The 112922-nt window shown below is 38.4% G+C and overlaps 4 protein-coding genes, 1 long non-coding RNA gene and 1 pseudogene across 15 annotated transcripts; 2 read left to right on the top strand and 4 right to left on the bottom strand.

Annotated features, from left to right (window-relative positions):
- Positions 1-31650: 31650 nt before the first annotated feature.
- Positions 31651-43243, bottom strand: LOC116249879 (uncharacterized). The gene is made up of 6 exons (XM_031623186.2): positions 43056-43243; positions 32894-32961; positions 32456-32569; positions 32187-32349; positions 31962-32108; positions 31651-31842 (listed from the first exon to the last, which is right to left on the bottom strand). The coding sequence occupies exons 1-6, from the start codon at positions 43128-43130 to the stop codon at positions 31819-31821; spliced, it is 591 nt and encodes a 196-aa protein (XP_031479046.1). The 5' UTR covers positions 43131-43243; the 3' UTR covers positions 31651-31818.
- Positions 43244-51348: 8105 nt separating this feature from the next.
- On the bottom strand, positions 51349-55697 carry LOC116249881 (uncharacterized). Of its 4 annotated transcripts, none has more exons than XR_004171277.2 (4): positions 55659-55697; positions 55462-55524; positions 54776-55037; positions 51349-53293 (listed from the first exon to the last, which is right to left on the bottom strand). It is a non-coding gene; the product is annotated as an uncharacterized LOC116249881 (long non-coding RNA). The 4 variants fall into 4 exon arrangements; XR_007572830.1 differs by lacking the exon at positions 55659-55697 and having other exon boundaries at positions 51349-52841; positions 52923-53293; positions 55462-55651; XR_007572831.1 differs by lacking the exon at positions 55659-55697 and having other exon boundaries at positions 54792-55037; positions 55462-55651.
- A 6343-nt stretch (positions 55698-62040) lies between these two features.
- On the top strand, positions 62041-66167 carry LOC116249880 (ACT domain-containing protein ACR4-like; annotated as a pseudogene).
- Positions 66168-74245: 8078 nt separating this feature from the next.
- Positions 74246-91944, top strand: LOC116250323 (uncharacterized). Its single transcript, XM_031623956.2, has 10 exons — positions 74246-74319; positions 75981-76125; positions 77924-78014; positions 80491-80693; positions 80850-80918; positions 82098-82202; positions 88157-88288; positions 89219-89286; positions 89412-89473; positions 90828-91944. The coding sequence occupies exons 1-10, from the start codon at positions 74246-74248 to the stop codon at positions 90956-90958; spliced, it is 1080 nt and encodes a 359-aa protein (XP_031479816.1). The 3' UTR covers positions 90959-91944.
- A 741-nt stretch (positions 91945-92685) lies between these two features.
- Positions 92686-101643, bottom strand: LOC116249878 (leucine-rich repeat extensin-like protein 5). 7 transcript variants are annotated; one of them, XM_050076836.1, is made up of 7 exons: positions 100401-101643; positions 95032-96149; positions 94476-94577; positions 94286-94389; positions 93897-94051; positions 93248-93416; positions 92686-93142 (listed from the first exon to the last, which is right to left on the bottom strand). In XM_050076836.1, exons 1-2 carry the CDS (start codon positions 101274-101276, stop codon positions 96072-96074), a joined length of 954 nt encoding a protein of 317 aa, XP_049932793.1. In that variant the 5' UTR covers positions 101277-101643; the 3' UTR covers positions 92686-93142; positions 93248-93416; positions 93897-94051; positions 94286-94389; positions 94476-94577; positions 95032-96071. The 7 variants fall into 7 exon arrangements, with proteins under 7 accessions (XP_049932793.1, XP_049932794.1, XP_049932788.1 ...); XM_050076837.1 differs by having other exon boundaries at positions 95032-95371; XM_050076831.1 differs by having other exon boundaries at positions 95032-95150; positions 100401-101641.
- A 3256-nt stretch (positions 101644-104899) lies between these two features.
- Positions 104900-107271, bottom strand: LOC116249882 (uncharacterized). Of its 2 annotated transcripts, XM_050076841.1 has the most exons (7): positions 106838-107271; positions 106641-106725; positions 106472-106545; positions 106331-106372; positions 105893-106006; positions 105624-105786; positions 104900-105523 (listed from the first exon to the last, which is right to left on the bottom strand). In XM_050076841.1, the coding sequence occupies exons 1-6, from the start codon at positions 106888-106890 to the stop codon at positions 105771-105773; spliced, it is 384 nt and encodes a 127-aa protein (XP_049932798.1). In that variant the 5' UTR covers positions 106891-107271; the 3' UTR covers positions 104900-105523; positions 105624-105770. The 2 variants fall into 2 exon arrangements, 1 of the variants encoding a protein (XP_049932798.1); XR_004171278.2 differs by lacking the exons at positions 106641-106725; positions 106838-107271 and having other exon boundaries at positions 105624-106006; positions 106331-106379; positions 106472-106542.
- Positions 107272-112922: the final 5651 nt, after the last annotated feature.

The raw sequence follows: 112922 nt of genomic DNA, 5'->3' as shown, positions 1-112922 counted from the left end.
TCTTCTCAGCCCCTTCTTCTTCATTGGATCCATAAGCACCATCCTTCTCCCTACAGGCTGTCTTTGTTCGTGAGTCTTTGCCCCACCCACCTGTTCTGCCTGTGATCTTGTCCTCGGCCTCAAGCCTTCACGTGCCTGAAAGGAGAGTCCTCCCTTTCCGGCCTGGTCATTGTCTGGTTTTGAGTTCGTTGCCTCGTGTTTGCCAGGGGAAAATAACTTGGAAGAGGTGGACAATTAAGTCTAATTTCTTCCAAGAGTTGGAGTTCCCTTTTGGGTCCCTTAATTATAGACCCGAAAACATGTTCCTCAAAGAATCTGCCAAAAAACTTCATTGAGATCAGTAAAAGTAAGCACTTTTGGGTTGTCGACCGAATTTAAAGGTTTGGGTCCCTTAATTATAGACCTGAAAACATGTTTCTCAAAGAATCTGCTAGAAATCTACATTGAGATAAAAAAAAAAAAAAAGAGAGAGAGATGGGGAGACAAGGGATTACATTGTCCCACTCCCTCTTCGGCTAAAAAACGACTCTCCCATTTAAAAATTATACTAGCTATTATTAAGGCTACACTTAAAAGCCTAAACTTGAAACATAATACTAAAAGTAAGGTTGTGCACACGAAACGAGTCCAGTTCAAGTTCGGCCAGCTCGACCTTGACTCAACTTAGAAAACTCGAGCTTAATAGAATAAACTTGAGTTTGACTCTATGATACAACTATAAGCTTGAACTCGACTTGTTTTACTCCATTTAACCCATTCGTATTAAGCATGTCTCGTTTATTTTAACTTGCTAACTCATTTAACTAAACTAACTTGTTTAGTTGCTACTCATTTAACAATTTTTTCATTATGATTTAACATTTAGAATGTACTCGAGCTGAGTCCAGTTCTTAAAAACTCAAACTCAACTCGTTTGACATTTCGAGCATATATTTCAACTCGAATTAAACAAGTTTTAAGCAAATCAGGTTCTAATAGGGTTTTGACAAGCGAGTTCCAGTTGAACTCAAGCTGGCTCAACTGGTTGTGCATCCCTACCTAAACATAACAACACCCATTATAGATTTCTTCACGCTAGACAAAAAGAAAAAAAAATATTTAAGAAAAAAGATATATGACAGTGTTATGCAACAAAAAAACGAGATTGAGTTGCATGGACATCTCTCTGCACGTAACAAACATGAATCAAAGGAAGGGAAGAAGGAAGCAGTGGCATTTTAAAATTCTTTTAAAAGCTATGTACATTTTACTCGTTTAATATTTTTATAATTCTCATTTTCATTTTAACAAAGTCTTTTATTCATTATACACTTTACATACCAACCAGCTTCTCTCATCCATTCAATCCAACCAAAAAAAAACAAACTTGTGTTATAAACTGAGTTTCTAAATCAATTTAATAAGAAACACATAAATCTCCGAAAAAAATGTTGGTAGAAATCAATGATAAGAGAGATCGGCGCTGGTGGTTTTCATGCTATTCATATGAACAAATTGGTTAATCCTATAGATTAACCATTCATCGACTTGGAATACGTAAATCAATAGCCCTCGACAATCCTACAGCAATAAATAATAAAAGAAATCTCACAAACACATACCGAAAATCCGTAGCCAAATTTCTGAAAAATCACATACATATGCCACTAGCTGTTCCTGAGTTTCAAATGGATTTTTCCTGGCGAGAAATCGACGATTTTTGCAAGTTTTAGTTTGATTGAGTGCTTTGAATCCTTGGAAACTTCTCAAACTAATGATTGCACAATAAAACCCCCAAAACTCTGCCTCAAATTCCAGAGAAACCAAGCGATTTGGAAGAAAATGTATGGCAGAAATAAGGAAGAACCTGATGTTTAATTTCTTCATCCAATCTGAGTTCGATCGGTGTTATTTTATGCTTCCTCGGAGAGCGGGCATCTCGCTGCTCCTACGGTTAAAAAAACAAAAACCAAGACGGAGGAGACTCGGGTAGAAGCAGAACCGACTGCCTTTGCTCCTTCGGAGACAGGCAGAAAACTCCTTTCTGCTCGGTGAACGAGAAAGAAATACCTTTCATCGTGAACGTAGACCAAAGGTCGAACCATTGTCTTCTCCTTTCTTTCTCTATCATGTTTTCTTTCTCAGGTGTGGTTTTGTAGTACATAATGTCATGATAGAGAAATCAGATTTTAAAAGCTCAAAGAAAGTTCAGACGGTTGCATATAAACTTTGTTCAACACATTAAGAAGTTTTTGCTTATATGATGATTTGAACACGTAGGTTACACCTGTAAGCTCAATTTGACAAAAAAAAGACATTCCTAAAACGGAGGGGCGTGACCCGAAACATCCTGGATGTTATGGAGTGCATATTTTCAGATGGTATGACCTAAGAAGCTCAAGAATCAATGAGAATTTCAGTTGCTCGTGAGACAAGGAATGATGCAGACTTCTAGATACCAATAGTTAACAACCGATAAGACAAAGGAAAAAGAAACAATATAAAATTATAAGAGCGTAACTCTCGCTTACTTTCGCAAATGTTCGAGCTGCTAAGCCCTAGAACATGGGATGATCCCTTTATGGAGCAGGTGTCAGCCCTTGGCCACGGTGGGCGGATCCCGAAGCACGTTCCTGCCTATGTCACCTGAGTGCGGGGTGCAGGTGCGGGTGCGGCACATCTCAAAAAATTTAGGTGCGGCGGTGCGGTTAGAGTATTTTATATTTTTAAAATATAATAATATAAACCACAAAATTATTAAATAACAAGATCAAAATTACAATTTGCTAATCATGAAATCATTATCAATCATCAATTCAAAATTCAAGAACAAATATATATCATCAATTCAACATTCAACAAGAAATATCATCAATTCAACATTCAACAACAAATATATATCATCAATTCAACATTCAACAAGGAATATATATAATCAATTCAACATTCATGATTCAACAACAAATGTACGTTTTGAGTTCACAAAAAACACAGTTCAGAGTCATCAATACATATTCTTCATCATCAAACGCCTTCATAGTCCATACATCAATACATATTAGATATTACATCAACATTCATAATTCATAAAACAAAGTTACGTTGCACTTCCACTTCCACTTCCACCAATATGTTGATTTTCTTGAATGCTTGGAACGATATCATTATCATCAAATGCCTCAAAAGGAATAACAGGATCAGAAAAATCCATGTTAGCAACATATAAGTTGCGTTGTCCATCGAAATCAAATTCATCTGGATTTACATCCCAATATTGCGATGATCCACATCTGCATTTATTAAAGACGAAAATTAAACAATTAAAAATATGTACCCCAAAAATATAAAAAAACTAATACAACATAACAAATTGAGCAAAACAAAACAACCTAATATTGAAATACCTGTATTCATTTTCTTTTCTTGAAAGAAGACGCAAATTGGAATGCACATAAATCAAGTCCTCTACACGTTGGCTAGTGAGCTTGTTCCTTTTAATGTTGTGTATATGACCATATATGCTCCAATTTCTTTCACAACACGATGATGTAACAGGTTATGATAGTAACCTCAAAGCAAGTTTATGAAGCACGGACATTTCTGATCCATAGGATGCCCACCAATCAAAAGGACTCATGTCTTCTCTTGCTTGTGTTGCACCTTCTGAATTAAAATCTCCTAAAGAAAACTTGTTATATTCACACATAGCTTGTGTTCTGGTATAAGAATCTATAAAAAGTCGGTCCATACATGACATTCTTTGAGTGTTTAACTCATCATCTAGATGTGGAGTAACACGTCCAGGAGCTCCTTCAATCCATTTTTTCGTGTAATATTTGGGATTTAAAGAATGAGCCATGCAATGCAAGGAAGTATTGCTTTTATCCCATCTTTCAACTGATATTGTACTTATACGATCAAAGAACTCTGAATGATCAAGTACAATGTCTTTTTTTTCTTTCTTAAAAACTATACATTGAATTTCTTCAATCATATTTTCCCACACTGCGTAAACTTGATGAAGCATAGGCTCATCTTTATCAACAGCTCTCAACATGCACCAAATTGGTTCTGTAAAATCCAAAAAATATGCAATTTTATCCCACCATTTATCTTCAACAATAAGGTTTTTAATACTTTGAGCTTTAGCCTCATCTTCAACCCGATAAAAGCTCCACTCTCTACTAAACACCATTTGAATAAGTGCATCTCGCACTCTTTGAATTCTTTTCAACATGACAATTATTGAAGCAAATCGTGTCTCTGCAACCTTTAACAATCTCAAATCAGAATAACTACTAAAAAGAGACAATGCATGTTGGTGATTAACGATGAAATTTCTAATAGTTCTCACATCTTTTTCAATCTCTTGAATCCATGAAAATAGTTCATGTCCCTTAGGATCTACATCTTCACTTGGAGGATTGCATATGTCCGTAAGTGCTAAATTCAAAGTATGTGCAACACATGGAGTCCAAAAAATATGTGGAAAATCATACCTCAAACTAAGTCCAGCACTTTTGCATACAACAGCATTGTCTGTAATGAGCTGCACCACCTTATCAGAACCAACCTCCTTGATGGCTTCTACAAATAATTGCTTCAAATATCCTGCATCTTTATATTCTCCAGACGCATCAACTGCCTTCAAAAATATTGGTTCATCACGTGCAATGGCAATGAAATTAATTAGTGGACGTCTTTGAATATCTGTCCACCCATCAGAAACAATTGATACCCCAGTCGTGTTCCATTTAAACTTTTTTCTTTCCAAACTTTGCTCAACCTCATTTTTTTCATTAAGAAGAAGTGATGTGCGTAACCTTTCTAAACCAGGAGGTTGATATCCTGCTAACTTGCTATTTGCAAGCATAGTACAAGCCTTCTTCCAATATGGATTTCTAGCTACATTGAAAGGAATGCAACTAGAATAGAAAAACTTAGCAATCACTTTATCTATTTCTGCCCTTCCGCAAGAATCAAAACATGTCTCTATAGTCTTTCTTTTCTTATCAGAACTTTTAAGATTTGTCACAATAATACTTGTTTTCTTCTTGTTGTGTATTTCATCAGCACGATCTTGCAGCCTCTTGAACTCTCGAGCTTTTTCTGTAGAAACTTTTTTACATCGTCGAATTCCATGACCTGACAACTTCAACAAATGTGCCTTAATTCTTGTGTAAGATCCTACAAATGTACCTTCACAATGTTTGCATACGAAATGCACATTTCCACCACTGCCCACATCTTTAGTGACCGCTTTCATTTCTTTCCATAGTGGTTGTTCTTCGGATGCAAATGCTTCACCAGTTTGTGTACAAGACTTTGAAACATCACTTTCATCCACTTCCACACTACATGAAGAGCCTATTGCAGGAGAATCTGAAACAACTTCTTTTCATTTTGTTCTGTTTGCCATCTTTTATGGTTTTACCTTCAAAGTCCAAGATCAATGTGTGGAGTATTAGAAAGTAGAAACATAGCGTACTACAAGATGCTTCTTCATTCATGAAAGGGGAAATGAAATGAAGTATTCGCCGAAGAAATGGGAGAACGCATTAAACAAAAGGAGTGACAAGTCATAACAATTTTACAAAGTTTGTTTGGTAGGGAAACCAAAAATTTTACATGAAACATGAGATGCTAATCTAAGACTACATAGTGGTCTCGTGTTTGTGCCCTCATTTTTCATTAATGATCAGACCATATGCAAACTAATATTAATATACAATTCTTCCTAAAAAATATCCACCCAAAAACATATTCTTCACATTTAATCACCACAAACACCAATGTGATAACAACATCAAGTATTGCCATTGTTGGTAGTTAAATAAAAGCATCTACAAAAATCATCTAAATAAAACCAACACATAGAATGCTGTAATATAAGACTAAGGTTGGGAAAAGAAGTGTTCTCTTCTATGGCAATTGGCAATATGACTCTTAGATGGCTGCTCCTACATGTATCAATAGGCACTACATCACAGTATGATAGGATGCAGTGGGTGCCAACTACTTTTTAAATCAGAAAACTAAGTACACAAGACACAGGGGCCAAAGCAGAATTTTGTATACTGCGCATCACACAGCTAGTAGCCTAGTACTGCAAAATATACTTTAATTTTGTTCCTAAACTGAGCAATCACACAGCTAGTAAGTAGTAACTGCAAAATATACTTTAATAACATCGAATAGTGAGCAAATTTTGTGGTTAGATGAATAGCCATAACTAGCGAATCAGCCATAACATTGTACTCTGACACTTTGATACATTTTATCGAGAGCAGAAAGTAATTATATGTACAGTAAATGAGTAAAGTACTTCACATCCACGTCGGGCTGCAAACTGCAAAGAGATTCTATAAACCGAAACCAGTGGCACTTGAAACTTTGACCGCCATTTCATTAGCAAAATGTAACCCACAAAGAGGGCAGTAAAGCGTTGAATTCTAGCTCGACAGAAAAGGTTTCACTCCATCACTCCAACAACTAACCAACCAAGAAGCTGCAAGTCAAAGTTCTAGTGTTTTCCAAAAAAAAAACGTATGTGAAAGAGAGATGGCGGTCAATTAGTTCAAACTTCAAAGGGTGAGAAATCTGCAAACAAGAAGTTCGACGGTCACCTTCTGCCACAAGCGCAACAGATCCGCTCACCAAACCTCCAATTCAGAGCTCTGCAAGAGAGAGAAAGACCCATCACTACTCTGAACTCAACGCATACAAAGACGCGCTCACTAAACACAATCACCGCTCCTTCTACTCCAATCCCCACCTTGCTCTTCAAGAAGAAGGAGAGACAGAGAGAGAATGTGTGTGTGTGTGTGCGTGTGTGTGTTTAATTTTTCCAGAGATCAGAACTTGGGAGAGCAAATGGGGAGTTCAGAAAGAGCAGAAAAATGTCACCAAGAACACTTGGAAGCGAGAGAGAGAGTTTACCGCACGCAGCGCAGAGAGAGGGAGCAGCGCAGAGAGAAGGAGCGGCCGGCGGCGTCGCAGAGAGAGGGAGCAGCGCAGAGAGAAGGAGCTGCCGGCGGCGTCGCAGAGAGAGGGAGCAGCACAGAGAGCAGAGAGAGAGAGAGAGGGCAGCACAGAGAGGGCGAGAGGGAGAGAGGGCAGCACAGAGAGCAGAGAGAGGGCGAGAGGGAGAGGGAGAGAAGCCGAGCTTGCCCTAACCTAAATCATGTAAAAATTAAAAAAACGCCCAAAATTTTGACGGAAATGGGCAGGTGCGGCTTGACCGCACCCGACTCGCATCAAACGCGAGTCGGGTGCGCGTCCGGAAATGGACGAATTCAGTCAGGTGCGGCTGACCGCACCCGACTCACGTTGACCTTTTTGGGTGCGCACCTAAAGCGCACCCGCACCTGAAACACGTCGACACGGGTGCGGGTTCAAGTTGGACGCACCCAGGTATCATTGGTTCCTGCTCAATTGATCCCTCAACCAGGCGACGTCTTCGACCGATGCCGAGATCGGATCAAAAGACGATGATACGCGGGAAGCCTCAGCTAGTACCGAGCTCCCTTCGCTATCGCCGTTTCCGTCGATGCAGCTGCGCAGTGGCACCGAGTAGCACAAGGGGGAGGATTTGAGGAAGAAAGGGAGGAGGTGTTGGATAGTGGCCTTGGTTTATCGAACTCAAGTAAGTCCAGCCTGACTTTTGTGGTGCCTGCAGTCTGCGCATAGATCATGTTCATGAATGTGAAAAAACATGCTAGATGAAACAATATAGAATACAAGAAGCATGCTAGTTCAGATATATTTGACGTTCTCTGTAAGTCAAGATCTTTTAAATTTTACGCTCTATTATGTAAGCCGAAAAATCGTATCCTTGGTTGACTGTCGAACTTTCACCTGCTAATCGAAGGTTCTGATTGTTGTGTAAGAAACCCGACAAAGGCACAAAAATTTTAGAACCTAAAAAGAACCTCAACAAGGGGAAGAAATACCCATGTTGAGGATTCTGGTAGTAGATTTCGAAAGGAAAACAATGAAAATGACAAGAAATGAAAACGTTCTTTGAGGGTTTGGTTAGAAAGTAAGCACACACAAGTTTGAGAGAATTTTTTTTTACCTCTGAGGGTTGCCTTTTTTTGAGGCATTGAAAACGCCAGTTTTTCTTTTCTGGCGACATCCAAAAATGCAAATATGCTACAGTAGAGAGGCACTCTCTGGTTCTCTTTCCTAAAGATGGTAGTAGAGGTCTCCAGTCATCCTCCACACAGTGGCAGAAAAGGAGCACTCGCCGGCCGTCTCTCTAGCATTAGTACCAAATACACATTGGTTGAAGAGGAGGCCGAGAAGAGGAAGAAGGTTGGTCGAAACGTTCATAGAGAAGCTCCTTGCATCGACCCAAAGCCCCAAATCTTTCGGAAAGCATTCCAGCTACTCGTCAAAAGTGGCTCCGGTCGACCTCTATGTGGTAGAAGGACATCTTACACGTTTATTGGAGATGTCTTGGCATGATATTGCTAGTGCTGCAAATATCTAACGACAATTTAAATTCCTCTTTGTTGTTCTCATCTTGTCTTTAAAATCGAAACTTAGAAATGATTTGTAGAGTGGGAGCCTCAGAAGTGGCTAATACCAAAAAAACTAAATGGTTAGCAACATGTAAGTATACTTATGCAATTTTGTTATTCAGTGCATGCATAACCCAATGACGGTATAAATCTTATGTTTCTGACACTAACTACAATCTTATTTGGATATGGATATTATGTTGAAACATGTTTGCATTGTATTTGAAATTTGATCCTCTTTCTTTGTTTAAATACATAGTGATTCTATTGTCGATATCATTATGTTTGGATCCACATTGATATGATTTGAATCTAGCTAAACATTTGGATTTTTTGCTTTGGATCTAATCGTTACTAGAGATCCATATTTGCATTCAGTTTGGTTCATGACATATTCAAATCTGAATTTGTTTGGATATTGGTTAGAATCCATATCCTACTTATGTTGGTTCAAAGATATATTATTATGCTTGCTTTATGGATATTCGTTGCCATTTTGGGTCCATGTTGATATTAGATATGATAAAAATTTTGTTTAGTATATCCATTTAGTTTCACAATAAATGTTGCATGAATTTGAATTTCACAATAAATGTTGCATTCTTTTGGTGCATGATCTGATTTGACTAGTTTACACCTTTTGTTTAAAATCTATATCTTGTTTATATTGGATCTAACATATTATGATAAGTATTGATTTTAAGATCCAATGATTTTATGACATGGTTATATATATATATATAAGGAGGTGCACATATTCAATGTGAGTAGCACTAAAGTGCTAAAAGATGAATTGCTTTTGCTTTTTATGAAAGAATATTCTCTAGACAAAGACTACATTTTTGTATGTTTATCCTAGTTAAAAGGAATTATTGTATTATTATATGTTGGTATGCTAAGAGGTGTAAATCAACATTCTTAAACATGGTGAGATTCATATAGCATTGCGCTTGGTTGATGATAGATTTGGATCCTGATTAACTTGTTTGGATCATTGGCTCTAAATATTTGTACTTACATTGAATTCAATATATCATCATGTTTGCCTTTTTGCCTATAGTTGTAAGGTGACACTCATACACAAGATGAAAGCCATACTAATGAAAATATTTTTATTTGAAGAATTATTGTACTATAAGTTCTAGTACATAAAATTTTATTTGCTCTTATCAGAGATGACTAGCAGATATGAATTCAGACTTAAATTGACTTGTTTGGATTTGTGAAAAAAAAAAATCCATGTCTTGTTTACATTGGTTTCAATATGTGTCATCATGTTTGCTTTTGGATATGATCATATTGTAATATTTGTTACAATTTTAGATCTAAAAATCATTTTAGATAGCTATTGAATAAAGTTTTATATGCTTTTCTTTCTTAAGAAAATGAATTTGTTTTTAATACATGCTCAAGTGATGTAATATAACACTCTTGAACTAAAATTCATACTAGAAACAATGTGTTTATTTGAAGCTTTATAAAGTGCTAGTAGATGAGAACTTGATTCTATCAAAAAAGAGATGGGTTAGCTTTAATCCAAATATGGTTGTTGAATCATATTGTGTAATATTTCAATGATGATCATGTGTTTTAAATTCATATTAGTTGTAGTATGGATGTTACTATTTTGGATCCATGCTTGTATAATCTGAATTTTTGTATTCATGTAGCATTTGGGATTGGATCTATTTATTGCTTAAGTTCCACCATGCATAAAACCATAATTCAGATTTGAATATAATTATGGATATATGGTTAAACATCCATATCATATTTATATTAGATCCAAACATATTATACTATTTGTTCATTTATGGATCCAACTATGCTAGTATGCTACTAAGTAAGTTCTTGTTTAAGAATGAATTTGTTTGATATTTGCATGAGGTGTAAGATAACACTCACGAATATAATGAAATCCACACTAATTAGATTCATATTGAGATCTTTGGAGATAAGAATGCATGTCAAATACATATCTAAAAGTTAAAGAATATGGTTGCAAATACATATATATTGGATACCCAAACAAAGGTAAGGTATATGATGTTTTATGCATAAGATTGAGGTGTTCAAATAGTAATACCAAAGACAATAATCCAGTGGGAGATCATATCGATCTACTGGATGATCTAATTTATTCAGAAGATCAGTTTGGCAATGAACTGACTAGAGAACAGTTTGGTAATGAACCAACTGAACATAATTCATCTAAGGATCAGGCTGGTAATGAACCGACTGGGAATGAGTTTGACAATGAATCAACTGAAGCTTATTAGTGAGTTAATTGATCGTCTTGTAGAACGATTTTTGGATCAGTTAGGCAAATAGCCAACTAAGTTTGATTCCTTTAATTTTTAAAACGTTTGTAAGTCACAAAGGTCGAAGGCTCCTTGATCATATTTAAATTGTTGTTGAATGCATGTGTTGGTGGAGCTACTTATTGGCTTTGATGAAATAAATGGTAAATCTGCCATGTAAGCAATAGATTCGCTTGTTATCCTGAAAATTCGCTTTCATGATGAGTTAAATATTTGATACAAGGTTATATTGATAAAAACATTACAAGATGAAAATCCTTGTACAATCTAAAATAGTCGTTGAGATAATTGTATTTATTTTTTATACATAAAGTCATAATAATGATTGTGTATGTTGCCATAGAGATAGAGAGATAGATGACTACGAACATTTGAAAAGTGGGAGCATGTTTGAGTATTATTGTTATATGATCATGGATTGCATGATTGAATGTTTTGGATTCCTGTTGTTGAAGGAGTTAATAAATTGTGGAAAACAATAAAGAAAAAAATAGATCATTTGCTCTCAATGTATATTAGTTTGTGTATGGACTTGATACAAGATTTTTAATTTGGCTTGTCATTATACATTAAAAAAAAGAGAGTCCAAGTTGGCCTTATTTTAAGGCACTTAAGTGTTTCAAACATATCAATAAAACAAAAGATGTATTCATATGATTGCTATCATTTTTAACAAAAGGAATTCCTAATGATTTATTTGCTAAGCATGTAGCCTGTATGCGGGTAAGATATATTTGAAAGGTTGCGATGGAAAACCGTTGAATGGAAAACCTTGCTACAAACCTTGAACAAAATTCAAGTTACGATAGACAAACCAATTATGGAAAACTACGTAATTAAAGATTAAGGAAACCCACAAACAGTGGAAGCAATATGACGGTCTAATGGCCAAGTGGGAGATGTTAGATAGTGAATCTAAGCCCTATCTTTACATCTTGTAACTGTAAGAGGGTCCACTTGCAGTTACAAGACTAAATAAGAAAACTGTCCAAATCTCTTTACCCGTAACCACTGCTGGGCATTGGGAAACCCTAGGAGGCGGTCTATAAAAGTCCAGCTTATCTTATACTTAGGGTTAATCTTGAGAGATTACCCAAGCCGGTGCCTCCTACAACCAAACCCGTGAATATCACCTCTGCTTCTGTTTATTTCTTCTTTCTCTTCTTCTCTATCAAAGTTGCAGCCTCTTAGGCGGGAGACATCACTGGTGTGCAAACTCAGAGTCGAGCAAACTCAGAGTCCACCAGACACAATTCTACTGCTGTAATTCCAATAGGAGGAAGACAGAGAACAGAACGGTGGCTCCACCGAGCAGCAGCATGGGGAGAATAGAGAGCGACCCCTTTGAGTTTGGAACACGAAGGGAAAAAATTTCGACCGATAGAATCGGCTGTCGCTATTACGATCAGGGGTATAACCAGAATTTCCTCACGAAACGTTTCCGATTGATCCGATTCGACTATGGAATCGGAAATTGTGAACCGGGAAGGGAGTTCCTCTTCCATGTCAATAGACCGAGGTTAGAACAATATAGAAACATCACATATAGACCATATATATGTCATAATTCATCAAATGTCAAACTTTAATTTTCAACCATGCAAGATAAAAAAAAACATTAATCCAGTCATGCAAACTCATCGCCATTGTTTGTGGTATTTCCTGTAGTAGGACATGCCATTCTTCATTTGGATCAAGAAAATTATAAGATAAAGACGCAAAGATAGTCCATGCCTGTTCGTCAAATCAAAATTTCATGCTTGAATTGGATTCAGAACAATCTCATTGTTTGATGCAGTTTGAATCTATAAAATTCAACTGCAAACACAACCTTCAAATGTAAACCACAAGTTTTGAACCAATTTTTATTGGACATCTAGCAATCGAACCCACATTTCAACAGAGTCAACTCTACCTAGTGGATCTTATCCAAACAATGATTATGTCGCAACAGATATATACTATATATTTGTGGTACAATATACTATACACTATAACAATGGTATACTACATCATGTGCAGGGTACAATGGAAAAGTGTACACAATGATTCTATGTTATAATTATGTGATATAGGCTAATTATGGCCCCATAGGTACCCTGCAGATGATACAATATAATATAGATCTTATAGGTACATAGCCCATTGTTAGGGTTTATACACAAACTATATAACAACTTCCACCACCAGACTGTCAGTACGATATAGTCAAATGACAATATTACTAACTATAATATAGGTTATGATGATAGCAGTACTAGAAGGGTAATATGATATGAGTGTTCATATATTGTAGGATTATGGCCATTATATGAGGTAGCTATATAAAGTATGGTACATACACTGGGGCCATGTTATGTACCATACTTTATATTGTATACCTAGTATATTCCTATAGGTATATGCACACCCAGATATTTAATACTTTACATATGTATATCATCCTCAGCTATTCAAAATGAAATTCTCATCCAAAGAATGTTTCTCAATCGATCGTTATTTCACCTTCCTCCAAAGGTGTTTGGTTGTACCTGTTTTGTTCATGTTCTTAACCCACATAGGGATAAGTGTGTTTTCATTGGCTATCCTTCCCATAAAAAAGGCTACAAGTGTTTTGCTCTTAACTCATAAGGAGTTTATGAGTGTGAATGTTACATTCTTTGAGTCTCAATCTTACTACATCTCTTCTTGTCCTCCATAACAGGTGTCTCCCTATGTTCCTCTTCTCATTCCTCCCATTCCACTGGAGTTAGTTCCTTCTCACCTTGAGTCTGTTTCTCCCTCCAATAGTCGCTTTATGGATCCTCCATAGACTTATATCCGTCGACATAAGACTCCCACTGTCTCTCCACCAATGTCTCCTCAGGAAGTAAGCTCTCATGAAAACTTAGATTATGGTATAAGTGTGAATGTTACCTTCTTTGAGTCTCAATCTTACTACATCTCCTCTTGTCCTCCATAACAGGTGTCTCCCTATATTCCTCTTCTCATTCCTTCCATTCCACTAGAGTCGGTTCCTTTCCTTGAGTTTGTTTCTCCCTTCAATAGTCGCTTTACAGATCCTCCACAGACTTATATCCGTCGACATAAGGCTCCCACTGTCTCTCCACCAATGTCTCCTCCGGAGATAAGCTCTCATGAAAACCTATATTATGGCACTCATGGCTCTGATGGGGCTGATGACCTTCCCATAGCTCTTCGCAAAAGCAAACGACAGTCTATTCTTCATCATATATCTCATGTTGTTTCTACCAATAATCTTGTTGGTGACCAGCAGCTCGTGTCAGCCTTGTCAATGCACTTTGTTCCTTCTAGTCACCAATAGGCATTACTTGACCCGAAGTGGCGGCATGGAGACTACTACTACAACGAGGGACATGGGACTTGGTTGATCCTCCATTTGGTTGTGCTGTCGTTGGCACCAAATGGGTTTTCACCATAAAGTATTTATCCAATGGCTCAGTGGAATGCTACAAAGCTCGTCGTGTAGCAAAGGGTATACACAAACGTATGATGTTGATTTCTTCGAGATTTTCTCTCCTGTAGTTAGGATGAGGACCATATGTCTTCTTGTGTTAGTTGCAATGCATTATGATTGGCCTTTATATCAGTTGGATGTCAAAAATGCTTCCTTATATGGGGATCTTGATGAGATTGTTTACATGCAGCAACCCCTAACTATGAACATCAAGGGGAGTGTGGTAAGGTGTGCAGGTTAAAGAAAGCTACCTATAGATTGAAACGAAGTTCTCATGCTTGGTTTCACAAATTCTTTGAAGTGGTGTTAGAATGTGGTTTTTAGTTCCACCTTCACAATAAGAAGCCGGCGGCCTATCCACTTTCCTTTCAGTCAGCTGTCCCTCAAACCTGTTGCCTTACCACTTGGCCACGCCCTATTTCTCTTTCTATTCAAAACTAAGAAAGACACATGGTTGTTCATCCTGCCCTTCGTTCTTCAGAAGAGGTAGACAGAAGGGGTCAGGAGAGAGTGCAATGTTTTGTGATAACAGAGCTGCCACCTACATTGCCAATAATCTCGTATTTCATGAGAAGACAAAACACATTGAAGTAGATTGTTATTATATTCATGATATGGTTTAAGGGGGAATCATCTCCACTATACGTGTAGCCTCAGAGGATCAAACAACTGGTATCTTTACTGGTATCTTTACTAAAGCTTTGCCTATTGTAGAGTTCTCTAGATGTTGTCACAAGCTGGGCATGATTAACATCTAAGCTCCAACATAAGGGGGAGTGTTGAATAACATTTATAATAGGTGGTCTTTTGAATATTTAAAAGTTGTATTAACAGCTTTTTATTAATAGTTTTTCTAGTATTTGACTGATTTTGTAATTTCTTCTTTTTACCATAATTCTCATTTAACGTGAGAAGAGGGAAGCTTAATGAAATAGATCGTGCAGTTCTCTTTCTATCTCTCTCGAGCTTGTCTCTCCTCCTTCAATCTCTCGCTCACGCAACACATACAATACACTATATGCTATAATATTTATATAGTATATGTATTATATTTGCTATATGCTATACGTTTACATATAGCATTTGTATATATAATGTTATAACATATAACATATTTTATATGTCATATATTATATATAATATATGTGCACATACATTATATATGTATATATACACTATATGTCACACCCCAACCTTTTGACCCTCAAACATTTTTTTTTTGTTAAAGCATAAAACGTAAAGATTGAGGTGGGACGACACGACAATTCAAAAAGGAGAGAGATATGTCATTTGAAACAATGGAGCAAACTTTCATTTATATAACAATTTCAGTTCATATAAAATCACATCTCTGTGTATGACAAAAATGCCCCAAACCATATAATTGATGCCTAACAAAAAAAGACATCAATACAACCAAAACAAGACACTGTTATACAAGGCATAGTGTATCACATAACGGTCAGGCCGACCTATACGCCGTATCGTAACGTATCACAAACGTAGCGTCGCGTATCATAGAATTAATTTTTAAATTTTGAAAAGTATTTAAAAATAAAAAATAGAGAACAATCATTAAAATATGGAAAAATGAACAAAAAGTCAGAAATCAAGAAAAATGTATTCAAATATAAAAAAAATCATCATACATAAGAAACATTCATGTGTATCAACAACAAACATTCATGTGTATCAGCAATACATTCAAAAATAAGAAATCAGATATTCAAAATAACATAATAAGCATTCATCACAATTTTAAACTTGAAATTTTTGTAGAATCTTAAGACTTAGAGTCTTAGGAGTTGGAGTTTTAGTATTTTGATTACATCACAATTTTATATGTTCAAAATATATAGTTATCATCTTTCATGATTCATCAATAATATCTCTCGAATGGATGAATCCTTGGTTATTTTAAATGAAAATGGGCAGAATCTCTCCCTCTTATGTCTCTTGGAATCTTTAAATACAAGAAGAGAGAGAGGGAGGAGTGTTAAAACTTTTAAAAATAAAGATTTTTTTTTGTTTTATCCCGTATCGTATGATACGGGCAATACGCGAGCATATAGCGTATCGCTAGCGTAACGTATAGGTTTCTTCGACCTATACGATACGTATCGTACGATAATGATAATATTGCGTGCCGGCACTACAAAAGACTCAAAACCTCCCGAATAGGATGTGAGTATAGCCATTCAATCAACCTGCTGCCTCGGGTCCGTCAAAAAATGAGAAAGAGAAACAACTGAAGGCTTAGCCTTTGCAGTATTACAACAAACCAGAAAAATCCCTAAAGCCTTTGCAGTATTACAACAAACCAGAAAAATCCCTAACCCTCTATAGTAAGGGCTCAAATGTGGCATATAACAATTTCGAAAACAATCACTATCATGTCGTGATAGGGCATACAGTCACATGACTTGTCAAGGAAGCCCCTCACATAAAAACGACATGCAAAGGCCACTCAATGGCCATACTCACATAACACTATAGTGTATAACACTATTGCATATAACACTATGACACTATCGTGTATAACACTATAGCCAATATAATGTATAATGCTTTGATGTATAATGCTATAGTGTATAACACTATAATATATGACACTATAACACTATAGTGTATAACACCATAAAACTGTAATGTATAACATTAAAAAAATATAACACTATAGTGTATAATATTTTAGTGTATATAGTGTATAACACTTAAGTGTATAAGAAATCCAGAAGTGTCTGCGGCTGCAATGACGAACTTGAAAAGAAATGAGAACAAAGAAAAACAAGGGCATAAACCTAGAACTTAGACCCACTCACGAGCAAGAACTCTAAGCTCAACTAATAAACACTTTAAATCGATATACATGAAACAGAAAATAACCAAAATCCTTATTTGAAATCTATGTTCTCTAAATTAACTGGACCTAAATATAAACAAATTTGAAAGACCATGAAAGAAGGACTCTGACTTAAGCTGTCATATCACACCCAAAATCCTAACTCAATTCAAGTAAAAGATGGACCAATTGAAACTTGTTTGGTTTCTGCAAGCAATCTAATTTCCGCAATCTAATTTCCGCACATATATGTAAATTTCTCTAGCAAAAATTCTCTGTTTTCGACATCAACTTTGAAACCACTGGGTCAGATCAGATTCCCTACAATAAAATAAACTAAACCCAAGGGATAAGTCTTGGCAAGCAAAACAAATCATTCATCAAATGTTAAAGTCACCCAAACATCCACAGTTTTGGAATAGAATTTTGCAGCAATCTCTGCAATTGTAGGAGATTTCCGACGTAGAGGGTGTGGTTTCGAGCTCTCAGGCAATGTACATGCATAACACTTGGCTTCCTACCAATTATGACAAGCTAACAAACAAACAATGACAGGATTTGTCTATCTTTGTGCGAACTTTTGCAACCAGCATTAGTCAGTTTCTGTTTCAGCCAAACATTTATGTAAACTCACTCAAATCAAATTGGATGCCACAACTTTGTTAGGAACTCAAATAAAAACTTGATTTTGAAGTACAAGATCAAACTCTTGTGCAACATGAATCGGCTTTTCCAAAACCATTGTACATCCACAAGAACACCGATGAGTTAGACTTTAAACTTCGACATCAGCTGCATGAATCAGAAGACACTGACAATGTAAATAATAATAATAATAATGATAAAAAAGTTAAAAACTAACGACTCTTTCAAACCCTTTCCTAAGCAAACCTTAAAAGAGAAATCAACAAAAATACTATCCAGCCTTCACAATAAAACAAATTGTGATGGGAACATGGAAAGAGGAAGATGGGAAATTCATTACACTCAGCATGAGTGGAATATGTTTGAGGGGTTTCATCTATTCTATGAATGGATTAGCAGTTTGGTAATAAAAAGGACAACATTTTTCAAAAACAGAGAGGGGCTGGGAGTTCCTCATATGCCCATGAAGTCATGAAACATTACAAGAGATGTCAAGTTTATTTTTAAATAGTTTATAAGTCATCAATTTAAATCATAAGTAGAAAGTGCTCGTGTTGTGCAAATGTTATACCTTTCATTTATCCTCAATACCATACAAGCATCGGGATTCATTTCGCATCAATGTTGTTGAATCTCTAGAAGGGAAGCCTTTAAATTTTCAAAAAATGAACATAAAGTAATCATCCTCAACGTCTTAGAAAATCAAAAAGAAGAGCAGATATTGACCCAAGGATCGCACATCCATGAAAGATTGTCGCATTTCAATTCCTTCGAGTTCAGCCTTCATGCCATTTATCTCTTGACAGACACCTTTTGTTTTTCTTGGTTTTGCTTCTTTTTCTTCCTTTTTTTCTACATTTAGCTTTTTGCCTTTTCATTTTTTCTTGATTTTGATTTTCTTTTTCAGGCCGACCTTTACCTTTGAGGGAATACCTCACCACCCCAAAGGCTACTATGAAGCTCCAGCGCATTGGTGGTCAGGTGTAGTTTTGTCACATATCAACCTGTTTCACCTTGTGGGTTTTCAACATGCCAAAAGTTCATAAGTCATTATCTTCGCGGCATAGACATAAATCACCTATATGCCTACCCGGTACTCTTGATTATTAACCCATAGGAACAACTACACAAGCCCCGAGCCCATCTCTCAACTCTTATTTTACTACCTGCCAATATTTTATAAGGCATTATGGCTTTTCTCTTAAGATATTTTCCTGTTAAACCCTTACAGACACTTCATCACTAGAGCCAATACCATCTCCTAGTCTTGATTTTCTCAGCTTCATAGGATTTTTCTAGATTTCCTCTTTTAATGATTGACAACAAAAAAAACTTGAAAGTTTCCTTTTACTTGGGCAGGTAGTAAGAACAAAACGAAGGCATATCATTGCATGATAAGACACTTTTAAAATGTTTCTAAGCACAATAAAAAAATTTCTCTTTCAAAAAAGTACTTGACATCAAATGGCATATCACCTGAAAGTAGGAACTCTCTTCTACCAAAAGAAGAGTTTTTATGAAACCAGACTGATTTGTTGGGTAGAAAAAGAACTTCATATGCTCTCCTATAGAAGTAGGGAAGATCAAATTATTCAATTCAAAAATCGAACTATCGAATTCAAAAATCAAATACAAATCATCTATTCCACTCTATCCCCGCCTATCTAATCACTCCTCCCTTGCACCTTATACTAAATAAATCAAGAATTCAAGCAAAAAAAATAAAACAATTTATAGGAACATTAACACGTCCTAAAAACGAAGAAGTGAACCTATATGACTAAAGATCCAAAATTCTAAAAAAAATGAAGAACACTAAATAATGTTGCAAATCCAACCTAATTGGTCCAACTGAAAACTGGTGGCCATTTTACATATGCCAAAGAAGTTTTAGATACAAAAAAAAAAACACAAAAAATTTTGAAGGTCGTTTTTATATTTAAAAACGATTTTTAATTTGGTGAAAATTCTATTAGAAACACAGGACAACAGCTACAATTCCTAGTCTATTTCAAAAACGATCGTACAAATAAAAGTTCAATGTTCTCCAGAACCTTAGGCCATCTCCCCTTCGCACAAGGGGCGCCCGGCTTGGTAATTTGGAGCACAAAGCACATCCAGGGCTAATTGCAGACGAATGAACAGAAAAGCACCAAACCTGAGATTTTTTTTTTTAAAGAAAAAAAGAAGAAGAATTAGTGATAGTCCAAGATTAGTTCGCCCTTCTAAAGGGCTCCCCAGGCCCACTGTTTCATTGATCTTCCTGTATGCTAACAAAGAGGCATTCCCATGTTCAAGTCATTTCAGCCTTTGACGTGAAGGGATTGCAAAGTGGCATATTGGGGAGAAGCAGCCGGTGAAAGAACTTCAGAACCACTACACCATACAACCAACCCAACCATTCCTATGCAAAAATGAAACAGGATTGACTGTGTTCACTAGATATTAAGTTCAAATCCCAAACTTTCATAGAAGTGCACCAACAATTGTACTTGGAGCATGCAATTCAACTAAAAAAAAAAAACAGATTACGTGCCCCGAGGCATGTAAATACAATAAAAGAAACTGTAATGGTGAGTAATTATGACTATGGCACGATATTTGAACTTACAAAAAGTAAACCAGGAATATCATGAAATTGGACTGCATAGCTATGACGAAGATTCTAGTCACAAGACAAAACCCACATAACCCATCCATATATTGACAAGTTCATCATCGCCAGTCAAGCTATGATAAACATCGAAGAGAAAATCACACATTCTTGTTTCCCTATTTCTGTCTTCAGGACAAAGAAGCAACGTAGTAATGAAATACCTAACCATCTCCTCTTTCTCCATATACTGAAAACAAGTGTGTGAATTAAATCCAGGTCAAGGGATATTCTTAAATATCAACACTGGTTTGTAGGAATACCTCTGGTGCATTAAACCAATTCCCATCGACCCACATGAGGTGAAAGCGGAAGTCCCTAGTAGAGCCCTTCTCTTCAGAATGTAGGATCACCAGTCAAGTCCACAGATATATTGAACAGATCATGCTTCAGTTTGCTTCCAAACTACTGTGGCCAACCATATTGTGGATTCTGATTACCACCCATCATGTTGGGCGCCCGACCAGTACCTGAATTGCCATATGGACCTGATTGGGGATAATTTGGAGCCCCGACGCCATAGGCACCAGCTCCAGCTCTAGGAGGGCCACCTCCAGGCATACTGGTTCCAGCATAACCAGGACCTCGGCCTTGAGGTGGATAAGGTCCAGTAGCATATCCACCAGCTTGGCCACCACGATTTGGATTGTATCCACCACTTGGGTTTCCACCTTGAGGATACCTGTTATGTCCTCCTGGAGGTCCCCAAGGCTTATTGTAGTGGTGACTTGGCCCAGCAACAACTTGAGGTGGGGCATTGGTTAGGGCCAGGCCTGATTTGCATATGCGGTTGCCCTGGCTGCTGAATTGACGACAAACGTGGATGCTGCTGAGGATGCTGTAATTTTTGCCTCTTGGCTGTTTCTTCGTGCTACCTTTGTTGTTGTCTTTTCTTCTTGGTCTGGAACTCATGAGATGACTCGTATTTAGGTAAACTAAGAGGAAGGCTAGAACCGGCTATCAAAAGGCCATCAAATGTGACACTTGGCATGAACAAAAGATTTTGTACCTTTTTGGGCCACATGGCAATGGATCACACCAGAAATACTCAGCATCAAGTGCATCTTTTGCAGATATCCTTTGAAAAGAAGAAAATGAAACCATTAGTGGACAAACAAACGCAAACAGTAGAGGATGCAAGGAGGAAAAAGGGTTGACATATCAACAGCAGACTTCAAGAAGAGAAGATAAAAACTGGAGAAATGCAAAAACATCAAGGAAGAATACAATCTCAACCAGCTAAATATCATAGCTAGGAAGGAGTGGTACCAACATATCTAACTCTAGTCTCTAGTTTTGACTTTAAAGCAGCTGAAGAACCTATTGTAAATAGAAATAACGAGACACTGAATGCAGATCGAAACAGAAAATGCACCCAGTATTTCAATATGTAGAATAATAGAATTCTACCTGACAAAATTCGAAGAGAATTTCTCTCTCTTTCACTGAAAACCATTCAGGTTTACAGTCAGTTATCTCTCTCTCCTTCCTGCCCTTCCTTTTTCAATTTTAACCAAAAAAATGTTTAAAAGAAAAAAGGGATATCCAGATATATCCCTTAACCGCAGTGCTCCATCTGTGGTATGGGGAGTACAGGGACCATATCCCCATTCACATGTGACTTAGCAGGGAACTGATTAGTTGGCTAGTCAGATTAACTGTTCACTAGCTGGACACCATAGCAACAATCGTTCTAAACCTTAGCTCCTTAAGTCCAGGCTGTTCTAGAAACAAGAATTGACAACACTGAATGCTGAACAATTGCTGGCAACATTCTTCCAATAACATTCCACCAGACAAGGACAAGTTCAAAAATATACCATAATTTTCTCAAGAAACACTTATTCCCTTTGTCATTTTTAAGTCACATAGAAGTTTGAATGTACATTTCCATATTTGGGAAGAAAACAAAACTGTAAATACATTGAAATGCCAGGTATCACTTTCATGTCATATACATCACAGTTATTTCATTTTGGTAGATGAACAAGACGCTAGTTGGGTAATTCATAATTTTCCAGAAAGCTATCAAAAGCACTAGCAGCAATACTTTTAGAATCAAGTGAAGCAGTCATCAAATGCTTTAGTGCCACAACCTCACCTCTTGACACCCCTGTTCACAAATGCAAACTGAAATAGTAACTCGACAATGATAATGGGCAGAGAACTACATAACTCCCGAAGATTTTTCTTATATTACTCTCATCACCACCACAAGTGGCTTGCAAAAAAGACATGGTACCGACAAAAGAAGCTTGGACACCACAAGTGTCTGGGAAGCAGCCTAGACACTTGGGCTAAGGCTATGTATATATATATATATATATATAGACACACACACACTCTCTCTCTCTCCAAGTAACATGAGTACGGTTAGGATATGGATACAAAGATACGGGAATGGATACAGCGATTTTAGAAAATTTGGGTACGGGGATACGATAGACTGTATATTTTAAATAAATATATCTATATATATAATCCACAAAAAATTCTAAAAATTAAAGAAAAATAAAAGGAAAAAAATAAAATCTTGGTGGAAGGGAAATAAAAAAAGGGAAAATCAAAATTACAGAAAAAAATAATTTTGAAAACTATAGTTTTTTATGTTTTAAAATACAGCCATACCCAACCGTACCCACATACCCATGTCGCCATACCCATGCACAGACACGGGTACGTTGGCAGGTCACACGTACTCGTGTCACTTACTATATATTTTCTATATTTTTTTACTCTAAAAATTTAATTCCATTTATCTTCTCTTCCATGTTTTCCGTTTCCTCTGTGGAATACATCCATGTAATGTCATGTAGGACCCACCAAAGCCTTTGTATTAAGGTCTGAAACCTAGGACCACCTAGGGTTTTTAAATACAGAGATAATAAGCTAATAGGCTTATGTTTTGAGTCGCTTGATGACATTATGTCCACTAGACCTTCTTTTTCTGTCTTCCTCTTTCATTTTTCCTCCTTTTTTTCCGCTATAGAATAAGACTGTCCAGATGTCATATTGCCATGCAGGCTCAAATGAAGCTCATTTATTAGGGTAAATGTGCTAAAAAATTAAACAGCCTCAACAACGACAATTTTCAAGTTCAGTAGACTATTTTAGCCTCCTTAACAGTATCATACAACAAAAGTATATGATTAACTATAACCAAATTAGATAATTTTTATTAATTCATAAAATAGTGATGCAAATGCTTTTTTCGTTAGGGAAACCTAATTGTATAAAAAAAGTTGTTGTATATTTATGTTGTTTTTAAAAGTGTAAACTATAATTAAAATAAAGTTGACAGAAAAAATCTCATGAGTATTTTGATGCGTGAAATAAATTATATCTGTTTTTAATAATATTGAAAACCTAGGTGTGTTTCCATTATCTGGTCCTTAGGTCGGTTTTTGAAAATCCATTGTCCTATACATGCTATGTTACATGGGTACACCAGTTTTGCCCAGGTACCTGTGTCGGTACGTAGGTACGGCGACACGGGCATGAGGTACGGCTGCATTTTAAAACTTTTAAAATTATATTTTCAAACTTAATTTGTTCTCTAATTTTTTATTTTTCCCTTCTTTTATATTTCCCTTCCAATAAGATTATATATTTTCCTCCCAGTTTTCTTTAATTTTCAGATTTTTTGTAGATTGTAAGACTATTAATTCTTTTTTTCATTTATTATTTTTGAGAATATAAAATTTGTGTACCCGCATAGCCACAATTTTCAAAAATGTTGTGTCCGAACCCGAACCATCGTACCTGTACCCAAGTGACATAGCATATATGTTGTTCTTGAGTTCTTATTGAGAAACAATAAGGAAGTTTATCTTTCTCAGGAAATTGTAAGAATTCTAAAATTAAAATAAAAAATAATAGAAAGTCTATGAAAACTTGAGTTTTCTACTATGTTTCTCATTTAAAAAATCGAAAGATCATTAAATTGTTAAAAGAAATCTCAAAAAATTAACATTGTATTTGGATACATTTTAATGCAAAAGGAGATCAATAAAAGCATGTTATTTTCATTATGGTGATTTTCCAAAATAATGCAATTGTTTCACATTTGTTCATTCTCCTCATTTTCTCTTTTTTGGTGCTTTTTGAAAAAATGCCCACATGTATGACAATGCTTCAACCTTATGTCAGTGTGCGCACACACACACAGAATTGAAAAGAATCTGGATGAATTAGGGAGCCACATCCAATAGGACACTACAATAATAGTTGCCAAAACTTACCTCTTAAAAAAAAGGGGAAACCAATAAATTTTCCGAAAGATGTAAAAAAGATAAGGATATTACAAAATATTATCAAATGAAAAGTGAATGGGCCCAAACAAGCAACTAGTTGGTCAACAACTAGTCAGTGATTCGTTGCCTAAGTTGACCAACCTATGTCTGACCTACACCTTTCCAATTTGGAAACCAAAGACGCATCCATAGGCTAGCATCCACAGCTGACTGGCAACTAGTCGTTTAACAACATATATTGCAGTTTAGAGAGCATTTTGTCATTCTTTATTTAAGCTTCCAGGAACCAGTAACGTGTAAATTGTAAACCATGTCAAACCAAGACCGATCAATATCCGAACAGAAATCGATTCTTAAATGGAGAACTTCATTTTTGTAATTTAAGCGTAAAACAATCCTACAAGAGACACTTCATGCAAATATTGAATTCTTGAAGAAGTCAATGATATATTTAAGCATAAAAGTGATTCTAAAATAATCATTGATTTTTATGACCTTACTATTAAGTGAAGCATGATATCCTATGTCACATGGGTATGGGTGCTGGTGCGGGTGCGAGATGAGGCAAATTCCAAAAAAAAAATGTTGGATGCAGGTGCGTCGAGGGCATATATATATATATATATAAGTAATTTTATTCTTCTATATTTTAAATTTTTTTGTATCAAGATTACCTTAATTTCATACAAGATTCAAAGTTTTATTAAATAAAATAGAATGAAGAAAGGGAAAAGGAAAAGGGAAATGATAGAAGGAAAAAATGAAAAAAAAAAACACAAGAGAAGAAAAGAATGGGCCCGACACAGTCAAACTGAGTCAGGTGCCATGTCAGGCCACATCCACACCTGAGTCGACTCAGGTGCGCCACCATTTTTGGCGCACCCGTGTGACTTAGATGATATGATATCATACCAACTGTAACATGAGACAAATCATTAATAAGAGGAAAACAAACTTAAGCTGGCATAAGTTGGAAGAATAAATTCTTAGCAACTCGATCTTCCAGATACATACCACAAAGATTGCAAATAAAGTGTTTCCCATGATCAATGAACTTCATGAAAGGATTGATATAACCGTTACAACGAGAACAGCGAACAGGTCCACCTTCCCCAAAATCCACAACCTGAGGTGATCCATAATAAAAGCATGTAAAATAACACCACAAATGAACCTATCCATAGGTTATCCAACTGAAAGTGTGTACTAAAACTAATATTATTGAGTACTGAATAAATGCTTTAAGAAGAACATCCATATCCTTTATTCCTTTTGCATTGCTACATGTAAAAACCACTCTCTGAAACCGAATGCAGATCAGTCCACCTAGTGTCTTTCCCTTAACAATGTGGAATAGCACACGGATCACTTGTTTCCCTTAATGTACAATCGTTAGTACAGTCACAAGGCCGTCAGGAGCATATCTGCGGTCCTTGAAGTAAGGGACATAAAGCTCCAGCTGACTTGATCTTAGTTCTTTGACACAGAGAACCAAGAATGTGATTTTTTTTTTTTAAAAAAAATGCTTATTACTTCCCTCATATGGTCACCCAATCCAGCAACTAACAATCATGAAAAGCTATTATCATTTTGTTGAAATATGAAGGGTGTAAATTTGCCAGAAGCAGAACTACATGAAAGACGGCTCTTCTGTATACATACCGAAATCAAGCAAAGTTATCATCCAACAACTCAATCCTTTTGGGGAATTTAAAATGAACTATTAGGTAGTGAAGCAAGGAAAAGAAAACATTCACAATTGGGCATCTCGAGATGTAAGACAAGTCCCTTAAAGAGTACTGAGAAGTGCAATCAGTAGTCTGCTAGACTGCTTCCAAGCCTAGCTAGATTTCTTTCTTTTCCGCATCTGCATGACCATTTGAAGGGAAGGGAACAGGGTTTATCAACAAAGACAACAATTCTTACTTTTGTTGAGCAGCATTACACAGGAAATCTGGAAGAAATTAAGCATTCATATGTCTTCTTGTCCTAAAAGAACAAAGAATGAAAGAAGACTTCAAGTGCCAAAGCACAAGAAGGAATGAATAAAAAAAAGGAAGATTAAACCTACCTAAATGACAACCAGTTGGTTTCTAATTTGGGATTACATTCCATTTGGATCACAGAATTGAATTAGCTGAAAAAAATATTAGTTCAAGCACCGATATTTATATGAGCAGGAATTGGACCACCCACAATCTGTCCAGATCATCATTCTTCTGTTTGTAACCAGAGATATGGGTCCAGAGTCCAGACCAGTTATGCAGAATAGACCAATCAACTCATAAAGCTAGTTGCCTAGTTGTGCCCTTGACCTGCATGACAGAACCAGCTAAACTAAAACAAAATAAGTGACCCGATCATTTTGCTGAGATATCATACTATTAACTAAAACTTAGTACCCTCAACTGTTCAAGATTATATTTAGACTCCCAAGGAAAATGTGATTACTCATTCGATTCTTCTAATTCATACATTGCACATATTAAGAAATTCTGAAACCTGTTACTCATTGCAATATATCATGGTAAAATTATAGGTCCAGAAAGCTCTGATCTCATTTGAGGAAAGCCAGATTCAAAAAGAACACCTCAGCATGAAGGTCAACAACAGCTGCAGTTCATAATCCACAAGTAAGAAGCAACCATGTTAAAGGTGTTGACCCATGGAACCTATTGTTGGTTAATGTGTCAACCAAGTCAATCAGATACACACCCCAGGAAAGGTAGGCATGAAGTACTATGATGGAGCAAGATTGAATATTACTTGGATAGGCTCCTCCAAAGGATGAGGAAATGCTAAAGGTTGAACCAGCAGAGCCAATGGCATGCTTGATGTTGACAAAAGGTCACTGGTGCAAGGAATCTGGAAACATTTAGATGAAAAACGAACTTCAATAATAGTAAAAAAGTACAAACTAGGTGAAGAATAAATTCATATCCAAAAGTAATATTTGAACTGGCATAGACAAGTACCTGATTCATGGTACATCTCATGTACCGTGGGCTGCAATTCCCTGTATCTCTGGCCACATAGTCACTTGTGGCAGGCTGCAATAGAAGAAATAAGTGTTCAGACATTGCAAGTTGCAACAAGTACAAAGAGGATAAATCTCATGTTTCCCAGCATTTGTGCAAAAGAGAAAAAATGTGGAGAATAATTCCTCAGACATTTCAACAAGTACAAACTACAAACAAAGCAATATCATGTTTTCCAGCATATAAAGTCGCATGCAAGAGAAAAAGATCTGCAAAAGGAAAATGATGATGCAAAAGAGCAGAAAAAGTTACTTCTAAAGACAAAACAACAAAATACGAACAAATAAAATGTCATGAAAATACCGGGGGAAGGTTTTGCTTGATTGTTCTGACGGGTTTCAAATGTTATCATGGAGGAAGTGGGTAATGGTCGAGGCATCTGGGTTGGGTCAATTTTAGAAGCCCCTGCCATTGGAGATGCACCAACAGGAGAACCTGCTCGCGTCATGCCCAGTAGTCCAGTTCCTGGTGGATGACCCATACCAGGTGGCCCAAGAGGAACAGGTTGGTTTGGAGGAGGTGGTGCTCCAGGACTATACATTCGTGGCGTCTGCATACTTCCACCCAAAACTGGAACCTAGCATTTAAAAAATATATGGTAAAGGAGTGGGAAAAAGGAGTATGATATTTCATCAAATAATGAAACCAGAACCGGCAATTGAATCCACACAATGATAGTTGACATGAAAATAACACTATTTCCAAGATAAATCATGGTGACAGAAGTCACAATCAATAGATATTTACAGCAACTTAAAGAACAAATAGGAACATAGAATGAGAGGAAAGATCTTGCAGTTTATTGCAAAAATTTGATCAGAAAAACAAAGATATGAGCATCAATTACACAATAGTTACCCAATAGATAATGTTGCCTGCGACCTAAACTACAGTATCCACGGCTGAGTTCCTTGCAGGTACATGTCACCTCAGTAATACATAAGTACATGATTGCATCTGTACATGTACACACGTGACACATCATAGAAGGCTAAGAAAATGTTTTCCCCACTAAGAAAAGCTATTTAGCTATACTATAATGTTAGGAATTCTTGATCTCTGAGACTCTTTCAAACAAGAGCATAACACCTAGCAGTGTAAAGGTAATCAGTGCACTAAGGCACACAACTTTTAATCATAGAAGCAACCAAAACAGTGCACTAAGCCACCAAGAGCAGGCTGATAACACAGCAACAAATAGTTCAATAAAGGCACCAAGTCCTGGAAAATCTACTGTCAATACAGTAGCATATGATCCACAACAATGGCACTAAGGCCCCAGTGCACCAACGCACAATATCAAGCAATAAACAGGGCACCAAAGCCCAACAATTCATAACAGGGCATCAAAGCCCAACAAGAATCACACAGCTGAATGAAAGAGAATTTCTATTCAAGAATGAAGAAAGGGCTGTGAAACAGCCTCTTTTAAGAATATGTTACAAGGGGTTTAAATAAGACAGCGAAGAGCTGTTGGAGAACCCAACGGAGTCCAATTTCTCTTACAAAGGAATAAAAGACAAAAATGAAAATAAAATGGATATGAAAGTAAAAAATACAAAAAACATTCTATACATGTATATATCAGACTACATATACGTATGTATATAAACCTGAAATATATATGAGTACTTTATATATTCTAACATATAAACCTAAGTGTAGTGACTAAACCAGACTACCATTTACTGAAACCCAAAAAGAAACTGAATTGGTCATCGAGTTGCAATGAGAAAAACCTCAGGCTTCATAGAGGCTGACTACACCCAGGCATAAATGATGTATGCACATACATGGGCAAAACTGAATTTTAATGGTCAAAAAAAAGAGAACAAGAGATCATCTATGATAAAAGAATAAATGACAATTACACAGAACATTTAATAAGATTAATCTATGTAAATTTTTCCTAGTGAAAGTACAAAACTTTCTACGTAAGAACATTGAGCAGGGAGCATGTACTTCAAATTTTTTATCTTCCTTTACAATCAAGCATGGTAGCAAGCAAGAAATTTGTAACTTGACTAAATAATATTTGTTTATTCCAGCAACTTCCTCACCCCTTCAGCAGCGTAAGCTTCTTTGTCCATAAAAAGATAAACGAACCTAACCTAACCTAATGAGAACTTTGGAGAACACATGACACAAATGGATGTGTTTAGAATTCCAGAACTCCAAATGAGGTTGGGATAATAGTCACAAACATTGATCCTGGTGAGGCTAAGTCTCATGATATGAAGGATACCCAATTCTCCTTAGATGATTCTAGGAACTCTTCAGAACCATTTGGTCACCGCATGTAGCTTACATGTTCACCCCATCAAGCATTTTGTCCAAGTTTTGCTTTGAAGTGTGAAGCGGACATGTTTAGCAACATTAGCATTATGTTTCAAACTGTTCTTGATGACATATAAATAAAATATCTCATGAGATGATTTTTATTTTTATTAAGGCATTGTATAAAGAGCATTCCTCCTCTCCTTAAGAAATAAAACAGCAGGCAGCGAACAGCCTTTTGCCCTCTCTGTTTCTTGTGCTCTGTTCTTTCGTTTGCACTCTGAAATTTTACATAGTATCAGAGCAAACTACTGCTGGTGAAGGTTCGTCTGCCCCAAATGCTCCTGTTATCACACCACCACCATTGTCCTCAACATCAGAAATGCTGGCAGATCTGGTTAGTCCATATTTCTTGCACCATTCAGACAATCCAGGTGCGTTGTTGGTTTCTCAACCTTTGTCTGGTGACAACTACTCCACGTGAGATTTGTCGATGGCTCAATCTCCGAACCAGCTGTTCCATCACCGTAATATATTTTTTGGAAATGTTGCAATAATATGGTGTTATCATGGATTATAAATGCTCGTTCTAAAGAAATTGCCACTAGTGTGATATACGCTCATGTGGTTTGGAAGGATCTGCATGATTGATACACTCAAGGCACAGCCACACAAAAATTTCATATTAAAACTGCAATAAACAGGCATCTACAAGAGATCGAATCTGTTGTAACATACTTTACTAAAACTCAAGGGGCTTTGGGAGGAACTGTCTTCATATGAACCTCTGCCCATTTGTACCTGTGGTGCCATAAAAAAGTTTAGCAATCAACAAGACGAGGAAAAGGTGATGCAGGTTTTAATGAACCACCATGAATCGTATTAATAAGAAGTCAGATATTGTTAATGGATCCTTTCCCCTCCATTGGAGAGGTGTATTCTCTTATTTTACAAGAAGAAAACCAGAGAAGTGAAACTGCTTCCCTCAATAGAGAACGCTAGTGTGCTCTCTAGCAATTGCTATCCAGCGCCAATCTTTAAGTAAAATGATACGGAAATCAGCCTGCCCTTGAAAATTGCTATTCGTGATTAATTTTACGAGTGACTTATTATAATGATCCTGTTAACTGCCGAAAACCGAATTTGCGTAGATTAATGGCATTACACCGCGGAGATCTGATTTCTGCAGCTTGACGCCTTCCAATGGCAGAGGTGCCAACAGAGCTCCAACCACTTGCTTTGCTTGGAACTTTAACCAATTAAATTTGGGCAAAAACGAAGATTTAGCAAAGTTTCGAAAGCATTTCGCCCTAGAGCGGTATTTCTGGCTTCCGCCGGCAAAATTCACGAGTTCATTGTTTTCTCAGAAGGACGGCACAGAGAGGATATTCTAGAAATCCAGAAATTGCTTGGCAGAACATTTGGTATTGCCTTCACACGAAGTAGTCGATTATATATCACACAATAAGGAGCGTAAGTTGCACCTTTTCATTTCAAGTTCTAAATTAAACAAGTTGCAACTAAAAATCCTGGTATCATCCAAGTAATGAAACAACAAAAGAGGCTCTGCATGATGTTATCCAGGTAAGCAAACAACGATACATAGCACCCCCTTGGACAAATACTCATGCATACCAGCCCGAATAAATAATCTAGGATTTCCACAGCGTGAATAAAATCATTTCCAGCCATAAAGGTAGGCCTTAGTGATATTCTAGTAAAGCTCTTATATAAGACAGCTGGGCTATCCACATTTAAATGCTAAAAGGAAAGCCAATTATGCGTCAAGCAAAGTCTCGCTCATGTTTTAAGTGAACTCTTCCATCAGCCCCTGAAATTTCCAAAATAGGACGCACGTTAGGAGATGATATACACCCCCGTTTCCAGTACGTGTATAGAAGCATAAAATTCAAAAAGCCACATAAGCTGCACTTATGATTCCTACATTACCTGGGAAATAAATTGTTCGGCATCAGTACGCTTCATCAAATGCACCGAGTTGTTAGTCAGTGATGCTACCTGGTCACCAAGCAAGACATCACCAATATCACAACGGACACGGACCTGTATCGATGGATCCTTAGGTGGGATCATGTCCTGTTAAAGACAGTATAAACATTTTTGAATGAGAGAGAAAAGAAAGAGCGAGAGAAAGAGAGAGAGAGAGAGGGAGACCACTGTCAAATCCAGATCTATTTCTGACATATAAACCTCCAAAGCAGCACAGTGATTCTTGAAATACTCCTCTTCTGAGTAGTTAAGCTTTGATTGAATCTCTTCAGGAAGTATAGTCCCAATTTTCCATCTCAGGCTCCGTATTATTTCTGCCCGGTTGTACCTAGATGATATCCAGAAGAGTGAGACAAAGATGAGCAAGAAAGGATGTGCATGAGGGCCCCCATTTTCCGCAAGCATAAGGAAACGATAAGAAGTGGGTCAGTTACATGTAGGCCATAAGACAACGCTTGTTTCTTATCAGGGAAAGGTGGTGAATTACAGCACCGAAATGATCAGAATTTCTAGTTGTTTGTATGTCTAATCCATCATCCTGAATTTTCCTGTGAAAACTAAATAAAGAAATTAGCATCTAGTCCAAGGTAAATCTGAATAGTGCAACTACTGAAGATAGAAATATGAAAGAAAACATACAGCTAAGTCGCAACGATTCCATACAAACAAGAAAAGATGCGCAACCACAGTACTAGTAAATCCAAACTGTGACATAGTGAACAAAGCTAACCAAATTTCTCACATTCACATATTCAAGTCCTTACAAGTTTTTTTCTTTAATTGCAGAAACAATCTTGGAATAAGAATTATCAAATATTTCAAGAGTACAGCCACCTACATAGAACTGAAAACTATGAGAGTAATGATCATACCTCATCAAAGACTGAAGATGCAAGTGGTGCTCATCACATTCTCTGAAAACTTGTTCAAAGATATCATTCTGAGATTGAAAGAAAAAAAAAAGGAAAGAAAGTTGAATCTCATTGACCTATAAAATTGAATTAAAGTAATACCTGAAATCAATGTTATCTGTATCGTACGATACAGATTAAAGTAATATCTGAAATCAATGTTATCTGTATCGTACGATACGGACGCGTATCGTACGATACGTATCGTCTGTATCAAGCGTAACGATACGTTACGCTATTAATTTGCGATACGCGTGCGTATCGCACGCATATTGCCCGTATCGTGCGATACGGGATCAAAACTAAAAAGGGCCCGACGGCCCCTTCTTTGCGTAATTTTTTTAAAGCTGACGCTCCTCTCTCTCTCTTCTCTTCTTTCTAAACATTGCAAGAGACGTGGGAGGGAGAGTTGCATCAAGATTTGCCCGTGAAGAAGCTTTATTTCTCGTTGTGGGAAGCCTCGGGACGGTGGGAAGCTTGGAGGAAGAGGGTTTTTTGGTTTCTAACACCAAGAAGGTAAGAAATAACTCATTTTTTCCATTGAATTGTTCATTTCTCTTATTTCATATATTTATTTGTATGTTTTTACTTGTTTTGTGAAGATATAATGTCGGATCCTGCATGGCAGGGGTGTACAAGGGTGAATTCAAAAGATAGGTTAAGAGTTAAGTGCAATTATTGTAAGCAAATCATATCAGGAGGGATCTTTCGCTTTAAAAACCATATAGCTGGTACACACAGCGATGTGGCTGCTTGCACTGGCTCCCAAGAGAACCCATTGCCAGCGTATGTAAAGCACCAGTGTATGGAGCTTCTTAATGCAGTGAAAGCAAATAGGATTGAAAAGGAAATGCAAGATGTAGAGGAAGGATATGGAGACCCACATGATGAGGAAGAAGGTGAAGGTAAAGATGTTGACCTTGAACAAGAAGATGTAGGTGTCAGTTTGGGAACAGATAAAGGGAAAGACATCATGCATGGAGGTGGTTCTTCTGCAACTGCAACCAAAAAAAAAAGAGGTGCAAGTGCAAGTGCAAGTTCAGTTTCACGAGGACGTGGCAGGAGTCATGGTCGTACTGGTGGTGGTAGAGTACCTACTATGAGGTCGAGTAATATGTCTGGTTCGATCAAGAATTTTTTTCCCAATTATACTGCTGCTGGTGCTCAGCCTGAGATTCGTATAGCCATGCAATCAAAAGATGTTGTTGAAGTAGCAGATGAAACCATAAGAAGGTGGTTCTATGATGCATCCATTCCTTTCAATGCAGCAAACTCTTATCATTTTCAGCCTATAGCAGATGCAATTGCTAGTGTATGCTGAGGGTATAAAATGCCCTCTTTTCATAAATTGCGAGGTAAAATTCTCAACAATGTAGTTAGAGATGTCAAGACATATTGTAATGAACTAAAATTGAGCTGGAAAGCTACAGGATGCAGTGTAATGGCAGATGGGTGGACAGACATCAAGAACAGAACATTGGTAAACTTTCTTGTATATTGCCCCCTTGGTACTATGTTCTTAAAATCTGTTGATTTGTCTGATACTCCTAAGACTGCTGATGTTTTGTTTGGGGTTTTTGATAAAGTTATACAAAAAGTTGGGCTTGAAAATGTTGTGCAATTTATCACTAATAATGCAACAAATTATAAAGCTGCAGGTGAAATGTTAGCAGCATGATATGGGACATTTTATTAGAGTCCATGTGCTGCTCATTGTGTAAATCTTATGCTTCAGGATCTAGCTAAAAGAGATGATATGAAGTTGACAGTTTATACTTCATAGATGCCAAGAAATCACGAAGTTTATTTATAATCATGCTTATGTCTTGAATTTGATGAGGAAATTCACAAATAGGGCTGAATTTATTCGACTTGCACAAACACGGTTTGCTACAAGTGTTTTGACTGTACAGGGTATAGTCAAGCAAAGAACTCCTCTCAAACAGATGTTTTCAAGTGATGATTGGGCTGCATATCCACATGCCTATGAAATAAAGGCTACGACAGTTGTGGATACCATCTTCGATGCTGACTTTTGGAAATCATGTGTGCAGTTATTGAAGATTTGTGTAGCTCTAGTGAAAGTCCTCAGATTAGTTGATAGTGAAGATTGAAGATAGACCTTCTATTGGATATTTATATGAGTCTATGGACAGAGCCAAAGAGGCCATTAGAGGAAATATGAAGGGAAAAAAGAAGTTGTACATGCCTATATGGAAGATTATAGATGAAAGGTGGTCTAGACAACTTCATCGCTCACTTCATACAGCAACCTATTACCTAAATCCTGCTATTAGATATCTTCCCACTTTTAAGAAGGACAGAGAGGTTGAGTATGGCATGTTGGATTGTATTGACGCATTAGTAAGTGATAGTAAAGAACAAGATGCTATCCATATGTCGATCAACAAATATGATACGGCTTCTGGTACCATGGCGAGAGACACAGCAGTTCGATGCAGGACAACTATGCGTCCAGGTATCAGAAAAAGACACTTTATACTTTTTGTTGTTTAGCTTCTATTCTACCTTCTCTTATATTTATTCTATCTCATTTTTACTTTCCATCTGTTATTAGATTTGTGGTGGGAAAGGTTTGGGCCTGATTGCCCAGAATTAAGGAAGCTTGCAATTAGAATCCTCAGCCAAACATGTAGTGCAACTGGATGTGAAAGAAATTGGAGTGTATTTCAACACATCCATAGTAAGAAGAGGAATAGGCTGGAACATAAAAGGTTGAATGACCTTGTTTATGTTCGTTATAATATGAAGTTGAGACAAAGGTAAACATTTGTATTTTGTTATACAAAATAGCAAATTCTAATATATATTTTAATTTCTAACAATTTGTTAAATTTTTCTCTTGTTAGGCAACTAGAAACAACATCTACGAGGAAGCATCACACTCAATATGATCCTATCTTCATTGACCATTTTGATATATTAGATTGTTGGGTTGAAGAACAACCATCTGCAATACTTGATGAGGACGATCTTGATTTTTTGAACGTTGAAGGAACAGCAGAGATTATTGAAGAAGGAGAGGCTGGGGGGGAGCAATGGAATGTTGGTGACATTCCATTTGCAACGAAGGGGATAGAAGAAGCACTTAATGAAGAAAATGAAGATGATGAAGAATGAAGATGATGATGCAGATGACGATTGATGAGGCTTTTTGTTTTGAGTTTTGAAAACTATGTCAATATGTTTTGAGTTTTGACTTCTGAACTTATGAATTGTGATGTAATTGAACACTCTTAAGCTGCTTAGTATGTTATTTTGATTTTTGAATGTTTGATTTCTTATTTTGGAATGTGTTGTTCATATGCATACTTCATACTTCATAGTTCATAGTTCATACTTCATAATTCATATACATGAATGATGAATGTTCCTTTAAATACATTTTTCTTGAATTTTTCTGATTTTTACTAGTTTTTTCGGATTTTTTTAGAATTTTACTGATTTTTTTCGATTTTTTATAATTTTTTAATATTTTTTACAAATTAAAAAATTAATTTTACGATACGTTACGATACATTTACGATACGTTACGATACGGCGTATAGGTCGGCCCGACCGATACACGATACGATACGGCAGTGATAACATTGCGTGAAATGGTAACATCAGCACTGTAGTACATTACCCAAGGATACTTTCTAAGTACAAACATAAGCACATGCACACATGTACAGAGCCCGGAGGGGCTTTGGCCACTTCCGGGTATTTCCCCTCTGTAGAAACACACACCAAGATGGAGAGAAAGAGAAGGAACACACAATATACGTGGAAAACCTCAAAGAGAGGTAAAAAACCACGGAGAAGCTCTAACCTAGGTGCACAACCGCAACCCTAGGAGAGAGAAAATGTTATTTCACTTAATTCAACACTTACACATAAGGACAATATATAGAGGGAGATAGGAGAAGCCGCCTAGGGTACCGAGCCCGCCTCGGTACCCGCGCCCCATAAAACCGGGTCCAGATATGGACCCGGTTCCCACAACAACATATTCTAACACTCCCCCTCAAGCTTGGCATACATGTCAAACATGCCAAGCTTGCTAACATTTTTTTCGAATGAAGAAGTACAAAGCCCTTTAGTTAGGACGTCTGCAACTTGATCTTCAGACTTCATATATGGCAGAATCAGCTCCTTTGAGTCAATGCGTTCCCGGATAAAGTGACGGTCAATCTCCACATGTTTGGTCCTGTCATGTAGAACTGGATTATTGGCAAGATTAATCGCAGACTTGTTGTCACAGTACATCTTCATTTTATCTTCCAGTTCCACACCAATATCAGTCAAAAGGATCTTCAGCCACAGCATCTCTGTAACTCCCATTGCAACAGCCCTGTACTCAGCCTCAGCACTAGACCTCGAACACACTTCTTGCCTCTTGCTTCTCCAAACAACTAGGTTACCTCCAAGAAAGATACAATACCCTGTAGTAGACCTCCTTGTGTCAGTGCAACCTGCCCAATCTGCATCTGAGTAGCCCTCAATAGTAAGTTTGTCTTGTCGAGTATACAGCAGTCCTTTTCCTGGGTCATTCTTTAGATATCCCAACACTCTTTCTGTACTCTTCCAGTGACAATCCGTGGGAGCATGCATAAATTGACTTAGCACATTTACCGCATACGTGATATCAGGGCGAGTAAGAGTAAGATAGATAAGCTTACCTACTAGCCTCTGATATCGCCCTTTTCCTTCCTCATCCAGAATAGTGTCTGTCTTGATACTTATCTTAGTCCCCGATTCCATAGGAGTAAGATAGGGCCGACAACCAAGTTTACCTGTCTCCTTTAGTAAGTCAAGAGTGTACTTCCTTTGATTCATAACCAGCCCTGTCTCTGATCGAGCAATCTCTATCCCCAGAAAGTATCTCAGTTTACCCAGATCCTTGAGGTCGAATTCTTTAGCTAATCTCTCCTTCATCTTCCTGTTTTCTTCCTCATCACTGCCAGTGACAATCATATCATCAACGTAGACAAGGAGAAGACTCACCAGACCATCTCTCTGCTTTATGAATATGGTATGATCTCCATTTCCTTGCTTGTACCCAGTAGACTTCATAACGATCCTTAGTCTCTCAAACCAAGCTCTCGGCGACTGCTTCAAGCCATACAAAGCTTTCTTGAGGTGACAACATTTTCCCTCTTGAACATACCCGGGAGGCATGCTCATATAGACTTCTTCCTCCAGATGGCCGTTCAAGAATGCATTTTTAACATCAAGCTGGTCCATGCGCCACTTCCTGTGCACAGCAAGAGCAAGAATAACCCTCATGGTCTTCAACTTTGCAACAGGGGCAAAGGTCTCAAGATAGTCAATCCCATACTTCTGGCTGAACCCCTTTGCAACCAGACGAGCTTTATATCGATCTACAGTGCCATCAGGTTTATACGTCACGTTGTACACCCACTTAGAGCCAACTAAGTGTGTCCCTTTAGGGATATCAACCACTTCCCATGTTTTGTTCTTAGCTAACGCACCCATCTCCTCCGTCATAGCATGTAACCACTTGGGATCATCCTTAGCATCATCCACCGACCTGGGAATAACAACTTTGGATAAGGTTGTGATAAAACATTTGTAATTTGTACTGAGCTTAGCATAAGAAACAAATCTCTGAATAGGGTGAGAAGTACATGACCTGGTGCCTTTGCGCAAAGCAATGGGGAGCTCTCCATTCGATGGACTTGGGTCATCCAGGGAGATCACGGGATTGGGATTGGTTCTATCCTCATCACCAACATCTTCCACTGTAGCTTTCTCCTTTCTGACATAAACCTGGCCAAACAAGTGATCCCTGGCAACAGTGGGCTGAGCATCCACCGTGACCCCTTCCATATAACTGCCCTTCTCATTACTGACCGTGACCGTGTCAATCACACTGGGACTAACCTTGTAGTCCAAAAACTCCATAAACTGAATCAACTGATTAGAGGAATACTCTTCCCCTTTGTGCCCAAGACACTCCCCCTGAAGAGGATTCACCGGAAAATACAACTCATGTTCATGAAATGTGACATCCCTCGAAACATACACTTTGGAAGTAGTGGGATCCACACATTTGTACCCCTTCTGAGTGGAAGAGTACCCCAAGAACACTCCTTTAATAGACCGGGGATCAAGCTTTTTGAGAGTAGGGCTATGATTATGCACAAAACAACTGCACCCAAAGACACGAGGAGTAAGAGGCCACGGATTCTGAGTGGGCCACAGGGTAGAATAAGGAGACTGACCATCCAACACCCTAGTAGGCATACGGTTAATGAGGTGTGCACTAGTGAGAAGTGCATCACCCCAATACCGCTTCGGGACATGGCGTTGGAACATAATGGCCCGGGTAACATTCAAAAGGTGACGATTTTTATGTTCAGCTATACCATTTTGAGGAGGGGTATAACTACAAGAGGTTTCATGAACAATACCCTTGCCTTTCAAGAAATCATCAAGGGATTGAGAGACATATTCCCTAGCATTATTCGTACGGAAAGCTTGAACAGTCGTATGGAATTGAGTCTCAACAAAGGCAACAAAGCTTTTCACAACTGCTGGAACCTGACTACGGTCTCACAATAAGTACACGAACGTACATCTAGAGTAATCATCAATAAGCGTCAAAAAATAGTGACAACCACCACACGTGGGTATTCCAGAAGGACCCCAAACATCGGAATGAACTAAGGCAAACGGATGAGTGGTTTTATTCAATGAGATAGGGTACGAAGCCCTGACATGTTTAGCCAATTGACACACTTCACAAGCGAAGGAGTCAATGGAAACAGAAGCAAACAAATGAGGAAACAACTTCTTTATTAACTGAAATGGGAGATGGCCAAGACGCTCGTGCCATCGCAGAACAGTAGATCTATCATTCACACCAGACAAGTGACCACTCGTGGCAGAAATCAATGCTGAAGCAACTTGTACCGGCAATCTGTAGAGCCCGTCAGTAACCGAACCAATCCCAATCTTCTTCCCCGTCACCAAGTCCTGCAGGGAACAATGATCAGCAGAGAAAATTAGATTACAGTTTAATTCTTTAGTAATACTGCTGACAGAGAGTAGGTTCACAGGAATATTTGGAACATGCAAGGCATTGTGGAGACGGTATTTGTTCAACAGGGACAAGCTCCCTTTCCCAGCCACAGAGATAGAAGACCCATCTGCCATAGACACGTGTTGCTTGCCAGAGGAAAGTTGATATTCTTGAAAGAGTTTAGAGTCCCCTGTCATGTGGTGAGTGGCTCCACTATCAACAATCCAATCACCAAGAGAAGGGTTACCTTGATCAGTCGAGGCAATGAGGGCTTGGGCTAGCTGAGCCCCTTCAGACGTGGAGGACTCCTCAGGGGTAGTAGATAGGCGGCTGATGTACGCCTGTAGCTCCTTGAGTTGAGCAGGGGACAGCTTGGACTTTGCACCACTAGAAGAATTGCTCTGACTGGAATCAGACACAGAAGGGCTACGCTTGCCAGAGGGAGGACGACCTCTGACCAGTCTCTTCTCGGGATGAAGATCCCAACAGAAATCCACCGAATGCCCCAACTTGTTGCAATGAGTGCAATGCCGGGCAGGACGCTGCCCAGTCCCAGAGGCACGGCTGACAAAGGCAGAAGGGCCATGACCGGTGTCAAGATGCATCACCTGGCGACGTTGTTCTTCAGACTCAACTCGGGCATATACTTCCTCTATCCCCGGAATTTCATCACCATTAAGAATTTGGCTACGAATAGACTCAAATTCATCCCGCAGGCCTCCCAGAAACAAAAACGTACGGTCCATCCATTCCTTTTCCCAGTAGAGGGAATGATCTGAACCGCACTTCCACTCATCAGTCACATGATAATCTAGCTCCTCCCATTTGGTCTTCAGGGCAGCATAGAAGGCAGCAACAGACAAATCACCCTGTGTCAGGGAGTAAATACTGCGTTTAATCTGATAGGTACGCAGATGTCTCTTCTTGCGACCATACATCTTCACAAGCACAGTCCACATATCAAAAGAGGTCGGCTTCCGCAGAATGAGGGGCTGGATATCGGAGGACACGGAGCTGATAATCCAGACCTTCACTTGGCTGTCCTCCAACGCCCACGTTGCCCAATGAGGATCAGATTTGATGGGCGCAGGTTTGTCGCCAGTGATGTAAGAGAGACGCCCACGGCTAGTAATCCCAATCTCGAGAGCGGCAGACCAAGATAGGTAATTGTCCTTGGTCAGACGGATGGAGGTGACCTGGATCGGCACGTTCTCAGTCTTGGAAGCGCTGCCCGCGTCAAGAACAGCATCTTTTTGAGTCCCCATCGCGTCTGCCATCACAAACACGCACACAGCAACAAGAGGCACAGCGGCGAGAACTAGGTAGAGGCGACGGGAATGAGGCAGCGGCTACGGAAGGCAGGCGGCGACGTTCCTGGGCGACGCTGGGAACGATGGACGGCGACGGTGATGGGCAGCGGTGGCGCGGGACGACGGCGGCGCTGAAGTGGGCAATGGCAGTGATGGACAACGGCAACGCAGCAGAGAACAACCGCGCCGGACGATGGCGGCGCTGGACGGTGGCGGCGCAGCTGGCAGCGCTGGACGGCGGCGGCGCAGCAGAGAGCGACGGCGCAGCAGCGGCAGAGAAAAAAAACGGAGGAAACAGCAGCGGCAAAAAACCGGCGGAAACACGACGATCACACCAACGATCTCTCACGCGTTGGCTCTGATACCATGTAGAAACACACACCAAGATGGAGAGAAAGAGAAGGAACACACAATATACGTGGAAAACCTCAAAGAGAGGTGAAAAACCACGGAGATGCTCTAACCTAGGTGCACAACCGCAACCCTAGGAGAGAGAAAATGTTATTCCACTTAATTCAACACTTACACATAAGGACAATATATAGAGGGAGAGAGGAGAAGCCGCCTAGGGTACCGAGCCCACCTCGGTACCCGCACCCCATAAAACCGGGTCCAGATATGGACCCGGTTCCCACAACAACATATTCTAACACCCTCCACCCCCCCTCTCCATCCAAAAAAACAGAAGCTTAAATGAAGCTTAATGTATAGTGTGATGAGCGTTTCTTAACATTAAAAAAAAAAGCAATCATATAAATGACAAAATTTAAACAAAGTAATTGATAACTGGACTGGATGAAGATACCTCCTAAGAAGCATTCACAAGTGGTACCATAAGATATCAATGTTCTCCACAATTTCTTTACAAGATTTTTCTACGATTCCTTTTTTCCAAAGAGTTGGTCTTTGTTGTGATTGCTTGAAAATATTGTGGCATTTTGAAGATATTATCAGCTCACTTGGCAATGATGATACAGTTGCAATACTTTCAATGGGACTGTAACCTCTGATTTTATGAAACAGAACAAGGTAATTCATGATGTGACACAAGATCTACAAGACATGGTTTTTATCAAATAAGAATACTCTTGACAAATAAATGCAAACACATCTATAGGTTTGAATTTGTCTAAGAAAAAGTACTTAGGACCATGTATCTTAAGTCTTAGCATGATTAGATGTCATTTACATACGCATCCACACCACTGCCACATCGACACACCAAAAAGAAAAACCTCCACCACCTTTCCAGTTCACTGGACACGTTCTCTACATTTCCACAGATACATACTGTTTTATGTTGTCCATATGCTCAACATATACCGTTTTATGTTGTCCATATGCTCGTATCTAAGTACTGTTCATTGATCTACTCCCAAGAAAACATCCATGTGTGCATTTATCTGTTCAACACCCCCTTCCTCCTTTTCTTTATTAACTACATAATCATGCAAATATAGTTGGCCTTGCTTTAGCACATTTCCAGTAGTTGTGTGTCAGATACAATGTATAATACTATAATCCTCTCCTAATATTACTGCCTAACCTTGCAAATGATTAACTCTAAACAGCTCGTTCTGCATAAAAGAAGGAATAATTTAATGTATCTAACACGATCAACTTGGTCTTGGGCAAAAAGAGGATCTTATAACTGCAATAACAGATCGTACCAAAAGGTATTCCTCAAGACCTACAACAGAAAAGAGCCAGAGTATTCACTCAGCTTAGCTTGTAGCAATAACCGAGTAAGAGCAGAACTTACATTGAATGGTGTTAGCTGATCATTGTCATTGTATGCTAGTTCCTTCAGCAACTGAGATGCACTCTTGCAGAACATTTCTGCACAAGGATGGTACCGTAGTAGCCTCCAACTCTCTTTCCCCTAAGGCGCCATCAGGTTCCTATTTAGGAGATGGCATCAGTTCAAGATTTTCAACAGGACAACCGACAACCTACAATTCTGGCATTACATTAAAGTTATATAACGTTAAAAGATCAAAAGTTAAAAATACAAACCAAATTATCTACTGTTTTAGAGTTTCCGTTGAGTAGAATTAAATCTTAAGAGGGTATTTCAATGCTTAGATAAGTATCCATCGTAATCTTCTCGACAACTTGTCCAGCATAAAAGTCCTCCAAGACCAATTATTACTGGGAAAATTTTATCTTCTGCATGATTCATAAACATTTCTTTTTCCATTTTTGGTTTCATGAATATCAAAATAACATGAAATTGCTTTCAATCTAGTAGGGACATAAAAAGAACAAAGACACATTTTTCACATCAAAACACAAAGAAAAAAGAGCAGCCCTTATCAGTATCTTGTTTGAGCTATTGAGATGCATGAAATTGCCAAGAAATACAAGTATACAACATGCAGATTAGTATGGAACAAATTTCCTGTATCAAATACCAACGAGTGCGCAAGGAAAAAATTGGCCAATACAGGACAACTTACACTAAATAGTGTTTGACCCATTTGCAAATAGAGAAAACAGGTCACATGCACAGAACACAAATAAGGCGTTAATACTGCAGAAATCGCTCTCATTGCTCCACTTATTACAAGCTCATAAGCAGTTACTCCCATAGCACCTATTTGAACATCCAATTGCTCAGCCTTAATCAGGACTCATACACATATAGCTCCATCAATTCACCATACCTCCATGAATTGAACAGCAACCTGATTCCTACACCAATAAGACGGGCCACAGAGTGAGGGGGGCTGTGTTACTGCAGGCATTTGTGCAAACCTCTCATTTATGAGATTAGAGACCCTCACTTGTGGAGGCCAACATCTATTCTCACCCAATCTTGATTGAAATCATGCTTCATTGATGGATGTTCGACTGGCACCTAGGTGCACCTAGTCCATCACTTAGGCGACAGATGTTAGACTGGCACCTAGGTGCACCTAGGCTGGACTAGGCACTAGAATGCCTAGTCTATGGGAAGGTGAAAAGTCACTTTCCCTTCAAATTAAGTCCTGTAATTTTATTATAATACCATATATACTTATATTATATGCAGTTATATTATATATTTTTTGTTCTTTAAGTACAGTTTGTTGTACGTTAATTACATATTCTACATCAACCTCATCAAGTGGAAGTTCCAGCCATACGTTAAGTACATATTCTATAAAACCAATGAATTTCTGTATATATCTTATGTGCTCTAAATCACATTTTGTGGAACCTATGCCAGCCTTCTTACCCATGTTAAAAACCTAGGTTTATGGTAAAAAGACCACCAGTTGCTCTTGTTTAGTGCATGTCTAGTAATTAGAGAAATACGTGCAGACCTCGCTTTTGCAACCTGATTACAGATTTGCTTTCTCATTTGTGAGGGTGTTTTGTGTGTTGTATGTATATTATATGTTATATGTACAATCTGTTGTAAACTTGTAATGTATATTACATGTACTGACTTGATATGATTTTGGTTTGAAATGATTCAAATGAAATAGTCTATAAGGTCTATAACTGAAATAGTCATAAGAAATGCATGCATTGTGTCCAGTATGTAAACAAGAATGACGTGTTTTCTTCTGTGTATCAAACTGAGGCATCACCTAGAACAGAACAACTCAGTTTTCCAGCATGTAAACAAGCAGAAAATGTACTGTTAATCTGTCATGTAAACAAGAACAAAACAATTTTTCATGTTTTACTTTCTGGCTTTACTTACAAAGTAAATCATTCAATTAAAACAGAACATAACAGTTTTTCAAGTTTTACTTGGAATAGAAGCTTACAGTTCAATCAGTAAGTACATAATTTTATTATGTAATGGTAAACATAACTAAAAAAGCCAAAAACAAGGGTCGCCTTTTTTGCCTAGGCGCACCTAGTTCCACCTAGGCACTAGGCGCTGCCTGGGCACCTTGACAACTAAGACAGTGAGATCATACGAATCGAAAGTAAACACATGATATCAACAATCAAGAGACCACACTAATATAAACAAGTATCCAAGCACATCTCTTAAAGTTGTTTTATGCTTAAAACTTACATCTCTACCATCCAACTCATTTAAAATTTAATCGATTGCTATTGGACTTTTAGTTATCTTAATACCAATCTCTTTCTTAGAGTTCGCTCTATCACCTCAAGCGACACTCATTTTCCATTTGAGACCCCACTCTTGAAGGACTCACTTCTTAGTGGAATCTAACGACTAGTGACCATCTTCCTTTTCTTTTACTTTTTTCCAACTACCCATGAGTAACAATGCAGGAGAGTTGAGAGGACTAGCTTCACACCCCTCGTGGCTTGCGGGCTACCAATGGTCACTGACCTTAGGCAGCCTCACGGCCAATCACGATAGAGACTTGCTGAAAAAATTTATTAGCATTCTGATAAATTTGTCTTCTCATTAATCATTATAACTATAGAAATAATAGACGCACAATAACGGAAGATCGAACACAGATGTAACGTGGAAAACCCTCAACTAGAGGGAAAAAACCACGGGTGAGGAAGTCTGGTGCCCACTAGCCGCCAGACTCTCTCTCTCTTTGAAACTTCATTAACACTTAAGATTAGGGTTTACAATGGTATAAGTATGCCCAAACTAGGACATAATTGATCGGGTCCAGACTCGGACCCATACATCAAGATCTGTCAACACTCCCCCTCAAGTTGGGCATACATATCAAACATGCCCAACTTGGATACATTTCTCTCAAATGGAGTTACATGTAAAGCTTTAGTTAGAATATCAACAGTTTGGTCTTCAGACTTCATGTATGGTAATGTTAACTCTCTGGCATCAATTCTTTCTCTTATGAAGTGACGGTCAATCTCAACATGCTTTGTTTGTTCATGAAGCACTGGATTGTTAGCCAAGTTAATAGCAGACTTATTGTCACAATACATCCTCATGGGCCCTTCAATCTCTATCCCAATATCAGTCAGCAAGATCTTTAGCCACAACAACTCTGATACTCCAGTAGCAACTGCCCTATATTCAGCCTCTGCACTTGAGCGGGAGCAGACATCTTGTCTCTTGCTTCTCCAAACAACTAGATTTCCCCCCAAATAAACGCAGTACCCTGAAGTAGATCTTCTGGTGTCAACACAGCCTGCCTAGTCTGCATCAGAATACCCTTCAATTTCTATAGACCTCTGTTTCACATATAGAAGTCCCTTGCCAGGATTCTTCTTCAAGTAACACAGGATTCTATCTACAGCCTTCAAGTGCACATCTGTAGGTGCATGCATAAACTGACTCATTACATTTATAGCAAAGGTGATATCTGGTCTAGTCAGAGTGAGGTATATCAATTTACCAACTAGCCGTTGATATCTCCCTTTAGCTTCCTCACACAAAAGTTCTCCATCCTTGCTACCGAGCTTGTGCCCAGCATCCAGAGGAGTAGAAGCTGGTCTGCATCCCAGTTTTCCTGTCTCCTTCAGTAAATCCAAGGTATACCTCCTTTGATTAAGCACAAGAGTTGTACCTGATCTGGCAATTTCAATACCAAGGAAATACTTCAACTTGCCAAGATCCTTGAGATCAAATTCAGCCGATAGTAAACCCTTTAATCTTGCTATCTCTTTTTCATCATCACTTGTAACAATCATATCATCAACATAAACCAGCAGTAGAGTAACTTTACCCTCTATCCTCTTTACAAAGAGAGTATGATCTCCATTTCCTTGTTTGTAACCATGCTTCTTCATAACAAGTCTGAGACGTTCAAACCATACTCGGGAAGACTGCTTGATCCCATACAAAGCCTTCTTCAATTTACAGCATCTTCCAGGTTTCTCAAAACCCGGGGGCATACACATGGATACTTCCTCTTCGAGATCTCGGTTGAGAAAGACATTTTTAACATCGAGTTGGCACATCTCCCAACCCTTCAGTACCGCCAAAGAAATAATAACTCTAATAGTCTTCATCTTCGCAACTGGGGCAAACGTCTCTAAGTAGTCAATCCCATATTTCTGACTGAACCCCTTGGCCACCAGACGTGCTTTGTACCTCTCAATGTTCCCATCTGGTTTGTACTTAATGGTATAGACCCACTTTGACCCTACCAAATGAGCCGCTTCAGGAATCTCTTCCACTTTCCATGTCTGATTTGTGTCTAAGGCCTCTATCTCTTCTTGCATAGCATGAGTCCACTTGGGGTCATTCTGAGCCTCTGTAACATTCCTGGGAATCACAGCCACAGACAAGGATTATACAAAACATTTGTAGTCAGTGCTCAATCTAGAATAAGATACAAAGTTACCAATAGGGTGTTGGGTACATGACCTCACACCCTTTCTCAGGGCAATGGGAAGATCCTCCTTTTCATTTTCTGTCTGACTTTCTCTCTCAACAGGTTGCTTCTGAGCATGACTTGGGTCATCCAAGGAAGAAGTAGGATTGGGATTTGGAGTGGGCTTCTCACTATCAATCACCTTGTCAGTACAAACTCTCCTCATAGAATACACCTGCCCGAACAGACGATTGCATTCTTTCTCCTTTCCATGTTCATGTACCTCAATAGACATCCCATCTTCTTCTTTTCCAAGCACATCGATGGATGGATTCTCTTCACGCCTGTAATCTAGAAAATCTGTAAACTGAATGTCCTGACTTGGAGAATACTCTTTCTTAGACATTGACTTCTCCCCCTGAAGAGAATTCTCACCAAAATAAGAGACATGTTCTAAGAATGTGACATCCTTGGTAATGTGAATACGACCAGTGGTGGGATCTAGACATTTATACCCCTTTTGAGTATGAGAATACCCAAGAAATATTCCCTTAATTGATTTGGGGTCAAGTTTTTTTACATTCGGGCTGTGATTATGAATGAAACACACACATCCAAAGACCCGATGAGGGAGGTGGAAAGGTCGGCTACTCCCTGGAAACATGGAGTAAGGTGTATGTCCATTTAGCACTCGACTAGGCATGCGATTAATCAAATAGGCACTAGTAATAACTGCATCTCCCCAATAATATTTTGGAAGATTCCTTTGAAACAGTAAAGCTCTGGTGACATTTAGTAACTGACGGTTTTTTCTCTCAGCAACTCCATTTTGAGGAGGAGTATAACTACATGATGTCTCATGAACAATCCCCCTTTTTCGAAGGAATTCCTCGACAGTGAGACACATATACTCACGAGCATTATCCGACCGGAATGTCTTGACAGACTCACCATACTGGTTTTCCACTAGGAGGATGAAGGTTTCTATAATATGAGGCACTTCGCTACGGTCTTTCAATAGATAAACAAAAGTACATCTGGAATAGTCATCTATGAAAGTCATAAAGTACTGAAAACCACCACGAGAATGAATGTCTGAAGGCCCCCACACATCAGAATGAATCAAGGAGAAAGTTTTATTAGCACGACTATTTGAAATTGGATACGAAGCTCTAACATGCTTCGCAAACTGACACACATCACAAGATAACATGAAAATGTTTAAACTGGAACATAATTCAGGAAACAATTGTTTCAAAATCCCAAAAGGGAGATGACCAAGGCGTTCATGCCAATATAAAAATAACTGACGACACTCTTCCTTCTTCTTCTCTGTCCTGCTGACTGCTGACATAAGGGTTGTGGCAACGCATATAGGAAGCCAATATAACCCATCAGACACCGAACCAATCCCAATCTTCTTCCCTGTCACCAAGTCCTGCAAAACACAACGTTTTTCAGAAAATATAAGTTCACGGTTGAGTTCCTTGGTAATCTTGCTCACAGATAAAAGATTTAAGGGAAGATGGGGAACATGCAATGCACCATGCACTAAAAAATTGTTCAACAAAGAAAGACTCCCTTTTCCTGCCACAGAGGTAAATGAGCCATCGGCAAAGGACACACGTTCCTTCCCCGATGATAGCTTGTAGTCATGAAAGAGTTTGGGGTTGCCAGTCATGTGATGAGTGGCACCGCTATCAACAATCCACTCTCCCATGGAAGAAGTACCTTGTTCACCTGAAACAGCCAGTGCCTGATTGACCTTCACCTCATCTGACGTGTCTGCCTAACCAACATCAATCTAGCCCAAATATGCACGCAACTCACGAATCTGTTCTGCAGAAATAAAAACTTTACCATCACTAGGATTCGTTGCATTCGAAATAGGCTTCTTCCCACTAGATGGCCGCCCCCTACTATTCTTCTTCTCTGGATGCAGGTCCCAACAAAAGTCCACAGTATGACCAAGTTTCTTGCAGTGAGTACATTTACGGGAAGAACGGTTAGTTCCCACAGAGACACGGCTAACGAAGGCAGACCGTTCATTGTGAGACATGGGATCCTCCTTTCTCCCACTTGTGATCAGTCTCCTCTGCTCTTCAGCTTCAACACGAGAATAAACATCTTCAATACTGAAGGATTCCTCAAAGTTAAGAATCTGACTCCTTATATTTTCAAACTCATCGTTCAGTCCAGCTAAGAAAAGGAATACCCTATTCTCCCACTCCTTGGCCATATACTGCATCTGGTCTTGAGGAGAACTCCATGTAAGGTCAGAATGGTAGTCAAGATCCTCCCACTTAGATTTTAATGTTGCGTAGAAATCTGCGACCGAGAGATCCCCTTGTTGCAGAGCATACACGTCCTTCATTAGTTGATATACACGAACTTTTCTTTTCTTTTGACCATATATCTGCTCCAAAATAATCCACATATCCCTTGCAGTCTTCTTACGAAGAATAAGGGGTTGAATATCTGAAGACACTAAATTAACAATCCAAGTTTTTACCTGGTTGTCCTCAAGAAACCATGTATCCCAAGCCATACTATCCATAGCAGGTTCGACCTTTCTACCATTCACATAGGCAATTCGTCCTCGACCAGCGATCCCCATAGTAATTGCAGCAGACCATCGTAGATAATTCTCCTTGGTTAGTCGAATGGTAGTAACTTGAACCGGTACATTATCAGTTCTCACGGTCCCAACATCAGGCTGATCGGTATGGACTGTGGAGGAGGAAGACGAGTCGGCCATGATCACCAACTACCCACTGCTGACTGCAACCCCTGAGAACAACACACCTTAGAGTCACCAATAGCAAGGATCAAGTCAGGCGGCTTAGAGGGCAGTAGATGATGCAGAGACGCTGGGATCTGGTCGGACGGCGCTGGAGCCTGGTCGAGCGACGCTGGAGCAATATTTTGAAGTGTGCCATTTTTTAACCTTCATGGAAGCATATTCCAATTTTTAAAGTGGTTCATGTTTGCTAAACATTCAAAGCAACCTTCAATATAAATTCTTATCTCAAAAGGAAATCCTTAAATGAAATCATTAAAACTCATTTCAAGTGATGTTTTCAAAACCATCTTCCAGATCTATTTCAAAGTTCCTCATATTATACGTAATGATGAAGACTCAAATATGAAGGCCAAAATTGATCTTCATTCTTTACTTTTTCAGGTCTAACGATGAGGATCCAGACCTGAAAACCCAAATTTTCTCTCTCAAATTCCCAAGTCTTGTTTTCAATCTCTTCACAAAATTAATTGGGTATTCTCATCATAGTTAATTCTACAATAACTCATAGCAAGTTCTTCTTTCTTCAAATTTCTTTCCCAGATTAGCTTGGAATTCTTTTGAATCTTAAAAAAAAATTCAAAAGGTTGTTTCTCCCTTTAAATTAGATTCAAATAAGCCATGCCATGCACAGTTAGCGACAATGTTTTAGGGCAATCTTTGGATATTTTGAAGTAACGGAAGACAAACAACTGCAAGACGGGTTGGGTGGGAGCTTTGAACGGGGCAGTGAGTCTTGCCGGCTCACTCCGGAATTTTGCAGAAGATAACTCGTGTGCGAGACTTTTAAAATACAATTGCACATATTCAAACAGCCGTAAAAATGACCAAGAAAAAAAAAATTGATTAACAGCAGAAGCTTCGAGAGAATATGAATGCTAACCAAAAGGAAAAGAACCAACGCCCAAATAAGTTGATAGATTTCAAACTAATATGTTCATCCCAACTCTGAAAAAATCATGAAGAAAAAGAAAGGACAACCAAGTCCAGAAATACATTAGAGTTTGGGCACTGTCAGCTTGAACACTAGGGCGTCCTTGGTATTTTAAATTTTACAAGCCAGACAACCTTACAACCATCAGAATTAGGAAATTTGGAACTTAAAAATTGATGAATCAGACTTCCCATTTGGCATTTCTGGGGAAAAAAATGAATGACTTGGAAACAATTTGATTCCATCAATTAGCAAACTTAAAGCTGTAGTGCTCCATCAAGAATATCACGGACCCAAGAAACTGATTTCAGAAAACTTGATTCCTTCGTTACGGTTTCTCCACGGGCTGTGCATATGTCAACGGGAGAACCATAAATGAGGAATACCTCTAGATTCCAGAATTATCATCGGATATACGATGCCGTTGATGATTTGTGAAGTTTAACTATTTTCATGCTTCACGTTGTAGGCTGAAATTCCTTTTGCATATCTCTAACAGTGAACAGTGCTTGATAGCTGTCAAACACTTTTTAAAGGAAAGAAAGAACAAAGAAATGAAAAGGAAAAAAAAAAAAGAACATGTTGTCAAGCCCCAGCTTCTCCACCCTTTGCAGTAGAATCTTTATGGCCATGATTTATGCACAACATATATCTTCAAGAGAAAAGCACTAAGACCCACACACACACACACAACGTCTGAGAGAGAGAGAGAGAGAGAGGAGAGAGAGAGAGAGAGAGAGAGAGAGAGAGAGATGTGCTGTGAATGAAAAGCATCAGGTGAATTTTGAAATGATGGTAGCAACCCCAAACTATGGAACTCCATTAGTGATGGGGGCGATGGACAGTAAATGCTAAGAGGAGAACATGCGTTGAGAAAAAAAGAATTGAAACTAAAGGGTATAATTTTTTGTAACAAGAATTACAGCGTTCTTTTTCTTATAAGAAAAAATGATTTATTACCCCAAAAATGAATTGTAAAAGGTTCAAAAGTTAGGCATCCAATGGTTAACAGATGGGAACCACTCTGTAAACTTTTCGAAAGCATATGGGAGAGACCATAGCAACTCGGAGATCTCAGAAGCCTAGAGCCAAAAAAGTGGAAATAGCAACTCTTATAGTGCAGTTCTACGCTCCTGATCTCTTTCTTTATTTCGCTTTTTCAGCGTAGAGACAACCACGAAGTTGAAACGCAAGCCCCTCCATTGTGATAGTCCACCAAGCAGTCCTCCTGCTAGACCTCAAGATCCTAACCGCACTTCGGTTCAAGAACTTTCTCAAAAAAGCCAGCAGATATGTCCCCCTTAATCAGTTCACGGAGGGCTCCATCATCGCATTCCTTTAAAGTGTCTACCAACGTATCGTTCTTTGCAACTGTAGAAAACACCAACTGTGAGAAGAATTCATATAAATAAGAATATATTCAATTGAGGTACTGACCACAATTAAGTGTGTTAAAATGAATTTCTTAAGCTAAAGAAAAGTTTGCCCTTATCTGGGGAACTGTAAACCGCGTTCCAGGTCTATCTGATAACCCAGTCAAATCATGGTCCATGTATTCAAATACCATATAAATGCTTCTCTTGTATTTATTGCCATCTGCACAAAAATTAATGTTTCAAAACGTAACAGATAAAGGAAAAAATATGATAATGGAATTTTAAATGCACTAAGAAATACCTGGCCATCCGTGTTCATCTTTTTCAGGTCCTGGTAATTAGCTATAGAGAATATAAGATCAATGACCAACTAAAGTCATCACAATTGAAGAATACCTTATTGAAGAAATAGAACCTGGAGATGTCTTTTAACTAAATGATGTTCTCATGATGCAGTTTCTTTAAAATTTTGATTTTACGTATAGTGGTTATAGGAAACTGCAATTGTAACAAAAAAAGTCAAAACTAAATAAAATGCATCCATCATGTTAACATGTCCTATTAGATAGTAAAGTAGCTAATGGGCATACTACTTCTCTCTCATTGTCCATGCGTATCTTTTTCAAAGCAACAACCTCGCCTGTTTTCATCTCCCTGGCCATGTACACTTGACTGCACTTCCAAGAACAATGAAAAGAATCAGTTTGAGAATTAAAAGAATTAACAATCGCTAGAGACAATTCCAGAACACAGAACAATATCATTAGTTCTACTTGTTTTCATTTATTTGTGTATATTAGTGCATATGTGTTTGCATACGGGTGTGCTTCTCCAGTTTATCTAAGTGCCTCCATCTGCATTTTGGCAGCTTAAGAAGAAACTAGCCAAAAGATAGCACATAAATAGGAGGTTATTGAAGATTGAAGAAAGAAAAATAATATCAGAAAATCTCAGTTAACAATTTCACAGACTTACACTGTACAGTGGAAACACAAGCACAATTAAGAACCAAAAATAGCCCTATGCCTCAATAACAGCAGGTGAATATGGGTTTATTTTGTGCTCCTGACAAGCTCAAAAATATGATAAAGAAATATAAACACAAATTTTTGGACCAGTATGACTCAATACTGTCGGCTCAAACTGGAAGTCTGAAGGAACATATCCATTGGTCCCAACATGAAAGTAGTTTCCTTGAATTTATTATACCTTCTGGTAGAAAGAAGCTCAAAGTTTAAGCAGTTCAGTCAGGAGCAGATGTAGGCCTAAAAAGTTATAGCACTTTTTGGTAGAATATTGAGAGGGATACCACATATCTATGTCTCAAGCACACGCAAGCATGTCTGCAATTCCTCCTAATAATGAAGAACTTTAGTGTTACTGAGAGCCCCTTCTAGCTAGTAAAAACTACATGTTAAATAATGCCCTTCTAGCGGGCAAATGGAACTTTCATTGTGTAAATCCGCAGCTTTTACGATGTCTTCATTATAGTACGTCAAGGGTCAGGACCCTATTTTATTGATTAACGGTTGACCGCTTGTAAATAAAAATGGATGCCCATTTTATCCATTAAAATTTTCTATGTTAATTTGATATGCCTATATCCCGTGCATCTAACAGTGAATTCTTATTGGCTGTGAAAAACTATGTGATGCCTGCGTCTATGTGCTACTGAAAATGCAGCCATTTTGTTACTATGAACATATATGCGACCATATGGAATATCCTAACCCTGGTTATCCCATGGTCATACTCTCAGTTACAATTCATACGGTGTGAAATCAAGAAGCAGATCACCAACGCATAGCACCGAACAGAAATCTCTTTGCACATTAACAGAAAATTCTTTGTGTAAATATCTACTAAACCCCTAATAGCCAGTCCAAAAGGGAAACATAGAAACATAAACAGTTGATCAACCCAGAGAAAGAAAGCCGTGAAAAGCCTCTTGAAGACCTCGAAGGAGAAGCAAGTAACCCCAACCCAACTTTAGGCAATTGGCCAAGACATTTTGAAAAAACCAAACCCACACAGTTGAACACCAAAAAAGAGACCACCCAGTGTCACTGATTGCTCAAATCGCTGCAAAACATAGGAAATGAAAGCAAGAAATCATCATTGAAAAAGAGAAGAGAAAGTGGCTCTCCAAATTACCCATAGGTGCCCTCACCGATCTGCTCGAGCTTCTCGAAGCAATCGACGCTCCGCGATCCCCACGAGGGAGACTCATCGAGGTTCAGCTGCCCGGGTGTGGCCGCTGCCTCCCACCCTCCTGCCCCACTTCAAGCAATCTCTTCCCCTCCTCTTCGTCCTCCTCCACCTCCAGTAAATCCAAGAGCAACAACGTAATTTACTCAGCCTTCAGGAATGGCTCTCCATCCACGAGCCGCCTCGGCTAGAGATATTCAGGAAATGTCTGTAAAACCAAAAGGGCATGTTTCGTCAAAATATTCGCCGTATGAAACACAACAATAATCTGATAGCCACTTCATTAAAAATGACTCTCATGTTTACGTTTGTAGAAACATATTCCCTACTGATATAATTATTATTTTTTATTCATAGGTGAGTGGGTGCCTTGATCGTCTTAAACTAAAAACAATAGTTTAATCCAATATAATCACATGGATACTTATAAATCATGTTTCTTGAAAATACAATCATGATTAAAATTCGTTTCTTACGCACTGATATGGATCAAGAAAAAGAGTTCATAGAGAAACGCCCAAAACCGATCAAAATTAAACGTTGTGCCAATTGAAACCCTAAACCGATTGAAAGAGGTATTGAGAGAGCGAGGCGTGGATGGAGAGACAGAGAGAGTAAAAGGAGGTCATCACCTTTTCACCCGGCTGAGAAGGTCGGAGACCTCGTCGCTGGAGCTGGTGGCACCCGCTGCACGGCTTCGAGAAAGGAACGAAAAGGAGAGTGCGAAATTGAGAAATGGAGAAGAGAAGAAAGGAAGAAGGTCGGAGAATCGAGAGAGATGGCGGCGAGAGGGAGAGGGAGAGGAGAGAGACTGGGAGTGGAAGCTTACCTATTTGGCTGGATGAGAAGGTCCAGGTGTCGCCAGAAGGTTGATGGTCGCGGGCTGGAAGAGAAAGCCCTAATGGGCAATTTTATTTTCCAAGGAAACTTATTTCGAAAATTATAAAAACTATCCCTCTTTACATTGCTTTTCAGGCCACCAAAGTTCGGATTATCATGGTGCAGCGCCGTTAGTAGACTCGATAGGCTTCGTAGCCACTATCTTTTTTATAGTTAGAAAATCTTCGATTCCGATCGGTTAGTGAACTAGTTAACTCGGTTAGTGAACCAGTTCGAGCCGAGTCATTTGTTTAATGAGTTCCAGCCGAGTTATTTGTTTAATGAGTCGAGTTCAAGTTCATAAGTTGGCTCGTTCAAATAATCAAGTTGAGTTCGATCTCAATATGTAACTGCAGAATCGAGCTCTAGCCTTAATGGAGTTTGACAAACTTTAATCAAGTCAATATATGGAAACGAATTTACGAGTAAAGATAAAATCATGCCCTCATAAAATCTTGAAAAAAAATGTTCATACAAAGTGAATTAAATGTTGTTTACTTTGTACAAATGTCACATAGTCATCTTTCCATTCAAAATATTACAAACTGTTTGAGGCAAGTGCTTTGTCATTTCGGGGCGGAGCTGAACCCACCTCAAATTTTTTTTTTTATTTTACATGTAAATTAAAAAAATCACTTGTTTTATATAAAAATTTTGAAAAATTATTTATGCCCTAGTCAAAAATTAAAAACTTTAATTCAGCCCGCCTCATGAAAAAATTTTGGCTCCACCCCAGAGTTCCAGCAAAACTACTTGAACTTGAGGCGCGCTATGCGGCATCTTTCTTGTTCACTTGTAGGAGGCTATGTTTCAATATAATAAGGGAGATAGGTCATACATGCATGTTGAAGTACTTAAAGATATTTCTAAGTGCAACTCTGAATCCTATGAAATAGTTTGGCAGCATAGACACTTTATGAGTGTCCTCAAAGCTTGCAGTGTGTTTATAAAACAATAATTCTAATGTCAGATGAATCTACCACAATTTCTTATATAGATTCATATAACACCCACAAAGTATCCTTACTGTCAAACAAACCATAAAGGCAAGAGAAAGAAGGGCTTCGACTCTCACCTAGACAGTATGATTAATCTTTTCGCTCGCCTAAAATGTATATGACCCTCGTATACATTATATTGATGAATATAAAAAAGCTTGAAAACTTAATGGTACTAAATTAGGTTTCATACTCAAATAGATCTACTTGAATGTGGATGATCAGCATGCAGCTGCAATGGACTGCCAGAGGATCTTGCATGGATCTTCCATGGCCCCATCATCTTATCCCTAGCAAGATCGTGCAAATCAGAGGAGAGGGGAAAAAATATTGGTTTCTTTTATATTACAATAGATAATGGATTTGGGATAGTAGATTGGGCCACAATTGTTTGGTAAAGTCAAAAAGGTGGTTTTTTCTCTCCCCTAACTGCCAAATAGTTGGAGTAAAGATAAAATGCTCATGTTGACCTGACATTAGTTCAATTTCCATGGGCATATGTTAAAAGCTACTCATGACCTGAGTCGAGCACTCGCAAACGTCAAGCTCGAGCTTGACTTGTTAATCTATTTGACTTTTTCTCTCATTATATTCCAGCATTCATTATATACTTAAGCTTAGTAGAGTTCAAACGAGTTGAGTTCTTACAACTCAAACCATTTAACATTTTGAGCACACATTTGAACTCGAGTTCTTCGAGCTTGAGTCGAGTTTTGGTGAGTGATTGAACGAGACATGACACTCGTCCTGCTATAAATAAACTTGTTGACGAATGACATTCAAGAGTGTTCAAGTAAAATGAGAATTTGGTAAGGTCAGATTCAATTTCATGTCAGCTGAATTAAGTAAAAATTGCACAAAATTGAACTAGCTTTTAAGAAGATTAATCAGATTATACAAGTCACAAATGCATAATTTGTATGACAATATTTTTTTACTGAATATTGTTTTATGACTGAAAACTTGGAGTCATGTATCTCAAAATCGTATTGGATTTGCATAAAACACTCATGGGACATCGCCGATATAGAGGCTTAACCAAACCAATGAGAACCTTGGGCCTAAGGAGCAAAATGTTGGGATTTTCGGGTGAGTGGAGGAGAGCCCGTGCTTAACTTAATGCCAAAACCCCTACTCAGTCTTTCATCCTTTAGGGTACAGGGTCTGCTTTTAAGTAAATAATCTAAAAATAATAACATTTGGATTATTATCAAACTCATTACTGTCAAAGTATTAAGATATGAGTATTTTGGGTGAACAAAATGAGTATCTCATTATCTAAGTGAGAGAAAATTTGTTCAACTTTTAAAAGGAAAGAAAACAACGTTTTGCCTCTCAGAACCCAATTTGAGGGTGTCATCCAAACATGACCTTCAATTTGCACATATTACATAGAACTGCCTACATTACCAAAAAAAAATGGTATGTAAAAGAAAGCGACTCAAACTTATGGATGATTTCCTCATACCACATGAATATGGGCATGTTAGTTTTTTCTCAAATTTTGATTTAGGGTTTTAGATTTTGGGATGCACCAAGTTTCAATTGAATTCAATTTCTAGTATATATAGGTTGGTCCAAATTCAAATTTTATACAAGTTATGGACTTCTACTTCTTAGGGTTTATGGTATTCTTTTGCACCTAAGAACTGCTCATGACTGTTTGAATTGTATGAGGTCCAAAACAACCCGCATTCAAAACTTCTTGGTGGAGTCTTTTTTTTTTTGCTATGATGAGGACAATATTGCTCAAATTTATGATTTTTTTTAGAAAATAATTGTTTAAGGAATCACAAGGTGGAAACTTGTGTTAGAATCCTCAACTTTGATTTTCATAAGTTTTCAATTTTCACTTCAACCTCACAACTAGAGTGAGATCTAAAAACCTTCCTTTCAATTTTTCGAGGAAAGTTGCATTGATAAAAATGCCAACATATCTTATTGGGATTGGATATCAGATCAAACCATTCCCAACAAATCAGATCAGATTCAGATTTAAGAAATGATATCCGATCAAATTCAAATTTGAATTCGATTTACTCCAATGTATTAAATATTTTTACTCCAATGTATTAAATATTTTCCCTAAATTATCAACACAAGAAAAGCCTTAAGAAAATATGTATTTTTAACGAAAAAAAAACTTTGAAATAAATGTGGCAAATTAGCTAGTAAAGCCTTTCACATTTTTCTCTTAGTCTTGATGGCATCTTTTGAGTGTTTCAGGGTGACGTTTTCGCTATAATTCACCTAGTGGCATTGTTTTCTTTTTTGAAGCACAAAAAAATTACTTTTTAAAATTTGAATAGAAAATTGGCTACCTACCAACATTCAAAGTGTCTGCTATGTTGACCTTCTTAGAGATATTTATACAATCATTTAAGAGGTTTTGATAGCCTCAAATTTAAGATAACTGTGATTTGAAAACCATGGATTTAAGATTCGACCCTCCCCTTCCATCTTGAATCAAACCTTTTTCTCAATAAAATGAAGTAAAATAAAAAAATTTAAATAGTTTGATGAACCATTGATTTTATCACGGATCTTTTGCAACATAAGCAAAAGCATGTCATGTCATTCTACAGCAGATCCATGGATTTTCAATACGGAGTAATCAAATGATTCATAAAGGAAAAAAGTTGCCTCTTTGATTTCATTTCATCCGAAAGGTTTATCTTAAGTTTGTCAAATCCGATTTTCATTGGTGCGAGGGGTGGAGCCAAGGCAGCAAGGACCCAACACCACTCAAAAATAAAAAAATAAAAAAATTTATATGTAAATTTTTAAAAATTTCATTTGTCTTATTTTGAAAAATGATATTTTGATCCCTATCAAATCTTGAAAGTATAATTCAGCCCTTTTCATGAAAAAATTTTAACTCTACCCCAAAAAACTCGATAATTGATTAAATTAGCCATCAAAATAAAAGAGGCTGCTAGTTAGCTCTGTCGGTTCAGGCGAAAGCCCGTTAAGCAAATACCCAACTTGAGGCCGCAACCATCACGTTAACCTTGTTGCCTGGAAACGGGTGCATGGTTGCCTGGAAACGACCAGTCATGTATGAAGACTTTTATATGCTAAACTTTGGATGGAAAATTCATAATAAAATGATAAACTGCAATAGTTAGCTCCCCACTGCACAACGCACATATTTATTAATTGATCACTAATTAATGACATTTATTAGAAATTAGTGACCGATCCGTCACAAGCGTGACCTCAACGGGTTACGTCACAGGGGATGAATCATGTTTTCAGACGTTGAAGTCATGCTGGGAATGGACAGGTTCTTGATTTCTACCTCATAGCACTTCAAGTAAAACTTAAAAATTTGATTATGAACAATAAATAAGGAATTTGAAAAAAAATAATAATTAAAAAATTAAAAATAATTTATCATAAAGGACATGCGTTGAACTATAATATCTGCATTCAAACATGTGAGATTGGAATATGTTTTTTTGAAAACATAATAAACTATTGCTTAAAGTTTAAAAACTGTACTGGACCTCATGGGCAAATGAAAAAGGGAGAGGAGTTTGAATTCTTCAATTTTTAAAATTTTAATCATTATATATATATATATATATATATATATATAGTAATTGGTATTTACCACATAAAGCCCAACCTCTTACATTCATGCTAAAAGTCACAAAATATGAAGCTTCTAATATGTTTTCTATAAGTATTACTTTAATATAAATCGTGTTTTAGTTTAAGTATTTTTGTAAAAAAAATATTTTTTCTACTATCCAAACTTTGATGGTATAAGAGCTGTTTTTTTTATTAAAAATATTATTTTAGAAACAATTAACTTAATATATGTTTTTCATCGAATCACTTTATTTATATATATATATATATATATATATATATATATATATATATATATATATATATATATATATATACAACAAAACAATAAATTAACATGTTAATTGTCACAGGCCTACTTTCTTACAACCATGAGGCATGATGGTTACCTATCTGCCTTAAACTTCAAGGCATAAAAGAGTGCATAAATAATTGGAAAACAAATAATGTGCAAGAAAAACCAAAAACACAAAGAGTGGAGGGAGGAACTTGCTATGAGTATAAATTGCATTCGTCATAAACAAAATATAAAAAAACCTCAAGAAAACTCAACTTTATTTACATAAACTAAGTCGAAATCACATACATAAGATTTAAATGTATACTACCCAAAACACAAAATCCCTATCATGCATTTAGAACTGATAGAACGGTGTGCTCTGTTACAAATAAACACACATACATCAAAGTCATTGTAGACAAAATGAAAAAAAAAATTATGAAACAAAACACAGAGGAACAATAAAAGTTTAAATTTTTCGAGTTGTAAAATTCGTTTTTACACCCTAAAAAAGCACTTTTTTAACTAAAAGTTTTTAACATTCGGAAAGTTCGATTTAAAGAAACACTGGTGAAATGGCAGAGCATGTGCATAACGGACGGCTAACCTTTAGATTAATTAAATACATTACAATATGGATCTAAAAAAAGCGCCACTTTTGGCCTCATTCAATATCATTTGTTTGTTGTGCTTAATTCTCACACGACATGCTGAAAGGCTTGGGTATGAGATTTCGGACCCTGGATATGGTTTTTCATGATTTGAATCCAAACCAAAGTTTCAGCTCGAGTCACATATTTATTGTTTTGAACTCAAGTCAGGTTCAATTTATTTAAGTTCGTGACATTTTATTTTTTTAATAAAAAGTAAAACAATATAAAAGTGTTAAAAATCATAAAAAATTACCTAATATAGATTAACAAACAGGCAATACAATAAGTTGAGCTCGTGTAAATCAAACCCAAATTCGACTCGTTTATTAAACAAGTTGAGTCGAGTTCGAGCAAATCAAACTCAAATTCGGCTCGTTTATTAACAAGTTGAACTTACATGAGTTCGAGTCCAACCCTAATTAGCTAAACTAGTTGAACACCTGAGCTAATGAGAATGGACAGTTTAAATCAGACCGGATAATTTTAGCCGGGATCTGAACCTGGTCCCTGCCTCACTCAAACTGAGAAGTGGGTCTCTGCTAATACAATTAATTAAGCCAATTATGAGCATTTGTTCTCAACGACTATTCATTAAATCAATTCTGATGATTTATTCTCTTGTTTTTGCAATTGCCAAATATTCTACGCACACATCACATTAAATAAATAAATATAGGATATATGTATTTATTTATATATATGAGCCGATTAATTCCATGTTATATATAAAATTTATTTGTCCGAAAGATGGGAATTTCAAAACTGTATTTTACCAGACATGGTCCGGATGGGAGGTAGGATAAAGTGAAGTGGTAGAGCTGGTGACGAGGTGAACGACAGAATCCTGGAGGGGACTATGAAAGGAAGCGTGAAGGAGAGGAGGGTCTGAAGCCTCTCCCCACTCCTCCTCTTCGTCTACATTTTGTAGTCTCTCTCAGCTACAGCAACAAGCTTCCTTCGAACTTATCTCAGAGAGAGACTTCTCTAGTTTCGCTACAACCTTCTTTCTTTTCTAGCATCGCAATTCACAAATGCCTTCAACTTATTATGGAGAGAAAGTGAGAGAGAGAGGGAGAGAGGATGCTAGTTTTTCCTGAGATCGGTGAGAGTTGTTTCTTTGCCTATTGCTGATTTCCACACGTTGGTGGTTTCTACAACTGGTTTTGGGCACCACACTCGAACCTCCTTGCTTCTTTCGAGAAAATTAAAGAAAAAGAAACAGAGTGCTTTACTCCTTCGTTGGTTCATAAGCTATATATGGACGTCTCGTGGACTATGGAGGACGAATACGCGAAACTAGTCAGAAGGATGAATCCTCCCAGCTCTAATTCTCATCCCTGTTTCTGGTTTACCAATCGCCTGAAAACTGCTAATCTCTATTCTTCTTTTGTTTCCTCTTTTTTTACGTCAGGGTGGTAATTGACAATGAGTCATGCAATAACGCAACGGTTGTCAGGGTAGATTTTAATCAATTCTTTTGCTTTTGTATTTGTTTTGGATTTTTTTTTCTTGTTAACTTGTTATATCTATATGGGTTGATGCAGGTGGATAGTGCAAACAAACATGGCATACTTCTGGAAGTTGTCCAGATACTCACTGATTTAAATCTCATTATCATGAAGGCCTACATTTCTTCAGACGGGGGTTGGTTCATGGATGGTAATTCTATCTTCGTCTATTTCTTACATAATTTGAGAATCCCATGCGGGCCAAAATAAGTTATTATATTTTGTTGTCCAAAATGAGAAAAAAATCCTATTCTTCAAGTATTTTGAAGTACCAGTATTCAAGTATATCTTTTTCACCACAGTTTTAGTTTATTGAGGAAACCTATTTTGAGAGCTCGATTTCATAGAGAACTGTACTTGTTCTTTCATTGAAGCGTTAGTATCTTTTCTATTTTCGTTCCCCATTAATGTGGACTATAAGGATCTGACTGTTCTTTCCTAACTTTTGTTTCTGTTGAAGTTTTTAATGTAACTGATTCAGAGGGGAAAAAAGTCAGAGATGAGAAGATTTTGGATTGCATTCGAGAGGTACATTTTAATTATCTGTATTTTCAACATTTTTGGGGTGAAGTTGAGTTGGAGCTTTTGCTGAATGTTTGCTGCTGATCTGCTTTGTTCATGTTATTGTCTTCATCTACCACCAGCATGCCTTAGAATTTTCAGTTGTTACCTTACCTCTTCTGTCTGCTTGTTCTTGAGATTTTGTCTGATTTTTGTTTTGAAGTCCATGGAGTCTGATTGTCCGTATTTCTACCTTCGGTGAACTTGAATTGTTTGCATTTCCACATTCAGAACACTTGAGTGGTTTGGTACTACTCAGCTAATCTGAGCGGTTTTTTCTTTTTTTTAAAAAAAGAAATGCAGTTCCATGAAAATTAGATTTAGCTTCCTTATAATTCAAGATGAATGTATTTAAACCAGTCAGTAGACCAGAAAGTCAACTCTGAGCATGACAAGTTAAGAAGTCCCCATTGACTACACAGAAGCTTGGCCTTCTCTGTGTCCTTTTTTACATGTCAGAATAAATGAACTAGTTGGTTTCTTCTATTTTTCCTCGAATGGGTTTGGTTGAACTAGTCACCTTTGAACATTGCATTTCCTATGCTATGTTAAACCAAGCTAACTTGGAATCTAATTGGTTGCTGTTTAAACAGCCAATCAACATTTCCGTTTTCTACTAACTTTAACTAAGCATGTGATGTTGGGTAACTAAATGTGCAGTCTCTAGGTGAGGATCCCTCTTGCCTCCATACTATGGGAAGGTTCATTGGTATCCAACCATCAAATGGGAACACATCAATTGAGTTAACGGGTACCGATCGTCCAGGTTTACTCTCCGAAGTTTCTGAAGTTCTTGACTATCTCAAGTGCAATGTGGTGAATGTTGAACTCTGGACCCATAACACTAGAGCTGGAGCAGTGATACATGTAACTGATGAAGCAACTGGTTTGCCTATTAATGACCCACAAAGACTTTCTAGGATCAAGGAGCTTCTATGCAATGTATTGAGAGGCAACAACAGAAGTAGAGGTGCAAGTGCAACTGTTTCTTTTGGTCATACTCACACTGAGAGGAGGCTGCACCAGATGATGTTTGCTGACCGGGATTATGAAAGAGGTGATCAAGACTGCATAATTGACAGTCTAGGCCTCATGTAACCGTTATGGATTGCACTGAGAAGGACTACTCAGTTGTCAGTTGTCACCATTCGCTGCAGGGATAGGCCAAAGCTTCTTTTTGATACAGTATGTACTTTGACGGACATGCAATATGTGGTTTTTCACGCAAACGTTGATGCAGAAACACCTGAAGCTTATCAGGTAATACTGAACTGTGACTAGATAGTCCCTCAGAATTACAGCAAGTCAAATCCAGTTCCATAAATTTAAAACTGATTGTGTATTGGAATATGAAAATAGATCTTTCTGTGGTTTTTATTACTTGTGAAACAAACCTGTTCATTTTCTCGAAATTGTACAAAGTGTCTGATGACATGTCAGTCTGAATCCTTTTCTTTTTGTTACTTTTTTCATCGAAGGAATACTATATTTGTCATTTAGATGGATGCCCTGTAAATTCAGAAGCTGAAAGGCAGCGCCTTGTCCAATGTCTTCAGGCAGCAACAGAGAGAAGAGTTTCAGAGGTCTGTTATCGCAAATACTTCTGTACTTAATTTGTTTCATAGTCCTTGTTTCTGTTAATGTCATTTGTTCCTTGGTATAGGGTTTTGCAGAATATTTTGATTGGACCTGTTAATGTCATTTGTTCCTTGATATAGGGTTTTGCAAAACATTTTGAATTTTAGAATCAGAGTCATGGAATTATTAATTAATATGTCTATGTTTGGAAATGTCTTAAGTGAATCTTTTCTCAACTGCATTTGCTATGAATGGATCTTCAATTTCAGCGCTCATGATGAGCAGGTTGTTTTTTATCCTTGAATATTACAGTATTATGGTTCATTGTTTTGGCCAGTTACATTTTTAAAATATTAAACAGAAGGAGTTAGTGTACACAAGGTAGTTCAGAACATCACCCTTTAATTGTCCATATATATTAATTTAAGCAACTGTAGAATATCTGATATCTAGATTTGAGATATAGGAATCATTATTTGTGTAGATTTCTTTATTCTCTTTAATCTTAAGAATGAAAAATGCTGTTTTAAGTTTTAACATTTCTTCTTCCTGTGACTGGCCTTATAATTTGGCGTTTTTGATTTCTGTAGCGGTGTACCCTGTAGGTGTTGTTTCCCAACTTTTGCTTTTGCCCATATTCTTCCATTCAACACTCATTCCTTCTTAAATTGTTGGGAATTTCAGGGGCTGAAGCTCGAATTATGTGCCACTGATAGAGTTGGCCTGCTTTCGGATGTCACAAGGCTGTTTCGTGAGAATAGTTTATCTGTCACTAGAGCAGAAGTAACAACCAGAGGGGGCAAAGCAATCAACACTTTCTATGTGTGTGGTGCCTCTGGGCATCCTGTTGATGAAAAGACAATTGACGCGATAAGGTCAGTGATTGGACAAACAATTCTTAAAGTGAGACACAACTCTGCTGGTCTGAACTCTGCTCCTCAAGAATCTAGCACCAAGTTTCTGTTTAGCAACTTCTTCAGGTCCAGATCCCTCTGTACTTTCGGGCTTGTGCGATCACATTCTTGATTTCTTTGTGTCTTCCAGTTAGACTGTTATTGTCATCTCTTGTATGTTGAAAGGGAGCATAGAACAAAAGTGGCCAATGCAATTATGATGTTTCCTGTATGATATTCACTCACAAGATTTCTGCAGATTGTAGTAACTTGGAACTTTAAGGGAAGGATCCTTGTAACATGAGAATGAGAGGCTATAGGAGGCTGCTTCGACTGACCATGTTGTGTAACCAAAGTGTACATTGATCCCCAATATGAAAGTTGTTATTTGTACGTTTTTTTTCTTTACAAAGAAAACCATTGAGTTCCTTCTCTTATCTTGGAGCTGTGTCATTATTCAAAGGCCACTGGAACCACTTCTTGCATCAAAGGCAGCATATATCACTTCCCACAACTGCATGTGGAAATGTGGAGGATACAATTTGAGTCATCTTGAAGACCACATGTTTGCTTTGGTGCATAATTTGCAGTCACCTAGCTGTGTGTCACATTTTTCTTCACAAGGTTTGAAGAGAAACCCTGGTCTGAGCCTTGTGGAATCAGCTATTAAACCCTTTAACGGTAACTCCTGGACTCCAAGATGAAGGTATCTCCGAGGGGGTTAGTGCAATGGGCAGGAAACATCTCTTCCTACAAGTAAGAGTTAGGTGTGCTCCATTGGTATGCAAGGAGGCTCTAGATTAATAATAGTTTCAACCTTAAACTTTAAGGGGCACCCATATATAAATAATAAAAGTTAAAGAGGTATTCATACATAAATAAAACAATTTATTTGGGCTGGTGTACCCAATTGGCCACAACATTCTAGCACCATGCCAAATGTGGCCGAAAAAGAAGCAAAGCAAACGAAGCATGTCCAAACGTGAACCAATCCCTTGGACTACTATGAAAAACACCATCGAATTTCAAAGTAGCTAGAGTAACTAGGACCAATTCAGTTACGTTTTCATGTTTTAATTGAATACTTTTCATTTTGAATGATGATCAAGGGAGAAGATTATTATTTTTACCAAACAAACATATGCGGATAAAATCACTATCTTATAATCTTATACTTATAATAAGAACATGAGTGCCCCCTTATAGAAAGGAGCTTCACCCTCCTGTAGATCCCTCTTTCTTCATCGATAGTTTGGATTGGGCTCGAAATTAGAAGTAGTTGCAAGATTGTTAGATTTAAATAAATAATTAAAAATTAAATAATGGTAAGAAGGACAATGTTTTCTTTGTGAATTGTTGAGACCAAATTTTTTTTGTGACTTGGATCATTGAATTAGGTGGGTGACCCTAGCCCCCAACAGGTGTTTGCTTCAACTCTACTTGCTCATCAGACAAGATTGTTTTTTCCTCAACAAGAGAAAGAAATGGAATAAAATATGAAGGAGGAAAACATGAAAAAACTAAAGTCCCGATAAAATGTCGGGGATACTTTATTCATGTTTACATGATTATCCTTGATATCATGAATGCAGTCCTTTGCGGCCCGAGCAAGCTCTACTGAAGGTCTCCGGGGGCAGCTTTTAGGGTATTTTGGCGGACTGGGATTTCAAACTCGTAGGTTTTTAGTAACGATGCTACATCTTTGTTACTTCTATTGTGTTTGGAGGAATCAGTCTACGTTTTGGAACTCCAATTCAATCAGAGCTGCGTCTTCAATCTGGGCGACTCAGATTGCTGAGCAGCATGTTAGGAATGGGGGAACGGCGTTGTAACGCTCGTTCCTTTTGTTAAGACAGGTTGGGCTGGAGCGGGTCCAGACCCGGACCCGAGCTCCACTCGTGGAAGGGAGCCCGTCGCGCGAGGGAGTTTTCCTCCCTCGACTTCTTCAGCATCTTCTTCTTCTCCTTCTTCGACTGTTTCCTCTGCTACAACCGCAACATGGAAGAAGTGGGCAGACGAGTGGTTGTGGCGGTGGCTAGGACCGGCGGCGGCAGCTCGTGGGTAATCTCTCTCGCCCTCTATACCTGCCTCCCCCCTCCCTGTCCCTCCTGCGCATCCTCCCCTCTCTGCAGCATTTTCTCTCTCCCTCCACGCATGCTCTCCCTCTTCCTCCCACGCATCCTTGCACGCACCTCCTCTGCCTGCATTCTTCCCTCTCTGTCAGCACCCTCACTCTCTCTCTCTCTCTCTCTCACGCACTCTCACCCTCACTGCCGTTTTTCCCATTTCTGTCCGAACCCTCTCTCTGTCTGCCTCCCTCTGTCAACGCCTCTCCCTGCCCACACGCTCCCTACTTGAGCTCTCTCTCCCCATTTTCTGATTGTTTTTCCCTTTTTCCCCAACCGAGCAATCTTCCTCGCTGATTTTATCACTGTTTGATAGGATTCCAGCTTGGGGGATGTGTTCTTTTCCTCGTAACAGTATTTAGACGGTGTTGGTGGAGGCGGCATTGCACGATTTTTTGTCGCTTGGGGATCGATTGAACGCTTGAGGTGGCTGCCGAGAGGATTGCAGCAGTCTAGGCTTTAATTTTAGGGTGAGCGAGGCTTAACCAAGCCTAAATCAACTATTATTTTCTATTGGAGTGTGTATAATTATTGTTTGAGCATGCTAGAATTTAGAATTTGATGATTCATGTTAGCGACTTTGCTTTTTGGGGAAAGTTTAGGATTATGTTGGAGAAACGATGATTCATGTATATATTGATCTTTTAAGCTTGAGGTGTTGATTTTCGAAGCAATAAGGAAGCATGGTAGAGATTGTGATGTTGTGGGGAAGATTTAGAACTGTCTTAGTGAGCACGTGGCACATGCTTTTGTGAACGGGTGTATCTTGGAGTTATTTGGGAAAGCATACGTAAGTTGGATATGACTATGGGGTTGATGCATCGACTAAAAAAAGCAAATGAGAATTGGGTTGTGATGGATTGATCGAAACAGTGAATTTTGACGTTTAGTGGCAACGTCAAAAGGTTAGGAGGAGGCCTATTGGAGGGCTTGTAGGTCGACAATACTCGTCGACACCTTCTTGATGCGATGACATGTGCCTCAATGATTTTGTTTTATGTTTGTTTGGATCGTATAGGTATCTAGTAGAAATCTTATTTTGTGGTTATGTCTGCAGGTACACCGGGCACGTCTCGTCGACCTTGAGCGACCAGATTCAAAGCTCGATGCATTTTGGAGAGTTTTGAGGGCACGCGACAGGTATGGCAGCATTGCAGGCAAATTCCTGCCTAGGCAAATGTGTGAATGTGTGTTCCTAGGATCGTGGGATCCTAAGATTGTGATGTGATTGATGGATTATTTTGTGAACTGTAGAAACACGCAATGGAAGAGGAAAACAAAGACAAAACACAAGATATATGTGGAAAACCTCATGGAGATGTGAAAAACCACGGAGAAGCTCTAACCTAGGGGCAAAACCGCAACCCTAGGAGAGAGAAGATTATTTTCACTTAATCAACAAAAACAACAATAAGTGCGAATATAAGAGGGAGACCCGCCTAGGGTACCGAGCCACTCTCGGTTCCCGTGCCCATGGGACCGGGTTCATATCCAGACCCGGTTCCCAGTGTACAATATTCTAACACTCCCCCTCAAGCTTGGCATACATGTCAAACATGCCAAGCTTGCTCACATTCTTTTCAAATTGGGATGTACATAAGGCTTTAGTTAAAACATCTGCAATTTGATCTTCAGACTTCATATAAGGCAGGATCAACTCCTTTGAATCTATGCGTTCCCTTATGAAGTGGCGATCAATCTCCACATGTTTAGTTCTGTCATGCATGACGGGATTATTTGCAAGGTTAATCGCAGACTTGTTGTCGCAGTACATCTTCATCTTCTCTTCAATTTCAACTCCAATATCTGCTAGAAGGATCTTCAACCATAACATTTCTGTAACTCCCATAGCAACCGTCCTGTATTCAGCCTCAGCACTGGATCTAGAACAAACTTCCTGCCTTTTACTTCTCCATACAACCAGGTTACCCCCCAGAAAGATGCAGTACCCTGTGGTAGACCTCCTAGTATCAGTGCACCCTGCCCAATCTGCATCAGAGTATCCTTCAATATTAAGTTGGTTTTGCTGAGTATATAGTAATTCTTTCCTTGGATCATTCTTCAGGTACCCCAACACTCTTTATGTACTCTTCCAGTGACAATCAGTAGGAGCATGCATAAACTGACTCAAAACATTCACAACATAAGTGATATCAGGGCGAGTTAGAGTAAGATAGATGAGCCTACCAACCAGCTTCTGATACCGTCCTTTTCCTTCCACATCCAGGATGTTGCCAGTTTTGATGCTGATCTTAGTGCCAGACTCCATTGGAGTTAGAAAGGGCCTACATCCAAGTTTACCTGTCTCCTTTAACAAATCCAGAGTGTACTTCCTTTGGCTCATAACAAGCCCTGTCTCTGATCGAGCAATCTCTATCCCCAGAAAGTACCTTAGTTTACCCAGATCTTTAAGGTCGAATTCAGCAGCTAACCTCTCCTTCATCTTCCTTTTTTCTTCTTCATCGTCACCTGTGACAATCATATCATCAACATATGCAAGAAGAAGACTCACCAGGCCATTTCTCTGCTTGATGAATAAAGTGTCATCACCATTTCCCTGTTTGTATCCATTAATCTTCATAACTATCATCAGTCTTTCAAACCACGCTCTTGGAGACTGCTTTAATCCATACAAGGCTTTCTTGAGATGACAACATTTTCCGCCTTGGGTATATCCAGGAGGCATGCTCATATAGACTTCTTCCTCTAGATGGCCGTTCAAGAATGCATTTTTTGACATCAAGCTGGTCCATTCTCCACTTCTTTTGTACAGCAAGTGCTAGAATAACCCTCACATTTTTCAGTTTAGCAACAGGGGCAAAAGTTTCAAGATAATCAATACCATATTTTTGACTGAACCCCTTTGCAACAAGACGAGCCTTATACCGTTCCACAGTACCATCAGGTTTGTATTTCACATTGAACACCCACTTGGAACCAACTAAATGAGCACCCTTGGGAATATCAACTACTTCCCAAGTGTTGTTCTTTGCCAAGGCATCCATCTCCTCTGTCATGGCCTGTAGCCATTTGGGATCCTCTCTAGCATCTTCCACACACCTGGGAATCACAGACTTAGACAAAGATGTAATAAAGCATTTGTAATCCTTACTAAGTTTTGCGTAAGAAACAAATCTCTGAATAGGATGAGAAGTACATGACCTGGTGCCCTTGCGCAAGGCTATGGGAAGCTCTTCATTCACTGGACTTGGGTCATCCAGAGAACTCATAAGATTGGGATTGGTAACATCAACATCCTCAACCACATCTTTCTTCTTCCTGGTGTACACCTGGCCAAACAAATGATCACGGGCAGTGGGCTGATCATCTACAGAGCCCCCTTCATCTCTGACTATGTCTGCCACACTGTGACTGGCCTTGTAATATAAGAAATCCATAAACTGAATCAGCTGATTTGAGGAATACTCTTCCACACTGTTCCCTAGACACTCCCCCTGAAGAGGATTCACAGGAAAGTATACCTCATGTTCATGAAAAGTAACATCTCGAGAGACAAACTTTGGAAGTGGTAGGATCAACACATTTGTATCCCTTCTGAGTAGAGGAATACCCCAAGAAGACAGTCTTGATAGACCGAGGATCAAGTTTTTTTAGAGAGGGACTATGATCATGTACAAAACAAATACACCCAAACACCCGAGGAGTTAGAGGCCAGGGATTCTGAGTAGGCCAAAGCACAGAATACGGGGAATGACCATTCAACACACGAGTAGGCATAATTCAACACACGAGTAGGCATACGGTTAATGAGATGTGCACTAGTGAGAAGTGCATCACCCCAGTAACGTTAGGAACATGCCGATGGAACATAATAGCCCGGGTGACATCTAATAAATGACGATTCTTCCATTCAGCCACGCCATTTTGGGGAGGTGTATAATTCCAGGATGTTTCATGAATAATACCCTTGCTCCTCAAGAAATCATTTAGGGATTGAGAGACATACTCTCTAGCATTATCAGTGCGGAAAGCCTGAATAGAAGTCTGAAACTGAGTCTCAACAAAGGCAACAAAATTTTTGACGATAACGGAAACTTCACTACGTTCTTTCAACAGGTACACGAACGTACAACAGGAGTAGTCATCAATAAGAGTCATAAAGTAATGAAAACCACGACAAGTGGGTACTCCCGAAGGACCCCAAACATCAGAGTGAACCAAAACAAAAGGACGGGTGGTTTTATTGAAGGAAATAGGGTACGAAGCCCTAACATGTTTAGCCATGGGACCGGGTCCATATCCAGACCCGGTTCCCAGTGTACAATATTCTAACATGAACGATTGTGTGTATGCATGCAAATGGTTTGATACATGATATGATTTGTTTTGAAAGGCTATTAGAAGCATCTTTTGAAAATGTTACGCATTTGCATGTACATGCTAGAATTGATGACTGTTTAGGACATATGAAGTGGGGTATCGAGTCGAGTGTCTCCTCGACCCTAATTGTGCATTAGAAAGCATCCTAGAATGATAACTACATATGATAGTTACGAGCCATTCACAGATCGAGGCTATGTGGTTTGGCTAAGTTTTTCAAAGAGGTGATTGATGTGATAATTGATGTGACTGATGTGATAATTGATGTAAAGGTTGTGTTTTGTTGCATACACATTACCACGGACAATGATGCAAATGAATGAATTGGAGGGTAATTGTCCCTGTATTGTATGATGGCAAGCTATGACTGTTAATATTATGTGTAGCCCTCATGTGGAGGCAATTGGAGGTGTGGGTGCACTCGTGAAGTGAACCAACCTCATAAGCTAGCCAATTGTTTTGTGTTTGTGCAATTAAAAGTATATGAATAAAGAATAAGAGATGAGAGGCCAGTGGGTTGTGGCAATGTGTTTGGGAGACGTTCAGTTTTCGCCATTGGTCTCACCTATTCGGAGCGCAGGCGGTGCAAGGCCCCATGGGTACTGTTGTGTGATGTGCTTGGAGTGTTGGGCTCCTACCTTCCCAGCCTGGGTGTCCTAGGGAAGGCTGAGTATCTCTCCTTGGAATTCACACATCCATGGATGAGTGTTCTACCGCTGCAGCGGATGAATAGATCCATACCGTTATGGGCCACCACGGGGGTTGTCTCTCGGCTATGGGCCGCCCATGGTGTGCACGTGCCTGTGTTTGCACCCACAGGAACTGTCAATTCACTAAAGCTAATGAAAATGAAAGTATGTGAATGGAATGTGTGTAAACCAATGTATGTGATTGATGTGGAAATAATTTTTGAATTTATTGAATTTTTTGCCTATTTCGTTTTCTTATTGTAATTTCTAATACAATTTTTTATTAAAGAAACGACATGCTATTTGTGTGATCTGGAAACCTTAAGGAGAATTGGTAGGTTGGTCCTTCTCGTGTTGCGAAATTGACTCTTTTTGATTGCCTCCAGAAGTACCATTTCGATTAAGAAATTCTAATATGACCCTGCTAGTGCTACAGTGAAAAAAAAATGCTAGACGTGTCTACTATAATTGGGTCGAGAACTGCTTATTTTAGAGCCGAAGTTTCAGCTTTGTGGCTTGTGGATGAACTTAACTTGTTGGCAATCGCCAGTGCGTATAAATTCGTTTCTGACACCTTTTGGCGACAAAAAAATTAATTTTCTTCTCTAGAAAATGGCAATATAACTGTAACTTATAGTGTCTTGACCTCCACAAAGTACCTCCATTCTTAAACATGTCGGTTCTTTGTCCACCAGTTCCGATAACATTTTGGTGGTGTGCTAAATTTATATCAACTCTAGATCATTTAGATCTAGGTCAATTTGTCTTTGGATGGCACAAACTAAATTCAAATTCTTATATCTATTTTATGAAGCTAATAATAAGCTTGTCAGGTTCTGGCGGTTTGCGAGCCAACAAACATTTTGCAAATTATTTAGGTAACACATAAAATATTCAAAAGCATATGTGGAGCATTTGAAATTTTGACTACAAAGTTTGCAAATGCATGCATGCCTCTGACTCTCGTGGAAGCATTGAAGTGACTAATGACATATACAAAAAGATGCTTCAGAAGTAGGGGAATCTATTCAAGGAGTATCTCGCTGGAAAGAACACGTTGACGTAATTAGATATCTGGATACAACTTGTGTGGGGCCTGGAGAGTGGAGTCCCCATGACGTAGGTGTGTGAATGGTAATGACCAGGTCCAAGTTTGACCAGGTAACACATCAACTCTGTGGGTCTCAACCTGCCTTATGGTGCACAACACTGGCAAGGAATGCAAATTGAGACACAACAAAGTAGGGCTTACCTATATAGGTCCATTGGCTATTCTGAAAACCTTAGATGTAGGACTATGAGAAAGTATTCTCATGGATGAGGATGTTATTTTGAGTATTGACACTGTGAATGTGACGAGCCAGCCTGGAATTGATTTGAGTGCTTGGTATGGGCGATCCAAATACGCACTGTAATTGACTCCGATTCACACTTAAAAATGCTAAGCATCAAGATGCCCAGTAGTGTGGAACATGGAGACATAGAACATCAAAAAAATTTCAAAATTTTCAATAAGGGACTATATCAAGTCCTTTCTGCAGATAGGGTGTTGCAACCACCCTAATTTAAGGAATACATATTGTTGCATGTTTGTACCTAAGTTTGAGAATTGGACCTGATTTCATACCAACTATAAGGACCTGCAACAAAACTGACCTGAATGCCAGGATGGTGGATCTCAACACCTCCCGTAGTCTACTTCTTATGAAATGAGATGCTTATTAGCATTTAGTATATGAGACATGAGTATATGGATCCCTGAAGATTTCTTAAAATCTTCAATGTAGGTATTCTCAAGTCCTTTTTTGCACATAGGGTGTTCCTATATATGAGGGGTCTTTTGTACAAGAACAAGTATATGTGGCCAGGTCTAACACTAAGGCTGAATATATAGTACATAAACTTCACAATCTCACTGTTAGACATTTTAGTAACAATTATATCTCAAGGCGAAATCCTGCAATGATAAATAGTGAAATGCCAGGCTATAGTTGTCTGGTCAAATGCCAGTCTTTCAACAATTTTCTGTGTATGGAGATTAGTTCTTCATAACAATTAACAATAGAGAGAGGATTGCATTCAACGTGTGGAGAGATAGAAGAAGAAATCGGTTACCAAATTTGATAGGATTGCATTCACAGTATGGGGAGTTAGAAGAAGAAACAACCAGTATCATAAAAGGTTTCACTGATGTAACAAGTTATAATATATACACAAACAAATATGAAACTCATAGATAAATATTAGTAGAACACACAGAAAAACACTTTGAACACTTTGAAATACATAATACACACAGAAAACACTTTGAAAAGACACAGCAAGCACTTTGAACAGAACTTTGAAGGTGAAAAGTCACCTTCCATGGACTAGGCGTACTGGCGCTTAGTCCAGCGTTGGTGGGCCTAGGCGCCAACACCAAACCCCTCGCCTAAGTCCATGACTTAGGCGAGGGCTGTCAGCTGTGGATCATGCCTAGTCCATGACTAAGTGTTGCCTATGCGACGCCTTAACAACTAAGTTCCAGAGTCATATACAACTGGAGGAGGAGTCTCATAATAGTATCAACCAGTGAGGAGTAAAGTTGGACCTGAAGTTGGAAAAATCACTTTTTTATTAACTGCGCATCTTATAATAAGTAATTACTTCACAATGGCACACTTAATGTAGCTTCTCATAATGTTTATCTCTTAAGACATAGCGAATGTCCACTGTGGTGTAAAAGCTGCTTTTGCTATCTCACAAAAAGACACTTTTCTAAGAGTTTGGCTTTTCCTCACTCCTTTCTTTACTTACAAAGTACAGCCGTCCTAATATATTATGGTTAACCACATGCCAATAGTTGTTTGGCCTCAGTTGACATAAGAGGCATATTGATCCCACATGATTCACCTATCACCACCTCTTTGATAAATTGTCAAAAACAGAAACCTTTCTTCATTGTGCTTCTTGTTTTTTATATCAGCATTATGTAAAATTCTTATCATGGTCTTTTTCCCAGTTAGTTTTGAATTGTGCATATTTTAAGTAACTGCTTTTGCTTTCAAGTCTTAAACCAGGTTCTGAGACTCTACTTGCAGATGTGGAAGCTGAGCTTGGTCGTAAGCTTGAAAACGTCAACTGGCTCCCGGGTTTCTTTGCAATTGCATCACAAATTCAAATTGCTAGGTCTAAGGTCTATTGTGAAGGAAAGGTAACATTGTGATCTTCTTGGACATGATTTTAGCTCATGTAGAAACTTGCTGTTAAGACTAAGGTTTCAATCTTCTGCTTTTGTTTATGTATATTTTTCACAAGTATGAATGAGATTAGAAAGCTTTTCAAGCAAGGCATTTTCAATCCTTTTTCTTTTGGATAGGGTTGAGTGGTAGTTAGTCCAGCTGCAATCATGCTGGGTTCTTTGAGTCTGTGTGTATCTAAGCCTATTCATTTTTTGAGATATGCCAACATGTCTTCAATGGATTGGAGAATGTTAAAAGAGTCTTTAGAGAAAGATTAATTAAAACTTTATCTGATTCAAAAGAATCGAAGAGCTCATAATTCTCACAAAATGATGTACATCAAATATGAATATTCCAGTTTATTCTGCTCCCATAGTCTTCATTATATTGATTGAGTATTTTGTTGATCAAATATTTAGATTTGGTTTCTGTGGTCTATCTAAACAAAAAAAATATATCTAAGATTTGGTGCTTCAATATTTATGCATATGAAAAAATGTGGCATACACATCTAAATGGCTGCAGTAGAAAGCATTACGGGCATTTATTTGTATTGTGATGAAAACCACATATCTAAACTAAAGCATTATGGTTCCATCTTCTATCTATTATATTGATATGACATATATACTTCTTTTTATATTTGCTAGAAGCTTGTATAGATTCTTTGGCTCTATCAAGTTCCTTAACCAAATACACCCATAGTAGCTCCTTCTCTATCTACAGATTTTAATACCCTCACTAATTGCTCAGTGAACATGTCTATCTCTCTTTTTTGTTTTCCAAAAATCATCCTTTTGAACAGGACTAATTGTTGCCTTAACATCTTTTTACAAGTCTTCATTCATTTGAAGGCCTTACAAATATCTGAGGTTTTCAATTTCTTGTGTTTTTATTGCAAAAAGAATTTTTTACTGGAAATAATATTTTGAGATTTTCTAGTCAGCAAAATGAATTTTTCTTAATAACATCATAATATTATCATGAGAAAATGGTGTTATAAGTTCGGAGTAATGTTGTAAAACATGTATTATAGCTTGTACTGATTCAGCTCAAATTAAGGTATGTTAAAGAAACATATTGTAAAAAATGTGAACTTTTAAAAAATACATGGATTTCAAAATTGCAAGATAACAAAATCGAAAAAATACTTAAAAGAAGTTAATGCTGGAAAAATTATACTAGCTAAAAATGAAATAATAATATGAGTATCAAGAAACGTTGAATTGCATAAAGCATTGTCACATATATCGTGTATTGGTATTGTACGGCGAAAAATTTCTCTGGTATAATACGATAAAGATGTATATCTCAGGAATATCTTGGGAAAATCTCGATAAATTTTTAAAAAATTTAAAACATTTAATAAATCCTGAAAATTATAAAAAAATGAAAAAATGCAAAAAAGCGAATAATACGCCTTGTTTTAACACTTTTTATTTTCTGGCTTTTTTTTTTTAAGATGTGTTTTTTTTTTCACGTTTTATACGGTTGACTTATTTTTCTTGTATAATACGCATTGTTTTTTCTTTGAAGTGTGCAAAGAGCATAAGGTACTATGTAATGTATAATTACATTGCAATATAAGGAGTGTAATCTACTTTCAAGGGCATGTCTTGTGTTGTCCCATACCATGGTTAAAAAAAACACACATACACAAACACAAACACTCACACATATTTATATTATAACTACTGCATTTATCATATTGATTTTAGTATTGTTTTTTTTAATATATGTTACTAAGTAGATTCTGTTGATTCAATTTAGATATATGGAATTGATGCTGCATCTGGAGCTGCTATCACAGCATTAAATGTTTTGCCAGGGGATCACATTCTTGATCTTTGTGCTGCTCCAGGTAACTTGATTTTGTTATATGACGATTCCATTCTACTATTTTTATGTTTCTTCAAAGATTTGTTGCTCCCCATCAATTCTCCTTTTCCAATTTCTACAATTTAACTGATTTTCACAATATGTTACAAAGTGTAATAAGTTATACGAGTTGAGTGCAATGTAAGGTTATAACATAATGTAATATGTGGTAAAAAAACTTTTTTTTTCTTTGAAAATTTTAAAAAAGATAAAAAAATATAAAAATTCAGATTCAGTAAAAAGTTACTTGTTGAAAAGTCATTTGCTAGAGTAAATGACATTAGATATGAGAAGAGAAGACACAGTAATTGAAAATATATGCTATGAGGACTTGCAGATAATTAAACTAAGTTTAAAACTTGACAATCTAAAGAGTGCATCTGTCCATGTTATAAATAACCTACAAACTTTACGTGATTTTGAAAAAAATGCCACAAAAAAATTGATTTTATTGCTTTTTCAATAATATTTTTTTTTAATATATCTTAATCTTTCATAGTTTGTTTTAACATTACCTGTTTTGAAATTTATCATGTTTCAAAATTCAGATTTTTGTAGTTCTATTATTACTTTCAATTTTTAAATTATCTAAATTTTCCTGCCTGAGAAATATATCACCAAAAGTTTTTGTTGTGACAATGGTTTAAACATCTTAATCATGTTAAAGTGCATATCTGACAAAGAGGAACGTGATTATGAATTGTATTGCATATAAACCAAATGAAATTTAGCCCAAATAAGTTCTAGCAGAAAAGCTACAATTAATAAGTCTGTAGCAACTTCCAATACATGAGTACTTGATGTGATACATTATTCTTTCCTCATGATATAAAGTTTTAGTCTTTAAGGTCTTACTGTGTTATCCCATCAACTATTATGTAGTGCTCCTTACAAGTCTTGTAGAAGATAACAAAAGAAAGACACAAACTCATACTAGATTAATTGCACAAAATATTGCCAGAAATCATCAGTCGTGAGATAAAGATGGATCATCCTCGTTGAAAATAGTTGGAAATTTGGCATGACGAGAGAAAGTTCATATATTATGCAATATTTAATAAACTATTATAGTGTATAACAACATCAAATCTTTTATGCAATTGTGAATTAGAACAACTAATAATTTGATGTACTTTATTTTCTTATAATTGTCTAGTGATTGATTTATTGCATTTTTATAGGAGTTACAGTTTAATCTATCGATGGCATCAAAGACCCGAAAGAGAGGCCTGCCTAGCAATAACAAGGCTTTCTTAACCACACAAGTCCACGAACCATAAGAAGTATCAATACATGATAATTGATAAACAAAAATTGTTTGTCTAAAGTGATGCAGGAAGCTAATATCAGACCAATGTTATTCCGTGCTGCAGACTTCAAATGAAAACAAATGCACTGTAGGATACCTGGTATAGTTGTAACTTGTAAAAGTATATAGTTTTTTGTTCCTAAAATAATTTTACTATGAAATGAACCTTAAAAAACCAAAGTGCATTGGCTTTTCTAATATTATTGGTTCTCTTTTAGATGAGTTAGAAGAGCTAATTATATCTAGCTATTTTTCATCAACTTTGATCATACATTAATGGAAGGGTGAGAAAATTTGCCATATTTTTCATTTTAAACATCTTGTTATTTGTTGGCGTAAACATGGATCAAAGTGGAATACTGAATTGTGATGACATAGTGCATGGTGGATTCTAAAGGCCAAGGCAACTTGTCAATAAAAACTGTATTTTAAGTTCTTCAACGCACAACCAGTGTGCAAGCCCAAAGCTTAAGCAGTTATGACTTTCAGACCTGTTCAAGGTTCATCTGCATGTGGAAGCTCTACTGGCACCATGAAAGATATATGCTAAAAGCCAAATAGAAGAGATGAGTTGCAAATTTGCTGATCTACCATAGTAACTAATGGTTGGTCATTATATTGTTTTAACTTTTAACATTTCTATGTTTTCAAGCTTGCAACTACATTCTTTTACCTTTGTTTTGGTGAACTGTACTTTGAAGAAAGACCCACAAACTACTAAATAAGAAGAATTATGCTCACAAGTTATAATGCAAAATAAAGTAATAGTTGTTGTTCAGTAACAACGAGTACAAGCATGATTAGATTACTTCAATAGGGACACTAGTTGTAAGCATGAAAAAAAAATTATCAGTTAGTTAAAAAATCAAAGAAAGAATTATAGTACTAAAGTTTTTAACATCGAGAGAAAAATATGGACTAATATGTAGCAAAAGATAACATATAAACTGATTACCAGAGCAAATTAATGAATATGTGGAGTTATGACTCAAATGACAACACTATACTTTTTGTATCTTGCATTGACATTCATCCATTTAAATCTGCATAATTAAGCATGATTGATCCGTTTTAGGCATGCTTTATAGTTTATACATTTTTTGCTTGTGCTCCAGGCCAGCATCTGATTGCCATATTTTCTCTATATCAGGTGCAAAATTATGCATGCTTGCTGAACTTCTTGGCAGCTCAGGTTTGCTAACTGGAGTGGACATTGCAAAAAGCCGTCTGGCTGCATGCTGGACAATGTTACAAAAATATGCATTGGGAAGTCGTTGTAGGCTTTTTGTAGCAGATGGAACAACGTTTTCCTTTTTGTCTTTGGGAACTTGCACAGAGAACCAACCAGTGATGGTAAAGGAGAAAAATTGTAGCACATGATAACTTGATACTTTTCTTTTCAGCAAGAGTTCAATACACATTCAACTAAAGATATCATGCAACATGTTAACTTACTATGTCTAGGAATCAGAAAATGGTGATTGTAGAGGATGGAAAGATGTTTAATAGGAATGGTCATCTAGAGTACCTTGGAGTGAAAGAAGAAAGTCTAAAGATACTAATAGAATCCAATTGAATGTAGATCTCAAGCTCCACTCTCGGGTATACCGAGGGAGAAACTAGGATGATGATGAACTCGTCTCTAGACCGAACCCAACACAACTCTTGTAGGAAACTCGGAAATCAAAAGACTAACCTTTTCAGCCGTCGATTGTTGAAGCCGATGGGATCCAACGCTTTCAACCTTCCCTTTGCAAGAACCGGCCTCACAACTCCTTCGGGGTTGAGGAGAAGGCACCGAAACTTGACTTGGTGTTCTTCGGATGGGGTAAAAACCGTGGACAAAAGGTGGGATCGCCGCCGGTGAGGGGAATCCGCCTAGAGCCTTCACCTTGTGCCTTTGCCTACGAGGACGCTGGATCTTCAAGGTATTGAGGGAGACAATGGAAGCGCCTTGGTGGTAGGGGACGCGAGGGGGGAGAAGACACTTTCTTTCACTCGGGAGAGAAGGTGGGAGACAAGAGAGGGAGACACCTCGAAAGAGGAGAGAGAAGCAAATCTGCCGAATGGCCAAATTCTATTCCAAAAGCATACATTGTACAAGGATCCAAATGAATATATACATGACCTAATTGGTTCTAGTTCACAGACCAAACTTGACCCGCTACCCCAAAACCCATATACACATGCGCAAGGCACAACCCCCCTTGCTAGGTACCTTATTCACTTCTGAATTCAACTTATGATATTTTGCCCGAAGGTTCTTGAGACGTAGACGATTCTAATGGTCTACTGCTCCACCGGTGATTCCACTCAGAGAAAGAGCGGCGGTGTTCTGAGTTGCTGGGTTTGGTATGTTTTTTTGTAATGGCCTTACTTCGCCTGAAATTTCATGAATCGCCGCCGGTGAGCGTCCGCTCTGATACCAAATTGATAGAACCTCGCTGCCGAGGCGCTGTCGCTACCCAAGATCACACTCAGCAGGGCGGATTGGTCTCAGCTTTGTGATCTGCCATAGCTTCTCCTTCTATCGCATGATCAAGAGTTCCTTCGGCCGATTGGGGAGAAGAAGAAAAGAGTATTGAGGACGGGAGGAGGATTGACGCCGTTGGATCGAAGAAAGACACCAGCCGTCGCTGGTCAATGGTGAGAAGAAATCAATCCGGCCGCTGCCGGGAAGACGAGTAGACTTGGTTGAGAAGAAGATGGGATGAGAGAGAGAGTGACGCTTGAATGAAGAATGAATTGATTATGCAGGCTCAATTGATCTTCTATGGAAAGCATTCTGGAGTAATTGGACTAAGAAAAGAGCAGCTGTTTCAAACTGGAAAAGAAGAGGCTAATGATGGTGGATATGACAAGGTATGCTATCTTCCATGGTCATCTGGAAATACCATGTCCTTTCGGTATTTGTTTTTGTATCCCTCTCCCTTCACTTAATTCACTTAAGATGCCTCTGTTATTAATAAAATCACCCCACCTTATGTAGAACAGCTAAACAAGTTGCCATGTATGATTCTTTCTAAGCAAGTGCATTCTTTGTAATGAACACGCATCTTTTTGTATTCAAGATTTCCACTGGTTTGGCAGCATGTTTCCTATAAACTGGTGAACTAAAAGCTTTAAAGATATCCCAAACTTCCAAACAATAGAATTCTAGAATGACACCATGTGGAGTGTCAACTGTTGAGGAAACGTGCTACTTTGGCTTTTAAAAGTGTTATGTATTTTGGAGTTTTATATGAGGTAGCTTTCAGAATTTTGAAATTTTGTTGGACTCTTTATGCAAAGGGTTAAACTTAACCCTAATCATTATTTAGTCTAATGAAAAGGAGCAGCCGATTGATTGAGGACTGCGACCTATTCTCTCTTCTCTCCTCTCGTTCCTCTCTTCTCCCTCTTCTCTCTCTCTACATAACATGGTATCAGAGCGGAAGACCTAGGACTGCCATCTAGGGTTTCACGCGGCTCCCCATCTTCTCTTTTTCTCATCCCCTCATTCACGACAAGGTTGGACGTCTAAAGTTGTTGCTGCCTTCAAAGGATACAGTGGAATGTTTGGTGGAAAGGGGTTAATCACGTTTAACATGTAAAACGTGATTAACACCCTTATGTTGCTGTCGAAGTCGTAAGGTTGCTGAAAACTAAATCTGATGTCGTCGTTTAGATCTAGTTGTGGTGTATCAGATCTGATTCAGATTGATAAAAAAAAATCAAATATGATGTCGTCGTTCAGATCTACATGTTGCCGTGTAATAGATATTATTCAGTTGTTGTGATAAAGAGGTTCAGATCAGAGAAACTCTGATCTGCCTAGTTGTGTGCTGCCCTTGAAGAACTTTAGACCAGGTGAACTGATCTGCTTGGTCGTGTGATGCCTGGTGGATCCTCTTAGTTTAAACATCGTTGAAGTTGTGCAAAGCAAACATGTTGGTATTGAATCTTGCTGTCAAACATGTGCACGTTGGCTGCTAGCAATCTGCATCTGGAAATTTGTGTAGTATTTCTATAGCAATTGGTCTATTGTGGGGCTGCAGAGACTACAATTGCAGAGATTTTCTTCTCCATTGGTGATTGGCTTGATTTCTTTTTGTCAATACTTAGTCTACCGAGAACTTTTGAGATTTTATCATGGCTGCCAACAGATCTGAATCTAGAAATCAACACATAGAGGCAGGTGTTGAATACAAAGCTTTCTCCAATCCATTCACGTTTGGATCTACTATCAAACTTGATGGAACCAACTATGATTTATGGGCTAGAACCTTCATGTTGTTAGTTGTTGGACATGAGAAGAAATATATACTGGAAAAAGATGAACCAATTGAAAAGGCTGGTAAATACGCACGGTGGGAGGAAGAAAACAACATTATTAGTGCTTGGCTTATGAATAGCACTCAGCCTCACATTGCAGCATGGCTTTGTTATTATAATACAACCAAAGATATGTGGAATTCTCTTCGACAGACGTACTCTCAAGATAAAACATCAGCAAAATTTTACAGGTTCAGCAAGAATTGTTACAAATGCAGCAAGGAGACATGGATTTGACGGAATACTTTACAAAGTTGAAGTTTACTTATGAAAAGATGAATTCCTTAAAATCGCCTTGTAAGCATTGTCTCAAATCTCACATGGAGCAAATGATTGTGGTTAAATTTCTTGCTGGACTATCTTCTGATGACTGCTTCCGAGGCACAAATGCTTACAGGAAATCTGATCTTGATGAGGCCTTCAATAGACTAAACAGATTGGCTGTTACTCTTCCTCCATCATCAAACAACTCACAGCCTTCTGCCCTTGCTTCATTTGGAGGAGGAAGAAGTGGACTATACTCTTCCCGTGGTAGAGGAAGAGGTCGAGGTTCTGGAGGACGTGGGAGACTTCAGTGCACATATTGTGGTCGTCTCGGTCACTTAGAGGATAGCTGCTAGAACAAAGTGGGTAAACCTAATTCATCCACTTCTTCGACTGTGACATCTTCATCTGGTTCTACTCCAAACACATAGTCTATCAGTATAGCTCCTAAGTCGAATCTCACTACTGCTTCAATAGATGCTACATCTCTTAATTTAAGTCCAGCTGAAATTGATCTAATTATGGAGCATAAATCTAATGCTACTTCTTCTACATCATCCGCATCTACAGCTGTCACAAGTTCAGCATACTCTGCAAGTAAAACTACTTCTAAAGGTTGTTGGATAATTGATTTTGGAGCCTCTAAACACTTTTGTGGAGAACTAGTGTTTCAAACCAACAGAAATTTGATTCACCACAACATGTTCGGTTGACGGATGGAAGACTATCACCAGTAGAAGGACATGGAGATGTTTATCTTTCTCCATCTTTACATGCTCATGATGTGTTTATATACTCCTGAATTCTCGAAGAATTTGTTATATGTAAGCAAACTAACTAAAGAGATGAATTGTAGAGTTATTTTTTACTCGGGTACTTGTGTATTTCAGGACCTATCGACTGGGAGGAAGATTGGTGGAGGCAATGAGATAGATGGAATATACATCTTGGATACATCCAATAAGGAGGCATCATTCTTAGTAGATTCTTCTTCAAGTGCCTTCCAGTGCCATCTCAGATTGGGTCATCCATCATTTGCTAAACTTTGTCTGCTATATCCTCAGATTTCTTCCACAACGTCCATTGAATGTGAATCTTGTCAATTGGGCAAGCTTAGTCGCACTTCTTTTCCATCGAGTCAAAGTCAGTCTAGTCAATATCTGTTTGATTTAGTTCACGTTGATGTTTGGGGGCCGAGTCGGGTTCCAAGTCGGTTGTCATCTCATTATTATCTTTCCATTGTTGATGATTTTTCTCATGTCACTTGGGTGTTCTTGATGAAAGACATAACTGAAGCTCTTTGTATCTTGAAATCTTTCATATTGAAAATAAAAACTCAATTTAATTCCTGTGTCAAGGTTGTTCGCACTAACAATGCTCTCGAGTTCAAATCCTCTCACTTACTTGAATTCTATAAATCTCATGGTATTGTGCCACATTTTACCTGCCCCCACACATCTCAACAAAATGGTGTAGTTGAAAGAAAACATCGCCATTTGTTGGATGTAGCCCGCACAATCATGATTCATTCTCATATGCCTTCTAAATTTTGAGGAGATGCAATTTTGACAGCATGTTACCTAATAAATAGAATGTCATCATCTTTCGTAGATGACAAAATCCCAATACAAATTCTCTACCCAAATAGAGTTTTATTTTCTTTACCCCCACGAATATTTGGGTGCACATGCTTTGTACATAAACTTGGTCCCAATCGAGATAAGCTAGCTGCTCAAGCAACTAAATGTGTGTTTGTGGGATACTCTAAAAATCAAAAGGGATATCGATGCCTAGATCCTATATCTAATCAAGAGTTTGTCAGTGCCGATGTAACCTTTCTCGAGTTGTCTCCATTCTTTCCTGTAACTCCTTCACACACAAAATCTAAGATGCCCTCTTCTGTTCCTCTCCCAATTCCTCTTGAGTCTTTTCCTCTTTCATCATCACCCACCTATTCCACTCCCTCCATTCCACGGTTTAAAGATCCTCCTCTCACGTATTCAAGAAGGAATCCATCATCTAATGACTCTGCACCATCTTGCTCTCGGGAGGTAAGTAGATCTAAATTACATGACATGCCTGAGTGTTCTCTTGATGCTCCTGTTTCTGATGACTTACCTGTTGCACTGTGTAAAGGGACTAGACAATGCACTATTCATCCTCTTTCTAAGTTTGTTAGTACAACTCATGTGGGAGATCATATGTGCAAATTTATTGATGTCTTGTCAGCTACATCCATTCCTATTTCACATGCACAAGCTATGTTGGACTCTAAGTGGTACAAGGCTATGAAGGAGGAGATGAATTCTCTAATATCGCGTCACACTTGGGATCTAGTTGAACCTCCTTCTGGGGCAGATATTGTTGGCTTGAAATGAGTTTTTACTATCAAGTACAACTCAGATGGTATTGTTGAGCGCTACAAGGCACGCTTGGTAGCTGCTTTGAAACTTTCTCTCCTGTTGCATGTTTGGGCACTATAAGACTCATTATATCTGTTGCAGTTTATTATGGTTGGAACATGTACCAACTCGATGTTAAAAATGTCTTTCTGTATGGGGATTTAACTGAAGTGGTTTATATGCAGCAGCCACCCGGCTTTGAGAAACATGAGGAGTGTACCAAGGTATGTTTGTTAAAAAAGGCTATATATGGTTTGAAACAGAGTCCTAGAGCATGGTTTCAGAAGTTATGTAACGTTGTGTCTAAGTTTGAGTTTCAGAGATCGCCTTTAGATCATTCATTGTTCATAAAAAGGACTTCAAAAGGTATGGTTGTTATGGTGATATATATGGATGATATTATTTTAACCGGTGACAATGAATAAGAAATACAAGACACAAAGAAGTATTTACAACAGTATTTTGTTACTAAAGATCTTGGCTCTCTACATTACTTCTTGGGGATAGAAGTGGCAAGAAGTAAAGGTCTAGTTCTTTCTCAAAGGAAATATGTTCTTGATTTGCTACACGAAACGGGTATGACAGGAACTAAACCAGCTTCTATTCCTATGAATTCTCGCACTCATTTATATGATGATGAATCTGAACCTGTTGATAGCAAATCATGTCGGTCTCTCATTGGAAAGCTATTATATGTAACGATTACTAGACCAGATATATCCTTTGCTGTGGGAAAGCTAAGTCAATTTATGGATAAGCCAAGGAAAGCCCATTGAGATGCAACTATGTTATTGCTGAAATTTCTAAATGGTTCCCCTGGAAAGGGTCTATTATTTAGAAGAAGCACCTCACTTTAGATAGAAGTTTATTCTGATGCTGATTATGCATGCTCAATTGATGATAGAAAGTCCACTACATGATTCTGTATCTTTGTTGGTGGTAACTTAGTCTACAGGATTTTGCTTTTAACTCTCCCTCTCTTTGACACACACACAAAAACACATGCACAATGTATCATTGTTGCACCCACACCCGAGCTTTCTCAAGAAGTGTCACCTGCACCCTGAATCCATTTCGGATGAAAATTAAAAGTCTTTTTTATTAGTTTAAGGAACTCAGTAGCAACTTCACACATTCAATGGGGGCACATGTGTGTGTTATTTTATTAGATACTTGCTTTATTGGATATACATTGTAGGTATTGAGGTTCATCCTGATTTAGATTTGGATACTAAAAGCAATGCACGAGTGTTGTTGTATGTTTGTTGTGACACATTCATCAAGCCCGTTGCCAACTAAGTTGATTCAGTGGATCTCCGATTGATTTTTTGCTTTAATTGAATTTTCACTATTTGTATTGAACCTTAAATTATGTGTTTCTGTTGCACGATGCAGGCCTGGATGACATCTTGACATCCCTATGGCCATCATATAAAAATTAGGATTTTGTTTGAAATCTACTTTCATAAGGTGAAAAAGATCTGGGTGTCTGTATATTCATGGTGAACAGTTATGTTGTTGAATAATGCATGAAGGTCATGAACATTTACTTCAGGGGTGCAATAATGCTTTGAATCGATGCTGTTAATTCTCTAGAGGGACAGGAATAGCTTCGCTACCTCTGTTGGACTAGTATTTTGTGGTGTTTATGTAATTTAGTACTTGTCCTTCTATTTTTGCTAGATAGCAGTAACATTGTACCTTTAGGCTAGCTGTGAGTTGCCTTATTATGGTTGCTAAAATTTTAGGTGACTTGTTTTCTCTGTTCTTCTATCTCTGTCCTTTATCAGCATTGTACGGATTTATTTTTTTTGTGTGTTTCTATTCATTTGTTAGGTCTTGGTTGATGCTGAGTGCACACATGATGGGTCTGTTAAGCACATCCTCAAGTTTGAAGATTGGGGATGGGACACTCTTCAAAGAAGACTGTTGGATTCAGAAAGAATTGGTTCATTGACTCAACTCCAGGCAAAATATGTTGAATCCCTAGCCGTATCTATCTAGAGATTTTAAATTGATCATATTTTAGTTACAGGTTTTCACCTGCTGAATTAACATTCCTATGATCCTTATTTATGTTTCCAAATTTGATGCTGAATTGCTTTAGAAAAGACATCTGAGCCTTAAGAATAGCCGCACTAGGGTTCCTGAGTTATGAGGAGATATTGGTTTCCATTTGTTGCTGATCTGATTGGCAAATCCAATGCTATCCTCTTCACGAGTTTGCATATCCCTTGCCTGTCAATACAGAAAAGAGAAATATGAACTTGCGGTGCTATCCATTTTGTATTTTAATTATTTGCAGTTTCCTTTTTTTAATGGATGTTTATACTTGTATGACCATGACTATAAAAGACATCAAATTTTGAAATTGAAGAGTTATTTTCTTGGGGACGATTCTGGGCAGCAAGGCTATAATCCGTAATATGACCTGGTAAAATAGGAAGTACAACAGCTAGGAGGTACTTCTTCTGAAAGTGCTTCAAACTGTTTTTCGTATCAAGCCACTAGGAGCAACGTGATAGTAATCAGGGTTATGAGGACATTTTACTGTAGATCAATGTCTTCTCCTAAAAGGTTAAAACCAGGAAGCGTGGAGCACCACACCATTTTTTGTGCATCTGTATTTAGATTTCTAACAATAATTGATTATTTTTAGACGTTACGAAACTTGACTTGATTTTTAGATACTTTCTTTTCAGGAAAAGGAACACTCTTTAAAATTTTAGTTTTTCTTTTTTGGTTATGTTGTTCCTATTTTTTGCTTGAAGTTGTTAAACTTTTTCTCATTGCATCATTTTATTATCTTTTTTCTCGCTTTTCGGGTTGGTTCAACCTTTCTGCAGATCTATTTGATCTAAATGCTACATGAATGATTTTTCTTAAAACTCTGTGCAGTTACAGCTTCTTACTAATGGTTTTAGATTGCTTAAAGTCGGAGGGTCACTTGTGTATAGCACATGCAGGTAAATATCTATATTTAGGACTTGGGAGTTGGGACATCAATGCAATTTTTGTTTTTTAAATTTCATGTTATAGTCCTGTGGGAAATTTAATCCTATAGTAGTTGACGACTGCTGCCTTTGAACAGCTTGACTGTTGCTCAAAATGAAGATGTGGTCGAGCAGTTTCTTTCAAACAATCCTTCTGCTGGTAATAACGCTATCCTTTAGGAAATCATAGTTAAAGTTCTTTATTTCTTTGATGATTATTTCTGTAATACCTGTTTGTTTTTCAAGTGATACCTACCATGGAAGAGTATACCGTGAAAAACATATTTTCCTTTTTCACAATTTTAGAAAAGATAAAGCGTTCAGAGAAAAATATAGAAAACCAGAAAATTAAAAAATGATTGTTGAAAAGGTTACACAGCAAGGAAATGTTGAGTGCAAAATAAAACATAGTATGACACTGAACAATTGTAACTAATTAAAGCATCATAAATACAATTTTCAAGCAATATAAGTTATGCATTTGTCACAAGGAAGAGTGAAATTAAAATATCGTGTTTTAATCGAAAAAGAGGCGTTAAATACGCGAAAAATAAGTCAGCCATATAAAACAACAATAAGACACGGCCTTTTGAAAAAAAAAACCAAAATATTAAAAAACACGAAAAAACATGTATTATACGTGTTTTTTTTGTATTTTTATTAATTTCTTATTTATTTTATTGTTTTATAATTTTCAGGATTTTTTAAAAGTTTTAAATTTTTAAAAAATTACCGAGATATTCTTGAAATATACAATTTTTTTGTATTATAGAAATTCCTCACCATATAATGCCCACACTATATATTTGACAATGGTTAAAATACTCTATAGTCTAGATTTTTGCACAATAATAGCCAACTGCAAATCTGATCATAATTTGCAACTGTTAAAAAAAAATAGTTGGTGCACATGCAGTTGCAATGTAGTTTTGGACTTTTAGTTAAGCTGGGAATGATGTTAGAGATTTAGCAGCATAATGGTTGGGCACAATTTCCTTTCTTTCTCTTTTCCTTGTAGCTGTTGACCGAATTTGCACAAGCATGTCTGCAACTCCCAAAGGGATTTGATGAGGAATCCATTCTTGTGACAAATTCACCCCCTGCATACACCTAGGAGCAGCCCTTGCTCCTGTATATACAAGACCTGATTAGGTGGGTCGAGTTCCCCGCAAGGTACCCATTACTTGGAGTACCTTCCCACCAGAGAAAAGAGTCTGTTAGGTTTGGTTCTTCTCAATTGGGTTGGGTGGGTTCAAATTGAAATGCTATGCTTTCACACCAACGTTACTTGCACTTTAGTATGGTAGATCCTGCTGGCACTTCGGCAGAAAAAGAGAAATCACATAGGAGAATGCGATGAGCAACACAGGAAAAAATTTACTGGAAAATTTGCTGCTTGGCTTTTTATTATCATGGATGTCCTGAAATTTGGTCAGAAGAATGAGATAGTAATTGTTGTTCAAAGAGATACTGTAACTGATTTCTTTTATTGTTCTCTGTTTTGACTTAATTAGAGCTGCAAGATATTCGTGCTGCAGAGGGTTGGCCTTGTAGGAGTGGAAGGATTCCAAGGACGATAAGATTTGATACCTCCACATCCCGAACAAGTGGGCTATTTATTGCCAAGATCGTGAAATTGTTCTAAGACTATGACAGTCCATAAATTAGTCCATGAACGTATTCGAATCCTTTACTGTAATTTCATGTAAATTTAGATTAATCAGTAGTTCAGTCATTTTCTTCTTTACTAGTTTTTGAGATTGGACAGCTCTGAAGTAAATTTTACATTTAATTGTTCATCGTCCCTGCAGCATTTAAACTATCAACGATTCAGTAAAGAGCGTGAACTGAGCTTGTATATAAATGTCACAACCGATAAGAACATAAAAAAACATGAGGATATCAATAAGGTATAGGGATAATGAAGAGGGACTGTATCGTGCACAGAATAGCAATAGCATAATGATCTGTACATTTTGGAGTTTTCTCCTTACTTTTACTGGCAATCTTCAGGATTCATCTTTCCCTTATCAAGAATTTTGAATCGATCCCCGATTCTTTCTTAATGAGAGTCTTGGAAACGATCCATGTTTGAGGATGCAGACTGTTACGTGACCAATTGGAAGTGCCAAATTTGTCTCTGATTTGAACGATGGTGATAGTTCTATGACTGGTGACGGTTCTATGCTAAGTGACGCGTATATCTGTGTCAGTATGTAGGTACAGTTACACACAAGTACGCGGATACAGCTGGGTTTTAAAACTTAATTTTTGTTTTAATTTTGATAGTTTCTTTTTCTTTTTCCATCTTAATTTTTGTTTTTGTTTTAATTTTTATTTTTTCTTTTTCTTTTTCCATCCATATTATATATCTTCCTCTTACTTTTCTTTAATTTCGAGAATTTTTATGGACATTATATATAATATCAATGTACCCGTCTCCTCGTACTTCTTGTACTGAACCCGCACCCTTACCCATATGACTTGGGTTCTATGACAAGAGGAGCACAAGGGTCTTGGTATTTAACATAAATGACATATGTTGAACTAATTATATAGTATATGCATTCAAATCTGTGACATTGGAATCTGTCTTTTTGAAAACATAATATTACTTATAAAACATGTTTTAGTTTAAAAATTTTTGTAAAAAAAAAAAAGATTTTTCTACTATACAAACTTTGATGGTATAAGAACTGTTTATTTTTTTAATTAAAACAATTTAAAAACAACTAACTTAATATATGTTTCTCATCAAATCACTTTTAATCTCATATATTTATGAAAGGCTTGGGTACCGAATCCAAGCAGCGAGGTTTCGGACCTTGGATATGGTTTTTCATGATCTGAATCCAGACCTTAAATAATAGGAAAAATTCTCTACAATCTGGTAAATTAAAACAATACAAAAGCGTTAAAAAATTAAAACAATGACGAGCCGATCGCATGTAAATCAAACTCAAATTCGACTCGTTTATTAAACAAGTTGAGTCGAGCTCCAGCAAATCATACTCAAATTAGACTCATTCATTAACAAGTTGAACTTGCATGGATGAGTTCGAGTCCAACCCTAGTTGGCTGAACTAGTTGAAAATATGTAAATGAAAGCTAACGAGAATGAACAGTTTAAATCAGACCGGATAATGTTAGCCGGGATCTCAACCTGGTCCCTGTCTCACTCAAAACTGAGAAGTGGGTCTCTGCTAATACAATTAATTAAGCCAATTATGAGCATTTGTTCTCAACGACTATTCATTAAATCAAATCTGAGGACTTATTCTCTTGTTTTTGCGATTGTCAAATATTCTACGCACATATCAGATTAAATAAATAAATATATGATATATTTATTTATTTATATATATGAGCCGATTAATATCATGTTATGTATAAAATTTATTTGTTGAAAGATAGCAATTTCAAAACAGTATTTTACACCAGGGATGGTCCAGATGGGAGGTAGGATAAAGTGAAGTGGTAGAGCTGGCGACAAGGGTGAACGACAGAATCCTGGAGGGGATGATAAAAGGAAGCATGAAGGAGAGAGAGGAGGTTCTAAAGTCTTTCCCTACTCGTCCTCTTCGTCTACATTCTTGTCTCTCTGAGCTACAACAACAAGCTTCCTTCAAACTTATCTCAGAGAGAGAGAGTTGCAAGAGAAAGAAGTGACCTGGGCTTCTGAAAAAAGAAGAATGAAGCATGACTAACCAGGAGAAATTAGGTTGCAAGAGAGCGCTATCTGAATGGCTGTATTTTGTTTATCACCAGTAAGTATCCAAAAGTTGATTCCAGCCTTCCGAAGTAGATCGATTGTTTCAGGAACACCTTCCTGCAATGACATCCAAAAGAAAACGAGCACAATCTACTTAAGTCAAACCAGAAGGAAAGCTCTCGCAAGAAACAATACCCCCCAGACAAGGAAAAAGAGAATCACCTTTCTTCTATTGCAGCAACTCCAAGAACCTCAAGGCTGCAACTCCAAGAACCTCAAGACTGTGTTCCAAACGTTGGCAAACTTCAGCACTTCTCCACTAAAGGGAATGATTTGCATGCATTGACAAACTTTACATCTTCATTATGGGGCCGTTTGATGGCCTGAAAATCTGGAATTGAAGATATAGAAATATATTTCTTGGAAAAAATGAATGGAAAAAATCTTTCCGATTCCCATTTTGATGTGTGTGTGTGATGACTAAGAAATATATTTCCAAAACTATATTTCTGTGTTTGATGATAAATAAATATATTTTTAGATTTCTAAAGAACTACAGTAGTAACTATCTTCTAGAAAGAATGCCATAAAAAATCACATATAAAACACGAAAGCAGCATTCTGGCAAATCTCAGGTAACAGTTGCACAATGGTAACAATTGGCCAGGATATAGTGTAACTTACAAGTATACACTTGAGAAAAGCTATATCTTAGCCAAACATCACGTACAGAAAAGGTATCAATTATAAATTCAACTCAAGCAACAACTTCCATTACGTCAATGGAGATTCATAAAACCCATACAAGACTCGTTTAACTCAAAACATCTCAAAACAAAAGCTTCTAATCAGCAATTTTATATCCATTTACCATGTTTGCGGATGCAAGTAGCATCTTTTCCAGTTATGAGAGAAGCTTCTCTTTCCGGATGTTTCTGATTCAGATGACCAATGAAGAGACCATCCTCATCATGCCAGTTCACCTACTAATAACAGCCATAGGCTCCATTTCTCATTCTGATTCATCTACCAGGCATAAAACCAACATCACCAAATCAGCTTCCAGTAAGTAGGCTTTCAAATAAATGTAATCATCACCTCAGAGCCAGATTAGTTCGTAGAAAACAAAACCAGCCCCCATAAGCATATAACAGAGAGGAAATTCAGCATCAAGGAACATACTAGACGGGAAACTATCATCATTAATCTAGTGAAAATTTAACCAGAAGAGGTTCAATGCGACAAAGCATGAGAAGGTACACTGGAACACTCCAATGGAGAACCACCCACATAACCATGTGCATATGCAAGGACTCCTTCAACACCATCTCCTTGCAACTTTTGCATGCTTCAAACACCACTTCCTACATGATTTCATTTTCCAGACGTCCATCAAAAACATGAAAGAATTTCTCTCCCTCAAATATCATCCATTATAATGACCTGTTACCTGAGCCATGTGAGCGGCTTCATAAAAAGAGGCAAGAATTTGGCTGGGTTCCAGAAGATCAGATACGGCAAGGATGGGCTTGCATCCAGCGGCTCTGCAAATCTACATGTAAGAAAATGATTGATCACTACAACAAATAAGATTTTTGGCCATGGCCCATACCATGGAAAGTAACTAAGTGGGCCAAAGTGTCCAATCATTAGCTAATGCAATATCAATGTGGTAGCACATTCAAACACAAGATAATTTGTAATGCCATAATTTTTCCGAAAAAGGTAAGCCAAAGGAGTTGGCTAGCTAACAAGATCCATGTCTACATAATTCAACCATGTAGCAGCAGATTGCTGCTAGACTCAAGTGGGATCACTATCTTTGGCCCTATTTCTCATTTTTATTGACTTCTTCATTCTCATTTTTGCCATTATGTTTTACGATCTTCCACAGTTTCTCAATTTTTTTCATGAGAAGTTTGTCTTATACTTTAAGGTCAAGAACATATGGGATCTTGCAAAAGCAGACATTGAAAAATTTAGAGAGAGAGAGAAAGACGAATTACCTCCTCTCAACATGAAAAAAAGAAGAAACAAAGAGAATAAGGCCTTTGATGAAATCTTCGAGACACTCATCGTCTAAATGCTTGCCAACAACTGATGGAGCATTTGCAAGATTGATCACCTATCAAGAATATATATAGTTAATAAATAATACAGCACAACTGAAACTTAAATGCAACAACACATGCCAACTAAAAAGAATGCATGCATAATACTCTAGGGAGACCAAAAGCATGGCCAATAGACAAGCCATTGCTAAGTAGCTACATGTTGGTCCATTCATTGGAACATTCAAGCTTGACAACGACCTCGTCTATAGAGCTCCAATTTGGCCCCCAGTACCTACAAAGAGTTAGAGTTGGATGAACTTCACGTACATCCAATAACCTGTAGATCATGCATAGCACACCAAAATCCAATCCAAGTATTTTGTTGTAAACTAGAAGCAAATATAGTTCTATGTTTGACCATTTTGTGTGCAAGTAGTATCTTTGATTTTTTGTGTAATGTTGTAAGCATACTGCAGAAACACTAGTTAACTGTTAACAAGATGAGCAGGCGAGCTGGTTTCAGGTGGTAATTGCTTCAACAGCATGTCTGTCATCTTCATGGGTCCAGATCTAACCCTGGTCCTTTCAGAGTGAGACCAATCCCTCTGTGTTTCAGTCTCAAACAACCAATTCTTGGAAAAGCTTCTATCAAATTGAACAGTAAAACCAAGAATCAACTAAATTGATGTATCGACATATATCCATAACAAAACAGTACCCAACTTTGACCCAAAAACCATACAAAAGTCGGTCCCTAACCTCTGCAAAATCACTGGTGGAACTAGCAGTTTTGTGCAGTTTGAGGAAACTAAGAGTCCAATAAGTGAGAAGTACAGATCGAACACAGGGAACAAACAGATATTAAGTTAGACCAAACAATGCACATTTACTACCTCAAATAGAAACAAGTCAAAAGGTTCTTCAAGAGTGATGCTACTAGTTTAAAATAAACAATTCCTAAAGTGTGGTTGCTTGAAAGGGCAACCCTGTGTCTATTTAGATCTTTGACTTGTGCTCCAACTCCTCCACTGAATGCATCCGCCCTTACATTTATCCAGAAGTGCCTGCGGCTGCAATGACGAACTTGAAAAGAAATGAGAACAAAGAAAAACAAGGGCATAAACCTAGAGCTTAGACCCACTCACGAGCAATAACTCTAAGCTCAACTAATAAACACTTTAAAACGATATACATGAAACAGAAAATAACCAAAATCCTTACTTGAAATCTATGTTCTCTAAATTAACTGGACCTAAATATAAGCAAATTTGAAAGACCGTGAAAGAAGCCTACACGACTCTGACTTAAGCTGTCATATCACACCCAAAATCCTAACTCAATTCAGGTAAAAGATAGACCAATTGAAACTTGTTTGGTTTCTGCAAGCAATCTAATTTCTGCACATATATGTAAATTTCTCTAACAAAAATTCTCTGTTTTCGACATCAACTTTGCAACCACTGGGTCAGATCAGATTCCCTACAATAAAATAAACTAAACCTAAGGGATAAGTCTTGGCAAGCAAAAAAAATAACAAAAGAATCTGTCAATGTTTTCTTGCAGGCACGGCCTCACTCAACCCAGCACAGTAGGGAAGGATAGCATTTCACTCATCCCATCAATAAACCCCATCCCAAAAATAGTAATGTTGCAGCAACCATTAGTAACCCCACCCCAACCCCCACCTTTCCATTCTGTCTTGGGACATGTGTTGAAGTATCTTTCCATGTGTAGGCTGCTACTGCAATGACCCAGAACTGCTGCCACATACCACACGACCCCATCATCCCACTGCTTACCACACATCTCTTGGGCTCCCTCAACCTAAACCAAGGTTTTGGTGTTCCCTCAGATCAGCAACCCTCTAGGATCATAAGTTCTCAGTCCGAACCTGGATCCACCTAAAACTTGGACTGAGTACCCAAACTTATTTGAATATCCAACCTGCAAAAACTTGGTTAAGCCAAGTTGGAAGGCCATGACCCTGACCAAGACAATGTGTCATGGAATGGAGTTCATCAGTTTTTCCTTGGAGGGCCCAAGATCCTGCTTAAGCAGGTCTACCACTGGTAAGGCCCACATCATCAGGTGTCCCAAGTGAAGTTCAAGGCATTTTGCATAAAAACAGCTAGCTAGGTGAATGACCAAGCTTGGGGACCTAGCTGCTAAGCAAGCCTTTGACAACATAGCCAGTAGGGCATTGAATCAAAGACATTCAAATGGGGTCATACCGAAGACAAAATTAGAGTGAATTTTTACATGTAATTAGGTTTAGAGTCTTTAGACATTTAACATCTTCAAATGGAATTATAGAGAAGACAAAAATAGATCTAATTTTTACATGTAATTAGGTTAGACATGTAACATCAAGTTCAGTACCAAAACAATTTTTCTCATTGAACTTGACCAAGTGGATTTGGAATCAAATCAAATATTAGACTATAAGCAATAAAGCAGACCATCAACTTCATAACACAATGGCACATGAACCCTGTTGTATGGAATGCAAAACTGCAAATTACACCCACCAAGCTCAAAAGCATCTAAACTAATGGCTCTGAACCATGATACCAGAAGCATACATAATCAAATTTTCCTTAAGCTAGAAAACAAATGGTCTAAGTCACAAGGATATGCCAAAAATGGTGACGCACCTGAGTCAACGCGGGTGCGGCCCGACAATACACCCAACTTGGTTTGACCGAGTCGGGTGTGGCTGGCAGCGCCCAACTTTTTTTTTTTTTCCTTCTCCATCTTTTTCCTCTTCCTTTTTTCCTCTCTCTCTCCTTCCCCCTTTTCCCTTTGTTTCTCTCTCTTTCCCTCTTTCCTCTGGATATGCTTCGCATGATTTATTTACCATTTTAGTAAATTCAATTACTTTATAGCATGGTATAAGATTTAAATATTTGGTAGCACAAAATCCACAGCCATGAATTCATAGATATGGGGCAATTCAAATGGTTGATTATGTAGTTTCGCTTGCATAATGACATACCCTCATAAATTGTGGTGCAGTACGAAAATTGTTAAGCGTGTTAAGCACATGAACCATTGTGCATTTGGGCAATACAACCAGATTTTGCTTACAGCAGAAAAGTAACGAAAATTAGGCACCCATTATAGAAAGTCCATTCCACCCTTTTCATTTTGCAACTTTGCTATCAAATGACAGCTTGAAACATCAGATGGAAAATGCTTTTACCCTGAGTAACATGCAAGTCAATTGCAGTAACTGCACCTGCCCACTCAGGTGCAATCAAACCCTATAGAATTAAGTTACTAAAAAAAAAGGTTTATCCTTCTAGCTTTAGGGCTCAATTTCTTGCTCCCAAAATCACCAGAAGCTTCATTTTCATAAGTCCCTTCTCCCTCTCCATCTCTTTTTGTGTTTGGGTTTCCATGACTAACCAGCAACAGCAAGAAGACATCTGGCAGCAACAACCATCCATTTCCATCTCTTTCTCTCCCTCTCTCTCTATCTCAGTTCCCTCCAATGAATTTGATGAAGACCAATCACCGAGAGGCGAGTAAGCCTGGGTACCGGGCCGGGCCGCCGCCGTGTACCCGGTACCCTGCCCGGTCGGGCCCGGGCCCGGTTGTGCAGCCCGGGTCGGCCCGGCCCAGCCCGTAAATAATTTATAAAAAATATTTGTTATTATTTTTTAAACTTAATAATGTGTATTTTATAATTGAAATATATTTTATACTATTAAAAATAATTATTTTATAATTAAAAAATAATTTTTATTATCGGGCCTGGGCTGGGCCGGGCCCGATGCCCACCCCTAGAGGCGAGTAGCAATGACTTTGACAAAAAACCCCTTCTCTTCTGAGTTCTGACAACTAGTGGGTGGTGGTGACACCTCTCTCGCTCTCAATTTCCTCTCCCAAATTCATCGACAACTTCAACCAGCAGCTATCAGCTTCCTCTATGCCTTTTTTTGGGTGACCATCAGCCTCCCTGTCTCATCACTTCCAGCAATGGCCGATGGTGAAAGAGCCCTCTTTATGGTGTTTCTCTCCAAGCACCATGACCTCACACCTTACAGCTTACGTTAATTATGACTTTCCTGTTTGCTACTGTTATAATCTGTTCTATTGAATTGTTGTTATTTTTTTAGTTTTATTTTTTTAGTTATATAATCTGTTACTAATCTGATGTTGACTTATTTTATAATACTTTACTTTTATTAATACACTCTGCTTTATAAGTATAACCTATCTTAGTGTCTTAAAATCTGTTTTAATCTGTTCTTATTTTACTTCTAATTTGTGTGCTGTGAACTAGCTTTAGCTGACATATATAATCCGTCCTACTTTATTCTGTAATCTATTTTGTATGTAACGATCTGATTTAATCTGTTTCACTTTTATTATATAATCCGGTTTATCACCTGTCTTGGTCTTTTATAATTGGTTTTTATGTTAATTTTAATCTGTTTGTAGTGAACCTATTTTAGTGAACATGGACAATTCTTTTTCAGTGAAATATTGATAGATTGATACTATGACAGCTTGATAGTTGTAAATTGTTAGGTTTGTTGTTTGTGAACTATATATGCACACACACACACACATATATATATATAAGAACCCAAGTTTTTCAGAAAACCGCTGCAGACAACACCATGCACCCATGTGGCATAGCTTCTGCCCTGTTGAGTTACCAGCAAAACAGCATTTCCAATCAAGTAATTTCTTACGCGATCCATGATCTGTGTAATATACGTCTTCTTTAAGGTCACACAAAAGCAGTTCAACTTGCGGAGAAACCTCCCATTTTTTCCCCCAACCGCTTAATTTGTTATACGTCTAAGTAAGAAATCGCATTTATTAAAGAGTATAACACTATAAATGAATACAACGAAAATTCCCTGAATTGAAGGGATTGACAGTAACTGACTACAAACACAACATCAATCAAGCAACAAGACTCCACAAAAACGATGAATCGAAACAGGAACATCCCAAAAAAATAGATACAATCACATCCAAACCTTATGGCTCTTTGGCAAGTACCTCTAGTTGATAAATAATCGTTTCTAAAGCATGGCATTCTAAGAACCTTTGATTGTGTTTTCTCAGATGGACTCCAATCAATTCAACATCTTACTTGAAAGAGAGGCAACCATATATACCAACAAACAGCGTAAGAATGGAGAAGGCCATATATACAAGACAAAGAAAAAGAAAGAGGGTTCATCGCCAAAAAAAAAAAAAAGCATGATTAGAAAATATAAAAACTTTTCAAAAGAACTTCGAAGTGATTCACCGGCATAAACAAGTGAATTACACAGGTGTTCACAATTCAATTTTCTTACTTGTGGAGTCTGAGCGAGCTGACTCGGCCATGGTTGGGAGTCGTACGGTAAGGACGTGGGTGGTGGTGGCGGAGGCATGACTTGACTACCACCTACAAATGGCGGAGGAGGCTGTTGCATGGGAGGTGGCATAGGTTGGCTGCTACCCATAAATGGTGCTGGAGGTGCCTGCATCAACGGCGGTACGCTCTGAGTAGCTCCCAAGAACGGAGGTGCAGGCGGCCGCATAGTGGGTGAACCAGATTGGCCACCGCTGAATGGCGCTGGGGCTGCTTGCATCGGTGGGGCAACTGAAGCATGACTAGCGCCCACGAACGGCGTCGCCTGGGGCTGCATCATTGGACCCGGTACTCCTTGGCTGCCACCTAAAAATGGGGCGCGAGACTGTTGAACCTGCGGCAGGATGCCGGGAACGTTCTGACTATCAGCCATCGGACGTACGCCGGGTGGCGGCGGAGGCCCACGCGCCAAACCAGGCGGACCCTGCACGGTAGGAGGAAATCGAGATCCAGGAGGCACAAACGCTGCTGGTCCGTTACTTATAGCCGTCGGACCGCTTGACGGCGGCGAAGCGGAGAACGGGCCCGGCCTAGACGCGGCCCGAGGAGGCGGCTGAGCGAACCCCATCGGTCGACCAGGCCCAATATTCCCCGTCACAAACGGCGGAGGCGACACGCCCCGAAGAGGAGGAGCGTACGTAGGTGCGTCCGTGCGAGCGATGGGCATTGGGGAGGATCCGGCGCCGGCAAAGGGCGGAGGACGTGTAACCGGCGCGTTAGGGCGAGTCACGTACAGGTTCTGAATACCCGCGGCTAGAGCGTCGGGCGGCCCCTGAGGATGGCCGGTGTAGCCAGGTCTAGGTGCCGAGGACGCCATAAACGGCCGATCCTGTCGAAATTCAGTCGCGATTTGTCGATAAACCAAGGATCGTCGCCCCCCCGATCTAGACGAGGCCGGGGTCGTCGGAGATCAACCTCGGAACCGCAAGAAAGAAAGAAAGAGAATGAGGTGATCGGATCTGAGATATCTGATAGAGAAAGAAAAGTGGAGCGCAATTAATAGATTCGTAAGAAGACGGAAGGGAAGAAGAAGAAGAAGAAGAAGAAGGGAGAGAAGAAAGAACGAAGAACGGTCTCTATCGCTCTCTTCCCTTCTTCCGAACGAACGCGGCCTATGCGTAGTTGAGAAACGCAAGGGTGCTGCAATTAGTAAAATCTAAAATGTATGCTAACGCTCACACTCACCCCCCTCTCTCCTCCGTTTTCTTTTTTCGCCTCCTTTCCTTTTTGTTCGCTAAATCTGGCACCTCATCGTTCATCTAGGCCGATTTCTTGATTTCTTGTTTTAAAACATAAATTTTTTATTTACGACTCAGTAACTATCAGCTTTTAACTTATAATGGAGGATTGCATAGCTGGTAAAACTGGTTCATATGAACAACACCAGTTCAATTCCTATTGGCGCCATGCTCTATGAGTTGAGTGGGGCGCATTACTAAATTGACCACGCACTGCCTTCTTATGTATAAGTACCGAAAAAAATAGTCTTACTTAACTCAGTTTGTTGGATGTATACAGGCCAATTTGTTCAAGACTTTAACGTTGTGTTATATATTTAAAGTGTATTTGAGAACCACATGTGCTCCAACGGAATCAAAATTAGACCCAACTTTTGATTAATCCAAAAATGAGCTCTTAGCTTTTGAAAGTTTGCATTTCACCACTTCAACTGATGAAATAATTTACAAGGAAACAACTCTATGACAAGAGGGTGTTCATGTTCATACCCGAACATGCAGTCGTGTGTTTGGTGGAGATGCAAAATATCTAATTCCCATATTGCTTATGAACAAAGAAGCTGCCCAAAAAATGCCCTCAAACCCTATTACATTGCATGGTTTGGCATAATGTTTCGTGGACATAGACCTAGCTTAGCAGAAAAGTTGATTTGATTGCATTTGGACCATTTGAGATGAGGCAGTTGTGGGGCCACATATAGGCTGGTGTTGGTGTGGGCAACTAGTGTCTCAGTTTTCCTTGAGTTTTACATTAAGGTCTTGTAATATTTACTTTTGTTATATATGTAAATGCTCATTCAGATATAAAAGTTTGTGAAATAGTGACTTTTCAAAAAAAATTTCTGTCTCCGCTGCTAAGCGGGGCCATGTTAATCTCTCTACATCGTTTCGATTTTATTGGATTCTCCAAATAGACAAACTGATTGCATTAGAAAGTTATGTATTAGTGAATAAGATGATAGAGCCTAAACAAAAAGACAGAGGCCAATTCATCAAATCATTGGACACAACAAAAGAAGCCACCAAGAAAGAGAGAGAAAAAAAAATTATAGTTGGAAGTAATGCTGAATAAATAAACTGGCAAACAAATTGACGGGAGTCACTATCAAGCAAGGACCTCTTTATGTCATCATGTTTGTTCAAAGACCATATGCTTATGCTCAAAAACCATGTTTTATAGTGTCGTATTGTTATTTCATGTTCAAAAGTTCGTATCAGCAGCCTCATAGTTGGATATATTAAACAAACATTTGAACATGTAAAATTGTTATCGATGCAACAATGCCAAAAAAATAAACAGAAAAACAAATTGGTGAAAATCACTATCAAGCAACGACCTCTTTATGTTGTCATGTTTTGTCCAAAAAATCGAATGTTTATACTAAAAAACCATGTTTCGTAGTGCCATATTGTTATTGCATGTTCAAAAGTTGGTCTCAACAGTCTCATAGTTAAACATATTACGCAAACATTTGAACCTATCGAAATATTTGCTGGTTTATGAGAACAAGAAAAAAGGTGTCATGAACTGTTAACGTACAACAATTCATTTAATCTAACAAATTGTTTGGTATCATCTGTGTTATTATTTCGCTACATCATTTTATGCATAGTTCAATTCATGTGCTAAAAATAGTTATCATATACATGAATTGGCTATCATGAGAACATGTAGCTTACATGTTCACGGCATCAAGCATTTTGTCCAAGTTTTGCTTTGAAGTGTGAAGCGGACATGTTTAGCAACATTAGCAATATGTTTCAAACTGTCCTTGATGACATATACATGAAATATCTCATGAGATGATTTTTATTTTTATTAAGGCATTGTATAAAGAGCATTCCTCCTCTCCTTAAGAAATAAAACAGCAGGCAGCGAACAGCCTTTTGCCCTCTCTGTTTCTTGTGCTCTGTTCTTTCGTTTGCACTCTGAAATTTTACGTAGTATCAGAGCAAACTACTGCTGGTGAAGGTTCGTCTGCCCCAAATGCTCCTGTTATCACACCACCACCATTGTCCTCAACATCAGAAATGCTGGCAGATCTGGTTAGTCCATATTTCTTGCACCATTCAGACAATCCAGGTGCGTTATTGGTTTCTCAACCTTTGTCTGGTGACAACTACTCCACGTGAGATTTGTCGATGGCTCAATCTCCGAACCAGCTGTTCCATCACCGTAATATATTTTTTGGAAACGTTGCAATAATATGGTGTTATCATGGATTATAAATGCTCGTTCTAAAGAAATTGCCACTAGTGTGATATACGCTCATGTGGTTTGGAAGGATCTGCATGATTGATACACTCAAGGCACAGCCACACAAAAATTTCATATTAAAACTGCAATAAACAGGCATCTACAAGAGATCGAATCTGTTGTAACATACTTTACTAAAACTCAAGGGGCTTTGGGAGGAACTGTCTTCATATGAACCTCTGCCCATTTGTACCTGTGGTGCCATAAAAAAGTTTAGCAATCAACAAGACGAGGAAAAGGTGATGCAGGTTTTAATGAACCACCATGAATCGTATTAATAAGAAGTCAGATATTGTTAATGGATCCTTTCCCCTCCATTGGAGAGGTGTATTCTCTTATTTTACAAGAAGAAAAACAGAGAGAAGTGAAACTGCTTCCCTCAATAGAGAACGCTAGTGTGCTCTCTAGCAATTGCTATCCAACGCCAATCTTAAGTAAAATGATACGGAAATCAGCCTGCCCTTGAAAATTGCTATTCGTGATTAATTTTACGAGTGACTTATTATAACGATCCTGTTAACTGCCGAAAACCGAATTTGCGTAGATTAATGGCATTACACTGTGGAGATCTGATTTCTGCAGCTTGACGCCTTCCAATGGCAGAGGTGCCAAAAGAGCTCCAACCACTTGCTTTGCTTGGAACTTTAACAATTAAATTTGGGCAAACACGAAGATTTACCAAAGTTTCGAAAGCATTTCGCCCTGGAGCGGTATTTCTGGCTTCCGCCGGCAAAATTCACGAGTTCATTGTTTTCTCAGAAGGACGGCACAGAGAGGATATTCTAGAAATCCAGAAATTGCTTGGCAGAACATTTGGTATGGCCTTCATTTTGCCATTTACGTCTGGCAAGACGTTGCTGTATCGCTTTTCATCATCTGCATGGCTAATTTTAATACAAATTTATTTCATTATTGAATCAAATTATCACACGAAGTAGTCGATTATATATCACACAATAAGGAGCGTAAGTTGCACCTTTTCATTTCAAGTTCTAAATTAAACAAGTTGCAACTAAAAATCCTGGTATCATCCAAGTAATGAAACAATAAAAGAGGCTCTGCATAATGTTATCCAGGTAAGCAAACAACGATACATAGCACCCCCTTGGACAAATACTCATGCATACCAGCCCGAATAAATAATCTAGGATTTCCACAGCGTGAATAAAATCATTTCCAGCCTTAAAAGTAGGCCTTAGTGATATTCTAGTAAAGCTCTTATATAAGACAGCTGGGCTATCCACATTTAAATGCTAAAAGGAAAGCCAATTATGCGTCAAGCAAAGTCTCGCTCATGTTTTAAGTGAACTCTTCCATCATCCCCTGAAATTTCCAAAATAGGACGTCCGCACGTTAGGAGATGATATACACCCCCGTTTCCAGTACGTGTATAGAAGCATAAAATTCAAAAAGCCACATAAGCTGCACTTATGATTCCTAGGCATCTGTACGCTTCATCAAATGCACCGAGTTGTTAGTCAGTGATGCTACCTGGTCACCAAGCAAGACATCACCAATATCACAACGGACACGGACCTGTATCGATGGATCCTTAGGTGGGATCATGTCCTGTTAAAGACAGTATAAACATTTTTGAATGAGAGAGAAAAGAGAGAGCGAGAGAAAGAGAGAGAGAGAGAGAGGGAGAGAGAGAGAGAGAGAGAGAGACCACTGTCAAATCCAGATCTATTTCTGACATATAAACCTCCAAAGCAGCACAGTGATTCTTGAAATACTCCTCTTCTGAGTAGTTAAGCTTTGATTGAATCTCTTCAGGAAGTATAGTCCCAATTTTCCATCTCAGGCTCCGTATTATTTATGCCCGGTTGTACCTAGATGATATCCACAAGAGTGAGACAAAGATGAGCAAGAAAGGATGTGCATGAGGGCCCCCATTTTCCGCAAGCATACGGAAACGATAAGAAGTGGGTCAGTTACGTGTAGGCCATAAGACAACGCTTGTTTCTTATCAGGGAAAGGTGGTGAATTACAGCACCGAAATGATCAGAATTTCTAGTTGTTTGTATGTCTAATCCATCATCTTGAATTTTCCTGTGAAAAATAAACAAAGAAATTAGCATCTAGTCCAAGGTAAATCTCAATAGTGCCGCTACTGAAGATAGAAATATGAAAGAAAACATACAGCTAAGTCGCAACAATTCCATACAAACAAGAAAAGATGCACAACCACAGTACGAGTAAATCCAAACTGTGACATAGTGAACAAAGCTAACCAAATTTCTCACATTTACATATTCAAGTCCTTACAAGTTTTTTTCTTTAATTGCAGAAACAACCTTGGAATAAGAATTATCAAATATTTCAAGAGTACAGCCACCTACATAGAACTGAAAACTACGAGAGTAATGATCATACCTCATCAAAGACTGAAGATGCAAGTGGTGCTCATCACATTCTCTGAAAACTTGTTCAAAGATATCATTATGAGATTGAAAGAAAAAAAAAAGGAAAGAAAGTTGAATCTCATTGACCTATAAAATTGAATTAAAGTAATACCTGAAATCATTTCTCTTATTTCCTACATTTATTTGTATGTTTTTACTTGTTTTGTGAAGATATAATGTCGGATCCTGCATGGCAGTGGTGTACAAGGGTGAATCCCAAAGACAAGTTAAGAGTTAAGTGCAATTATTGTAAGCAAATCATATCAGGAGGGATCTCTCGCCTTTAAAAACCATATAGCTGGTACATTCAGTGATGTGACTGCTTGCACTAGCTCCCAAGAGAATCCATTGCCAGCGTATCTAAAGCTGTACTTCTTAATGTAGTGAAAGCAAATATGATTGAAAAGGAAATGCAAGATGCAAGGAAGGATATGAGGACCCACATGATGAGGAAGAAGGTGAAGGTGAAGATGTTGACCTTGAAAAAGAAGATGTTGGTGTCAGTTTGGGAACAGATAAAGGGAAAGGCATCTGAGCAATCGTGAACAGCGATGAGCCGATGGCTGCCGCCTAGCGCTGGAACAGGGAACGCGAGGTGGCGAGCGGGAGATCGTTCGCCCGGCTACCGCATAACCCTAGCAAAGAGAGAGAGACGAGAGAACTTACGAGAAATAGTGAGATACCTGACGCATGAATCCTGGCCGGAGTGATGGCGCACGGAAAACGATAGAGGAATTACAGGAGCCGCCGAGCTGCGGATGCAGGATGGGAGGTCCACCGTCGGAGACTCGGAGTCAGAGGAAGCGGCAGCCAGGGAAAATCGACGGAGGTCAGAGGCGACGGAGGGTTTGGACGACCACCCTGCGGGAATTGCGAAAGTCAGGATTCCCGCCCTGCGAGAACGCCAGGTGGTTTCTTTTAACTTTCAGCCTTTCACCTTTTCATTTGGAAACCGGTTTAATATTTGAAAACGATTCGATATGAACAAATCGAACCAGGTAACGTTCGAGCCACCCTGAGCTTTAACGAATCAATTTAACTCGAGCTCGACTCGGCTAATAAACGAGTCAATTCGTAAAATCGATCTCAACTCGTTCAATAAAAGACCCCGAGCCTAGATTTAACTGGTCGAGCTCCAGCTTGTTCACCGTAAACATTTGCTGCTACTCGGGAAAAGAAGGCATCAAGGAGGAGGAAGGGGAAAGGCTGGTTCAAGCTGCAGAAAAAATCCATGGCCAAAAGTCAGACCCCTTATAAGGTCCGAGTTTTTTCCACAGACAAAAGTCTCCAGATCAGGGTCTCCATAGAACAGGCAAATTACCTGTGCACACTGAGTCGAGGTGAATTCTTCAAATTCACAATTTTTTTTTGTAGTTTCACTGTCATCAAACGCCCTCAAGTGAAAATTTTGATTGACTCCACCGGCCTCTACCTGCATTGGTGAAGAGAAAACAGAGTTTCAAGAAGACATCAACCCGTCTATCCACGGCTGTAGCCAATAACTTTTCTATCAGACGTTTCAAAAATTTGATATGAACCAAAATACTATTTTTCAAAATTTTTATATATGATAAATATTTTTGTGAAATTTATATGTAAATTTTGGAACTTTTTTTTTTAAGGAGGAAGAAGAGGGGCAGTGCAATTCGTATAATTTTTAAATCCGAGCAATGCATATCCTCAAATCTAACCAATATTAACCTTCAAATCCAATACATACATTTTATATATATATATATATATATATCCAATCAATACAGTTCTCAAATTCAATCCGTACAGCTTCCAAACCAATCCATTGAAGCTTTTGATCACAATTTTCAAATTCAATCAATTGAAAGCAATTCCCCAGTCCAATTGACAGTTTTCCAAATACAATTAATACAGTTTGCAAATCCAATCAATGCAAATCTTCAGATCCAATTAATGCAATTTTTCAAATTTATTAATACATCTTTTAAATCCATTTAATACACCTTTTCAAATATATTTAATGCAGTTTATATACCCACTTAATAGAGTTTTCCAGTCCAATTAATCCTACACTTTTCTAGTTTGAGAACCAAATAATCTGAAAATCATAATCAAAAGTTACATAGAACATATAGGTCTTTTTCTTTGCAAATTTAATTGCATTTCATTGCGCCTATCTTATAAAAATCTGCACAAACGAATGAGACGAACAACATTGAGCATTTTTTGTTGATAAAATGTATGGAATTGGATCTAATCCACATCATTGGTCATAGTCAAGATGCAAAAGATATCCATTTTTTAACCTTCATGGAAGCATATTCCAATTTTTAAAGTGGTTCATGTTTGCTAAACATTCAAAGCAACCTTCAATATAAATTCTTATCTCAAAAGGAAATCCTTAAATGAAATCATTAAAACTCATTTCAAGTGATGTTTTCAAAACCATCTTCCAGATCTATTTCAAAGTTCCTCATATTATACGTAATGATGAAGACTCGAATATGAAGGCCAAAATTGATCTTCATTCTTTACTTTTTCAGGTCTAACGATGAGGATCCAGACCTGAAAACCCAAATTTTCTCTCTCAAATTCCCAAGTCTTGTTTTCAATCTCTTCACAAAATTAATTGGGTATTCTCATCATAGTTAATTCTACAATAACTCATAGCAAGTTCTTCTTTCTTCAAATTTCTTTCCCAGATTAGCTTGGAATTCTTTTGAATCTTAAAAAAAAAATTCAAAAGGTTGTTTCTCCCTTTAAATTAGATTCAAATAAGCCATGCGATGCACAGTTAGCGACAATGTTTTAGGGCAATCTTTGGATATTTTGAAGTAACGGAAGACAAACAACTGCAAGACGGGTTGGGTGGGAGCTTTGAACGGGGCAGTGAGTCTTGCCGGCTCACTCCGGAATTTTGCAGAAGATAACTCGTGTGTGAGACTTTTAAAATACAATTGCACATATTCAAACAACCGTAAAAATGACCAAGAAAAAAAAAATGATTAACAGCAGAAGCTTCGAGAGAATATGAATGCTAACCAAAAGGAAAAGAACCAACGCCCAAATAAGTTGATAGATTTCAAACTAATATGTTCATCCCAACTCTGAAAAAATCATGAAGAAAAAGAAAGGACAACCAAGTCCAGAAATACATTAGAGTTTGGGCACTGTCAGCTTGAACACTAGGGCGTCCTTGGTATTTTAAATTTTACAAGCCAGACAACCTTACAACCATCAGAATTAGGAAATTTGGAACTTAAAAATTGATGAATCAGACTTCCCATTTGGCATTTCTGGGGAAAAAAATGAATGACTTGGAAACAATTTGATTCCATCAATTAGCAAACTTAAAGCTGTAGTGCTCCATCAAGAATATCACGGACCCAAGAAACTGATTTCAGAAAACTTGATTCCTTCGTTACGGTTTCTCCACGGGCTGTGCATATGTCAACGGGAGAACCATATATGAGGAATACCTCTAGATTCCAGAATTATCATCGGATATACGATGCCGTTGATGATTTGTGAAGTTTAACTATTTTCATGCTTCACGTTGTAGGCTGAAATTCCTTTTGCATATCTCTAACAGTGAACAGTGCTTGATAGCTGTCAAACACTTTTTAAAGGAAAGAAAGAACAAAGAAATGAAAAGGAAAAAAAAAAAGAACATGTTGTCAAGCCCCAGCTTCTCCACCCTTTGCAGTAGAATCTTTATGGCCATGATTTATTCAAGAGAAAAGCACTAAGACCCACACACACACACACAACGTCAGAGAGAGAGAGAGAGAGAGAGAGAGAGAGAGAGAGAGAGAGAGAGAGAGAGAGAGAGAGAGAGAGAGAGAGAGAGAGAGAGAGAGAGAGAGAGAGAGAGAACTGATAAAATGGAAATATATAACAAAATTTGGGGACAAGATGTCCCCTAAATACAAAAACAATCCGCAAAAAACACAAGCAGGAAGAACAAATATACAATACAGTGCACAAAAAAATAGGAGAGAAGAGGAAAGACGAAACGACACAGTCACCCAACCGCAGTCAGGCGGCAGCGCTTTAACCGAATGACGAACTAGATATCCCCTTGCACAAGACGAGCCACAGAATCTGGTGAAGAGAAGGTGCCCCTGAAGACCCTGTTGTTGCGCTCCACCCAAATGCGCCACCAAGCTGAAATGAGCCACGGCCTCCAGACATGACCCCAGGAAGCAGTCAGGTGGGGGGAAGGACAAAAGAGGAAAAAATGACGAATGGATGGTGGGTTTGAAAGATTACTAACAAGGGAAGGCCAAGTAGAAGCAATGACACTAGAAAAAAAAGGACAAGAAGTAAAAAGGTGGACCCGAAACTCAATCGCAACAAGACATAGGGGACACTGGTTAGCCAAACTGATGCCAAGGCGCTGTAGGTGATCAAAAGTGTTGATATGGCCAGTCAGAAGAAGCCAGACAAAAGCAATGGCTCAAGGAGATGGGCCAGGAGACCAAAGAGACCGGGGGGGGGGGGGGGAGTGACGCGACAGAAGGACCAAAGGATGCCAGGTAGCAAGAAGAAAAAGTGAACTTACGGGTAGGTGAAAGGGGCCAGGATGGGGACGTGGACGATGAGAGGTCAGCAAGGCGGAGGAAAAGAGGAAGGACAGAAAGCATGTCGGACCAAAAGTGAGAGGGGGAGGTGTGAGAGATAGAACTATGCCAAATGCTAGGGGAAGACAAGTTGAATTTTGAACTAACGAATTGAGTGATGGGAGAATGTTCAGTTGCTAACCGCCACCACCAAGAACACAGGGAAGACTCGCAAGCCCGACTAAGGTTGGTAACCCCAGCACCCCCAAGAAGACGCGGAAAGGCAACCACATCTCAATGCGCAAGGCGATCTGAAGGTCGATCACCATCCCAAACAAACTTACGAATAAGCTTATCAAACCTACGCAAAACAGCGACAGGAGGCCGAAAGACAGACAAAGCATGGAGAGGAACCGACGCAAGGTAGTGCTTAGCCAGAGTAATCCAACCTGGAAGAGAAAGCAGCTTTCCCTGCCAACACTGAAGGTGATCCGTAAGCTTCTGCTCCACCCCATCCCAAAAAGAGGGAGCAGGAGGCGACAACATAATCTGAAGCCCCAGATAGTCCATGGGCAGGCTAGTAGCCTTACACCCAAAGCAAGCTTCCGCGAGAAGTACCGTGGCCAGATCCGCGTGAATGAGGGAGAGGTGACACTTGGCGGAATTGATAGAAAGACCCGAGATGAGCCACGTTCTCACAATCTGCTGGCGGGAAGCACTGCCGAACAGGAGAAAATCATCAGCATACTGAAGGGTGGAGAAGGACGGTAAGTAGGGGAGCGAATGAGGTGTAAGGAAGCCAACGACCGTTGCGTGATGGAAAAGCGCAGAAAAGCTCTCAGCAACCAAGTTGAAAAGCAAGGGCGATAACGGGCAACCTTGACGGAGGCCACGCTCGAGACAGAAGAAATCACCACACTTCCCATTGAAGGAGACCGCAAGCTGGGCCCCAGTGACAAGCGACATGATCCACTACCTAAACGAAGGACCAAACGCAAGACGGGTGAGGAGGTCAGAAAGGAACTCCCAACTAACCGAGTCAAAAGCCTTAGAGATGTCTAACTTCAGGATGAATGAAGGTAGCCGTAGACAGTAAAGGGAGTGAACAACCTCATTGGCTATGACAACCACGTCCTGCAGACGCCGACCCTTGACGAAAGCAATCTGGAAGGGGTTAATGACTGAAGGCATGACAGACGCAAGCCGCAAAGAGAGCAACTTAGCAATAATCTTGTAAGGCATGCCTAGGATGGAGATTGGGTGAAAGTGGGTGACGTCCGTAGGGTGAGGGCACTTAGGCACCAGGACGCAGGTAGCTTGATTGAATTCCTTTAGGAAAACAGAATTGGAGGCAAACTCATCACAAAACGCAAACACATCCGCGCTACAAACCTCCCAAAAAGTACGAAAAAATTTGACTGGGAAACCATCAATGCCGGGCGCCTTACCAGAGCCAAGGGCCCAAACCGCGTTCTTGATCTCTTGGTGTTGGAAGGGCCGCTCAAGAGCGATCGCACAAGAGACAGAGAGAGAGGAGAGGTGAAAATCCGGCAGCGTGGCACGGAAGCGAAGAGGTTTAGAGTAGAAATCCTGGAAATGAGCGCTCAGGGCTGGGAGGATGTCATCACCAAGAAAAATCCTGCCCCCGATACCCATGGACTGGAGCAACGTCTGACGGCGCCTCTGAGAGGCGGCCAAGTGGAAGAATCTAGAGTTCTGGTCCCCATGCGCGAGCCAACCCAGCCTAGAGCGTTGCTGCCAATGGATAGACTCCCTAATCTGCCACTCCTGGGCAAGACACTGCAGACAAATGAGACGGGAAGACTGATCCACAGAAATATTATCAGAGGCCTGAAGGGACATGATCTCCTCATCCCAATCGGCCACTTCCAAAAATTTGCTGCTCCAGAAATGCGCTTCCAGGCGAGCGCCTCCCTCCTGATGGAGTGCAACTTCTGCGAGAGCCTGAAAGCAGCCCACCTACCATTGACTGCACGAGCCCACCAATTAGGGACGATAGCTACAAAG

The sequence above is a fragment of the Nymphaea colorata genome, chromosome 3 (assembly GCF_008831285.2).
Source record: "Nymphaea colorata isolate Beijing-Zhang1983 chromosome 3, ASM883128v2, whole genome shotgun sequence".
NCBI lineage: Eukaryota > Viridiplantae > Streptophyta > Magnoliopsida > Nymphaeales > Nymphaeaceae > Nymphaea > Nymphaea colorata.
Note: the sequence above shows the minus strand (reverse complement) of the source record. Positions and strands in the feature narration are given on the sequence as shown.

Excerpts from the sequence above, each read along its gene's own strand:
- LOC116249879 (XM_031623186.2), bottom strand. The coding sequence starts at position 43,130 with ATGTTCTGCAAGAGTGCATCTCAGTTGCTGAAGGAACTAGCATACAAT. Across the intron at positions 32,350-32,455 it reads CGTTGTCTTATGGCCTACAT|GTACAACCGGGCAGAAATAA; the intron begins GTAACTGACCCA and ends GATATCATCTAG. Across the intron at positions 31,843-31,961 it reads CCGAACAATTTATTTCCCAG|GGGCTGATGGAAGAGTTCAC; the intron begins GTAATGTAGGAA and ends TGGAAATTTCAG.
- LOC116250323 (XM_031623956.2), top strand. The coding sequence starts at position 74,246 with ATGGATGAGGATGTTATTTTGAGTATTGACACTGTGAATGTGACGAGC. Across the intron at positions 80,919-82,097 it reads CTAATAGAATCCAATTGAAT|GCTCAATTGATCTTCTATGG; the intron begins GTAGATCTCAAG and ends TTGATTATGCAG. Across the intron at positions 89,474-90,827 it reads TTCAAACAATCCTTCTGCTG|AGCTGCAAGATATTCGTGCT; the intron begins GTAATAACGCTA and ends TGACTTAATTAG.
- LOC116249878 (XM_050076831.1), bottom strand. The coding sequence starts at position 101,276 with ATGGCGTCCTCGGCACCTAGACCTGGCTACACCGGCCATCCTCAGGGG. Across the intron at positions 95,151-100,400 it reads AGCTCGCTCAGACTCCACAA|GTGATCAATCTTGCAAATGC; the intron begins GTAAGAAAATTG and ends TATTCTTGATAG. Across the intron at positions 94,578-95,031 it reads TTTTTTCATGTTGAGAGGAG|ATTTGCAGAGCCGCTGGATG; the intron begins GTAATTCGTCTT and ends TCTTACATGTAG.
- LOC116249882 (XM_050076841.1), bottom strand. The coding sequence starts at position 106,890 with ATGCCTTTCCCTTTATCTGTTCCCAAACTGACACCAACATCTTCTTTT. Across the intron at positions 106,726-106,837 it reads CCAACATCTTCTTTTTCAAG|CTTTAGATACGCTGGCAATG; the intron begins GTCAACATCTTC and ends TAAGAAGTACAG. Across the intron at positions 106,546-106,640 it reads CAGCTATATGGTTTTTAAAG|GATCCGACATTATATCTTCA; the intron begins GCGAGAGATCCC and ends ACTGCCATGCAG.